The sequence below is a fragment of the Gavia stellata genome, chromosome 12 (genome assembly GCF_030936135.1).
Source record: "Gavia stellata isolate bGavSte3 chromosome 12, bGavSte3.hap2, whole genome shotgun sequence".
NCBI classification, from domain to species: Eukaryota; Metazoa; Chordata; class Aves; order Gaviiformes; family Gaviidae; genus Gavia; species Gavia stellata.
The window spans coordinates 14,037,766-14,159,661 of NC_082605.1; the positions used below are offsets into that span (position 1 = coordinate 14,037,766).

General features: G+C 43.5%; 1 protein-coding gene and 1 long non-coding RNA gene across 7 annotated transcripts; one reads left to right on the top strand and one right to left on the bottom strand.

Moving 5' to 3' along the window:
* Window positions 1-58,039: 58,039 nt before the first annotated feature.
* LOC132317856 (uncharacterized) lies at window positions 58,040-64,081 on the bottom strand. 3 transcript variants are annotated; one of them, XR_009484249.1, is made up of 4 exons: window positions 63,881-64,081; window positions 61,347-61,538; window positions 59,738-60,434; window positions 58,040-59,038 (listed from the first exon to the last, which is right to left on the bottom strand). It is a non-coding gene; the product is annotated as an uncharacterized LOC132317856 (long non-coding RNA). The 3 variants fall into 3 exon arrangements; XR_009484248.1 differs by having other exon boundaries at window positions 58,040-60,299; XR_009484247.1 differs by having other exon boundaries at window positions 58,040-60,434.
* Window positions 63,147-116,553, top strand: SLC6A6 (solute carrier family 6 member 6). Of its 4 annotated transcripts, none has more exons than XM_059823146.1 (17): window positions 63,147-63,158; window positions 67,769-67,804; window positions 70,321-70,386; window positions 74,809-74,865; window positions 87,430-87,669; window positions 88,260-88,394; window positions 90,648-90,882; window positions 96,872-97,004; window positions 100,366-100,500; window positions 102,424-102,527; window positions 102,641-102,765; window positions 107,514-107,626; window positions 110,302-110,439; window positions 111,521-111,623; window positions 112,573-112,673; window positions 113,371-113,541; window positions 115,058-116,553. In XM_059823146.1, exons 3-17 carry the CDS (start codon window positions 70,332-70,334, stop codon window positions 115,226-115,228), a joined length of 2,016 nt encoding a protein of 671 aa, XP_059679129.1. In that variant the 5' UTR covers window positions 63,147-63,158; window positions 67,769-67,804; window positions 70,321-70,331; the 3' UTR covers window positions 115,229-116,553. The 4 variants fall into 4 exon arrangements, with proteins under 4 accessions (XP_059679129.1, XP_059679130.1, XP_059679128.1 ...); XM_059823145.1 differs by lacking the exon at window positions 63,147-63,158 and adding an exon at window positions 63,260-63,292; XM_009809888.2 differs by lacking the exon at window positions 63,147-63,158 and having other exon boundaries at window positions 115,056-116,553.
* Window positions 116,554-121,896: the final 5,343 nt, after the last annotated feature.

Below are 121,896 nucleotides of genomic sequence, written 5' to 3' on the forward strand. Positions count from 1 at the left end.
AGGTAAGACTCAATTAAGACTTTCATGTGCATATGTCTTAAGTGCAGAAATAATTTTAATGAAGCCATAGAGATCATTCACGTATAAAGTTACAGGCATGTTTCAGACATGAGCAGATTGGTGCAGAACCAGCCCTTATCTCCAGTTCTGGTGACCCAATCTGGACCAGTCTCCACAAGTTTGTTTTCAGGGTTTAAACCAAGCCTTTGATTGTTTGAGAAATTCAAGGTTTTATTTTCATAATTACCTTTAGTTTTGGAGCTGCCCTTAAGGCTATTTGGAATCCATTGAAACATGCTGAACTCTAAATCAGAGGTTGCTGTATTTCATGTCAAATGCACAGAAATCAAGTATGAGGTTTCTGCTCCAATCATGTGGAAGTTTGTTTTAACTTCCAAAGCATACTGTGTTTTCTTTAAAGAAACTGGTAACTTCTGTTTAATGCTGAGCTCAGAATATATCATTTCAGGCAGGCTAGTTTTTCACATCAAAGCATGTGACTTTAATTTCCCAAACATTTCCCCAAATACCTTTTTCCAGTCTGCAAAATAACCCATGGGGAAAAAAGTACAGATCTCATAATGATGCTTGAAATAGTCATAGCTTTCACGTGCAACTAGTGACCATGCAAGGTAAAAAAAAAAAAGGGTCTAGGGGCATGTTACAGGATATTCATGGCCAGCTTGTGCCATGACTCAAGTGATTGTTGGCTTTAGTACAGTAATAATCTAGCCCTAGAGCTGACCCGGTCCATCTCTTTAGGTATGCTTTATCTCTAATGTACTTCTGTTAGTAGTTTTGTTTGGTTTTTTCCTTGATGCTATCTGTAAACATCTCAAGGCATATGGCATCCTCTTTGCAGGGAAATTTTTCTAGAGGTCGGCAGGAATTTTTGATTCTCACATGCAGTCTAACTATTCCCATTCTTAATTCTTCCCGTTACTGCTGATTATAGTGCTCATCTCTGTGACGGCACACTTAAACTGTTATCAGGTTCACGTGTTGATTGTCAATACATAATGTAAGGACTCATTCCTGCCCTCCTAATGGAGCTCCTAGATACCAAAGAGAAATTTTCCTGGACAAAAAAAATCCCTGTTTTCAGCCTATCAAAAATCTGTAAGTCTTCAGAATAAGTCCTTTACCCAAAATGTAATGTTCCCAGTTGAAAGCCAGGCATGATAAAAATGACAGATAAAAAACATTAAAAAAAAAAAAAAACAAGAGGCTCTTCTTGCTACAGGCTATTACAGAGCGTAGCTGTAGAAACAGATCAGTTAACTTAATGAAGTGCCTTTAGAGTATGAGTTTTCTCTTTGTAGACAGCAGAATTTTTTTGTATTTCCATACTAACAGGGCTTCTCCTAAGGAGCTGTGACCTTTAATCTCATTATGTATGGAATTGTGTATGTGAATGTGACATACGAATTTGTTACCAAGATACTATTTGAAGCAAACATCCTAGGGCCTTCCAAGTTGGCAAGTTGATGCTGATTTCTGAGTCACCTCAGCTCAAAATTTTATTTTGTATTTTTACAACATTTTGGGCTGGAGAGGGGACACCAACCATCTTACCCAGCTGATGCTATTGGGTGCTTTCCATTAGTTTACTAACGTATATCCTAGAGACAGTCAGACATGCACTGTCTGGATATGAATGGCACTGAAATTAAGCGGGATTCATTTTAGTTTATCGGGAAGGTGGAGCAGCTCAGCTAACTACTGCAACTGATCTATGGCAGGATAAGGCCTTGACAAGTTCTTTCAAGCTTCATGTAATTTGCGTCATCTCATTTGTTGCTTTCCTCATCTCCCTTCTCTTTTCCTCTTCCCTGTATATTGCCATCTTTTAGTTTATACAAATACATACTGCTATGAATAGATTTTTCTTCTGTGGTTGGTCCAGTGGTGGAACTGGGCAGACTCATGGCAGATCCAGGCATGGGCAGTATTCTCAACACAGACCATCTGTGAAATGGTCTGGGTGGGGTCTAACGTGTGTCATGGTTTCTGTTGCATTGTTATTCCCTTGTTTCTAATTTTATATGAGAGTGACTACTAATTAACAACCTTTTAGCTGGTTCTGAGACTTATTCTGGAATGTGGCCTTTAATAATAGGGAATTGATAAATGGCAGGGGAGTCACTTCCAGTCCTGCACTCCTTCAAAGAATCCTTTAACGATGCACAATATTTCTTGGTGCTGCATAATATCTATTTCTGAATTCCAGCTACAGCTAAGGCTTTCTTTTTTTGTCCTGCTGGAGTTGCTGAGATTGTTTCATTTGATGGGGGAATATGTTCAAAGAAGAAATACTAAAATATGTTGAACAAAAGTATATTTAAAGTATTTCCACCCAATCTGAAACATGATTTCCCAAGATCTTGCAGAGTGTCTGTAGTGTAGCCAGCTGCAATATTAAAGGCACTTTACTGAAGGAGTACCAGAGCTCTGTAACTCTCATATAATAAATGAATTGTAGATACCCCTCTCAGCACAAATAATTAGCAGGATTTATACTGCGTTCTCCTCATAAAGAATGAGTCAGTTCTCCCACGCTCTGAGCATGCTGAAATTCTCAGAGAAAATGCAGCTGAGTGCAGTTAATTATTATAATTTCATTTACGTATTTTTTGTTGGTGGTGACAATGTTACCATAAACAATGAAATTTATGAAATTTCATACCTTCATGTCAGTGCATCCAAGCTTTGTAAAGAAAGGTTATGGCTGAATATTGCAGTCTTAAAAGATTAGCATAAGTTAAGAAAATTATTTTCATGAACATAAATTTTTTGTAGAGCAAAACTCTACTGAGAATTACCTCACTTGTCGTTTCCAGCAATCAGAAAGTGAAATTCTTATATGTGTTTACAAGCAGGGGAAGCTGAACTTCAGGAAGTCACATGATTTCCAGTAGGACCCCATATATAGACATTTAGATGATGAAAGCAATAAAAAAACGCATACTGTTACAAGTCTCCTGAAGCTGACATGTATTATCTCTGTAGCCATGCTATCATATGTATGGCATAAGGCTCCTTCCCCCTTTGTTCCAAGAATTTATATCACTAGATATTTCGGAGAAGTCACAGTCCCAAACTAAATGTGCAGTGGCTGATACAGGGGGGACTTTTCTTTGGAAGCTCACAGTGACCGTATCCAGTAGAAAGAAAAGTACAACCCCTTGTGTACCTCACTGTTAATAGCTAAGTAAATAAGCAAATCTCAGGCAAATAACAGTAGGAAGAACTTTTATCAGACTCAGTAAAGTGGGATCTAGGGAGGGTCTACTGTTAGCTAACGACTCTTAGATGTGCATTTTCTACCAACTCTTCATCTCCTATTATTCCCAAATGACTACAAGCCTTGCTTCTTCTATTTCCCATAGAGGATAGTATAGCTAAGAAGAGATATCCTGAAATAATGTGATATATGTTTATGCTGTTGGATAAATAATGCAAAAATATGCACTGTTGTTGTTAATCTTGCCTGCATGGGCTGAGGTCCTCGTTCAGCTCCAATGAAACAGGTTAATTCCTCAGGTCTGAGATGTTCCTGGTGCCTCATCTGACTCTTCCGATGTAGCTCTGAGTCAGATCCTGCGTCCTGAGGTGTGTGTGCTCTTTCTCTCTGGATACTATGAATGCAGTGTGGAGAAGGTGTTTGTGGAGTTCAGTGTGATTTATCCCTTTGCTGATTCCCTAGGCTATGGTTAAAGGGGAGTTTGGAAACTGTGAACAGAATCATTACATCGGATATGGTCCAAAAGTGCTGTGTGTTTTCCCTTCAGAGAAGGGAGCTGAGCTAAGCTGCAATAAAAGCAATTGTGGGATTTTTGGAAGGGAGTAGATGGCATAGGGAGAAAGCAATGTGTTGCAAGTGGGTAGATCCAGCCCATGGGTACCATATGTTTTGAAATTCTTGCGGTCTGGATAGTGACCAGCCAGTGTTTTTAGCCTGAGGCTCCCAGCTCCACCGCACTGAGCAAGGTGCTCCTGCTGCTATAGAGCCCAAAAAGTGCCTTAGCACCCTGGAAGCCCTTCTGTTGCTTATCAACATAAACACAAATAGGACACCTTTGCAACAGGACGTTTGCAAAGAGAACTGGAGGCCACTGCTGCCCATACACTGCTTTTCTGCAGGATGCTGCTTTCATATATTTCTGCATCACCAAACTTTACCAAAATCCATGTTTGAAGTGTGGATTTCCCCCAGACAAACCTCGGGCTGATGAACTCTGCGGAGGAGGGAGCCTGGCCTGTGTAGAAGTGTCAGCGTTGACTGCAGGATGCAGAACGAGATCTGAAGTACAGGGGTCTGGAGGGTAGAAACTTTGTGTGATGAGGCCTTTCTGTTCTTATAATTATTATGGTTGAACTCCTTCTTTCATAATACACCCCTGTGATGACTACCAAAACCACTCCGTCAGAGAAGGTCTGCAGCCAGTTATCCAGATAATGAAGAAGGGTAGGGAGCGGGAGGGGGAGATTACCGACAGCTAATACAAAACATGTGCCAGTGAGACAGTGTGTTCATCTTTTAAAATGTGGTACGTGCAGCTCCTTAGAGCACAGGGACAACCTTAGGCACCAGGAAACTGCCAGCAGGTGCGAGTCTGTGTCCTGGCTGTGATGCAGCCAGGGAGGGCAAGGTGGAGTGGACCAATCCATGGCCCAGATAATCCATCCATGGATAATCAAACGCTATGTCCCCAAGACATGATTTGACTGTTTTCTTTGTTAAAGTATCCATTGTCAACCTGACATAATCAAAAGTCCTGCCACCAACATTGATGTTCTTTCTTATTCTAATTAGTAACTGGACTTGGGGGTGATTTAAAGGTCAGCTGAGCTGTATAATGTAATATATAATGTAGTTTTTTTGTATAAAATAGAAGGATAACATTGACAAGGAAGTGGAGGAACGGTACAAAACTGTGTGGTGCATGGCAATGCAGGTTATGTTTTGAAGATTACTTGACTTCGGTAGAAAAGGCTTATCTTCCTGTAAATAAAGACATTCCTCTGCGGTGAGATAATCTCACTTTTTATCTTCCATCTCCTTTATTCTTTCTGGAGAAAATATATAGAGAAAGAAAAAATACCCTCTGGTGACCTCTACATCTCAAGAGTCCTTAATGCTGTGTGTCTTTCATGACAGGTAACTTTCTAACAAGTGTTGCTGGAGGAGTTTCACGGTTCTTGTAAAATGGTTTGTTGGCTTTAGGACTTTAATCTGCAAGGTGAAATCCCTCACCACAGAGAAGATGCAGACCCTTCAAGAGGCACCCAGCAGTACCTTCTGGATCAGGTCCTTTCTGCCTGATCCAGCACTGTTGATGCCAGTGGAATTTTCACCCTTGATTTCAAACCTAATCAGACCTGAGGACACTGGTCCTTTCTTCCCTTCATCCCTTTGGGCAGCTAGGTGTGCAGAGACTGTGTGACGGCGGGGGGCTTCGGTGCCACGCGTGATGGGAGCTTTGCCCCGAAGTGCTGACAGTCTAAGTTTAGATTTGGCGCAATGAGTGAAAGTAATAAACAAAAGTTGGGAATAGCACGGCAGAGGTCACAGCAGCAAGATCAAGGGTCGCGCTGATTTGGTAGGTGAATATCCTGGTGGCTGCGCTGATTAAATAGAGTGAGTCACCAGCTGGAGGCTGGAAGGAAGAAGCGGGGCGTTAGAAGGATGTGGCTGTGGGGAGACCTGGTGAGCAGAGATTAGGAGGACAGTTCATGCCCAGAAGACTAGAATAGCTTGTCCACTAGTTTCATTGTTTTAGGCATTTAAAACACACTGGGTTAATCACTAACAAAGATGCCCAAGGGAACAATGTTGTATCAGTTATCTTCCTGAGCATTTGACTCTTTTGGTTCTATTTATTCTAGACAAAAGAGTTTATTTGTAATGTTTCATCTTTAGTCTGAATGTCTCTAATTTGAACATCCATTTAATTTGGAAGGTTCCCACGAGACGCCAGTGAGACTGTCTGATTAAAGTCATGACTTATAACCAAACGTCTTTTTGCTCCGTGTTGCTGACTGCAGCTTTGGTTATGAATTGTGAAAGAATGTTAAAATCCAGTGTATTTTTCCCTTTGTGGGCTCTGTTTATTTTAATTTTAACGTTTTGATTGGACAATGAAAAATGTCAGTGATGCCAGTTGCAAGTCTTTAGGTACAAGTTTGCCTTTCGGCCATTGTGTGGGAGTGATTATTTGCTTTTAAAAACTGACATCTGTGGAAAAATATGGCATTGCATAAAAGCCTGTTGTATGAAAGGTAAAACCAGGGCCAAGTTAGGGACGACAACATCTTTTTCATGTCTCACTAACTTTTTCAGAGAGCAGTAGTAACAACCTGAGGGGAGGTTAGAAGAAGCAGCATTGTTCCATTTCCCTTCAGTCCAGCTTCCCCTCATCAGTCCAGTGACTACATGTGTCCCAATGACACATTTCTGGGTCACATGTCCCAGAAAGATGGGCTATATGAAGATACATGGCATGGAAAGTATTCTAGCTAGAGACTAGTTACGTTGACAGGTTCCACACGTGGTGTGAATTTGTATATTCCTCACATGGACTTTATTAATAGCACAAGACCAAGACAGGGAGAGCCAGTTATGTTGCTCTTTATGTAAATAAAACAACACAAATATATTCTTTCTTGTCCCTTATCGTATTAAACCTGCAAATAGCTTATGACGCCATAAGGCAGCTTAGGCTAGCGCATGAGACCATTAGGAAACGCAGAGCAGCATGAGTCAGAGCACAGAGATTTCCCCAAGCCAGGCTGCATGGCTGCAGGAGAGGAGTGAAGGCACGAGGGCGCAGAATACAGTGTCCAGAACTGGAGAAAGAATAGGAGGCCTAGATAAGTTTTTAAAAAACCAATCTCAAGCGTAACCAAACTGAATGCTTGTTTTATTTTTGATTCAGTGGAAACTTAGCAATAGAAGAGTTAGTTTTCTTCCTTGGCTCTGCCATCAAAGGGATGCTGCTGCCTTTTCCAGTCAACTTTCTCCCATTCAGTGGGATCTAGGTTTCTCTTTCTGCAGGATACTGCTCTGGTTAGGAGGTTAGAGGGAGAAAATGCTGTAACTGTAGGCTGTCTTTATTCTGATTCTTCTCGGTTCATCAGTCACTTCCACTGTAATTCTTTCAGCTGGGAGTAGCAGCAGCAAGCTGTTGCCCTGGAATATGGATTAAATATAGCTAGAGGCACAAACCAGAGTGTTAGGAGATTGCATATCCAGCCCTCTGTGTTCCCACTAACAGGAAAACTGAGAAATGTGTCTAGAGAGACTTAACCCAAGTATTCGTGTCATCTTCCAGACACTGACTAAAAACACCTGAATGGAAAGGACTTTTTTTTAGTTGTGACCCTCCTGTATTAATTACTACCAATTAATTTAATCTTCAGCAACATGGAGAAGTACAGAAATGCTATCCCAGTTTGACACCTGTGATGAGTATGAACTAAACTCCAAATTCCCAAATATTCAGAGCTTGGGCTGTGCTCTGAGCTCATCTTTACAGCTATAAAAAGGGGAATCCAACAGGTTTTCTCCAGTGACGTGGTGAATCTGGATGAAGACACAGATGACAGGTAGCAGATTATAGGGCCAATTAAAATGAGAGCTATTTACAATACAAGAGGCTTGTATTTTGTCTACTAATGAAATTATTACCCAAATTAGGTAATAATTCACACATTTTCATTTGAAGAACAACTAGAAATTCCTCTGGAGGGCTCCAAATCATCCTAGGAAGAAGAGGTGTCTCCCATTCAACACCTTTTATTGGAATGAGACATCCAGATAATGTGTTCCTGAATGTAGGCAAGGAAAGGAATACCATCAAACTGGTAGAGCAGACAATTAGGAATCTGGATCCAGGATTTCGCTTTCCAGCTCTGTACTTAACATGCATTTTGACCTTGATAAGTCATATTCTTTTTTTTCAGGCCTCAGTTTAACCGTGTTTTTTAAATGGATAAACCAATAGATGTTTCCTGTGAGGATACTGTAGAAGTTAGGGTTTTTAGATGTGAAAGATGCTTAGTGTATTATTAAATGGGCTGCATTTTTACAGGTTCACTCTCAGAAAGAAATATTTATCATATGTAAAATTCAAAACATTCCTCTGTGACCTGAAGTTCAAATGATGGAAATAAATTAAAAGAATAGTATTTAAGTGCGAAGCAGGGTATGGCAATAGGGCTATTGCATTTACATTAGCACTGTGAGCAAAGAATTCATCATAAATGTGCCAGGCCAAAGTGGTTTTCCACCATGTTTGTGTGTATGATTTACCTTCTATGTAATCAAAATAAAGACACATTAGTGGCTAAGAATATTTACTAAGTCTTCCAAGCTGACATGTTTTAGCTGTAGAGGAGAAATTGATTCTAAATTATACTGATTTCTTTTCCTCTATGTCTCAATTAGAACACTCCACATTAAATTCCTGAAATTTTTCTGCTACTACTTGTAACGGGTCAGAAATGTCAGAGTGTCCTTGAAGTCGAGCGCTCTTCTCCGAGACACTGCATAACTTAATTAGCGCAGTTATTTCTTTCCCTGTGCCTTCTCTAAGGGCTTTCTTTATGTCAGATGCTTCTAAGTATTGAGAATCAGAGCCAGAGGTCAACCGATGAGCTGCTGATTGCTCAAGCTAAATGTAATTTAATGCAACGGTTCATATGAGCAGTTTGCAAAACCCCTCTGGGGACCGTACGTACAGGGGTGCTCCTGGATGCATGCATCTATAGACTGTTCAGTGCAGCACAAGGCACACGTGCATTAAAGGACCTGGTGTGGCTGAAGGTCATTATCATCAGATGACTACAGCCATTACTATGACACTTCCTTTTATTCTACTGTAGCAAGCAAAGAAGCTTTAAAACTGTCAAAAGTTAGCTGGGCTTTTTTTTCTCAACAGGCGGTGAGGGACCTTCCTAACGTCTTCAAGTAGCTTTGTCATTCTGAGTCCCCAGCCTCAGCTGTATAATTGCTATAGTTAGGCAGTGTAGCGAATGTTCATCATTTTAAGGCCTGGAGCCAGTTCGTGTCTTAGAGTCATTCGTTGAATGTTTTTCTGTCCAAGGTAACTGCCTAAGCAGAGCTAGTTCTGATTCTGGCTAGTGATATGTCATTAATATATGAGTCCTCTAAAATGTTTACCTGTGAAAAGTGAGACTTTGACCCTGAGATACCAGAAATCATTCAAACTAGATGAAACACAAACAATTCATATAGTCCAGCATGTGGTGAGGTTTCTTACCAAATCTTTTCTGTATGTAGCCATCATGTGAATGTCAGCCACAGGAGTGCATTTCATACTGGCATTTTCCACTTGGCCTTTATCCAGTACCTATCTGATAATGGGATGAAAAGTGGACTTGAGGAATGCAGTTCAAAGGACTTGCACTACTGAACCTGTGTACCAAGCCTGGCTACGTAAGTCATAGTAATGACTTGTGAAGATACCATGAAATGGAGACAGCCCACGCAGGGCCATGAAACAGAAGATACACAGCTCATAGGTGGGACAACTGAGAAGGAGGAGCCAGGCAAGGGGCGCTTCGAGAGTGGAAAGCAGCCAAAGCATGCTGTAGGAAACAACAGTCCCAGCAATACTGCTGTGACAATAGCTTTCCTCCTCTGTCTCCCTGTGGTGGTCTTGCTAAGTTACAACTTTCAACGTGGTTATCTCTGCCCCTGAAAAAACTGGGGATACATTTTTAAAGACCTGATGACAAAATTACCCCCAGATTCTGAAACTCTAAAGGAGTAAAGAGTCACTCAAGTAAACAAAAAAAACCTGTCCAGACTGCTGGGTCTTGTTATAAGAGAAAGCACGGGAAGTTACAGATAGTATGAGAGTGCTGATGTAGTGTAACATACACTGAAATTGGTCCAGGTTTATTGCCATATTTAATGCAGACACTGAAATGTAGAAACTGTGAAGAAACAGCCTCGCATCTTGGGTGCTGTTAGTTGGTATATTTTACCCTGCACATTAACAATGCATAACATATTATTGCTGGCAGACATCTTATTAAAAAAATGCCTAACTTCTTCAAAAAACTTCAGCTTTCCTAGCTATGGTGGTGTAGACTACACCTTTTTGCTAAGGGAAACCTGATAGCCATGTGTATTAATTCAGACTCAAAGACACTTGACAACCTCTACGTCTGCATTGCCTGTTCATGATAGCTTTCCTTTTATCAGATCCCATTATATGTGCTTCAGGACCCCCCAATGTTACAGTGGTTTTAAATGTTCAGTTTTTGATTGAGAAGGTTGGCACAGGTGAACAAACAGTGTGTGTAGAGTGGCAGCCAGCGAGGCCAGGCTGTACTGCAGTATCTCAGGGGGGAACAGCCAGACAGTGGGCAGTGGAAGCTCTTTATTCCTATAGCACTTCTTGGGATTTCAGATATTGTGATTTGTAAAGGTATTCCTACTTTAGGTGGCGAGCTGATCAAGACAAAACAATTATAGATGATACACATTTTTTCCCTTAGAGACAAAAAGCTACCCAACTCCAAGCACAACTTACTTAAATCAGTCTCCTCGTTCACATATGCTCCTCTTGAGCTGCCTATAGGAACATGCAGCACGTCTCAGCTGTTGTGAATCTGGGGATTTCAAAGGCCTTCCTGGCTCTAACGAAGGAGAGGGGCATTGTATGGCCTTTCCTTAAGGTTGAACTCCATGCAGAAAAAGGGGACAACTTGTCCCGTTGTCTTTGTTTTATGTATTGATAAACTGAGATTTAGACAAGGCAAGCATTTTGACCTAGTTTACCCAGAGAGCAATGAGGAAGTAACCTAGAAAATACCCAGGAAATTACCCAGGGAATTCTCCAAGTGCAGTAAGACAATAAACCGGAGTCTTCATCCTATGAGCTGTCTCCAGGGTCCTCCACCTCTGTTGGCTTTACACAGGCCTGGATTTGTCACTTCGTGCTTTTTGGAAAGAACAGTTTTTAAATATCCCTTTTGGTGAGTTTAAGCAGAGGAAAGATAATTGTTCATGTCCTGTGTGTTCTGCTTTAGATGGGCTCTGGGCTGCTGTCTCACAGGGCATGTGACATTGCATGCTGAGCAGGTGAAGGGTGGGTGCGGCGGCTGCCAGGGGTGCCTGGGCTTGTTGAGAGGATTTTTGCCATTCCTATCCGCTTCCATCTCCATGGTCCTTCTGAAACAACACGAGCTATTAGCAATGGTTGTGTTATGTAATTCATTTAGGAGGAAAACTCACTCATAAAGTTTATGGTCCTATTCTTTCTGAGGCAATCCAAGCAAATGGGCCAGATGGGGGGAGGTGAGCAGCTGACCTGAGAATGCACAGGGACGCCATCACCTGTCCTATGGTCATGGCACGAAGCCTCAACCAAATCTTCCTCTGGAGGGTCCTGGGACTAATGTATCTGCAAAAGCACAGACCCTGTAGCAGCCTGCTGTGCCCTGGGCTGCCTGTGCACAGGCTATGCTGGGTTGGCATGGCAACACCAGCTTCCAGCGGGTGTAGAGCATCCCTGAATCACAGCTCTACCTCCTGCCCCATTGCACCTCCCGAGTGCTGGAGGGGAGTGTCATAGGAGCCAGCGAAAGGCCTTCCCTCCCAAAAAATAAATACCAAGTAAAGGGAATACTTATCTGCTAGGGCCTGCTATTGAAAAACGGATCTCGGTTCACATAAGCAGGAAAAAGACATTGAGGCTTATTTGTATTTCTGCCCCTGAGCACAAAGGGGCTAGAAAGCAGGCGGATCCCACCGATTGTGTGTTCCTCCTGTTTGGAGATGTAATCGGCATCCACATACTGTGCCACAGCCTTTCCTCATCTCTAGGGGTTGGGTTGGTGCTGGGAATGATGCATAGTTGTAGATGACCTCCAGCGAGGCCGTGAAGACCTCCAGGAGAGGGGTGGGGAAGGGCTGGCTTCTGACGCAGCATCTCTTCCCCCATCTTCTGACGTGTAACACACACTGCTTGCTAGGAGTGATGTTCATGGGGGAAGGAAGAAAACATAGGGTCACCCTGTTTGCTCAATCCCAACTTACCAACTGGAGAAACAGGCTCTGTGTAAACATACAAATGAAACGGATGTTTCACTCTGCTACTGATAAGTTTATCAGCAAAGCCAACGTGCACTCTGGACCCCTAGAAAAATACACAGAAAATGTGTTAAAGAAAGAGAAGCTGAGGGTCCTCAGCTAACCCCCAGCTTACCACGCCCTGGATATTACTGTTCATGCTTTGGGACATGTCAATCGTTGCTCTAGCCAATGTGACTCCAAGGTTGGGACATTGTTATCTGTAACCACAAGGCCCAATCTTACCTGGGCTCTAGCTGTCCTAAGTGCTATCAAGATGGATGAAAAAGGGCTGTTGCAAAGGTGCTAGGGAATATGAAAGCATGGCAGGGGCAGGCAAGGAGCGCGGATGCTGCTGGGGAGCAACGTGGTAAGGCCCTACTTGGACCTTGGGTGCGAGGTGAGACAGTGGCTTCTCCAGCTGGTGTTGTCTGTGAATAGACCATTGTCCTTTGCAAGGAAGCAAAGAGAAAACTGTCTCTTCTGCTTCCTTGACTGTGGCACTCAGCCAGCATTGCTTCACCGAGGGCTCGGTCTCCAGCTTGGAGGTCCCACAGCTCCAAAACATCTCACCCATGTTGCTTCAGGTGCCTGCTCTGGCATCCTGTTACACACAGACCATTTTGGCCAACTGGATTTTGCTCCCTGTAAGTGAGTGGCTGGGAAGGAGGTGTGTTTCACGGAGCTTATAATAGAAAGCTTGCTTTGACCTCCACAACAGAGAGATTAACACCATTCCAGAATTATACAGCGTGTGTTTTTTAAGGGTCCAAAGGCAGTTCCTGTTTACAGAGCAGGACTGGAAGAGTCTCGTAGCATTCGGGCTAGGGCAGTGGTTCTCAGGGATTCCTTCTCCACCACTTCTTTTTCAGGTACACTTTTGGCCTGCCTGGAGAAGTTGAAAGGCCCTGTGGATGGCTGAGCCGGGCTGTTGCGGCTGTGCAAAATCACACTGCCTGTCTCTCTGAGATGATGAGAGAATGAGGAAATTCTTGCTCCTACCCATATCCCTTCTCATCAAAGGAAACCACGTCAGAGCTTCTTTGGGGTGATTCTTTCTGTTTCAGGATTTCCAAAGTTTCTTTTAGAAACTGTTTGGCTGAGATCCACAGAAAGTTTGCCAATCCTTGTGAAAAATTTGTCATTGACAGTAAAGATTCATTTGAAATATCCCCGGACTTCCTTGAGTTATTCAGCTCTGCAGATGCAGTCTTAAATGCTTTGATCTATAGTGGTTCGACCTGCTAATCCCAATTATATGCTCATGCCCAGCACCATTGCCTTTATCAGTGTATGGGCACTGAGAACTGGGCCTGTGGTTCTGCCCACTATGCCCACTTTTCCAAGAAGTATGAAAGGCTGAAAGCACTCTGAACAAGCAACATATATATCTGCTGATAGCATCAGCCCTTGCATTTTTAGTTATCTCTCTGGAAACGAGAATGTACAAGATCTTCTTTCTGGGTAAATGTATTCTCATGTCAGTGAGGAGCCCGATGCAAGTCAGCCATCTGAGCCTTGGTGAGCCAGTGGGGAGTCGGAAGTGGCACAAGCCTGGCGTCCACTGTCTAATGTATTCCCTGGCATAGTCCCAGAGAAAAAACGCAAAAAGACCGTACACCCAATGGAGTAAACTCATCATTTCACTGATGGGTGGATTTGCCTGATTCTGCTGTATTCTTACTTGCCTCCTTAAATTGCAATTTTATTTGCCATTTCTTGACTGATATTGTGCCCAAAATGTTTATGTTTTTCCAAATTGAGGCGCCTAATCTGAGTTACATGCCTTTAGTCAAAAAGGAGCTATGCACTGACCCATTGACAGGGCCCCAAATTTAAGGTGTTTTTTGGAAAAGGGGCCTTTAATAAGCTCTCATGTTTTCTTATATGATTGTAGTCTGAGACTCAATGACCCATTGATGCCCCTCTAGGTGGGACATATTTAGCTCGTTATTAACTGTTAGCTTATAGAAGGATGGTCATGTTCATACACTAGTAAGGAACAACTAAGACTAGAGTCAGAGGCAGGGGTTTTAGATGTTTTTGGAGACCTAAATTCAGATTTCTAGGTGTCAGGAGTACTGAAATGAGAAAATATATGAACACGGAAACCTAGCATCTAGGCTATTAACAATATGGAATTTTCCCTGAAGGAAAGTGAGCAGCATACTTAGCATATGCAAAGCTGTATTACTTACTCCAGAGCGATTGTGCTGCAAGTTGATGACGCACCTTCCTTCCCCTCTCTACTTCACATTTTCTCTCTGTATCGAGGCCCTCCAATCTCGGAAATTATTTACGTCTCATCTGCAAACCATGACTAGCCTTTTCTTTCTCTCGTGCTCTTTTTTTGCACAATGCCTTTGGTGCATTTCGTCCTGTTGACTTCAACCCTCTCCCACCAAGGCACGCAATCGGTGATGCTGCATATCACTGCTGCCTTTATTGGCACCAACCATAACCCGATACAGCTGTTGTCTGCTGGCCTGGGATTTTCCGAGGGCTCCTGCGGCAGAGCAGGTTGCAGACTAATTGAGACATGTTTGGTGGTTCAGTCAGGTTTGCCACGAGGGGGGGTGAAGAACAGAAACCGTCTGTGGAAATTTACTGACTCTCTGAAGATCTCGTGACTTCTTGCTAAATCTGAAAATTCCCAGTACAACAAGAATAATTGTTTCTAAACCACCTGTGCAGCTTTTCATCATTCACCTGATTATTGCATGGTCAGTGGCATATTTTTGTCAGTGATAGACACCTGTCCATCATTTACAGAAGGGATGGAAGATAAGGAATTCGTTAGTCAAGACACTAGTTTCTAGTATGAAGAAGTTGCACACAGATGATGAATTTAAAATATATATATATTCAGCAAATTAGCACATAGTGTGCCAACTCTTGTGAAATATGTGCACATTAGGAGTATGAGTGGGAGCAAATAAGGTTGTGAGGAATCTTTCTGTGGCTTTTGTTTTCAAACAGTGATTTGCAAGAAGTCTTTTTCTTGTCTTTTTTTTTTTTTTTTAAAGGTAAATGTGTACAAAGCTCTTTAAATCATCTGAAGTGGATCATGGTTATGAGTAAGAGATAAGGAGGGATTTGTCTGTCTGACAAACTTCCCCTTTGTTTTTAGAGAAGGTTAGTATTTTCAGAAGTGGTAAAATACCACTGAGTGCAAAATGCAGGGCGTAGTGTAAATTGGAGTTCTGCCAGTTCATGGGCTGAGCAAAAACTGTTGAAATGCAAGATGTTTCAAGGCCCAGCTCTGTGTCCCACACAAGAAAAGCCTCCAGTGATGTCTCTAAGGAAAGCTCTCAGCCTCCAGCCCACAAAAGATCAATGAAATGCCTGCTACAAAGTCAATAGGAATTTTGCCGTTAGGACAATTAATGTTCTTAGTCATCTTTATACCAGACCATATCACCTACCTGTCAGAACTAATGGTGTTTATTTAAAAAAATTGAGGGAGGGAGAGAAGAAAAAGCCAGGAGAAACCAGAGAAAAATACCCCAAGTCTGTGTTGTGCCTCCGGGCAGGGCACAAAGTGAATCTGAAATAATGTAATTTCTAAACAAGCCATGGCTAGAAGTAGAAACTGCAACAGTGGTAAGAGACCACCAGTGCAGTCAACTCAAGTAGCATTAAAGGTGACAGCCACAGCACCTGCAAAGCTCGTTCAGTGCACAGTGCAAGGCCCTGATAGTGCCAGTAGTGCTGTGCAGGTTGGCTTTGCTTTAGTATTTTTGATAAGGTTTTGTAAAGACAGGGGACTGGCTCACGTGCAGCTGTACTGAAGTCATGCAGATGGAGATCTGCCTACTTAGGACTGCTTTTAGGGCTGGGGATGGAGGGACAAGGTAAGAAGCTGTGTATGTTCTGTACGGTGTTCATTATAGTGGGGTCCGTTTTCTAAGCCTTTACTGGGGCACTGCTGTGTTGAAATGCTAATTCAAATACTAACAAAACTGTAGCAATTTAGGGTAGGAATAGCATATCTGCAGGTGGATAATTAGCTAACTGGATAACGATGATCTCCTGTTACACGCAGCCAAAACCTTGGTTTGGTACAGCATTTAGGGCAAGATAAAATGTATTGAGATTTGACTTATTGAAAATTCTCTGGATCTGTCCAGGAAAGGGTAAAGAAGATAATCCTAAAGATCCCAAGAAAATTTAAAAAACGCTTAAGATCAAAAACAAAACCCACAGAAAAAAGCAGACACAATAAGGCAGGAAGGCTGTAGCCCTATACGTCATATAAAATGAATGCAGTTCATCGTGCCGAATTGTTCATGCTCAGACCATATATGTTCAGCTCTTGACAAAGTAATCTCTTTACAAAGCTACATAATGTAGCAGAGTCAGCTAAGAATGAGTTATAAACAAAGAAGCTATTCAGCTGTCAAAGCAATTTTCAGCTATATTAAAACAGAATAGGATGGGACGGATTCTGCCGAGTGCTGTCCCAGGAAGGCAGTGCTGTTGCATGTGTGTAAATTGCGTGGCGAGAGGCAGTGTGTGCACGCACGGGCGGTCCCCCACGCGAACACATGTACACACACGTGCGCAGGATAATCACCTGTCGCCTTCCTCAGCTCATGTTAGAAATTGCAAAATGCGTATTTAAATTGCATTTTTTTGTCTGCACTTGGGGATGTCACCAAGTTCTGTCCATTCCGATGACGTGTTTTGTTTCCATAGAAACCAATGTACTTTGGAGAAGGAAAAGCAGGAGACTGAAAAAAGCAGAAAAATCAAGCAGAACAAGAGAAGTGTATGGTGTGAATAGATCATTCGGGTCCTGGGGCTTCTAATAAAGTGACTTATGCCTTAAGGCAGCGAGATGCCTTGTTTATTTGTGGGTATGTTACTCCAGAATAATTCAAATCCATTCAAATGTACATCAATTAAATGAATGGAGCATCCTATTTCTTCATATATACTATCCGCCATCAGATAGACTGTGCCTGCACTGGAGAGGCCAGGCTTCCAGTGTGCTTTCTGCTGACACATGACTTTTGCTGTTTGCTGTGTCTCTGGTGTCATTAGCAGGTGTTTCCTATCTTCATCCCCAAACTGGGGAAGGAGGCAGGGCCTGGGAAACTACGGATTTCAACTAAGGTTCAATGAAATACCTGTCAGGTCTTCCATGAAAAGCTGTGTATGATCTGTACCTCCCAAGGGGTAGGCGGGGCAGGGAGAGGCATGCTGGAGCTATTCTGTGATTTTTTCCCTTCTTAAAACAGCCAACTTGCCATTGAATCATTTAATCACTAATTAAAAATCCTGGATAAAACAAGCTGTCTACAGCTTTCTGGCAAACATCCCACTGACTTCAGTAGGGCCAAGATTTTACCCTTTCCTTGACTACAGAGCTTGTTTGTTGTCACTTCTTTTTCTTTAGCTGTTCTATGTGGTTTATGCCAGATTTTTTTCTCTTAACTGCATGTTTTCTTTTCCAAAACATTATCTTACTTCAGCTCCAGAATATAGGGTCTTAACATGATGGAGCCCAAGAGGTAGTCCATGACCAGGCTAGCTGTGTTTCATCAATGTCCTTTTCTGCTGTGGCCTAGGAGAGGACAAGGAGTAGATGTGAGGGCAGTAGGAATTTCAGCAGCTAAAGGCCTCTTGAGTACCTCTGTGCAGGCAGGCATCTCGACTTACAAGTCCCTGTTGCCAGAGCTATGTGGTACTTACAGGGTCCCTCAGCTGATACCTGACCAGTTGGGAAGAGGGTGGACCACTGCAGCCTGGAGCATCAGCTGTTTCACCACCCAGGGCTGAATGCCAGGAGGAGAAACAGAATCCTATATGTGTGTATCCTACATACGTGAATGCTGTGGTAACACAGTGAAATTCCCATTCTCTCTGTACATATTCTTTGGTACGTGTTTCTCCTGTTTTCCCTTTTTGTATTTACCAGTCATATTCTCTGTAATTTTGCTTCCAGAGTCTGCCTTAGAAGAGACCTATGCTGGTTTTGCCTGGAGCTGAATTACTCTACGATGCACCCCCGCTGGCTGCTTGCTTGAAGGTAGGGATGTGCCAACAAGCCCTGCTTCCCGGGAGCTTTTTGGCAGAGAGCGCGCTCAACTTTCTGCTGTGTTCTTCATGAGAAGCTACTCCTGGTCACACACAGCCCATGTACGAGGGACGTGAGCCAACAAAAATTGCCAGGACCTACTGCATTCTTCAAAGCTTAGGGCACCAGGGTATGCATCGACAGCAAACGCCCTAATCCCTTACCAACACACTGGGTGGCAAAACCCACAGCAGTTGCCTGTAGTGTTGACGTGCTTCAAGCCCATCCTGTTTAATTCATCTTTGTGCACCCAAATCCATGATATCTAACAGTACTGACAGTTCCGAGTCTCATTTGCTGTTTCATCAACAAATTATAAGAATAAAAATAAACTATGTGAAGGGATATATGATTTTGCTAATCAGCTCTAATCTTGGTTGTTTTCCTTGGTTTTAAACGTTGAATTTTACAAGTTACATGTTAAATGCTTTGCTTCGCTTCTTTGTATCAGGACAGAAAGAAGCGGTTTGTAAAAAATGTGCTTCGGGGGTAATGTAGAATTTTTCTCCTCTGGGGAATCCATCAGTGAGGATGTTTACTATATATTTATGAGACCCCTTGCAGATCGTTAGAGTAGGCTCTCAGATGTTCATCCTCTTGGACTTTTTATTACTAACATTTATTCTTCTTTTAATGGTGAGCTCTCAGAACAATGCAGAGGGCTGAGTTCGAACTCCAGGCAAATCTTACATCACTGCTGGTTTGCAACTGGGCTCCACACAGGACTCGGCAAGATTTCGTTCAGCGTTTTCCATAGCTTTTGTTACAATTCTGTGGGGGTGCAGGGAAAATTACTTTTGGCTTTAATGTTCTGTATTAGTTACTCTGTGATTTGCTTGTTCCAGGGGCTGAATATTATCTCTGATACGATGTCATTCTGTAAAGCGACGATGAGTGCAAGAGAGAGTGACAGAGCATCTCTCACATGTGCTATTGCATGTACTTCTGCGAGGTGATGAAATACCTCAGTCACGTCAAAACTGTGCTCATTTCTAGATAGTAGCTAATATCTAAATACTAGATATTATGTGATAAGGTTGAAGGCCAGAAAGTAATGCTCAGGGGTGATGTCCGTGCTCAAAAAGTAATCTTCTGGAAGCCAATGTAAGTTTATGTGTGAGTGAGGAGAATTTGCATGACTGTAAGCTCAGGAATGGGCTGTTGTTCAAGTGCAAGGATGAATGAGAAAGATTAAAAAAAACTTTTTAAAAGTCTGTGCAACCCAAGTGTACTGTTTATCATCTTGTTGTACCAAAACAAAATTTGCGATGTACTTCGACTTGGGATTTTCCAGAGTTATTGATGTAATGCTGGTTTTCATCATCTCTTGTCTTGCTGTTTCCTGACTTCCCTTCCCAGGTTTTGAAATTTTTATCCTAATTTTCCTCTTTTGCTTTTAATGAAATAACAAAATTAGCTTTTTGACCTCAGAGCCTTCTCCCACACTAGCGGATTTAAAATTGCTAGGTGAGAGTCAGCAGGAGGTGATACTCGATCTAATTTTCTTAGAAATGTTATAGCTGAAGTGTTTAAAATAATGAGGCTTTGTTGCTGGAACCTCTGAATGCCAAGACTCTGAAAGAAGTAACTGAACCAGCAAGTTCTGGAAATATTTCCTAAATAGAAACTCAGGAGGAAGAAGAAGAGTAGGGGAACATCAGCAATGTAATTGTATAACTGAGTGTGTAATTTTCAGCAAAAGAATTTCCTTGTCAAGTTTAGTATTTTTTCTTTTGACAAGTTGCTTGTGTAGAAACTGAAGTTTTTCAGTCTCTGTGCTGCTCCAAATTTTAAGCTTTTGGTTTTCTTGATGCGGTTATTTTTTTGACATCGCTTAGTGGTGATGAGTCTGTGTTTGCGTGGCATGATTGGTCAGCTCAATCATGCTTAATGACTTAAGGCTTATAAACTACATTTGACTCAGAAAAGTATCATTTCGTTGTTGGAAGGAAAGTTTGTCACATTACTCAAAGTCAGTGAAAGTTACTTATAAACAAAAGGTTTTGTCATGGTAGGATTCAACAACACTCAAATGGTGCATGATACTTCTGCTCGTTTGCTTTCCAGGGCTGAATCTTGCATGGAGCGTATTTTTTTTAAGAATGACAGCCATGAGCAAATTTTTAGTCACACGGCTGTTCTCAAAAGTAACTAAAACTGGATGCAAGGGAAGATCCATCTGATAATGATCCAACATATCCACAAATATTTCCTCATTATTTCTTTACCTCTTATCAGTTATCCCTTCTTTTTGTCTATTCCCTTTTATTTCATCTTGGTTTTGTGTTTTGGTGATGCCTGTTTTGTTCCCAGAACTAATCTTTGAATTTATGGTAGATGGTTTTGAATATTGATGAATCTACATATACAAACCTAGATGTATAAAGTGGTTGCCTTTTTATGGGGGTTGATTTCTTTTACTAAGCAGGAGAGCAGACCTGGATACAGAAGTTGGCAGCATGTTTGGGATCAGTCAATCTGTGCAGTTGCACCAAGCGACCTTATAATATGATTCATGCTGTGATGCACCGCTTGAGGCTTGGCCTGAGTTCTTACTGGATGGTGGTTGCCTTACATGATGATGGTGAGATGTTTCCTTCCTCCTAAGAGAATTTGGGCTATATTCATTGATTGGTTTTGTTAAATAGTTTTGGTTTTCCATAAGATCTTTATCACTGGGTAGCTCCTTCTTCAAAAACCCAGTGCCATCTCCCAAGACATTACCTCCATAGTATCTGGCAGCTAGACTAAAAGCAGGTTCCAGTGCAGCTTGTTTTGTATGAACATTTGTAAGCCAGCTGTTGAGAGAAGTTTCCCTGAACATACAAAACCTGTGAGTTACATGTTGTGTTTCATCAGGAGGTGTTTTTGTTAAAGAATTGCCAGAGATAATAGAAAAATTAATCTTGGTTCTAATGTAATCCTGATACAAAATGCATCATTTCTTTTTGGCAAATGAAGTGTTTGGCATCAGTAAGTATTTACATTTACATTGTTTTTAAACTTCTGTGTGTGCTGGAAGGTAGGGTGAAATATTTCTTAGATGGCCAGACTATTCCTAAGAAACAAGGTATCACGGAGCAGAAATTCAGAACTGTTCTGTTTCAAAGGATGCTACATGATCAGTACAATTACACCAGGGTTTTAGTGGATGTCCAGAGCACATCTTTCGTTGTCTTTACATAGGTTATACCTCAATTTTGTGTACATTTTATTTCAGAGCTTTTCAATTTTCTGTTGTATCAGCAGTTGCATAAGCTACCTTTCCTTGTGCTCCAGCTTTGACATATTTCTATCCATCCATGTTAAGATTTTTTCTCTGTGCACAAGAAAAAGTGACAGAAGTTACTGTTGGTTAACTCATTACACTCTGATGCCCTCTATCTTAGCTAAAATCACTAAGTATAAGTAATATTTATGTCATACTTCTTTGTAACTGTATATGCTTTTTACTTCCACTTCTCCTGTGTTCCTGGTGCTTGAGCAAGGAGAAATCACAAAACACGGAGAGAATGTTGGTGTATGTGAAAAAACTTGCACGGACCTTGATTCCAGGAAGAACATACACACATGCTGATAAACAGCTCCTTATCTAAGAAATACTTAAGAGTGTTTTTTAAATGAGAGGGCTTCTCTGAAATGGAGCATTTGGTTGCTGGGTTGGTGGTTTTTTATTTTTTTACTATTTCAACACCCTGCTGATAGCATTGTGAAATCTTTGCTGGGCCTTAGCCAATTAATTGAATAAACTTTTACTTACTTAATGATTTTATAACTCTGCTATGTGAGAGAAACTGGCCGTTTTTTCATTTAACTTCTCTCCTGCATTTTGTGTATAAATACTATCTAATTTCACGGAGACTCCAAGTCTTTGAGACTTAAGTTCTTGCAAAGTTATCAAATACAGCAATCAAAACACGTTTGGACACTTAACAAAGTTCTCATAATGTTTTTCACTGATATTTTCAGTATTATTAAAGATAATCAGTGTTGTATTATTAAATACATTGAGCTCTCTTATATTCTGTGTTGTAATTTTCCACTTTCATATTTACATTTATTAGTACACATTCCATTTAAAGTCTTCTTTCATTGGTCAGTGTGTGACATACTTCAGAGAAGAACTGAGATCTTCCAAATCTACATTGCATAAACTGTCTGCAAAATAGTCCTTCTTTCTAATGGCCAACCAGCCCCTAAAATTCAACTGAAAGGTTAAGATCAGAAGTATGATAATGTCAACAAAGCCATCAAATTACTGAGTAGGACTTCTTTAATTACAAAAGAATTGAATAGGAACAAAAAATATTCCCTACACACTGCAGACTTTCTTGCTCTGTGATTGTTGGTATTATATTTCATGTTTTCAAGCATTCAAGTAATGGATACAAAATTGGAAGCAGGAGGAAAGGTATAGAAATCATATCTGGAGGCAGTGAGAGAATGGGACAATTCTCATTCAGTACCGGTGAAATAAATTTCTGTCCACAGGGCATAGGCATTGAGAGGAAAATAACTTATATGGAACCAAGGGCTGTAACAGCCTCATTTTGTTCTCTGGACCCAGGTAAATTTCATCCTAACACAATAAACAAATACGTAATATAAAGTGCAATGCTATTTCCTGATTCATGATCTTGTTAGACTCCAAATAAACATATATCATGCTGGAATTGTAATAACACAGGCTTAGTACATATAGAGGGAATTGCATCCAACTACTAAATATGAGGAAAACATACTAAAAGGGAATGATTTAGAAGAGAATGAAATTCTCCTTTAGACTCGGTGATGATTCTGCTTTGTTTTCCCCTGGAACATGGTCCTTCTCATGTACAGACATGTTTACATATTTTCTTTCTCAAGCCAAAAAAAAAAAAAGATAAAATCCTACTGGTATATAAACAAATTTCAGGTATTTATCTATATATTATCATTATGCTATAAGCTGAAAAGCAACTTTAAAAATTAGAAAGTTCAGCAAAATAATGTAATATAAAATCACCATATAATAATATGTAACAATATTAGCTATATATGTGTTTGTAATAATATAAAACTGTTTTCTCTTTTCTTTTCACTCTGTGTCACCTGAAAATGTTTCTTCAGGCTCAGGAACTGTTTGGACCCCATATTTGTCAAATATTGTAGGAATAGGAGAAGGAATGATAACAGCAACAAACGATTTAATTATTACTACAATTACTATTGCTGGTCTTATTATGAATATCATTTGCTGTAACACCTCTGATGTGGCTGGCGATTTTCAGACACTTCAGTGCTTTCACTTTGTTCTACAGAATTCATAATCCAAAGACAGAAGTTGGGGAAGAAAATATCAGTAAGCAATTTATGGGAAGCGTATCCATAAATCAGCAAGCCTCCCTTATAGCAATAGAAGCACGCTCTTAGGGGGGTTTATATGGAAGGGGCTTAGCAGATGAGCCCTGGGTGGCTGGACAGGGCTTAGGGTTTGGACCGTGCCGTGATGGCCTGGAGCACAGATGGAGCGTGGTGCCATGAAACACGGGGTTCGGAGCAGGCGGCTGGAAGCCTCTCACGGCAAGATAGCGAGAGCGCGGAAGGAGCACCAGAGCTTTGAAGGCTGAAATTTGCTCCATGCAGGATAGGAGGCTGGTTGAGGAATTCAAAACCTCAGTAGGGGAAGTTCTTCACGAGACTTTGTCAGTAGGGGTATGCTCTGAGATGACAGCAGTGGGGCAACTGTGGTGTAAATCCATCTGGCTATATAGATTTCAGCGCTGCCCGGCTGAGAATTTGGCTAGCAGCTTCCAAATCCCTAATGTTTCGCACATTGGAGTACAAAACAACTGTTCTTTCAGACTATTGTGTAATCGTGAGTCATTAGCCTCTGCTTGAGGACGATCCAGCTACCTTGTCAAGGAACTGGAACAAAACTGTGCATCTCAGGTGACTTAGTTACACAACATGGAAAACAAATTCCCTCCGCCAGCATTTTGTGGGCAGTCCCTCGCACATCCCTAGGAACATGTTCGGTGCCATGGCCTGAGTTTCTCCCCGTGGAAAGGCCAGAGCTGTAAAATTGCTCCTTACCCAGTCTTAAATCCCATTCAAGTCCTCAAAATAGATTCAGGAGGATTGTGCTGAAAGGGCAATTTTCACCCTTGATGGCTGAATCACCGTAACATCTGCGTTGAGTTATGGTACAGCTGAAACACAGAGGGAAGAGGATGAAGATAAGAAATAAGTGGCCAATACCTCTTTAAGAATCCACAAGAGCAAAGTAATAAAAAAGAAATACAATAACTCAGATAATAAAAACATTATCTTATAGATTTCATACAAACTTTGCCTTAGGGAGGCCACCTGGCTTGTGTTTTACTGACACAGCTGTTCAGACTTTTTTCCCTTTGCTACATAAAAAATACAGGAATCTGAACAGCTGTTAGGGTTAATTTTTTTAATGCCTTCAGTAAGTAAAAATAAAGGCAAGTGACATGAATAAGCAATGTGAAACTGCCTCCAAAGATGCTTTAAAAACTTTCCAGAATAATTCCTGGACCTCATCCACAGCGAATAAAGGTCTGTTGTCCATGGACGGAGATGAGCCAGAAGGGCAAGAGGGGCGTTTCCACTCATTTGCTGACCACGTGCAGCCTTAGCTGTCCAGCATCTCTTCTCTTCACGTAGGAAAGATTCGCTTAGATCGGGGCAAATTGTCAAACCCAGTTATGTTGGAATCAGTCCGCAGTAACCCTGCTGACTTCACTGAAGTCACTTAAAATTTTCATAACTGAAACTAAGAAAAACCCCAAAATTAATTTTGCTTAAACCCATCCATAATTTGTTCCATTGCCTTCAGGGAATTACTCCTGAAGGAGGTTGTTGAAGGGAGAATGTGAACTGAGCTGGTCAGGATGTCTGGATAGACATCATTTCCTAATGCAAATTGTCATTTTTTGCTATTTTCAAAATCACAGTGTTTTGGGGGGGCAGAGGAGTCCGTGTTAATTAGTGCTGCCCCTCCCAACACACAGCACATTAATAGCGTCCCAGCAGGTTGATAAACAGTCTGGTTTGACTGGGTGATGGAATGAAACAAGTGGGAGTCATTTTGCTTTTTGTTGCCCAGTGTTTCACACACCTCTAGCGGCAAACCCTCTTCGTTGCCAAGACAACGCCGAAGAAATACGAAATCCAGAACAATACCCTGTGTACAAGAAGCCTCGTATTCCTTAGTGCACGCGTTCGTTTTGAATGTCAAGCGAAACACTGCCCTCCACATCAATCCAGGTAAGTCCAGGTAAAGGTATAGGTGATGTCTATAAGATTATAATGACTTGAATGTATAGATTGTCTTTTGTCCTGACAGCTGCCAAAGCTTGAGGGCCGGCACTGAGAGCCCGAGCAATGTCATTCCTGCAGTGCAGCGCTACCTATAGCTGGCCAGACAGTACCAGGAGGATTCCTGAGGGCTGTCATGCAAATAAGTCGGGGCTGGGGCGCTGACTGCTCTTCCCAGCCTGTGCTGCATGTGAAGGTGTTTGTAGCGAGCAGGGAATGCCAGGCTGCCATGGTCTGCCTTTGCAGTGGTTTCTGAAGATTTCTCGTGGCAGCTGAATGCAAGATAGTGCAGCCATAAAGGTCTTTTCACTCAATAATTGGGATGGACTGAGCTGTGCTTGGTCTTTAGGTCAAAGGAAATCTAAGTGTGACTTAAGCCTTTTTACTTAAGGTCTTGGCTCAGTGCAGGACAGTGGAAGATCTGGAGCTTTAGCTTTGTTAATGCTGATTTATTTAACCCCAATGAATGTACAATGGACAAAAGTCCAGGAGGTCAGAATAAACACCTTCAGAGACTTTTAGGGCATCCTTTTGTACAGACTAGCCTCAGGAACTTTTCTGTTTCTCAGAGAAAGGCTATGCGCAGTTTGCAAATACAAGCCTCGCTTTTCCAAATTCTCTCCAGATTATCTTTAAGCTTCCCATTTTATTCCAAGTGGTAGATAATAAGCGATAATTTTTCTCTGAAGAATGCTAGGAATACTGGTTTTACCACACTTGAAGCTGGTATTGACCTTCTTGTTAGGAATGGCTGCACCTGTAGGAAGTAATTTAAGATCTCCACTTGGTTAAAGCTCTTTGATAAATAGGGGAACAGCAGTTGGAGCAGGGGACTCTGGATTCTGCATAGCGATGCATCCATTTTACTGTGTGCTGAGCATGAAGACAAATCCATTTTAGCCTGCCTTGAATCATATCAGCAGCCCAAAAGTAAGCGGGAGAAATGCCATCATCTTTTGCACCCTTTCATTCTTTGACTCTCTGCTCCCTTGGTTCTGTCCTTTTGTATCAGCTGCCTGTCTGGACATTCCCAGCAGGAAACTTGGCAGCATTACAAGTGTATCCTGATGAAATTGGTCTTTACATGGGCAGGGATCCCTGGGGGACTATAGTCTCCTCCCTTCTACTGCACCCCTGGAACCACATCACATTCCTCCTTTTGCGATTGTCTGCTGGGATCCACCAACTCCAGGACTTTTGGCTCCGAAAGGCAAGTAGCAAGCAGTAGTAGCTGGGAGTTTGGTGTAACAGGGGCACCAAAACAGCAGAACAAACTAGTTGATGCTGAGGACTCCATGTCTATAGTATTGACGCTTGGGGGTTTTAACCTGAGACTAGCACTAGCTTAGTCCTATAGACTGAGCTCTGAAACTGTGCCACAGTTTGTACCAAAGCGCAGTAAGACAGGGATTCACTTCTGAAGCACACTCCTGATCCAGACTAAGACACAGATGTAGATTAGCATTTTAGGAGCAGAGGATCAAACTAGCCAGTGCTGAAAACTGAGTGTTGCGTATCTGACCGTCATGGCAAGGCACTCTGAAGCACAGCTGGTTCTGCTTTGATGGCTCCATCAGCATGTCCAGAGCTTCAGCTTCCATTTATGTGACAGTCTCTCCCTGACTGCGGGAGAAGGAGCCTTGTGAATGAGACGTGGGGCTGTACTTCAAGCAGCAACCCTAGAAGCAACAGTTCTGCACTGTGCCTTGTTTGTCTCCCTGAAGAACGAACTCTACAGCACACTGAGAACCATCGCACCTCCATCCTCTTAAAAGATACAGCCTGTTAGAATTTCAGGTGAGGCATCCCTGAGCTCAGGCCACTCTCTGCTCCTGTTTTAACACCTTAGAAACAAATTGAAAACTCCTTGCTGCTCAGGAACAAAGAAGGTATGTGAAAGAACTGCAATTTCATAAACTGTCGAGTGGGAGTTGGAGCTATTATAGAACATCCCGTTCCAAAAGGAAACAAATGACAGTCTGACGCTGCCGGGTAGTAGTGACGTACGCGGCTGCAGCGTGAGTCAGTCTATGTGAGATTCGGATACGGACCTAGAGGGAAAACATTTGTGGCAGTGGGACCGATCACATGCTCATAGAAGGAATTACCTCAGCTCATTTTTCATGCGGGTGTTAATATATTTGCTGCACTTCTTGAGCAAAAGGCAAATAGCAGCACAGAGGAAAAAGTTGTATGTAGGAGCCGTTCTATCTGTCTCTTCTCGCAGTCTCCTGCTTCCCACCCACACTCCTGCACAGACAGTGATAATGTATCACGAGCCTTTTGGTATATCATTGTTTCGTTCAGTAAAATGGAATGTGCTGTTGTTATTGTTGTTATTATTTGTGTTATTTGGAATCCCAAAGCATGTCCCATTCCAGAGGCACAGGTCCATGAATGGGACAATTAAGTGAATTATTAGGAAAATATTTTGTTTATCACTGAAGTGGTGTCTTGCTTTAATAGTCTACAGCTCGGTTGAATGCTTGTATTCATTTAAAAATGAAAACTGAAGCCTAAGGAGCCTTTTAAGGCCCTAAAGGGGCATTCTCTGGTATGTGGGGGATGTGTAATGGTGTATAAATTGTGAAATGAATTGGCTGTTTACTGGAAAGTTATGGTGATCTTGTGGATAATGTCAGTCCGAGATAAGAAACCCTGGCCATGGTTCGAGGACAAGGAAGCTTTAGTAGAAATACTACCTTCAGGGTTTCCCGGTCCAGGCTTTTTTCCCACTGTTTTGCTCCAGTGCAGCCCTCGCCCAGTTGTGCCCAAATAACTCCTCATGTGATTTTATAGCAAGCTGCATTGGGAACTGATGGGGTTTAAAAACTGTGAACAAAATGCCCTGTAAAATAGGAAGGATTTTGTTTTCTTCCTTTTTTTTGTTTTGTTTTTTGTTTTTGCAATTTATTTCAACTACATCAGTTCCCCGATCAGCATGGGAACAACTGCATTGGCCCAGCTGAAAGGCCCAAGTGTTGTGTGGCAGAAGGGAAACGCTGGCAGGGGCTGATGGCGGGAGCTCTGTGACAGCGTTGCCACCAAAATCTGCAAATCCCTAAACTGTAGCTGGTAAAACATTGCTTCATTCAGCAGCAAAACAGAACAGCTGCTGTGCCTCCAGAAGGGGAAAAAAAAAGGGGATGTTGTTTGGCTACAGAGCCGTGCCTCTGCCAGGGCTGGAGGACAAACTGGGGGAAGGATTTGGGTGCGGGGTACTGAAGTCTCATGGACGAAAAAGGCCTCAGAAAACAATAGCGGCCATCAGGTGTTTCCCATCTCTTGTGCTGCAATCTCATAAATGTATTTGACCTTTTCATGGGGGTTCAGTCAAATCTAAAGCAGTACTGCAGTTCGGAGTTGTAGTCTAACCCTGAAACACGCTCAAAATAGTGAACTCAGATCAGTGACTCAGAGCAAAAGCAGAACTCTCCTTGCACTGGAACGGAGAAGTTTGGTTTGTGCTGCTCTGTGTGTAGTTGCCTTATTGACGTTTCAAAGCAATGTTAGACTGGGGGAGCTCACCCAGCTCCCTTCCCCAGTGGGCATGGAGAGGGCTTTGCTGGTGTAGCTTAAACCAAGTCCATAGGTGAGGAATCCACTCTGGGATGGCTCTAATCTCCAGCAACGCTAGCAGAAGCAAACGGGAAGAAAAATGCTTCATTACGCATTTTGCTTATAGCAAAGCCCTGGCTCCTCCTGCCACAGAGGGAATGGGACTGGCTTTGAAGCACGTGGGGTGCCTATCTCCTCAAAACGGCAAGCCCAGAGCTGGAGTAGTCTCCCCGAGTCACCATTATCTGCTGCATCCTTCCGTCTCCCCTCCTCTGCCCTGGCATGGGCACCCTCCCCTCTTATCACTGAGGTGGCAACATTTTGTTTGCACAGCTGAGCACTCTTGAGCTGACTCCACATTCATCAAGGTCATAAAGTCATTCAATCCCTTGACCGAAATACCTGTAGTAGCCTCTGGTCAGAGCTACAGGATTGCACTGCTGGTGTAGCTTGCAACACCAGAGGTGTAGCTTTCCTGTGGTACTACAGAGCAGCTTTCCTGGAAATGGAAATGGATTGCCAGTATTGCAGAATGGTAGTTTTACGCCCATAAAGAGCTCTTATTGTAGCCTTAAAGCAGCCTTGAAAACCCGCCGCACCCTCTCTGTCCCAGTCTCAGATGAAGTGCCAACGCTGTCAGATACAGAGGCGTTCGCAGCATGTGCCGGTGTCCCAGGGTGGCTGGCGCTGGTGGCTCCGGCAAGGCTTTAGCGTGCGGCACCACTCCGGGGATGCCAGGAGAGGGTTTGCCTGCTAGCCGGCGTGAAAAACAGGGCTGCTGCGGCTGCTCCTCCTCCGGCTCACCGAATGGCATCCCCCACAACAGATCGCTTGCTGTAGCCTTCGGCCTGTGCCAAGCCGTGCTCTCGGCTCCTTGCTCTCCCTGATGAACAGTCCCGGCCGTTATACTTGGCACAAAGCTCCGAACAAATGCCGAGGGGCAGCCGGCGTGCTCGGCCCGCCGAGGGCTGTGGAGGGGCTGATGTCACCGGCCCACAGCCCGCGGGCATGACTCACGCGGGGAACAGAGAGCTCTTCATGGGCCGCAGGAAAACACGAGCCACGTGGGAGGTGGCGCGGGAGGGCGTCGCTCCAGGAGGGAATGAGACAAAGGTGCTGGAATGACCCTGGGAGCTTGAGGGGGGGGGGCCACACCTCGGCCCCCAGCATCAAGGGTTGGTAGGAGGTCACCTCCGATTTGGATTTCTTCCCTTGGGTTGTTTTGAACAATTCTGACCTTGTTTTAAGAAAGGATCGGGGTGGGGGAGGAATGGTTTTATTTTAGAGGAATTCCCTGTGACTTGAGCTGCCTGAATTAGTCAGGAGCCGGGGAGATGGAGCAGAGGAGGATGATACATGTCCAGAAACGGTACGTAGGCAGGGAGCTCAGGCTCCCCCAACAGCATGAACAGTCGTGGCTGAGGCACATCCCGTCATTAAGGTACCTTTGTTAGGGGTGTCTCGCTGCCGCTAACCTGCAGCCGGTTGTTCTGTGTCGGCAAACAGTGTTGCAGGACTGACAGAGGTGCACAGCACCAGGGCAGTGTTTTTAGCAAGACCGAGGTGAAGTTAATCACATGAATGAGCACAAGTATAATCAAACCTGCTGTCACCGGAGAAGGGAGGCATCTCCCGGTGCCTGCCAGAGTTCTTAAGATGGAGGGGAAGGGAGGATGCCTGGGGTCTGCATGCAGAGCTGATGCTGCTGCCCCTTGGGGAGGAGGCTCACGCCACCATTTCTCTGTCTGTAAAGTCAAATTCCTAAAAGTGACAGCACTTGTGATCATGCTGACATGAACAGTGGTTTCTGAGTGTTTCCGCAAGTCTGAGATTGCCTAAAGAATCATATCAAGTACTGATGATGATAGAATGTATTATATCTAATTATATGAACCCTGGAATCAGCTATTTCCCCTTTCTTCCGTCATTCTGGTATAATTGGAAGCAGGAAGACATTCACAAAAGAAATATTGTTTCTGTGAGCCACCCAATGCAACCCATTTTTGCAGATTTTTGCTGAAGGTTCAGAACCAGCAAATTGAAATAATCCTGTAGACTTACATGGAGTCTAAACCGGCCACTGCATCTGATTTTTCTAAATCGTTCTTTTATGACTGCAAGGAACCAAGTGAAACCTCCATATTTAAATATCATTGAACTGTGGCACTTTGGAAATCCAGGTTCAGCTGTACATCAGCTTCAGAGCCTGAAGTTGAGATTTGTTATCGTGAGTGCACATGCTGGGAATCGGGATGAATAGCAAACATGCAAATTCAGTACTTAATTACGAGTCACATGGAATCAAAATAGACAACTAGTTCCATTGATGGAGAGACAGACAGAAGCACTGAGCGTGATTTCCTATAGATGTGAGGTCACACTTGAATAAGTTGATATGGTTGTCAGGATTTTATGGAAATGCTCACAAACTGCAAAGTTTCATGAATTTTCTCATGACCAGAGATTCACACCATGTTTACTATTTGCTATTCACTACTATCACTTTTCGCTAATAGAGTCATGAAAACAATGTCAGGTGGCTGGTACGACCGATCAACATATCTAATGAATAGCCAGGGCTGAATAGTCGGATGGTGAATGCCTTAGAGTTAGAAAGCGATGGACTGTGATTTTTTTGTGGGTTACAAATAAAGTTTGAAAAACATAGCTTTAGTTTTCAAATGATTTGCTAACTAAGATAGGGATGTGTGCTAAATTTGCAATTAATATTATTTTAAAGAATAGATCAAACAACTCGAGCAGATTTCCTCTAAGTGACAAGTTCCATTAAACAAGAAAGCTCATTCTTAGTAGGAGATTTTAATATAACACTGAGAACAGAGAACAAAACAATGAATGGAAACATATCAGCAGTCAATTTCCTGACTATTCAAGCTTGCGTTATACTTTGTTCTTTGCTACAGCCACAGCTCTGTAATTATCAAGCGTATTCATGGGAGTTTTTCCTATTGACACTCAGCGTGAGCGTGGCTGGAAAGAGATTAAGCTTTTGTGGCAGCCATTTGAATTTTTCTAACTAAAAACAACCTGCAAGGCTGGGGGGAACTGTATGTCTCAGGGGATTTGTGATGGTCTGCAGAACCTATGGGTCGCAGGTTCGGACATGCGTGTTGGTAGCGTGCAGGACCCGTAGCTCTGTAACTCTGGCTTGGCAGCTGGCTGCAGTTGCTACTTGCTGGCAGAGCTGGCACAGTCGTGAAGCAATGACTGACGATGGGGCAGATGCTTGGAGTTGTTCCTCTGTTGTATGACTAAGACATGCTTGTTGGACCACGAATGGGGATTGCTGGGTAAGCCATTGCCCATCGGCTGTTCCTCAGAAAAGGAGCTTTGTTCCTCCAGGACTTCATCTAGTCTTTGCCATAGACACTACAGCTGCTTCTCAACTGATGCTTCAAGCTGACTCCTAGGTCACGCCAGGCTGGGTTATCCCCCACCCATGCTACCAGTGGAGCCTCATTTTCCTATTAACCGTTGTCTTCGTGCTTCTCGTGCACCCCATGCCTGGGAATCTGCTGCAGTGTGGGAAGTGACCTTTCTCGAAATGGTCTCTGGACAGCTTTCCGTGCAGGTTTGCCTCTCTTCGCAGGCGATATAGAGAGGATGCAGTGGGGAATGAGGAGCAGCGCCCAGGGGCTGCTGGTGATGGCTGTGAGGAAGGCATAGGGGTGGGCACATAGCAAGTGGACTGCAGGGAGGTGAGCGAGGTGGAGATGGTTACTGCAGAGCTGCGGGAGAGGGAGCTGAGAGCTGGTAGCACCTCCAGCCTGAGGATATCCAGAAGGTTCATGTTAACACTCATGTAAACAGAGCCTTGATTTCATTTGCCATAACCTGGCCTTTCCTTTCCCTAGCTGGACAAAGCTGTGCCCGGGCACAGATCCACTGTCCAGGCAGGAAGCGTTTCTCCCAGGGAGCACCACATCTCTTTGCCATTTGGTGCAAGTGTGGGTGGAAATTCAGCTCCTCAGCTTGCAGCCCTGCTTCATTCCTCTGACTTGAGCATGCACCATGTCTTTTCACACAGTTCTCTGTTTCTGTGTAAACAACCATTTTAGCCAAAGATGGAAAACCAAAATCCTGTTTACTTAGGCTCCTTCACAGTCCCATAGAGCAGGAGCGTTAGTGTTGGTGTTCTGGCTCAACTCCAAATCAGGTAATTACTGTGCATTCTGCCCTACTTACACACCCCCCGTAGTTTCAATTAGAGCAATTGTTTTCATTTTACTTTCCTGCCCTGTCAAGTATTAATACAGTTGCTGTTAAGCTGCTCGTGTGGTCCCTCACTTAGGTGTTGTGTTTCCATGGTAAAGGCAGACATCCTCATATGCATACCTGGACCGAATCCTCATTGGCACAAACTGATGTAATTCCATAACGGAGCTGCGTTGATTTGCACCGTATGAAGATATGGCCTTCCTACGCAGAGAGCCACATTCTTCTCTCTAATTAAAGGCTCATGATCTATTTATTTTTCTATTCGCTTTTCAGCTAGGTTTGCAAATAACCTGAGGTTCAAGTAGTCATTTACACTTATGGTCACAGTGGTGGTATATGGAGAATATGGTATACAACTTTTTACTGTGCTTTTCCCCAGCTTTTCAAAAGCGAGTCTATAGGGATATCTGAGCTCTTTCACTCTTGGCCGTAGTTGAGTAGATAGAGTTCATAATGTGTGATGTTTTATGTTATGAATTGCTGGAAAATGTGTTCTTTGGAAACAAACCTCTGCAAATTTATCAGGAGAATTAAGAACATGGAAGGATGCCTGAAAGCTACGCAGCAACAGGAGATTACATGCTTGCAGCTTAAGCCACCTGGCATACTGAGCATTAACGTTCACAGCTGAGGGCCACAGCACTTACTATGCTGTTTATCTGATCAAGAGCACCTTCCTTTCATCTGGTAAAGAACTTGGCTTGAAATGGCACGTGTTTGGGCTGGTGGGCTATGTGACACACAGTGGGGTGAGGTTTGCTGTCTGATTCTCTAGTCTATCGTGTGGCCCATCAGATGGTTATCACCATCATACACATGTGCTGAATGGATTGATGTTTGCTTGTATGGAGACTTGAGCAGATCATGGCTCAGTTTGCTCAGCTGCTCGAGGCCATGGTAGCTGGAGTCATGGAGACCTTTCTAGTGACCTCCCACTCGAATAAGGCCCACGTGCAGTGGTACGAGCAGGCGGTCTGTGAATTTTCTACATAAACCAAGCAGGCATTACCTTTCCCAGCACTCCTGTTGGGCAGTTTTCTCAAATGTATAAAATGCATTCGTGGCTCAGTTCTCAGCAGCAAAAGAAGCTCGGAGCAGATTCTCTGCAAACATCTGGTTGATTCACATAGGAGGCAGTCGAGTTGCCTACCCATGTGGGTCTGGCACTATATAAGATACTGTGGTACACTACTGTGCCTCCACGTGTCCCACATGAGGTCCGTCTGTCCCTGAAAGACGATGTGGGTCTCCTGTAGGTCCCACATTTTACCTGCCAGCCCCATGCAGTGCCTTAGGTGATCAAAAGCTTTTAAAATTGCTCTAGATGCCTATATTCAGAAACCTCAAGCCCACTCACTGGTGAAATGATTCAGCTGAACAAATACTGAAAAAATTTGTCTTTAAAATGAGATATTGGGAAATTAAAAGATCCCTTGTAAAATTAGTAGCATTTTCATTCCAAATTAAAGCTGAGGCTGCACCCTCAGCACCGGTGGGCTGGCACCTTCACTCAGCAGCTGAGTCATCTCCTGGTTTGGGGAAACCTGGGAATGGGATGAATGGATACCTGCAATTGATGGGTGTGTGTCAGCACCTCTCATGGGCAGCATCATGCTCAAGGCAGCAACTGAGGCAGCTCTGTATGAAAGTGCTGGTTTTAGATTGTGGCAACTCCTGCCCTGGAAGCTGTTCTCAGGGTGGTACAAGCTGCAATAATCCTGAAGCCATTCCCACTAGCTCTCTTGTGTTAAGATGGCCAGACATCTGGTCCAGCATGACATGGTGGGTTTATAAAAGTGATAGAAAAGGTCCCTGTATACTTCCTGGTCCCATGGCAAGTGCGGATCAGCTAAGCTCAAGGATCAGACACTAACCTGTATGTCATTTTATCTGAACTCCAAATTCTCATGATTTCAGGTAAACCCTCCTGACTTTGCCTGTTCTCTCACACTGTTGTTTTTTCTTAATAACGTATTTTTATCCATATGGGGAAATATTTTGTGTCTTCAACAGCTTCCCCAGGCTTCTGAATTTCTAAAATGCTGGTGGCACTGTAGGTTTAAAATGACAGTCAGTGTGACCCCAGAGCTGACCGCCACTCTCTCTTCCTTATGCAGTAACTGTTTGCAGAGTCAGTGCAATTCTTTATATACAGGGTTTTTTCACCCCCTTCATTCAAAACAAAAGGGTTTGGTTGTTTTCCCAAAGCAAACAGTCTGTGTCAGCTGTCTTGCACTAACAAAAAAAACCCCACAACCAAAACAGCATGAGCTTTTATATCCACGTCCATGAGTGGCAGGTCACAGGTTCCCTGCAGAAGTGATGGGGAAGGTAAACAGCTCAGAGCATGCTGTATTTGCCATGCCATTCCACTGCAGAGCAAAAGCTGTCCCCGGCCTTTCTCCCTCTTATGCAGCAAACCACATACTGCTTTGTAAATAGAAGTTAATAAAAAGAAGCCAAATGATCGTTCTTTACTAGACTCTTATTACAGCCTGCCCAAGACTTTTCCCTTGCACGAAATGCCTATAGGAATTTAGCCATCGTGAGCGGAATCAGGGAAGGTTTTAACTGTTGGGCTTAATATAAAAACAAATCAAATACGAAGGAATATACCTTTCGTATCATGCTCTTCCAGAAAAAGAAAGTTCTAAGAGGACAAAAGCCCAAAACACCGGAAGGTTTTATTTGTACTGGTCTGTATGAAGCCAGTTATTATCCTATCAATTGTTTGTGTAGCCACTGTTTACACAAGTGAAAGATGGCACATAACACAAACTGCTCGTACGTGTTCTTTTCTGATGAGGCCCCGCAGTACTACAAGCAGGAGTGGGGAGCCTGGCCACTGTCTGTGTGTCCCCTTGGTGGCTCACGCTGGGGTTAGAAGGGACAAGAACAGCCACCTGCAATTTAGAAGAGCTTTAGGGATGTGCTGCATTTAGATGGCTGCCTCTGTGGGATCAGGCTGGCATCGCCATTCTCCCCAGCCATGCTCAGAGGAGGGCTATGGTTTGCTGCCTTATGCCTGGAGGCAGTTGCTCATGGAGGGGGGTTTCTTCAGGCTGCAGTTTTGGTGCAATAAGAGCAGGACAGCCCAACGCTCCCTGACACCCTTGTCTAATGTTTGCAAAGGATGTAATTGCAGTATCCCACCCAGCTTTTGCACAGGCTTTAGAGGAGAACAAGCAGATGGAAATCAGGTTTAAACTACCCTCACCTCCTTGAAATCACTCCTCGGAGAACTATTTACCAGGTAGTGTGAGCCTGGGTAATGTACTCTGGACCATAACGAATCATAAGATTGCTGACAGAGACCTGACCTCAGCTGTGCACAGAGGGAAAAAGGACAGTTTTGAAATCAATTTGCTATCTAACCAGTTACCAAGGTAGAGGTTTTAACAGAATGGATGATACTGTCCCTTCTTAGCTCAAATCCTGCCGGCCACATTTCACACCATCTGGAGTTTGTGCAGAGCCCGCTTTGGGAAGCCGGCCAATAAAGAATTACAATAATCTAATCTTGCCACGATAAAAGTGTGAATAACCATTTCAGAGTCTGACTGGAAAACTACCGCAACCTGTCAATGCGCCTTAGACGGTGGCCGAGAGGGCATCTGATGACACACTGAAAAGCGCATCTCAGGAGATAAACAGAAGTTGGCTCCTGCCAGACACTGAGCTGAAAAACAGTCAGATTTTCATCAACCGAAACAAAGGGCAGAAGGAGAATGCAACTGCTGGGCTTGGGAGAGGTGACGCTCCCCTGGAGGCACTCGGCACTTTTTGGGAGGGCTGGGGCTATGTTTTTACAGCAGTTGCTCCAGAGCCATTATCTTTTAAGCCTCTGCAGCAGTCTCTGCTGGAAACCTTTGGTTTCACACTTTTAATTGTTTCTCAGATGGGATGAGAGTTGGTCCAGTCTTCGGTTTCCAGTGTTGTGGAGTTCCTAGTGGAGAATTTTTTTCTCCCACCCTGAAAAAGGATTGCCCCACGCAAGCTTTCCCCACGTTCTTTGCATGTGGCGAAATGGATTATTTCAGTGTAATGGCCACTAAAATTTTTAAATGGCAGCTTTTGGGACTCACTGCTGCCTGGGAGAAAGGCATTTGCTTTAGCTCAGTTCATGGCTTGACGTAAATTTGCTTCTTAGCATCACCCTAGAAAGAATCCCGGGAGTCACCAACATAAGCATGTGCTTTGCCACCTCGTAGTTCTCCTTGCGCTGCATTTTATCTTTGCTTAGTCTGGTGCATCATAGATACTTTCTAGTTCCATCATGTCTTCTCTTTCAGTCTGGCTGCTATAGGGAGTGAAGGATAACTACAGAAACCTGTGTCAAACCGTCTGAATAAGAAACCTGCACTTCACGCTGCTTACAGAAAAATTCTGCTTCTTTTTTCAAGGAATGTTCCCAGAATATGCACAGTTTGAGGCAAAACACAATGACTCTCATTGACAAACAGGTGCCTTTATGCTGCTCTGCAGCACTGAAGAACGATGTTCTGCAGCCCTTTTGCATGTACTCCCAGGTAAAACAGTGGGAGTAACCTGCCTAAAAATCCCATAAGCAAAAGCTGGCCAGGCCTGGCTCCATCTCTAAGCAAGTGTTTAATTTTCTTTGTAATTCTCCAGCAGCCCACAGCAGGCACTGCTGCTGGATACGTATTGTGAAAGGGTCCCAAAGCAGGGCTTGCTGTTCCTCTCTGTTTAGGTGAAGGGTTTTTCCCTGTTGTTACTGGCATTGAGCTGTGTGCTCGCTTCCAAGGCAGGCTGCCCCATACATGAGGAGAACTGATGCAAGCTGTGAATCAATGCGAGAGGCTTGCTCTCACTCACTAAGTGCGGGAACGGGACCGTTGTTGGGGGTAAATCCCTCAGTTCTAGCCCACCTAACCAGCAGCCTGGTTTCTGCTTTGTGCCTGAAGTTGGTATTTTGTCTGCCTAGAAACTGCTGTGGGGTGAAGTACAAGGACGCTGATAGGATTAAATCACTGACTTCAGTGATTTCAGCTTCATTTTGCACCTCTCCCATTTTTATTTCTAGCCCCACGACCTATTGGAGCCACCTTTTAGGCAGTAAGTTTACTAGTGCGGGGACCTGACTTCTGCAAAGCTTCTCATTTCTTTCAAACCAGAACTAACTTCACTTTTGCTAGTTCAGGTCAGTGGAGTTACATCCCTGAATCATGGGGAATTAGGATGAGAATAGCCCCTGTAGCACGTTCTCTCTGCAGTACCTTGCACAGAGACAAGAGTTGTAAAATAATTCAGGTGAAATTTCTGGAGTGGTTATCATCAAGTCATGCCCTGATGGGCTGATGGTTTAAAACCATTGTAAAACACGGACTTGAGAGGAAACAGCCCTACCATCACTGGCTGGGGCTCTTAAAGAATGTCTTCACTTGATACCCTAAAGCCCAGTGGCAAACTCCTTGGCCGCTTTATGCAAGAGTGTGCAGAGCGACCACCACCGTTTAAATCACCCATCTTGGGTTGCTTCGTGCTTCAGAAAAGGGCAGTTTGCATGCATCACCCAGAGAAAGAAGATGAGCCCTGATGCGCCATTCAAAACCATTGGTCCGGCCTTTATGGATCCAGCTGTAAGCAAGGGCTGGGGTGAAACATGTCGTGGGAAGGCAGATAACACAAACATGAAAGCAGCACAAAACATGAGAGCCTATAAATAGCAGGAAATAAAGAACAATACTGTGATAAAATCCATAAGACAATAAAGACCAATGTGGCAGAGACCGTTTCCCCCCCACCCTTCTCCAGAGTTTCTCCTATTTCCCAAAGCTGCAGAGATCATCTGACTGCTGTGTGGTAAAGCCCAGTCAGTTAAGCACCATCTCAAGTGCTTGGAGCCTTACACAAAGTATTTCAAAACCCTGTTCCTTTTTCTTTCTTGATGTCCTGCCATGGCTATTGTGGTATTTTAAACCATTCCCAACTCACCAGCTCGTCAGAGCAAGGAAAAAAGAGGGAAGAGGAAGGGGGAAAAAAGCCCTATGGAGATTTAGAGTCATTAACAGCCTTTATAGGGTTTCAGACATTTTTGTGGTAATTCTTTGGAAAGGACAGATCCATGATGAGCTGGGGTTTATTTTGCCACTGGCATAAGAAATGAGACTGTTTCCAAGAAAATGTTTGCTGTTTACCAAGAGGAGAGCAAATGTAACTAGAAAATGGCAATGGATGTGAACTAGGAACCTTGTTTAAATTTTGGGTAATTACCAGCTCCTGACCTGGCCCCTTTGAACTGGATCAAGAACCAAGCAAGTCTCTGGCAGCTCCTCTGTAGAGTTAATTTATGCCTGTGCAGTGGGCACTGCAAAGCTCCCTCCTTTCTCTGGCAGCAGCAACTTAAGACAGTTAATTATTCTGAGAGATATCCATCACTCGTAAGCCTGGATCTCAGAGTAACATGTCCTGTCAGGAGGTAACCGCTTTGTGGGCCTAAAACATCATGAGAACAGCTCACAAGTACACGTCTTGCTGTTTTGGAGTGTAAACTTCTCTGGGGACCAGATTTTCCTGGGTATTTCTGCAGGACCCCGCACCGTGGTGCCCTAATTTCTGAACCAAATCTTCAAATGGGGTAACACTAACTTACGTGATAGGAGTTAGGCTGATTTATGGCAGTGGAGGATTAAGGCCTTATTGTAGAGAACAAGAGGATTATATTGGCTTCAGAGTTAATGTCAGAGCTGGGACTGGAACTCAGGAATTACTGGGCAGGTCTCTCAATTGCTTCTGTTAGCTTAAAAGAGGGGGTTGTGCTGAGGAAAACCTCCAAGAATATCCGATTTAATGGCAAATCCACTCTTTTTTTTCCATGACTGGTTCTAAGATGCCTGCCTACTAATGAACACAGCTTTTTGTGCTCAAACAATGGAGTTGCTCCCTCCTGGCCCACCCAATCCTCTTACAGGATCCCACCAGGGAGATGCAAGGACAAGTTCGGAGGTGACGCAAAGAGAGAGGTGCACTATGCAAAGGGTGCATGCTTTGTTTCACTGGGATCAGCAGCAACACCAAGGTCTGAGGTCTAACTAAAAGGTTGACTGGCTACCACTAGTGCTATGTCACACTCCATCATGAGGCATGGCTAACGAATGCGGGATTTATGTCCCTCCACAGCTGGGGGCTGGATTTCTGCATACATGGAAGCATGTCCCACATTATGCTCTTCAGCTTTGTGTCCCTTCATGCGCCGTTATGCTGTTTTCAGCTCTGTTTTGTGGAGGCAGAAAGCCTCAGAGGATCTCCCTTCAACCCGATGGGCTGCTTCTTTCGTCTGAGGCCATATTTTGATCCTAACTAATGTTTACAGTTTTCTCCTGTAGGGTAGTGGGGCAGATGTTCCTGTTCCACTTCTTTTTTTGGACAGATAAGAACATTTTGAGCAGGGAGATGAAGCAAATCAGCCAATTCATATCTTCTGACTCCTATTCAGTGGTTTAAACCCACGTCTAGCATCTTTCCTGGACTACTGCACTGTTTGTAAGGGGTCCTGGTGGCTAGGCATTTGACTTCATCTGGTTTATGAAACTTTGCTTGTTCCGCCTTTCTTGATGATTAGCCCACGAGGCAGCTTGCATGCTTTTCTGTATCCAACACTTCTTTCTGCCTTTTTTTTTTTTACGTTTCCAGAAGGACTTGTTCCTTAGAACAGATGAACCACATACTGAGAAAATGAACAGGCCAGATTGTCTAGTGCTCAGCACCCACCGTTGAGGACAGATTTTCCGGAGAGCTCAGTTTCCAAGGAGGCATCTAAATAAGTGACAGATACTCAAAAGTGGAAATGTGCCCACCTATTTTGGTGCTTAACCAGTGCTAGAGCTGCTTTGAAAAACTTGCTCTGCTATGGCTGTTCTCCTTCACTTACGCTACAAGACTTCCAAATCCCCCTCTTCTGTACCCTACCTATGTCCCTCTGCCATGCTTACCCTTGTGCCATGCTCCATCCCACAGGTCTCAGCTGGCCTCCTCCTGCTTGTTGCCATGTCCTTCTGCCATCATTAAAAGGTCAGCATGTACATACGCTCACATTTCCTTCAAGGGGCCCATCAGGGCTAATGCCCCCAAATGCAGAACATATGTGCAACATAAATTAATTGTTAAGGCTAATGCTGATTGAAGTTTGGTAATTCAGCCTGCAGGATATACCATATGTTTGAAGTGCATTGTCCAAGTTTAGATTTTAAACTCCCAAGGGCAGGGACCACTCCTTCCTCTATGTTTACATAGCATCAATAAGACCAACAGTGCTTGGGTCTGAAATACATTAACCTTAGCCAATGCATTGTTAAGTTTAATAATGACTAGTTAACATTAAAGCACAATGGATAAAATATATAGACAAAGACATATTTTGGCAGAGATTTTCGTCATGTTTTTGATGCCAGATTCCTACCCAAGTAAATGGTCATTGGTCATCTGAATCATTGACATTGTCTTTGAAAACTCACCCTTCATATTAGAATCATAGAATAATTTAGGTTGAAGGACCTTTAAGATCACCAAGTCCAACCGTTAACCTAACACTGCTAAGTCCACCACTAAACCATATCCCTAAGCACCTCATCCACAGGTCTTTTAAATGCCTCCAGGGATGGTGATTTGACCACCTCCCTGGGCAGCCCATTCCAGTGTCTGACAACCCTTTCAGTGAAGAAATTTTTCCTAATATCCAATCTAAACCTCCCCTGGTGCAACCTGAGGATGTTTCCTCTTGTCCTATCACTTGTCAAATATTGCACCATCCTGGTTTTCCCTTGTTCAGAAATAGACACTGAGCCATGGACCACTATTTAGAGTACCTTAGCCAAAGCCCAGGTAAGTGAAAAGTCTGGAATAGGAAGGCACCTAAATGAGATGCCAGACAGTGAGCTCTGGGAATCACAGAGCCAGGGTGTAGATGGGCAAAGGAAAATAAATGTTTTGAATGCAAGAACTTAATGTCCTTTCTTATTATTTATTTCATTAATTTGTAGTCCCCAAAAACCACACTCAAAGGTTACTGTGCACAGGCCCTCCAGCGGGAGGATGAGAGAACTATAGGAATAAATCCAAACCCCATCTGAACTGACAGGCTGTTTTTCAGTGCGAGTTATGCAACATGTTAGTACCTCTAGGTATAGGACCAGTGGGATTTAAACTTTTACAGCAGATGGTCCGTGCATCATTGCTGGAATGCGCCTGCTGACCCTAGGGCAGAGCCTGAATGGACTTCAAAAGAGAGACTGAGCATGCTTCAAAGTGTTATTGTTTAAATGTTCCACTAAATGGGGACTCCGGAACAAAATATCTAGCTGAGGTCAGTCTGAAAAATGTCAACACACATAATGAGAAAACAGCATGTTGTGTGAGAAAGAATATTTCATAGGGGTATTCTGGCTATTTTGAGTTGAAAAAAACACTTTTATCATGCATGTCAGCAGGTTGTCATAATCTAAGTGCCTTTCCTCGTGAGCTGGGAGCTTCATTTGCTTTTACTGGAAAGAGCAAGGTCTGTATGTGAAGGTCATAAAAGCCTTCAGAAAGTGTGATTTGTCCACAGGCAGGTATGCTGGGAGAACCATCAACCAAAGTTATGGCAAAGGTGTGTTGCATTACAGCATTGACTTAGCCTTGACAGCCTCCCTCCCACTCATTTCAGAGGCAAGCTTGTAAGGACCCTGTGTTTGGATTAAGAGCATGATCCTGTAATTTATAATCGTGTACCGTGTTCTGTTCTGTTCCTCTCAAAGCCCGTAATGCCGGCTCATAGCATATTCTTTCACCGGTGTAATCCGCAAGTTTTGGCTTCTCCTCTCTCTATTCAGGGGGAATTTCAGTAGGAAAGGGATTGGGTACATGTTCAAATCAATAGGATTAATATCACGAAGGAAGATTTCTTAGGCAAGTCAAGCTTAACAAATCAAGCCTTCAGTAGGAAATTCTAGATTCGGCCTTTGATTTGCTGGTCTGGATGGACTGCATCTTAGGCATTGTAAATATCAATGGTCCAGTAGCTTTCATTCAGCAAAAGGTTTCCTTGTTGGCCACTGGCAATTCAACATGGGTGGCTGAAAAATAATTTCCTTTGCTGGAAGCTAACAGCAACAACCTGAACTTTCACAGCACCTTGTCCTGCTGGGGCATGCCTCTATCTTGATGGAGACACGTTACAATAACACGTAGATTAAAAGCTAACCCTCCCTGCAGACGTAATAATGATCCAATGCCAGGAAGAGCAAACAAGACCCATGTTAAAAAAAGGGAAGGCTTGTTCCTTTCACATATCAATATTCAATGAGATCAGCCAACTTGGCACGCTGGGGTGAAAAGAAAGCCACCAGGCAAGGTAAAAAGCTAAAGGGCTCTGGAGACCTCTAAGAAAGTGAGGTGTCATTAAACTAAGAAGATAACTCAGATCTGTGTGTAGAGTCTCTGTATCTTTGTAACATGTTGTAACTGACACAAAACTTGAATAGCAATCAATTTAAGTGGGTCAAAAATAGCATCCACACCCTCCCCGGAGTCCCTGTTGTTACACTCAGTATCACTACTCAGCTGTTAGCTGTGGCCCAGATTAAGCAAAAACTGTAGAAACGTACCTAACCGAGTATGAATTCAGCAAAGCTTTCAGGCTTATGCTTATCTTCAGTGTATGCTTAACTTCAGCAAGTATAGAAACTCTTTGTTAAATAAGACTTTCAGACCTGCAGAGAACTGATAAAAAAATCATTTAGAGTTTCACCTTTTTTTATTCTGTTTGCCGAGTGCTACAAATAGCTGACACTCAATGTGTAGATTGTTGCAAGTATTCAGCGGTCAAAATTCAAAGTGTGTCAGTAAGTTAAAGGTGATCTGTTATCTCAGTGTTCCCAAAACAGAGGAGTTACAACACATTTCTGATTAACATAATCGGTTTTAGGAATCCTGGTTCCCTGGAAATATTGTCACTCTGCAATCAGTCAGATGCACTCTGCAAACTCTCCAAACTTCAGCTTGTTAAACTGTTCATGGAGAATAAAAAGCATGAGTCAAGACAAAGTGAATTTGTTTAAAAAATCTGGACAAAACTTTGCACAGCAGGGAAATAAACTCCAGTAAACTGAAGGAAAAGATTTTACATCCATTACTCAGTTCACATTTTTTACTCGAGTATAATAGGACTATAAACATTTTCTGTCAACAGCTTACAAAGAAACTTGTTCTGAAAGTGATGCATGGTGAGAACTTGCATCTAAATTGGGTACATCTAAATTAGACTCTGAATACAGAACATTCCCAAAGGTGGCTTTTGGTTAGAGCTAGTCAAGTAACACAGGAAAGAGTTCACAAATATTGAAAGAAAAAACACGGCCAAACCTCACAGGAGTCCTCCCTCCTTATGTTTGCTGTGCAGGAGTATTTGGGGGACAGCATGTTTATTTGGGTTTGCACTTTGCGGGCAAGCAGCCCCCAGTTCTTGCAGAAAAAAATGCTATTTGGTATTCTCCTCTTAGAGTGCAAAACGTGGCCAAGTGTTTTGCTGAACAAGGAAGGACTTATAAATGCACTGGGTGAGGCCTATAACATTGCAGTTCTCGGCTACAGTAGGTGGCAGAGATTCTTTAAATTCTCTTGCTCATTTACATTAAGCAAACAAACAGAATTCCCAAACCGCAAAGCCCACAAATTATGTATGTAGCTAGTCTATGTAATCACAAGTTCCCTTTATGGTTACTTTTATCTTCCCTCTCTCTCAAGCTTTCCTCTGCCTATATTGCTGCCGGTCTTTATGAAGCCCCACATTCTACAAACATTTATGCGCATGATTTACTTTATGCTTTTAAGCAGTTGCAGAGAGTTCAATAGGTGTTAAATAGATAATGAACTAGAACACAATAGAACTGCATATCTGCGCAGATCAGACTGAACCAAGTGAAGTTACAGCTGTACAGAAAGTTCAGCACATGGGCAGGAGTTTGCAGGGCCTTAGCTTGTATGATCTACCAGAACCGGCATTTGTGTTTGTGCAGCACCTGGCGCAAAGGGACTCCGAATCTGACCAGGATCCCTAGATCCCAACGTGCTGTAAATAATGAACTGCTATAGGGACCAAACAGCGAGTACTCAAAGTTCACGAAGACTCTAGCACAAGGTATTGCCAATACATCTGCTGACGTTTGCATCTGTAGGTTGTTCATTCAAACGCTGCCTGTTTTGGGAATGCTGAAAGATTCCCACCACCCATCAGCTGCTACCTGACCTCTTTAAAATGAACTTGTCTTAATGGGCATGTGCCTGGATCACCAAAGAGACTATCAAATTTGGCACTGTGCTGCAGTGGGAAAGCCAGGTCCGGATGGTAGCGATCGCTCTACATTCTTACTCTCAGATATGCTATCATTAGGTCAAGGTTGCAGCACAGTGACGTGGGGCAGTGAGCCCCCTGCGTGCATGCTGCCTGTCCAGTGGTTAAATCATCGTTATTCCAGACATTTGTCGCACACCATTATACAGGGTTACACTTAATATCAACTAAAGGAAAGGTGAATGACTGTGCGCACTTTGTCAAGGCTTTAGCAGCTATTCAGCAGCAACAGCAGCATGCCAGGCTGCGAGGCCCAGCCAGCAGCTGGCAAGGCATGTTTTAGGTAGCTTTGTGAACACAGGCTATGCAGATGTATTCAAAGGAGGTTCTAGAGGCAAATTGGTTGGAGCTAAATTTGCCCAGATGCTCTTGAGCCTACTTATTAGAGCCCTTAGCTTGAAAATTAGCTGGAACTGGTGAGTCGAATCAAAGCTGACTTTAGGATCTTTGCATATTAAGAAAACCACAACCGGATTAAATGTGTGCATGTCTATGTATCATGGAAATCCAGCTCTGATGCCTCCTCCAGCTACTCCCAAGATGAGGGCTTCACAATCCTTAATCTGTGGAGAGCTCCTGTAGAGGACAGGGCAACTATTTCTCCTTGAGTTTTTAAGTTAAGAAAAAATGAAAAGATAGTTTTCTCTTCTATCAGGGTTTTTGGGTTTTGTACCTGCATTTCTTTTTGCCTGCAGAGGCACTCCCAGGCAGTGAACTCACACCTTCCCTCTCCTGTTATATGTTCCATTACCAAAGGTGAATAATCAAGACAAACATGAAGAACGAAAGAAATATGTACTCGCTTGCTCAGATAATGAATATGAAGGATGAAATCACCTCAATCCTGAATTAAAAACAACTACAACTACTGTTATGGTGCCAAAAGGTACTGGAAGGAGGTGGGATGTGTTGTGTCGATGGCAGTGGTACTTTTGCTTCCTTGGACTTCTTCCCCTTATAAGGGCAACTGTTGAAACCTTTCTTTCACCTGAGTATTGATTTTATAGTCTAAGAAAGAAAACTGCATCTTGAGCAGTGGTTTAAGCCAGATTCTCCAAAACAACTGGTGGAGCGTATCTGCTCGGCCACAGGGCATTTTCACAGATTGACCATATACTTGCCCCATTCGTGGCCGCCTCTGCAATCATTCAGAGAGCTCCAGGGCAGCGGCTCTGCCATCTCCCTGCCTCAGTCACCCTATGCCAGACGTTAACTTGGATCAGCCTTGCCCTTACGGCAGCTACACTGTGTCTGACCCCTGCCTGGGTGTACAAAGGTGGGAAAAGGGTGGGCCGTTTCCTGCGCTTAAACAACTGAGCACTGTTAGCTCAGGGACAATCGAGCCCCTGGTGTTTATACTGTCTTTGTCTGGATAAACTGTATGGATGCAGTCACTAGGAGATTTTCTTGCTGATTTTCATGGTGCTGGCATTTCACCCTTAACATGTATTTTAGGCATCTTCGTCTTGAATCAGTATCTCAAGCCTCTTAAAACTCCATTGCGATTATGCTTGGATTTAATTTTAGTACTTGTCTTTTGCCGAGGAAACCAAAATTGGGCACAGTATGGTCTTCTTGGTGCCCTATAGAAGGTAAATGTCACCTCCCTGTGACACATTAAGTGATCCCTTTGCATAGTCTACTCAAGTATTCTCAAAGAATTTGACACCAAGGATGTCCCAAGGGATTGGCCTCCCAATGCCACCTTCCAGGATTTGAGCACTCAGCTCAATGTAAAGCTCAAAATATTGCTGAGGCAGACAGAGATATTCAGTGTCTTGCACTTCACAGAACCCAGACATATTTTGCATACACCAGCTATAATATAAGGAACTCGGGTCAAATCAGAGAATTTTTCTTCTTTCAGCCTCCAGCTTTTCTAATTGTGTTGCAATGACTGGTCTCCAGCTGTGAGGAAATACAGAAAGCTTCTTATTTAGTAAGTTTTCAGTAATCCCAAAGAAGCCAATTCCTCTCTCACTGGAATGGCACAGTCTGTGTTCCTTCAGCAACATCTTCTTAAATAGCATCAGACACTGAAAATACCTTTCCAGCCCCATAGGCTGGGATAGGACTTACAGTATAGTTGCACTGACATTCAGTCAACATGCTTACCATTTCCTTCTGGATTTTTCCTTGCCTTATTCTTGATGGTGTGTTAGAACTTTAAGAGGGGAGGAGGTCCTGTAGAGGTGAAACCATCTTGTACTCAAGAGATATTGAGAGATAGACTATTTGGATTTTTTTCTTGCCTTTGCATTCAATTTGTACATCATCCTGGGACTGCATGCAAATTTTTATCACGAAAAACATGTGGAAAAAATGCTTAGGAAAAACTACAGATTTAAGATAAAAACAAAAATAAGCCCTACCAAACAAACAAACCCTTGTATTTGTCCCTAGAGCTTAGTGACTAAAAGATGATGGCATAGAAGGTTCCTGGATTTATCCATCATCAAACATCCTTTTCTTCCTCAATGGCAGTTATACTCCTGAGAAAAAGTCAGAGCTGGTCAGGTCTAGCCCTGGCATCCTTCAGTGGATTATTCCTAAAATAAAAAGGCTTTTCCAAGCCTGGTGGTTTCAGATGTTATGATCGATGTTTATTCATTTGTCCTCTCTTTCCATGGAACTGGCAATGGCTGCTATTTCTGTATCCAATACCACTGTTATGTCTGTTGCTCTAATCTAGCTACTTATATGGTCTCTACCGTGGCAATGTTTGAGCACATCCCAAGAATTAAAAAAAAAGAAAGAAAAAACCCTAGAACAATAACAAACTCTCTCTTTCTTCCTTCCCAGCCTGATCTTAATAAGAGTCTTGAGTTTTTGTGCTTCTATGTATGTGAGGAACTTACTGAGGAAAAGCTGAATTGAAGAAATGGGTCCTACCTTCAGCTGTGAAAACAGAGTGGGAAAGGCTGGCATGGGAGAGGCCACAACAGTGACCTGGGCTGCTGCAGGAGTCTGCCAGGACTAGATGAGCTTCCCCTAGTTTTTCTGCTCCTTGGCCTCTGGCTTGGTAGTGTTTTCCATGATTCCTGGAATCTGGCAAGTCGTAAAAGTTATGAGGGGCAGAGGGTAGATGTGGTTTTTTCTTTTGACAAGGAAAACTATTATTTCTGCCTGGAGATGAGTTGCCCTGCTTGGCTGTCAGTGGAGGTGTTGCTTCTATTTATTCTGACCACATCTGGATCAAGATCAGTGTTTCTTTGTGTCTCTTCTCCATCTTTGTCTGGGGATTGTTGTATACTGTTCCTGTGGACACTGAAGTCACCCAAGACAAAATTTATCCTGCAAATTCAGTCTCTGTTTTAGATAGCTTTCCCTCTGGAAGGCTGTGACTAGTTTTTAATGTCCTGTTGGGAGCCTGGTCTTATCTGCTCACCTATTACCCAGTTTCAGTGTTCTGGACCTGCAGTCCAGGGGCAGGAAAGGCTGATGAGCCTTCAGGTACATCAGCTTTGGGCCTTATCTGTGGGGAAGAAAGCGAATCCCATGTGCATGAGATGGGCTAAGTCTTGGTGAAGATTAAGGGCATTAAATCCTACCTAGATACAAGCTGAAGCTCTTGCCATGTGCTCTGAATCCAAAAGCAGCACATGGAAGAATTACCAATGTTTAAAAATGTGGGTAAACACATGCCAACATTGGAGGACATGGAGGAACATGTCCTTCTCACTGACCTTAGCCCGTCTGACTGTACCTCTGCTTTAAGGGACATGAGCCTTTGATTTCTCCTCTGTAACCAGTTGACAGAAACCTCATTTCCAGCTGAGGGATTAAACGGCACGTGAGGAAATGATTGAGTGCATTCTTGACACACCTTTTCTTAGAGCGGGATCAATGAAAAGAAGTATCATTATGTCTCGTATTTGGGCTGGAAACGAAGTAATTTGCGTACTTGCAGGAATGAGATACAGTCGTCTCAGAAGTTTTTGTTGGCAATAGGACAGGCAGCTGTCAACGCTTCAGTCTAGAAGTAGATGCAGCTCATTAGGACAGTTGGATATCATCAGATTAGCTGGGCTTGGAGATAGGGTGAGACAGGAAAACATATGACAAGAACTGGCATCGCAAACCCTCCCCCTTCAGAAATACTACCTCAAAACCAAGGAATGTTGTGGTCGATCGTAGCCAATATCAATAGTATATATCCTAATTTAAGGGCAGTCTTGCCAAGTATTTCAGCATGGGTTTCAGTGCCCCTGGTACACATAAAAGTTATGGCATCAGTTCTGGATTAGTTACTGGGACTCTGGTAATGATGTTCCTGGCATAGCACTCCTTGCAAACACGTACTTTGGAGGAGTTCCCATACCTTTTTTTATTGTCCACTAGAGCTGTGGTGGCAAGCTGTGTGAAATCTATCCAGAAAACTGGAAAAAATCAAAACTAAAGGGGAAAAAAACAACCAAACCCGATCAAACATGGCAAAGCCTTTCTTGTGTAGACCTAAACCAAGGTCTGAAATAGGGGTTGACTATGTAAAGGTCATGGAGGATGGAGTTTTAGACTTTCTTTCAATGCCCTTACATGACTGCCTGAAATATTCTGTTCAGTTTTGGGACCAGAAAGATGCTTGCAGACTGGAAACAATTCAAAGATGAATGGCAACAAAAGCAACAGCAAGAAATACCTGAGAGGCAGCAGGGACTAGTTTTGAGAAAAACTTGAATAGATTTGGCTTGGTGACAGACAAAGGTAGCCAAGGTCCTTGACAATACTCAGTGTGTCTTTGAAAAATGTAAACGGCAGCAGGCAGATGAAGTGTTTGTCAGCATGCATTGCCATGATTTGGTTTTGTGTTCAAAACCTCTTTGTTCTAAGCACACTTCTCTTTTCAGAGCTTGAGCCTTAGCTTTGCAACCCAAGCAGCAGGGATACCTTGCGTTTCTTTAGGACTTTTCATCAGATGATCCCTAAATGCTTTACAAGGGTGAATTAAAGGAGCTTCACACTAAAAACCTGAAAAAAAAAAAGGAGGATTAATTTCTTTCTCCCAAAATGCAGTCAGCTCTGAAGTCAAGTAAAAGAGGACCTGGATTCTCTGGTGGGTGAGATCCTTCTCCATTTACAAAGGATTTGTTATCCACTCTTAGTGCATACCTGGGGACGCTGTGAGCAAAGGAAAGAACGGTTCCCCAGTCATCGAGAGTGTACTGCAGTAAGCAGCAACAGGACTAGAAATTTTATCAAATTAAAATGTAGGGGAGGAATAAAAGAGACAGAATTGCAATTTCCTTGAAGGGTATTAGGCTTGATCATTGTAACTGCGGCCTCCATTCTTAATAATTATGAAGATGTACAGGCAAGAGTTTGATGTTATTTCTCTGCTGAGCAGCACCTCTGCTTACTCAGTACTGATTTAAGGTTGCTAGAGCAACATCAAAACCACTTCCTATAGAGCATAGATGTGCTCTGGAGGCCTCCCGGGTCTACACAGTTCGCAGAAGTTATGAAACTTCATGGCGGAAATACAATGCAAAGTACTAAGAAGTGTGGAAACCATAAGTGGGGATGTAACTTCAACCACTTCTTAGTCAATGCTAAGGGAAAATAGGAGTGTGATGGTCTTCATATTTAAAAACCTCTTTATTTTTGAGGCAATTTTTATTCTGTTAATAACCAAGAGGTGACTGCTATATAAAGAAAAGAAACAATTTTGTTTAAATTTGAACAACTCCCTTAAAATACTTTTTCTGTGCACAGCAAGCCTGTGTGACATTGTTTTAAACCTTGTACTTGGATTCACCATTCATTTAGCTTTCATTACTGACAAAATCTCAAATGCCAGAGGATGTGCAAAACCTGCTGGCTGATTTGCAAATTCTTCCGGTGTTGGAAGTTTTTCTAATCATGAAATAATTTATTAATTGCTCCTATTTTATCTGATTACTGGCTATTGCCACATGACTCCTGAGGGCTTTGCAACAAGGAACATCTGCACTCCTTAAATTATAATTTCTGGGGTTACGCTAAAACACTGTGTAAAAACTAGTATTCGTTATTATTCAGACAGTTCTCAGTTTCAAACATAAAAACAAGGAATTCACATCTGGGCTGTTTACTAATAAAATTCCCAACCATTTCTGTAGAATTTGATTTACTCCTCAATTGTATTGGTGTGATCCTGGGAAGGAAAGTTCCATATCTGCTTAATCTGGAATTTCTTTTCCAATACCCTTCCTACTGAATTCTGTGAATCGGGGATTGCTTAAGTAGTGTACCTGCTAAGTGTAACCAGTGCTTTGATGTCCAGCTTTTGCTTGTTGGCTGTCGCATGTCCTTGGCTGTATCAATAATACAGCAAGTTCTGCTGGTTTCCCCTCATATTCTCAGAACACTTCAGATTTTGGTATATGCCAAGAGAAGAACATAAGAACATGGACCAGGAGTTCGGGGCCATGATTCTGCAAGCAGTGGTGATGAAATTACTCCTGGAATATTACAGCTAGTTAAAATATCACCTTGCTAGAAAGTATCAGCAGACTGAAAGGAAGAGAGGACATCAGAGAGCTTGAGAGACTCATGTAGAATGAAAGATTAGAGGAATGGCTTTTGAACCAAAAGACAAGCGGTGATTTTGACATGAGCACAAACCCAAAGGTCAGTATGGATGTTTATACAGAAACATAGGAAAAATCTCATCTACTTCATAGCGATAGCTGAGTCAAGGGATGTAGTTACTATACATTTATCCCCTGATTTAGATACAACATGGCCAAAAAGATGTATTGTGTAGCTGGGATACAACCAGGTCAGAGTCCCACACAAGCCATTGACCTAAACTGGTTGCTGGCACCAAGGTGCCCTTGCCACAGCACTTCCTTGTACAGCACACCAAAGGGGGGGCAGGTGTCTTGTAACCGTGTCCCCTGGCCCAACAGCAGTTGCAGGAAGCTGTTGGACTAACGGTGTGACAGCAATGCAAAGAAAATGCCCTTTGACTATTAGAAAAGAAATTCCAGCAGTGTGAGCTGTTAGGCTGGGAGGGAGGTACCCACAACAGACCCACTGCTAACAGCTGGGCTACGTTTAAAACTAGGTTGTGCAAAATCTTAGAGACTATGCAGCATGCAGCGGCCCAGCACAGGCAGGGAGACAGCTGACTTGTGAGATGCTGGAGGTCTGCAGAGATCTCCATGGGTCTTAGGCTTCTCTTCCATCTCTGATTTCTGCCCTGCCGACATCTGAGTGCATTACTGTCCTGTCATGTGATTTGTTTTATAACCCAGAGGGGACAGCTGAATTCCTTCTACAGCAACAATATTTTTTGTGATGCCAATGCCATGACCTTTATTCATGAAAAACAAAGTACAAATGGGGAAAGCAGGGTGGAGCTCTATCAGAAATGTGATGTAAACAGCTACAAAGACGTGGCTGTGCTCCTCCAAAACCATTTCCCACCAGGTAAGAATCAGAGCAACAGGCATTGCAAACACAGCAGAGATCCTATCTGATATTTTGTTAAGCTAATTGCCTATACCTAAGAGCAAGGTCTAATAAAAATTGCCAAATTGAACTTTCGGTCAGATTAGACAACATCATCAGCAACAACAATAGCTTCCAAAGGATTTAATGGAAACAAATTCCCATTCCAGGTATCTGCTGACATTTTAAAAAAGACAGCCTGTTTGCTTGCATTTGTGAAAGTAACAGGAACAATTCAGCAGGAGAAGAGCTCCCGTTTTGTTGTGGAAACAGTCCGCAGTACCCTTGAAAATTCATCCTGAGGCAAGTTTGAAATAATTCATGCTTTTGCTCTTACAAAAATATCTTCATGTTTGGAGCAAACAGCTGTGATGCTGGTGGAGAACAGCAGAAATATGACCTGGATTCAAACCTGTATCTTACTGGGAGAACTGGGAGCTTAGTCTCCCAGTAGGGAAGCAAAATTCAGGCAGTAACCTCTGCAAAGCTACCAAGAGCTCCAGGGTGGCATAAATTCAGCTTGAGGGGAAATCCGAGTTTAATCCAGGTGGAATGGGCATGTGACAGTGTCTGCTGCTCCAGCTAGAGATGGTGTCTGTGCCCTGAGCTACAGCAGGTCAGTGGATGTGCCTCCATAAACGCCATACCCCCCTCCACATGGCTTCACAGGACCTCCGGGGGAATTGGATGGAAAAGCTCCCAGGGATCCACCACACCCTCCACTGTGTGCCTCTGCTCAGTGATTTATTCAGCTCTGTCATCAGGGCCTCGCTGCTCCGGATGACACCCAGTCGCTGCTACAACCCAGCCTGGCCGTGCAGCTCCCCCGCCAGCTCCCCCAGCCGCGCCGCTGCTGTCCCCCCTCCGGGACTCGCTGCAGGGCAACACGGACCGAGGGTGTCTTTGTGAGCACTGGGGGCATCCTGAACCTGCTTTGGCTGCTCCACAGGTCACTGGGATGCGCTTCCCAAGGAAACGTGGGAGCCTGGCGACAAGTTTTCACACTTCCCTCCGTGAACTTAACGAGCCCAACAGGCAAACATGAAGGAGTAGAAGTAAGAAAACTTCAGGTCTTTGGCTGACACAGACAGTAAGAGAAAATTGCGGGTGCTGCAGGCATCCTCTGACCAACCATGCACAAAGTATTAACTGTTTGTGGCCCATTTAACAATCAGCAAGTGATGAGATGGAGTATGGATACAAATCAGAGCTGACTAGCATTGGCCAAAGAGATTTAGAGGAGCAAAGCTGGATTCCTAGTGCTTCATGCTGAGCCCGTTTTCCCTCCCTCCCGTCTCCACATCCTCCCACGTAGGGACAAAGCAGGATTGCTCTGCCTGGGAGAGCAGAGCAGACAGGTAGCAGCTGCTCTCTGCAAGGATGCAATGCCGGGGTGGTATTGCCGGCTGGGCAGGGTAAGGCCACCTGGCCGTACGCTGGACCCATCCAGCACTTCGCTCTCTTGATTCACAGGACCACTAGTGGGTACCCGGCAGGGAAAACGTGCCCGTTACGGGGGTGGTCCTAGCTGATTGCGTAGTTGCCAGACTGGCGGGATCCCGGTGTGATCTCCTGTGCTGGTGGATCTCAGGGAGGCAAAGTCCCCCATCATTACTGGTTTGCGTTGTGTTTGACACAATAGCTGCGGTGTCAAGTGGGGCAAAGGGGCTCCTGTGCACCCCACAAACCTGAGCCCAGGGTAACGGAAAGATTCCTGGGTAACTTGAGGGAGGCCTTACAAACTCATGTTGTGTATTGCTTTACATTAATGCAGCTTTGTGATTACATGCCACTTTGCTTAGATGGGCATTTTAAATAAACTGCTAGCAAATTTTATTAACCACATGTGAAGGGAAGATCAGATATCATTTTTTTAAGGAACAGTAAATAACTCACAATTTTCAGAAAGAGAAGTATTTCTAAAACCAGTAAGGAGCCAAACATTTCATTGATTTCATTTCAAAGATTTCATTTTTTTAAGGAACAGTAAATAACTCACAATTTTCAGAAGGAGAAGTATTTCTAAAACCAGTAAGGAGCCAAACATTTCATTGATTTCATTTCAAAGATTTCATTTTTTTAAGGAACAGTAAATAACTCACAATTTTCAGAAGGAGAAGTATTTCTAAAACCAGTAAGGAGCCAGACATTTCAATGATTTCATTTCAAAGATTTCATTTTTTTAAGGAACAGTAAATAACTCACAATTTTCAGAAAGAGAAGTATTTCTAAAACCAGTAAAGAGCCAAACACAAAGTGGTGGCTGCTCCTGAATCCCGGGTTGTGTCCATCAGTCCTGTCAACTCTCCTTATTTCTGGCTGGGCTTATACAGAGGAGAGACTCAACGGGGATATGCTGGGCCCCCAGGATGAAGGCTGGGAATGCACGGTGCATGTATGTGCATTGGCCGGGCAGGGTGAGGCTGCCAGTGCGGGGGTTTTTGGTCATTTTTTTCTCCTTAGCATTTGCGTTTGATTGCTCCGGAGCTGTGTGGCTCCCGGGGGTGTGCCGCCTCGCAGCTCTGTCCCTCGCTGCCAGCCCCTTCTCCCGCAGGCCCCATGCTGAATGCTTGAAAAAGGTCAGAGAAGAAATCCCCCTCACTCCAGCTTCTCTTCTCCCTAAATGGGTCACTCTTGCATGAGGTGGGGAGGAAATGCCTTGTAAAAATACCGTTGTCAAGGCTGCTTCTGAACAACACAGCAGATATCTACACCATTAGCATATAGGGACAGGCAAGAAAACTCCGTAAAATTCTGCCTTTCCTCATAACGCCACCAAGAGAGTCACCCTGGCCTCCGGCCAGGTCAGGAGCTCACTGCCCAGGAAGAACCTGGGTAAACTTTCCAAAACCTGCATCTGCCCAGGTTGGGAGAGAAGAGTCAGGTATCCCGAAAGAGAAGTGCAGGGATGCCGCAGTGAATATTGCCAAATTTATTTTAGGCAGCAGAGATTCTGGCTGAAAGATCACTTGAGAGCATGCCAAAGGCCCAGAAAAGGTAACTGCTTAGGGAGGCTCAAGGTCACCCAAGCCTGCAAGCCGCTGGCCTCTCCTCAGTGACACTGCTGCCCTACGGAGCGACGTGCTGCCGCGGAGGTGAAAGCCAAGGCATCCTCCTCGGAGCACGCGGGCAATGCTTAAAGGGTTTGTGCCCAGGCTGTGCCAGAGGACGGCAGGCATGGACGTGCCAGGAGCTGTCTGCGCCACCATACGCGGGTCGCACAGTGGATGCTGCACATCGCTCTGCCGGTTAAAAGCGAAGCTCCCACCAGCTCTGCCTCCCCTGCCATCAGATGCAAGCAATTTGTTTTGCGTTTGGACTGGTAGTCTGGAAAACTGAAGCGCTGTGTTTTTAGGTTTCTATTACATGTGTGCTTTCCAGTTTTGTTAATTAAAATCGTGTAACTGGATGAGCAGTTACTGGATAGCTTGCAGGGTTTATTTGAAATTTTCTACTTTTTCTGGACGCTCAAGCATTTGATGCTCGCTCTCTCTCTGCTTGCAGTGCATTAATTCACCTAGCTAGAAACTCTATCTCTCTGAACCGGTAAAAGCATGCATTTGGGAACGGTTTTGTTTCTTACAGTATTTTCTCTTCGCGTTTGCCTACACCTGCCAATGTAATTTGTCAGAATAAACTAGGTACTTTAAAATCATTTTTTATACACTCTTCATAAGTGTTTCACCATCACTTTGAGAGGGAAGGGAGCAGAGGGACCCATAAGCAAATAAAAAGAAATAGGAGCATGTATGAATTCACTCGAGTGATCACTCTTCTTCCTCTTCAGTGAGTTTAATTCATCGGCTTGTCTGGATCAGTCACGTAAGTCGAGAGGGCTCGGCTGCATCAATGAGCTCACCACCATAAATTTCTGGACTGATTTCCACTGTGATGCCCACTGTCACCTGGGCTGTGGTCAGGCCACAGCCTGCCCGGCTCGGTGACCAGCTCCAAATGGAAATGGAAGTGGTTCTGCGTGGCAGCTTCAGACCCTGCTGACCTTTTATTGCTTTCAGAGTGGGTCTGCCACAACTTCTTCCTCATCTCCTAGCCTACATCCTCCTATGGCTTCTCACCTTTCATATCACCTTTGCAGCACCCATGTAACCATCTCGGCTCTGCAAGAGCTCTTCTGCTCATGAGGCCAAGGAAATCTCTGCAGGCCATGCACAGCAGGATATTTAGCTGCAGCCTAGTGGGTGTGTTATTAGCAGGGAAAGAGTCATGTTCAAAAAGCGCATTGTCTCCAAGCACACTTTGTGCTACTGGACTAGCACTAACCGAGGACTTACTCCACTGAGGGAACGTCACTTAAACTGCCCAGACTTGAAGCTTTATTTTCAGGACTGAAAACGTTAAGTGTGGACATGTGCAAGGACATGCCAACATAAGCAGGATTTACTTCGGTCTGCAGACAAAACTCCAAGTAGCTCAGCGAAGCACATACATGCTTCTTTCATGCAAGAGTGAATATCACCTTAACTCAGAAGTGCCTTTCTATGCAAATCTCAAACTGTTCTGCATTGTGTCAAATAATGACTCCAGAATTAGATCCAACAAAATGACTTTTTTTTTGCAGTAAGTACATTCAGAGACTTAGCCTTTTCAGGGCTTGTATCTTGGTTATTAATAGTATCGTTTGCCTTCGTTTGGAAAATTGAATTCATGTGATAAAGAGGAACTTTATGTATCAAATTCTGATGCAGAACTTCTGGTATGAGTGCTCTTGCAAAATACAGAAGTGGAAAATGCAAGTTATGTGGTAGAAAATTATTTTCTTTTGTGTTTTTTTCAAATCTTATATGATTGAGCCAGCAAAGAACAATGCCAACATTAAAAAAAAACCCATTACCTGTTGATCTTGTCCCATTTTTGGCAAATTTAGGCAGACGTTGCAAGATTTGACAAGAACTGTTATGCAATAGTTAGTTCAGGCCAAAAATGATTAAAAGAGATAAGTTACCATACATCTAGTACTAGGTAAGCAGATTAAAAAGAAAAAAAAACGGGAAGTGCAATAACTGGATTTACTAATGCCACGTAAAATAAAAACACGAGCACAAATTTGGATTTTTGCACAGGGCAAGTGCTGCAGAATTTTCCTCAGGGAACAATCCTCTATTGGCAAAGCATGGTTGAACAGAACAAACAAATCTTTTTTGTCTTTAATTGTTGTGATTCTGTTTAAAAGTTACAAGACATCAATTTTAGTGTGTGGAATGCAATTGTGAAAGAAAATGGTTTTCCTGAATTTTCAGTGATTGACTAAAATCCACACACATACTGGTTATTTTAATTTAAGGAAAAAGGATTTTGTTTCTTTATCCTGTTACATAACACTGGATCTATTCTCCCTTGAACACGCAAGTATGTTTATCATTAATCTTAAAGGGAAACAGTCATCCTTCAAAATCCTTTCTGAATTTTTATCTATTTTTTCTTAAAGTTCGATCCCAAATGACTGGATATGAATTGAAGATGAAAGCACGCTGTTTATTTTTTTAATGAGATTACTTTAGCCTCATTTATGCATAGTTCTTTTACTGTTTTTCCCAACAGCAACAGTGAAGAAAAAAACATTGGTTTAGAAGTGACTCCAAAAATGCAAAACATACGCTTCGTACAGCATCCGGCAAGAGACAGAGTACCTGTTATTGGTTTTTAGCTCATTTTTATGAAACTGGCTGGCTTTCAGTTTGAAGACATTATTAAATAATACCTATATTTTTCATTCTATAGTTCATTCCTTTTAAGGACTTTAAATTGCTCAGGAGCTCTTGAAAATCCCGGTGAAAACCTTTGGATATATGAGAGTTTTTTGTTTCCAGGTAAATGACTGCCAATTAACTTGAGACACTTCACTTTCTCCAAAAGCCAGTGTGACCACTTTGGTTCCAGGCTCTTCGGTTCTGCGGGGTTTGCCCCTCACTTTAGGAATCAGCCCCTGTAAATGAACAGGCATTTCTAAACTCGACTGGTGTTCAGAAAGGACCTGCTCCAGCCTTTCAGACTTGCTAAGTGCCTCAAGTTAATATGTAATTAACTTGATGTAAGGAAAGGACTGGTGGAGGCAATCCCATAATGGCTAGGCAGTCTCAAATATAAGCAAAATAGGCCACCCACAGCACTAAAATCAGAGAATTTCATGCCAGTGGGGCTACTTTTCAAGATGACCTGTGGTTTTTAGTTGCCTTTGTGTTTGACTTGTAAACTGGGTGCAAGGCTCCATCATCGGCAGGTTCACACGATGGGGAGTGTACCAAAAGCACAGGTCATGTTTTGATTTCTGTTTGATATCTTATTTATACATTATTTAAATGGGTAAACTAAGAAAAATGACCTGTACAGGCCATAATTTCATCTAAAATAAACACAGACTAAAACTACAGCAACTTAGTGGATTGTGTGGATTAGTGAGATATCCTGGTATGTAATAGCAATAGCAACAATTCTGTTCCCCGGTTTAGTAATGCTCAAAATCTGCAATCCAGAGTCACTGCATGATGTGCAAACCCCTCACAAAATCTGCCTCCCTTTTTCAAGCTCAGGACCCTTTGCCATAGAGGGGAACCCAGAAGATTACTCCCATATAGCTTTGTAAAGGAAATCCGTGTTTGGAGAATCATTAATGTGATGGACTTACTCAGAGCATCTTTCCTCCATTCTTGCTTATACCCTTCTTTACAGGCAGTGGTGTCCACTTGTCCCCTGGATTTCTGCTGGACTTTATGCCTGGATAAATTTTGCTTTTTTTATTTTGATGTTTATATGTAAAATCTTCCCAGTCCCTGCAAAACCTTCCTCTTGTTCTTGCCCTGCCTTGGTCCTGAGTCCATGAAACACTATGTTCCCTTTAGCAGCCACACATTGAAAAGAAACGAGTGTGTTTTCCTGAAAAAAAGCAAGAAATATTGAATCCATTCCGAATTTAAAATGAATGAGAATTTGCTGATGAGCTTATTTTAGATCCTGGTGTGATATCCCTCCCTCCATCCACCTCACCTGATAGAAATCTGATCTAACTCTGCCATACACTCATGTTAATATGCACCCATCTGCGAAATCAGGCACTTGCATCCCTGCCCCTCGAGACCTCTTTTACAGGATGCAAATACGGTGAATCTCTTCTGACTTCCGTGCCTTCTTGGTAGATTTCCACACGTTGTAGCCAAGCTGGGGATTTGGCCCAGTGTCTTTTTTAAACCCTGTGACCCAGACATGGAGATTAAAAAAGAGTTATGTTATTGGATTAAACAGATACAAGAGGCACTCACCGTATCAGCACCCAACACCTTAAAACTCCAGAAAGCAGCTCAGCATGTCAATGGGGAAAATAGTCTCTAAGAAAGAGGGAAAACGCAAAGGGAGGTGATTGCTACCCTGTCCCTTGGGCTGGGGTGCAAAAACCTGCTGCTCTGGCTGGTCTGCAAAGCAGCCCCAGGGACATTATATTCTGCTTTCTACAGCATCTTAATACTGCAGACCCTCGAGATCTGGTGTACCAGTCATTTGAACTACACCTACCTGTAACTGGAGTGATTTTGGCCTGTTTTAGTTACGTTTGGGTTAATGCCTTCATGGTGGGGTTTTTAAGGGGTTAGGCTTCATTACACTACGAATGGCACCAGCGCACATTGAAATCAGTAGAACTGCAGAAGTAAAAATACTAATAGATTAAAGCCAGATCTACAGGAAAAGGATAGTAATTTCAGGCACCATTTATCTGCTTAATATTATACACATGCTTATGCTTTGTAATTTGGGCTCTAACTTGTGATTTCGGTTACATAAGAGAGCCGGAGGAGCCAGAGGCATTAGTGCTGCCATACGCTGCTGCAGCTGGAGGCAGAGTTCCCCCAAATATTCATCAGGCACATTCTCAGAAGTCGTGCTGTCTCATAATGAAACAGCAGACAGCAATGCACATATTTATGACACAAAAGGACTAATTATTATTATTATTGCACTTAGTTCCAGGTACTGTTTACATGCCTCTGACTTCAAAACAGCTTTGGCTGTTGGTTTTTTACCCCAAACATTTTTTTTTTTTTAAACACAGAGCGCGACCATGTGCTTTGTGTGGCTGACTTTTCCTTTAATGAGTGAGGAGCAACAGAACAAGGGAGAGCCAGAGACAGAAAACATAGGCTTTGATTCCTCTAGAGAACTTGAGCAAAATATTCCACTGCTGTCAGTGGTACAGCTGTGCAGGAAGGATCCTTAGCACAGATGAGGCTCCAGCCGCTACTTACATTTCACTGCTGTGACTGCCGGTTCCTAATCTGCATCGAGACATCCTCACTGCAACTGAACTAGTGGCTGGGCCGGTGAGAAATGTTTCGCTTCGTTCCTTGGTGCGGCCAGAGCCACCTGTGTTTGTGGTCCCTCGTGGAGTCTCACAAAATGCTAGTTGCCTTCAGCAAAGGATGCCTACGACTCCGAAGCTGCAGTACACAAGAAACCTGAATCAGAAGATGTAGGTGGCAGCCTGCGCTGCATCCCGTTTAAACCAGGCTGTTTAGTGGAGATATGTCACCAATTAGCTGCATATATCCTATACATGTATCTATTTTTCAGTTAAATACCTATTCACTTTGCAAATCAGCTCGGATACTGGAAAATCACGGAGTGCACTGGAGTCAGGGAAAATCACTTGCGTGACTGTGGCACGCTGCGTTTGGCATACTGTACTGCCAGCAAGGAGGGTGCAGAAGGGGTGCAGCTCTCTGTGCTTTTGCAGGAACCAGCCAAGGAAATCAGCCTTTTCTAGAGACCTCCCTGGAGGCTGCTGTGATGGAATTTGATCCCGCGGCAGCCTGTGCCTCGGTGATGGGCTCCATAGGTGTGCTGCCCAGCGACAGCCCTATTAGTTTGTGGTGTAGGAAGGCAGGGTCTTGTATCTGGGAAAGCCTGGGAGACCAGGGCTGTGGGGACTGTTCGCTCTTCTTTGGTCCATCTCTGCTGTTCCCAGGGCGAGGTTCGCACCACGGGACTTCTGCGAAACACAGATGGCCCAAAATCTTTTCCCCACTACTCTGCCCCCACACTGCAAACGGTATTTTGCAGTACAGAGGATCTTACTAAGTCTTTGGCAGGGGTTATATGAAGATGCCTAGTGAGTCTGTATGATGCTGTACCCTTTCATTAACAGAACTAGAGGAGATGGGGGTAGGAGAGCAGAGAGGCGTTTGAGTCATGTACCCGTTTGCCTGCAGGAGAAAAGCACCAGCTTTCAGTGCAGTGAAAGGCAACGCAGCAGATGTTGCCCGGCTCATTTCTCCCGCCGGTCGCCCCGGCCGTACTTTGTTCTCCAGCTGTGCGCGCGGCTGGCCGGTGCCGGGGACTGCTCTTCTGGGAGGAGACAGGGAAGAGCAGAGAGATCCCGGCCTCCCAGGCACCTGCCAAGCCAGGCTCCCTTGTGTTTCCTCCTCCAGCAGGACCCGGTTGCCGGGACCAAATGTCCCAAAAGCCTGGCTGGGCGACTCCGGGTCCAGAGCCCGTGCCCCCGCCACCTTCCCGGGGGGAAAAGGGGCCGCGGAGGGGCACAGCCAGGGCCCGGGCGCAGGGACGGGCAGCGCCGGTGACAACGCCGTGGGATGCTTTGTCTGCGAGAAGGGCGCTCTTTGTGTACAGATAAAAACTAATCATTAAAAAAAGGTACAAAAATAAAAAATGAAGAGAGGGGAGCCGCGGCAGGCAGGCAGCCCTCCGCTCCGCTCCGCTCCGCTCCCCTCCCCGCGCCGGCAGCCGCGGGGCCGCTCCCGCCGGGCCGGCTCGGGGGCGGCCGGGCTCCCCGCGGGGCGCCGCGGGGGAGGGCGGGCGGCCCGGGGCGGCCCCCCCGGCGGCGGCGGCCGCTGCCCCGCACCCGCCCGCCCCTCCCCGCCGCCCCGCGGCCGCCTGCCAGCCCGGGCTCCGCCGCCGTGTCTGCGGCATGGCCCCTCCTCCCCCACACCCCTTCCTTTAGGCTCCCCCCTCCCCAGCAAAGAAGAGGCCGTGCCGGTGTTTTTCCACTCAGCAGGATGGGTGATGCTCAAAGCTCCCTCATTAGACAACAGACACGAGAGGTCAGGAAGAAAGCGCTTATAAATTACCGTTTCCTCCCGCTCGGCGCTGCTAGTCGCGCCGCACCGCTCCGCCGGACGCGCCGCACCGCCGCAGGGGCGCAGCGGCGCGCAGGCACCGCGGCCAGCGGACGCAGGTACCGGCGCCTCCCTCCCGGGCGGGCGGGCGGGCAGCGGGGCGGCTGCTGCTGCCGCGGCGGCGGCGGGGCCGGCGCGGAGCGGCGCGGAGCGGCGCGGATCGCCCCTCGCTGCCGCGGCGAACAAAGGGCGGCCGCTCCGCGCCCGGCGGAGCCGAACCCAGCCGGGCCGGGCCGGGGGCGGCAGCGGCGTCCTCCCTTTGTCCGCGCCGCCTCGGGGTGCCCCCGGGCGCGCTTTCCCTTCCCCCCCCCCTCTTTATTTACTTACCCATTCTTCTTCTTCCAGCCCCCTCCTCCCCAGCTGTCCCATCACCCCCGCGGGTTTCTTCTCCCCCGGCGGTTATTTCCACCCCCCCCCACCCCCCCACCTCGCCTTAACTTTTTTTCGCCGTAACAGTTTGCAGCAACTACCCACTTGCTGGCGGCCCTCCAGCACGTCTGCGGAGCGCGCTGCCCTCCCCGGCTATTTTTGCCCTTTTTCTCTCACCTTCCCACCCCTCCCCGCTGTATTTTTTCTGGCTGCCGTGCGCTAACCTCGAGTGAAGAGGCTGGTACAGGCAATGCTACATCTGATGCTCATGGGCCTACCTGGTGGGTAATACCGCTGCTGCTTCTTCCTTTTCCCCCCCTCCTTTTCCTTTTATTTAGCTGATCCTTGGCAGGCGAAAATCAAAGTTGTGATTGGGGCTTGAAAGAAAAACGCAGGGACTGGAGAGGGCAGTTACCGAGCTCAGCTTGGTGCGAAGGGGCGATAATTCTGGGCTCGTCTTGGGGTAGCTTGGATCCCAAATTCACCCGCTGGCTTGAACATAATGAAAGCCCATCGCTGCCTGATACTGTAACAGGCGGCATGTGGGAGGACTTGCGAGGTTTCCATATAAGAACATGGGAGAATTTATTTCACACAGGGGAAGAAATGTGCAGAGTGTGTGTTATTTATGAGACGGAAGGCAAGCTGTGTTTTCCTTAGGCAGCTCCGAGAGCGGCAAAACTTTGTATTTAGAAATTTAAAAGCTGATTTCTGCTGTTTAATAAGAGCTACGTTTAAAGGAAAGCACCGATGAAAAAAAGTAGTGGGCGAGGCTCCAGATAAACACGAAGAAATACAACCCCACACGTATTCCTGCACGGCTTGTGCCAAGATGTAAAGATGGAGTTTTTTGGTTAGTTCCCATTTTTTTAACCGTATTGGGAAAGGCATTAAGAAAATGTGCCGAGAGGAGCTGGTTACGTTGATGGTGCTATTTTGGTAACCGCAGGGTTTTTTTTATGCTTGCATGTCAAAATGTTTCGAGTTTTGGACTAGCAAAAAAGTGAGGCAGCCCTGATCGGGGGGCATGTCATCGGCTCTGTAATTCGGCGTTCGGATGACAGTTGCTACCGGTTTAGATTTTATGGCTTTAGGTTTGAGGGTAAATCAGCCCGTTAAAACCTGCTGCTGTGGAATTCGGAGGGGAGAGGCTGTGGTGAAATCCCTGATGGTTTTTGACAGCCGGGTGTTTACCTCTGGGTCTGCGTTTGAGCGAGCTGGCTGCTTTTTGGCATCGCCTCCCTTCACTCGAGTATTAGGGAAAGATTCCCCTGAAGGTTGTTGGGTTTTTTGGAAGCGAAACGTGTGAGCGGTCGAGGCAGGCAGCAGCGAGACGGTGCCCCTGGCCCGGAGGCTGAAGCACGAGGGTGGCGGGAGGATGGCTTTGTTGCCCTGGTTAGACTGACACTGGAAACTTTCTTTTTGGCGCTTTCAGAGAGAGCATCTTCGTGTTTCCTCTTCAACTGTCTCTTCTCTGCTTTGCATATTATTTCATTTTTTTTTCTCCTCTCTTTATTTGCCTGCCTTTCACCTTCTCTCTTCCTTCCCCTTCCCACCTCTCTCACGGTTTGGGCTGCCTTGAGGCTGCACCCACTGGAGGGCGACAGACACCTTTCCCTCCCCGTGGGGTGCCGGTGCTGCCCCGCGGGTGGGGCGGGACCCAGAGCCCCGGCCTGCGGGCCTCCGAGAGAGGAAAGGCCGCTTCTTGCTGCAGTTCAGTAACCTGCTTCTTTTACCGCGCGGTGTAAGGGTTCTTTTCTGTCATACTTTGCAAAAAGCAGGAGATTGCAGATGGCACTGTGGTATTTGGAGATACCGAGAAGGTGGTTGCATGCTTGGGGGTGCTGGAGCAAAATCCTGGGGGTTTTTGTTTGTTTGTTTAAGGGCATTGGTCTAGAATCCAGTAGCAATTTGGAATCCTTCAAGTGCTACCAATTTTTATTTCATTTTACTTTGCTGTAACCAGGAGCAAATACTACTCTTTGTTGGCAGTCACTAATTTGTAGCTTTTGGGTGGGTTGCCTGGAGGTTTCTTAAATGCCAGAGGTGAAATGTTGGGGCTGTGGCAGGAGGCTTCTGTCTGTGAGAAACGCCATATGAAAAGAGGTGCAACATTGTCATGGAAAAATATGAATATGTTTTAGATTGTCTTACTCCTGCTGCACCACACTTGGGAAACCTCCCATGCCTGAGCACACTTCTGTTTGTAAAGCCTCGGGAAGGCTCTTCTCTTACAGCTAATCATTGCAAATATCTCAATGAGTTTTCCTAAATCGATACTCTGCCTAACCAAGACTGAGCTACATCTTGGTGGCTTCTAGCTAAGTCCTGTGGGCTGGGTGTTTCCAAAGAGACTCTCGGGCGCGAGCCTTCCAGCGGGCTGCCATGTTCCCAGGGCAGTGATGCTCCCAGCATTTTCATCAATGCACCTCAAGACTCAGCAGCAACCCCCTATTATTTTAATTTTGCCCCTTCTAGGTTTTCCAGTGCCCTCTAGTTTTGCCCCAATGGGGAATGGGGCAATGTTGCCCCAATGTCCCAAGGGCAATGTTGCCAGTTCCACCAGTAAGGGGAGGCTCTACAGTGGTGCCCTACCCAGGCTTTTAATCATGCTGGCAAATGACTCTGAAAAGATTGTGCTGATTTGTTTCTTTTAAATTTAACCATATTACAACACATAAAAGTGGATGGGAAAGCCACGGTAGTTAAAACCTTTTGCAAGTAATGCTTATTTGATGGGTCATACTAATAAATTGTAGATCATTTAGGAAGTGCAGCTTTGAATAGATTACCCAGTACGATTAGTACCTTCGACTTCTTCTCATCACTAACTTAATTTACATGACCAGAATGGATCAGGGTTATGTTTTTTAAAGTAATCCTGAGTCCAGTCCTCTTAAGTGCTCTGTACGCAGAACTCAAGTTTATTCTAATGCCACTCGGGGGGCAGGGGGGAGCTGCTTGCAGGATTGGGTCCTTGGCATTTGAAAGAAAAGTGTGAGGATGAAAATGCAGTGATTTAATATTTGCTGAATTTCTTCCATATGTGCATATTTACTTGAATCCTCAGCTGTTATAGTGCCATGGATTTAATTGATCTGTGCTAGCTGACTATCATCCCAAGGCATGTAAACTCTAGGCAATACCCTTTCAATTGCTTACAGAGTAGCTAATATTGATACAAGATAATGTGGTAGAAATGAGGTGAAACTGCCACTCTTCATTGTCCTTTTTTTCCCCTAAAACTGCCATTGGAAGGGCTACCATGCTGCCAGTCTGTGACTCTGAAACTGTGGCTGGTGTCCTACAGCATCTTCTGTATTTTTATCAGTCTCTCGCTTTTTTTTTTTTCACTGTGTCTAGATTTACACCAGCAAAAAGCTGCTCAGTGCCAACCCTAAGCCCTGCTCCAAGAGCATCCACCAAACCCACCAGCTGGGTTGGTGGAAGGGGAGTGTGGATCAAATCCATGGCCTGCCAGCGAGCTTTAGGTGGGAGGCAGCAGGACGGGTGGCAAGGGGCTGCAGGAGGGTGGCTGTTAAGACCCATGGGCTGTTGGGAAGGCTCGTGCATTTTAGCAGTTACTGGGTTTCCTGTTGTGGTTCTCTGCCACCCAGAATGGCCACAGCCTCGAAGAACGCCTTCGCTGCCGTGGCTGCCTGACCTGGGTTTGAATGCAGTCAGTGCTTAAGCACTGGCGTGGAAAAATGATTACACTGTGCCAAAACGCAGCAGGAGTGCCCTGCTTTAGGGTGCTGGTGTAGGTAGGCTGTCCGTAGGTGGGAGAGCAACCCATACATCGAGCCATGGGGTTATCAGTGAGCTGGAATGTAGTTAAAAGTTCTTCCTTTTTTGCTTCAGAACACATGGCATTTGCATGTTGTTTCACTGCTGCAGTGTGATTTCCTTGCTCTTGAGACAGATATAGTCAAATTTTCTGTGATGTTTTACATAGAATGAAACAGGTGAGAAATGATCTCCTGTTTTGGCATTGGTAGTTGGTTCAGTGTCTTGATGTTCTTCAAAATACAAGTTCCTACGGATGAAATTCAGAAAACACTATGCATGATAACATTGAAACATGTCTGATTTATCTTGCTAGACCCATTTTTTTCCTTTAAAATATTTTTTTGCCTTTTCTTTTTCTCTTTTTTTTTTCTAAACAGGAAGAGAAAATCCATTCAGGAGAGACTCTTCTTCATGTAAGTGTTATTTATGCTTGTTTATGAAATTACGAAAGGGTTATAAAGCTCATTAAAACGTTCAAATACTGAACATTTACCACCTGTTCATAGAAACCAAGTATAGAGCATGTAAAAATAGGCTGTGGTTATACAGTAATAATGCTCAGCAACTGTTATCTTAAATCTATCTGTGCAGTTCTTCTGTACATATCACTGCAGAATTTAGAAACCATTGCAAAGCACTTTGCAGACATTTAAGCAGCATGCCTGTAAAGTTGGTGTGTAAATCCTGGAGGGATAATATTAAAGTGGTTTGCCCAAAGCAGAGGAGACCCGTAAGTAAGAGCTCATTTTAGCACCCCAGAGTCCCTGAATCCCAAACCCTGTGACAAGAGTCAGCTTCTCTGCCTTGGATCCTACAAAATCCAAGTTCTGCCTATAGAGCCATTTGTTTGCGTGCATGTTTACTAGTGTGTGCATGTATATGTGTGGGTAAGAGAGAGTGTGTATACGCGTATTTGGCCTCAAATAGCCTGTAGGTATTTCAGGCCTTTTCTACAACCTATGGTAATACCCATTAAAATAAGAGTAAATGCCACCAGCTATTGGTGAATACTATTGCAAATGTTTTGTGAAAGCATTTGGCTCCAGACTGACTGCTCAGTCTGGGTGAGCCCGGTACAGTATTCTTCATCGGACCAAGAAAGCCGCATGTCATAAAACGACAAGTTTTTTCCACACCACCTAGTGACCTGGTTTGCTTGCAGATCTCTGATTTGAAAACTCTTTGAGTAGTATAGGAAGCTCTGCTCTGGTATTTCTTCCTAGTAAATAAATCTGATTAAATGTTTTAAGGGGCTGCATAGATGAAGACTCTCATTGCCTTAATGCAAAATTAGCTTAGCAAGGAAAAAGACTGCATTGTTCCCAATGCAGGGCCCGCTTTGCATAACTTCCTAGCATGTACTGTGTCCAGTGGCATGGCAAGCCCACGAGCACTCACTTCAGGCTGATTTCCCATGTCAGCTTCTGTTTTTTGGAAAAATAACATATATCTCGGAATTGCAGCACTCCATTATGCTTGCATAGCAACTGCTGGTTAATATGTAGCAAAACGCCGTGTGGTAACAAATGTTTTTTTGCTATTGTTGAGCTGGAATGTTAGTTCAGCTTCTAGATAAAAGTGGCTTGCGCAAGGCGCCCTGGTAGACCATGATTTCTGTGGCTTGTACGATAGTTGTGTAGGCAACCGTGTTCTGCTCTTCCTCTCCCCTGTGCTTCCCTTCACCTTCCACGTGAGCGAGGGGTGGCCTTAGGTAAAGGCAGGGAGCTGGCAGCCCTTTGCATCCCGCAAAGCACCAGTGTGGGGTTTATATTAAGTCTGTTGCTAGTCAAGCATCTGTTGAAAACACTCTTTATTCTGGTTGTGTTTCTAGCAGAAACGTTGTAAGACACTTTATTTAATAGCTTTAAACCACAAATGTTCTTTGGCTGGTTTTATGGATATCATAAGACAATCTTTCAAAAAAAAAAAAAAGCCAGTAGTTAGGGAAAGACACCCCACAAAGGATTAAAGCATCCTCCTTCCCTGCAGCTGGAATCCTAGCTGAGACTAGCTTAAGAGTTTGTATCTTTGAGAAGGTAAATCATAATTTTTAAAAGGTAACAGAGAAGGAAAAATTCCAGAAGGCTTTGGATTATGACCATTTTCAATATTTGTAGCTCACTATTATTTCATTCTAGTGTAGGAAATTCAAACCTCTTGAAAAGCCTGTAAAGCACATGCTTCCCAGAGATTTCAAATGGGCAATAGTGCAACAAAACCACCTTTAAGGGGAGAAGCTCCCAAATAGAGAAGAACCCAAACAGACGAACCCTACAGCGGTGACTGTATGGTGTCTGGAAACTGCAGAATAAGTGTGCAGCGCAGATCTGAAGAGTTTGGAGATTTCAGTATCACAAACAAATAATCTGGAGCTTCCTAAGTCCAATACATGTACTCCAAAATGAATGAGTAATGAAAAGTTTGTGGTCCAGAGGCCATTTGTGGCGCAGCCTTCCATCACCTGCTGTGGCTTTTCAACAGCTAACGGCAAGCTTTGAGCATCAGAGCCTCTCTCTTCTGGTTCTGTGCATGAAATATTATGACTTTGACTCGATAACTCTATTTGTGCCTGTCTGTGCATTGGCTCCCCTTGCCTTCTTCAACTGTGTGAGTTTCCAAAGGAGAGTTAAGCTCCAGGGATGGGAATAGTGAGGCTACAGCGAAGTGGCAGGATCATGAAGCATCCAGGACAGGGACCTCTCCCAGGCCCCGTTCAGAGGGGGTTGACTCCTGTGGCGGTGAATGCTCGGGGGGGATTAACCCCTCAGGACTGTGACTTGGACCAGTCACTGTGACAGGAGATGACCACTTTGAGAAAGGACTCTTTGTGACAGTAACCAGCCATATGTAGTTGTAATGATAAGAAAGGGACCGTCTTATTGTAGTCACTTTGCGACAAATACTACCACAATTCATTACTTTCCATCAGTGCCTCATCCTATGGAGGAATCACCACTGCCCATCTACATTGAGGAGGGGACAGAAGTCCCGATTGGTGAGTGCAGTTGGGACGGGATATGTTTAAGGGGGGGTATAATGGTATTTGGGTTTTATATTCCTCACGTTTGTGTATACCCATTTGTCATTGAAAATTGTAAGGCCTGTTGCAAATGTTTTGGGATTTTTATTTTATTTTCTTAATGCAAGTGTGTATTAGAGCTCCTGAGGATTGTTAAATACTGCTAGTGTTGGTTTTCAGCTAATGATAAATCAAAGTACATAATTTATGCAGTGACATTAAAAGCTTCCATGCAGGATCTCTTAGCACAAGGCTGGGGAAGACCATGGGTATCACAAGAGGTAGTTCCCACTTCAGCCTTTGACCTTGGTGTTGAGGTACTCGGAATAATCTGCCGGTTGGGTCAGCAGTTTTTGTCCTGCTGACACGGTCCTGCCCAGCACCCAGCAGACTCACGTTGCACACACCACTGAATAGCCAGAAGAGAGTTAGAGAGGTTTGCCATTACCTGCGTTGCACATCGGTGCGCCGCGCACCCCCATTTCTTGAGCTCTGGTGTGGATGCATTGTCACTATACGGATATATAGGTTTGGGTGTTTTGGTTTTTTTTTTAAATAGAGGAGCAGTCTTTCAAATAACCCATAAAGAAAGAGACTAAAAGATCACTAAGTTGGACTGTGGTGATCTCTTTGGACTGTAGAAAGCTGTGACTGCAGCATTTCCCAGAGCCCCTTCCTTATTCAGCCTGTTATCGATTGCATGCAGTAAGTGTGCCTTGGCTACCACCCTGGGAGTCTGCCCTGTTGAGCAGATTTGTCTTTTCAAATAACTTTTTCTTATTATATAGCCTGAATTTTTCCATTCCTAAATTCAAGCAATTGCTTCTTGTCCTACTATCTTTTGAGCTGGATTAATTACCTTCCTCTACACACAGTACCTTGAAGGTATTTATAGCTGGATCTCAGCCCAGGAGTCTTCTCATTTATAGACCATATTAATTTAGCTCTCTCACTCTCTCCTTAGATCATTTCTATTGTCCTTATTTGTATTTCCTGTATTTTTTCTATCTCCTTTCTAATCTGTGGAGACTTGAACAGCTCATACTATATCCACTGTGGTTATTTTGACATAGCATTATGCTTTAGATTTCCATATCATCCCTTCATGTGTACACATCCAGAAATAGCTTAGCCTTTGACCCTTCTCCTGCATCACTCAGTAGCATCACACAGAGAAACTCTGTTACTTGGCTAATCTTACCTGCAGTCACCTTTAGGTCTTTCTCGGATTCACGGCTTTGCAGCCGGCTGCTCCTCAGGCAATGTCACTGCTCTCCTGAGATGTAGGGCTTTGTACTTCCTAGCACTAAATCCCCATCCCATTGCATGCCACTTACTTATTTTACCCAGGAATGATTTCAGACAGTATGCCTATGTATTTCTTTTAATGCCCTGGGATTTTATCATTTACATAGAAGTTGTTACTGTTTTATCATATATAGAGCAAAGAATTACTTACAATTTTGTATTTTGATACCTATTACAACTGTCTTCTGCACATTACTCCAGACTCCATCATTCTTGTTTGCCTGCCTTCCCTAACTTTTCCTTCCTCTAGTTATAAAAGTTCATAATGTAAAAACTGACAGGTTTAGCCTTCTCCTTGTCTTCATTTTGTACATGTTCTCATTATACAATTAGTATATTGTTGCTGTATCTCTTCTATGCATGGCACAATGTGGTCTTTCCCACAGCAGATCATCTTTTCCTCACCTCTTCTGGGACTGTAGTCAGCTGAACGTCTGCTCAACATCAGTCCCCTCTTGTAGAACCATTAAGGCTAAGTTTTGTCACGGCTCCCGGTATTTCATCATGTCTTTCCCATTGCGCTGAGGAAATCTGGGCTGCCAGCATGGTGGTACCCGCACCAAGGAAAATACTCTAAGGCTGATGAATCACAAAACTGACCAAACAAAAAAAACCCAACAAACCTATGAGTGAAAAGCATTTTAGAGGATGTTTGTTTGGTGCTGTCATTCAGCAGGTTTGTTGGATCAGGCTCTGAAATGCAGCAGTAGCTGTGAAATGGCTGAATTGGGTTGGGGAAGGCGTCGTGTTTACTTATTTTAAATAAGTATCTAGACTGCCAATACAGCAAGCTGTGGTTGAGGGGGAACGAGTGGAAAAAGTAAGTGACGCAGACATGAGAGCAAACCACAAGCTCCAACTTTGGTATTTGAATGCCTGACGTGAGTCAGGGCTTTTAGAATAGTTGGGTGCAGTATAAATCGTCAAGCTAGGAAATCAGATGCAAAAATCTGATCTGGGTCTGGGTCTCAGTTTTGGTCCTACTTTCCATTGCGCTTACCAGTGTGATCCAGATCCAGGGTGTCCGTTTGCACCTGTATAGACCAGAATAGGAATAAAAAGAAGTCCTTTCTGAGTTTAGGTTGGAGAAGAATAACACGCAGGCGCAGTTGTTAAAACAATTCAGCACAACCATCGTTTACTTTTAAAAGATTGTTTGGAGAACTTTTTTTCCTCATCTAAAACACATTTTGGATAGTGTATGGAGCACATACTGTTCTGGCCCAAGCCTGACTGGTGGTGGTAGATCGCTCTGTAGCTTCCGTATTTATTAAAAAAAATAGAGAAATCAGTAGGTTCTTTCAGAGTCTAAATTTAACAACCCTAATTATTTCAAGCAATTGAAAAAGGAACATAAATCTCACTTGTTTATTACAGCTGCTTCATGAAAACCGCAGCTACAAATAATACCCTATAATGAAAATCTAGCTAACGCTGTCATGAATTAACCAACAAGAGAATGAGTGTATGGGATCTGGACAAAGGCAGCATTTCCTTCTCTGGAGGGAGGGTCTTTGCATTGAGGAGAAGGTGGTTATTACCTAAACACTAGTTTCATCTCCTTGGATGAAATGAAGACATTGACATTTCTGCATTGATGAATACGACTTTTGATTGGAAAAAAGTCTGAGCTATACTTAATTTTTCTGTACTTTTGCACTTTCTCGAGTGCATTCCTCGAAGAACGTAGGTAAGAGCGATGCAACAAACGTGTTAATAAATTAAAGGTTTTTCAGAGGAGATGGAGAATATTTTGTGAGCACTAACAAAGAATCTGCAGAATAACAAAAAAAGAGTTCAGGTCAGACCCTGGCAGTCTTTGTTCAGGCACAATTTCAACAGTCTTCCACACAATTAAACAGTTCGGGAGATTCAAGGTGAGTATATACGCAGAGCAGGTCGTTACTCACCATTGCCATGCATGCTAAGGTCATGGCCGTATTCCATGATCACCGTTTAGAACCTGTTGTGTTAAGCATTGAAGAAAACACCGGAGGCCACACAGTCCAAATTTACATTTTATAAAGCAAAAACACAGGAACAAAATATTTGTATTGGCAGTCATTGTATTTGGCCCGTACAGAACATCACCGAGGGAATAATCGCTTCCTTGGGGATCAAGGAGCAATAGAGCTGTAGGTTGAGATGTTTGTTTATGTTATTCCTTCCAAGTCACATTTTGAGAAGTAAGTGTCATTTAATACCTGTGAAATTAGCTGCAAAGACATACAAATTCAGGATCTAATTCTCAACAGATTTACTCCAGTGTAGCTTTGTTGATTCCAGTAGCATTGCTATTGCTTTATTGTTGTATAAACAGGATCAAAGTCAGACCACCTTTTTCAGGAATGATTCCTGCTGACCTTGAAACCCGTGGCACTTCTGCTATAGTACTGAGTCCCTATGTGTGCAAAATCCCAGTGGTCCACTCCTATCTTACTGATCCACTTTTGCTAATGAATAGCACTGGTTTCAGTGCACTTATTTCAAATGTATACAAGTGTTACGTAGACCTTGTCTATATAGGATTTGCCCCCCCATTAAATCATGTTGGTATGATGGAAAACTCCATTAGCTCTCTGAAGCTGTTTTCTCTTGGTGGTGCTCACAAGTCATGGTGTAGCCCAGGCTCATTTAAGTATTCTTGACTATGGGAGAAGAATTTCCTTGTAATTGCACATGGTTTCTTCTACCTCTGCTCGATCGCTGCTTTTAAGCATCTCTGATGTCTTACTAATGATGAAAACTGGATTTCCAATCTACTCCTGCTTTTAGGCAGACTCACTGGAAGACAGATGCTTTGTTCTTTTTTTTCCTCCCGATAAGAGAGTTAGAGTTGTTTTTTAAGTGGGGTAAGCCTAGGAACTGCACCTTTTCTAGACAGGGAGAGTGTTCGGCACCTTATAGAGAGCTGGCTCTGCATCTCTCTAGGAGGTTGCCTTCCCTCATAAGCGAAGAGAACCATTTCTGTCATGTGCTGTGCGCTTCAGGGTTTGCTCTTTCATGGGGTGCTGGCACACAGAAAGCTTGATTTTTGCCAGGTACTGAGCGCCTTCTGCAAGGTATTGAGTGCCCTCCTATCCTTTGCAGCCAAAAAGGAGTTGATTGCTCTTGGCATCAGGCAAATCTGGACCCAGAAGACCACAGGTAGTATTTACCGATTATTTATGTGCTTTCGCATGCCAGAGATTGCTGAATTGATTCCCCTAGCATACAAGAGATTTCAGGCGTTAATGACACTTGCCTGCCACTAAAAACATTATTTTATTTTTTTAATAATAATAATACAATAATAAGCATGACTTTTATTGCATTGCCATGGGGAAATTAAAAACCCCCAAAATTAACTATAGTCCAAGTAACTATTAGCTCTTTAGAGCTATTGCAAATGTGTGAGTTATATACCCTGAATGAGCACCATATGCCAATTTACTGTGGCACAGTGAGTCACAGGACACATTGTGGAAAGCAATAATTGCTTGGCATGCATTGTAACATTCAGTAGGGTTTTTTGTTTGGTTTTCTTAAAGGAACATGTTTTTACTCTGACAATAAAATGAGTATTGTCTGATATGCTGCCACCAGGGACTGTTGCTTATTTTGTACTTAACCTGGAGCTTACCCATTTGTCACTCACCGCACACGCCCTCTCTATCTTTTCCTTTCCAACTGCTTGTATTGTATGTGTGCGGTGTCAGAATATGAAGATTGAGCCTTGCATTCGGTATCGTCTTGTCATTTTGTGTTAGTCCTCTTCTCCCTTTTCCTCCTCATCTTCTTTCTTTGTCCGATAGGGAAATTCAGATTGGTTATAAGGAAAAAATGTTCACCCTGAGAGGAGTGAAGCGGTGGGACGGGTTGCTCAGAGATTGTACAGTTTCCACTCTTGGAGTTTTTCAGAGCTTGACCAGATAAGGATGTCAGCAACCCAGTCTGATTTTGATGTTGGCCCTTCTTTGAGCAAGAGACTGGGCTATGTGACCTCCAGAAGTCCCTTCTAACCAAAATTATTTTATGGTTCTGTTTAATACCCAGTTCCCGTTCGGATTCAGCCGTGGTGCTGTGTGTGTCATTAACTCGTCACTCCCCACTGGAGTCACTCTCATTCATACCAGCACAGAACAGGAGTGACCTCCTGAAGGTCAATGAAGTGCCAGTGGTTTTCCTCATGTGGGATCGAAATAAAGATGTAAATGGTAACCTCAGATGAGATTAGTAGGTGAAATTTGGGTATCTCTGAAATTAGTTTGAATTTTTACCAGGATTTCACTTGAGATCTCTTCAAATCTTCATTAAGTGCCAATTGAAGTTATCAGCTGAAGAGTTTGATGCATTATTGTATCAGGACGATACGTATTTAAAAAGGAAAGATCACTGTTTTTCCCTTTCAGTTACAAATCCTGTTCTGTAGCAGCCTTGACGAGAGCTTTGGGGTATTTAGGATTTAGCGAGTCACCAACTGCCCTCGCTGTGCTGTTACGTGCTGGTTTCCTCATGCGGCTGTAACCACGTGAGGGAGTTGCTGCTGCACAGAGCATCTGCTCCTTAGCCAAACGCCTCCCAGCCCTGCAGCTGTCTGCCAAAGAGCTTCGGACGTGCCAAAGGGCGTCTGCGAGCTCTATAGGGTAGCAAATTTTCATGCGTTGGCCCATATGCTAGCCAAAAAATGCCCTTTCTCAGAATAATGTTATTTTAATTGTGCTGAAAGAAAGCAAAACCACACTCAGATTCACCATATCAGTCTAGGGAGTTTTAAATGATGATCTAGCTACTGTAGGGAAAACAAAAAGAAACTCCCAATTGCTAGGAAAAAGAAATGTGGGAATAGTTTTACAGGGTTGCTCTTTCAACTCTGCCAAGATAAGATGATTTTTCTCCATATCTCTCCTTTATCAGCAAGAAGTATATTGCTTATGCAAACACCTTATTTCCCATCAGGCTCTGTCAGAAGTAAAGTACGCAAATGGGGCTACCGTAGTAGATTGAGGAAAGACTAAATGTGAGCAACCAAACCCCTTTTTTTTGGTCCCTTTTTATGCAAGGCAGGATTCTAAAATCAAGATTTAATAGGACAGACTTGCTTTCATACACTTTTTCTAGTGAATGCTGCCCTCCCTTTTCTGTAACCTCATCAATTCTCTGTCCTCATACAGATCCTCCATAAATGATGTAGAGGGTTGCTCTTTCAAATGTGAAAAAAGTGTTGTGCCATGTAGAGGGAATATTGTAGCAGAAGATACTGTTGCTTAGTAGGGTTGAAGGTCCCTTCTCCTCCACTCTTCCTGCAGTACACAAGCTATAGATTGCAAGTCAAATTTAATAGATGACATTCACATGAGGAATTTAAAGCAATACATCTGACTTTGAATCACCTAGGTTTCTCCCTCTGCAAAACTGTCAGAAGTTCATGTAGCTCTTGTACACATGGCACTTCCTTGTAAAAGTCCAGAGAAGTAAACCAAAGGAAGTTCTCTCGCTTTCTACCATTAGTTTACATATGGAGTGTTTTTATGGCTATCATCTCAGCTGTTTGTCACGTACCCATCATTTATGGTGGAACTGCAAACAGTTCCCCACCTGTCTGTAATTAGCTTTTGCACACAAAAAAATCCCATGAAAAACAACTGTAGTCATGATGGAAACAGCTTTGGATATTAAAGGTTAATGTGCCACATTGCTACCTAGTGTAATCACGTTGGCTTAGATGAAATGGTGCTAAGAAAGATCCTCAACTGTTCAGCTTTATGAACGGCATTTCTGAACTGGTCAACAGGAGTAGGTTCAGTTTACAGTAGTCAAGCTGGGACTATAAAAGCAACCTGCAATGAAAACCATCAGCTGGTGTTTGTTTGAAAAGATAAGAGATGGAGAAAAATACTCAGGCTGTTCATATATTGTCATGCTATATTTGGGGATGCTTACCCGCAAAAGCCACCAGAAAAGCAAGTACCTGTAGCCTGCGGGATTGACACTGGTATAAAGGTAGGACTGCAGATATTTGTTTCTTGTATTGGAGGCAGCAATTCCAGGGTGAATTTGGTGGGGCTTTTGTCCAAGTAGTGTGTGGGATCAGGGTTTTGTTTGTGCTTGGTGTGTGCTCTGCACTTGGCAGACTGTGGTATGCAGAAGTGGTTTATATGTTAGTTTCCTTGGAGAAGTGAAGTATTTGTTCTGGCACTATTTGGTTTTCATATCTCTTGACATAAAAACCAGCACAGCTTTCCCTCTGTGAAAGCTGATGTCAGAGGTCCGTGGCAAAAGTGAACTGAAAATACACCTCTGATTGGGAATCGGCCTGAATCATGTGATACTTAAAAGTGTATTGGTTTAGTGGTCAAACCCGAAGTATTTACGTCCAGCTCAGACCTTCAGAACAGCTGGGTAGTGATCAAAAAGGTGTGATTTTTGATCAAATGATGCCCGTTGAGAGGCCTGTAGGACATAGTGGTATTCCTTCTGAACTGCCCTCCAGGAGCACGGTGAGTGGCTCTGGCCGGCCGTAGAAGCTCCGAGGACGGAGCTGCAGCTAGAGACCGAGCCAAGGCTCTTCTGGGATTACACATGTCATACAGTACCTTTGTTTTAAACAAAACATGCCAGTGTCCAGCCGTGGAGGCCAGCACCTGGCACCAGCTGCATGAAAGCAAATAAATACCGTAGTGTCTACACAGCTTCGCTTTTTTGTATGTGTTTGAAAGTCTACAGTTCACCGACCTGTTTTGCAAAGTTGTGCTCTCTGTGAGCTTGTTCATCAACTTTGTCACTTCTTCTTTTAGCTGTCCTCTGCAGAAACCCCCCCGCGCTCTGTTTTGCTCTGCCGTCTCAGGAGTTTCGATTTCATTTCCTGTGTGAAACTTCATATGCTCAAAGTCTTTGTTCCATTTTTTTTCTTGAAGGAAAGAAAACAACAACAGTAAATTAAACCTCAGGGTGCTTAGGAAGTCTCTGATGGCTGAAGGCCTGTGAACAGCAGTGCCCTGACTGAGCACCATAGTCACCCAAGTGCCGCGGCACGGCGGCGAGGGTCACTGCTCCACCTTAGCTCCACATCTTAAAAGTCTACAGCTCATTTCCGTCACTGAATCATATTTTTGCTGATAATTACTGCCAGCATGGAGGAGAAGTCAAGACTGAAGTCAAAAGTAGCTCTCTTACTAAGTTTTAGAGTTCATGGCTCTGTCCTCAGGGCTTTGTAACCTTCTCAGACTTTATAGCCCTGTAATGGGGCTAACACTGCTGATCGCGTGCGTGTAATAGCTGTTTTCCTGGTACAAGTTGGCTGGCCGTTTTCCACCCACAGTGCCGTGTTGCACAACTCTTCTTTCCATTAATGTATTCTAGAAAAAAAATCAGGTGGGGCACGGGAACAAAGAAGAAGAAAGGATTGTTCTCCTCCACCGATGGTGTTGGGATCTAGATTTGTGAGAATAAGGTACTGTATGACATGTTTAAACAGCTGCCACAGGTGGGATAGAAATCTGTCCTCCACTATTGTTTAAGTTAAGACAAATGGATAGAGGCAATAAAAATACAACTCCGTCTTTGTGTGGAGGTGGCCTAGGCGGGTATGGCAACAGCCTGGTTACAGAGCTGATCAAAGCCGTTAGTGGGTATGGAAAATGCCGCTTGTTTTTCCAAAAACATGTAATCTTATACATGTATCTGGTTTTTACTTAGTTGGAAAACATACTGAAAAAGTACAGTAATCTTGAATTACGAGAAAGCCCTGAACGCTAGCATTGGTAAACTCAGTAAATTTAAGGCTAAATTTAGAATTCATTGAAAAAACAGGTGAGAGTGGAATGATTTATACCCAAGAAAAAATTACTTTGAAATAATTAATTCATACATTTTATTGCACATTTGCTTCACTAAATGGCTACTTTATTGTTTCCCTTCCCTGCACTGGGGCACTGCTCAGTTATCGTAGCACGGAGATTGCTGTCTGGCATTAACATGCCTTGTAAGTGCCTTGCAGATGTGTCACATAGAATCAATACGTTATTAATCAATCACATGCAAAAAATCCAATAGGCACAGTGTACACCATTGGCTCTTCAAGTTCGTAAGCTTTGTGGGCTTTAAGGCTTTAAGGTTTTTTGCCTTTTTTATAGCAGGTTGAGGGACATCCTTTATAGATTTTGGTGGGGTTTATTTGTAGTTTAATTGACACCAAGACTTACTAGAGAATTGCAATCCACTCAACAGCAGACCTTCAGAATCAAAAACAAAATAGGAAAATGCTTGTTCCTTTGGTCAAAAGCTGTATAACTGCAGGATACAAGGTGGTTGAAGAGTCGAGGATGTGCACAGCTCATTGAATCTTCTTCGACAATGCTCATCTCGCTTGGAAAGCCATCACCGTGCCACACCACTTGGATATGCTCCTGCATTTTGTTAAAGGCCCTCTCTTAGAGACGAGGGCCTTGAGAGGTGGTGTCACCCAGTGAATTAATGTTTTTTCACTTTCGCAGTGGGAGAGCTGGTGCAGCAGAGGCCGTATGCAGGGAAGGCAGCGGGGAGCTGGTGCTTCTTTCCAGCCTATTGACAGGCAGGAGGCTGTTAGCAGGCACACCCGGAGGCATTAAATTAGGTCAGCACTTGGCTTCACGTGAACAAAACCAAGCGTTAACTGGATGTTCTCCTGCACATAATTACCAGTACGGTGTACAAAGGATGAGCAGTTTCCCTTCGTTCTCCCTGCCTCTGCCAACCCTTGCTTTCACGCTCTCCTTCCCTGTGGTCCTCTTTGCCAGAGTCCCCCTTGGGCTTTCTTGTTGGAGGAGGGGACAGAGCAGGAGGACCACAGCTCTCCAGTGCAGGGCACTTGGTTTCTCACTGGGATACAGGAGACACAGTGCCCACAGAAGGTTGCAGTAAGGTGGAGTCATAACCAGTGTGACGCAGTGTGCCAGTCCTCTGCTTCGCTGCATCCCATGCTCTTCCTCACTGACTGCTGCAGGGGCCAGGGCTGCCTTGGGCCATCTCCCTGGGGAATCAGGCTCCATCCCTCTGAGGCTAGGAAGCATCATCTTCACTTCAGCCCCAGTGTTTAGGGTCAGGATCATGTTCCCTCTGAAACCCACTGGAGTTTGTGGATATTCATTCTTCTCCTTTCCACCCCACACAACGGGAAAGTAGTTTTTAATTTCCTCCCGTCTGGGTTTAGTTGTAACTGCTTTGTTCTTTCAAATAAATAAGTAGAACAAAATGAGCATCTAGAGTATTACGTGACTGCAGATTTTCTGCTGCTGAAATCTGAGCAAAGATGCAGGATTTTATAACAGCTCTGTGCTATGACACAGTACCTATTGGAAGCTTTTGGAAGCTTTTGAGGAGCTTGAATGGAAACACCAGCGAGAAAAACGCATGTGGGGAAAAAAAGATACCTTTTGTCCAGACCACAACTGATGAAAAAGAAATTGCATTAAGCCCTGGGCGTTCCTTTCAGAAGAGACTTCAACTTTATAAAGGAGTGCATTTTGCTCCTAGAAGATTTTCAGTAGCAGATTTTCCAGTCAATTGTAGAAGACTAAAAAAAGCGTAGTGGTGAAAGGAAAGGAAACGAAGAAGTGAGAAGGGAGATGGTGAAAGTTGGAGGGAAAACTGAGAAAGAAGAAAGGACAAGTGGGTAGATGTTTAAATAACTACCCATACCCAGGGAAAAGTAATCAGAAAAAGAGGAGTCCATTAAAGACAAAGAGAACAGTGAGCTGTAGTTCAGGGAATTTTTAGAGGCATTTTTAAGAAGAGGAGAGGCAATGTGTGCAATAAAGGGAGTGGTATTCTTTTTCAGAAAACATAGGTATCTGGTTCAAGGAAGCAGAAAGAACTCAGATATGAGTTAAGGACGATAAATGAAGTCAGGTGCTCTTTGGATACTGGTGTGGCCTCGAGGGCTGCCAAACATAAAGGCTTTTTCTTCTGCGGATCAGAAAGACTTGCACTAAAGCCGTAAGTTTGATCAAGGGGCTGTTTATTTTAATCATGTATTGATTGGCTTCACCACACTGCTCCGGGAGGGAGGGAAAGCTGTCAACATCAAGAATTACAGTTTTCAGAGTTCCAAGTAATCCTAGGAAATGAGCCAAACATAATAAATGCAGTTTTATTCGGACCTGATCCTACTACTGTTGAAATCAATAGCAGCTTTTCCATTGCTGTCAATGAGAGTGGAAGCTGCTTATTTGAAGAGCAGCTCTGATGCAGCCATCAGGGCAGCTAATTTTGAAATATTCATGAATATGAATATAAAATAATAATAATTTTAAAAAGAACCAACCCACAAATAGATTGGCAGATCTAGGAAAGCTCGATTTTTTAAGGAAGGTTGACTTCGATTTCTAAGATACAAAAGAAAAAACTGGCAGAAAATAAGAGAGATGGTAAAGAGGCAGTGAGCTTAAGTAGGGTTAGAAAAATTAATTATAATGTGATAAACAGATGTCTTTCAAAAGCCTTGGAGACAGAAGAAGAGGAGAGAGCACTGAGAAGCTCAAGATGTACAGTCTGCACAGGCTGAACTTATTAGAAAAGGGTCCTTGAAAGCAAAAGTAGTGGTGGTACACATCATGCTGCAAAAATAGTCCATAAAATCAGCAGTACAGCTGTACAGTCGTTCCTCAGGCAGCATTCCCATCAAGGCCAGAGACACTCTGAGTATGTACTTTGCTTTTAGTTTTCTAATGGAAAAAGGAGCTAGAAAACAAATGTTCAGTTACGGTTCTAGTCACCAATTCAGTATGTTGAGTCCGTATTGAAAGTTTATATCCGTTGACCAAAAAAGAAATAGCTCCTTCGCTGTAGTTGCTGATCTTCAGAGGCAAAACAGGGCGTGCATTTTAGCATGCATAAATATTTGCAAATACATATCTGTGTGTACAGGCAGACTTTGATTTTCGTGTTTCCATCAGCATTTGGAAAACCATTGTTTTGAAGATGTGATTTTTAAAGATTATGAAGTGAGGTAGGATCCAGGGTGGATTTGTCCTCAGGGCTCCTCCTGGAAGGTGTTACCCCGCATCGGTCGCCTGTCCCTGGCTATTAGACGCTTGGAGCAGATCATTGCTGTAATCCCAAAGCAGAAATTGAACAGTGTATTTTCAGATGTGTAATCAGTGGGTTGTCTGTCAAAAAAAGTCGGTGGTTCAGCAGTAATGTGAGTTGAGTCTGTTCTGACAACCAACAGTTCCTGTCCGCGCTGGTGGCCTTCCCCCATCGGCATCTCTCATCGTCTGACCCCTCTGCCCAGTGCCTCCCCCTCCCCTTACCCCTCATTTTTTGCATGTTATGAAGGATTACATTTCAATGCCAGTATTTTTTAAAGGGTATGGGTTATCTGAGGTGCAGGCTGTACGTGCAAAGATACGATAACTGTAGCACAGTAGATGGTCCAAGCTGGGTTGGCTGCGAAAGCTCTCTGCTTACGGCTAATCGTTTGGTATTTTCAGCTGTACACCAAAGACTAATCAGTCACGGGAGGTAGCAAGAGAGTTTGGGTTAGCGCAGGGGCTATTTCAAATGAGGAAATTTGTGCACCAGGCGCGAGGGACAGACGTGTGGTTCTCCTGCAGAAGGAGAGGAGCCCGTGGGTGCTCCTGCCCGCACCAGGGAGCAGATGCTTGAGAAGTGCAAAGAGCCCATGCTTGCTCCCTTCTTCTGTTTTTCCACGTTTTACTAGCATCGATTTGACAATCGATAACTTCATCCTCAGTTATTTAGGGTTTGTACCAGCATACGTGATGGCAGATTCTGGGCCCAGCCCAGTCTGGATCCTTTCTCCCCTTGCTTTCAGGTCGAGCTGTAGCTGTTTGGCTGGACTCAGCTAGCAGCATACTGTAAGCAGCAGGCTTCTCTGCTGCTTTTTATTTATCCATATCAAGTTCATCAGATGAAGCCAGAGCTTCCTGGGGCCATCCGAAGCTTCCTGGAGGGGGTACTCCTGCAGGCAGATGTGGCTCCTGGAAGGCAGACGTGTGTCTCCGGGCGGCAGACATGTGTCTCAGGCTGGGATCGCTCCTTTTGGACTATGTGGTTGTAAGAGCATTTTCTTACAATATATTTCCTTGGGGGAATCAGATGGACTTAGATCTCGGATACCATCCCCACTAAGTGATACAGTAAAAATAACCTATTATTCTCTGGTTCTGACCTGGGCGGTGACAACATATTGTTTCAGCATCTCTGTCAGACTATTTCCCTTAAGAGCCATTTTAACCTCACCCAGTGGGACATAACTAAAGGAAATGAAACTCCAACCCCATTAAGGAAAAAGACAATGCCTTTCACTAAACAAACTTGATTTTCTTGGCTTTTCTTCGCCAAGGAGAATCGCCCGTACCCCCCACCCTTGCAGCCTTTGTAGACAGTTCCTGTAATTGGGAATGGCTGGGTGGACACCAATGGTTGGCAGCAAAGGGGGATAAATCCGACATCCCTTGAACGTGACATGGGCTGGGACCGCAGTCCCAGGTGGCTGCTTAGCGTCAATTCCTATGGTACTGGTTGACGGTACGTGCCTGCCAGCCACAGCTGCCGGCCCTCGAAACACAATCGGGATTTTAGCAAGACTAGATAAGAGATACACAGCAAAACTGGGCTGTTACTAATTTTGTGCAGGCGTTGGATAGGTACTGTACCGTGCCCCACTAGTGAGAGCTGGTGACTTGCAAAAACATTGTGGTGGTCCGTCTCCTGGCACCCGTACGGTGAAATGCCACCCCAAAAGCAAGCGTGACCTTGAGGATTTGTCATTTGTGTGCTAAGGGAAAGATCGCGATCCATCTTCACACTCCAGCTAAGGCTGAAACAAAATTTACACTCAGTAATTAGGTTTTCAAGCGTGGCCATTAATTTGGGGTGTCTTAAGACAAATTAGAAATCCCTTTTTAAAATGCAGTCCCACACAGTTACGAAGCAGGCATCTGAAAAGGCACCGTTTCGCACTTACCACGTGTGTGGGAATTAGGACAAACCACAGGGTGATCGCCTTGTCCCAGGGAGAGTTACGGCTTAGAGAATGCAGTCAATTGGTCAGGCTTGCAAACCCTGGCTAGAACTGAGTAACACCTGGGTCAAAGTAAATCCGCAGGCAAGAAGATTAGAGCTGGCAGAAAAATAAAGAACTCTGTGTTGCAAGATAAAAGTAGATTGCAAAAAATTACGATCCTGGAAGAGTTTTTAATCTCAGAGGTGGCTAATGTCTGTAGGTCCCCTCAGTTTTTGACATACAGGTAGCCCATGTGCCCAGCGTTCTGTTTGGGGGTATTTCCAGTATCAGTCCCCACGGGAAGCAGTTAAGCTCCTATTTCAAACCTTAATCCTGCAGGGATCTATAAATCTATATATCTCTGTGCCCTGTTAAGCAGGTTTATGGCTGCCCAGCAGTTCACCGAAAAATTGTCGGAAAAACAAGTGCGTACCCTAAACGCTAGGTGTGAGTTACTCTCTCTTTTGCACACTTTCTTCCTCTGTTGATGAGTGTTTCAGTAACCCCTGTGAAGAACAGCTTCCATGAGAGATGGTCCGAATGCCCTCCATTCCTCAGCCCAGAATAGCCTGTTGCCTGATGGTTATGACATTCTCCTGTGAGATGAAAGATAGGGATTCAAGCAGCAGAAAGAGCAAAAGAAAGTGAAATTGGGCTTTCTCCATGCCTGGTTGCTGTTGCAGTGAGAGCAGGACATCAGCCACCTTGTAGGTGCCTCTTTGAAGAAAAGTGATTGCACCTGCTTATTTTTTTTCTCCCCCAAGAGATGACTCCAGGGGATGATGCAGGGTGGTACCTGTTTGGGGCTTGGAGTGAGATGTGGATGTCCCAGGGAGGTTAAGACTACTGTGAATCCCTCTTGGAGGCACCCCCGTTAATGTCCATGCATGATACTGGGAACACAACCTGGCTATTGTGAATTATTTCCCCAAAGCAACTAGGTGCCTAAAGGCTGTTATAGAGCTGGCCCTACCATTTTTATTCAGTTACTACACTGCTGTATCTCACACCATGTCTCTAACAGTAACCAAGAGGAGATATTTTAGAGGCATATGTTTCCTGCCCTCATACCCCTACAGTGGGTGGTGATGATCCATCACCCTGTGATTAACTTTCTCCTCCTGTGAGCTCTCTCTGCTGTTGACCAGGAGGTATTGCAGTTGCTCGTCTCACCTGCGTGCAGTCAGCAATGGCCTTTTTTAAAAAACATTAGAAAGTCGTAATGATTAGCATTGTGAAGATTAAAGTCCTTTTTTAGATCATGGCCGGATAGGCGACTGCTGTCGCAATAACTGCTTTGCAAAGGCCACCAATGTGTCAGCAGGGAGAATACTGAGCTGCTGTGGTTTGCGAAGATGTTAGCCTTCTGAAACTTTCCGTGGTGGATGGAAAGATTTACGGGTACAGTGATGCATATCTGTCTCAAAATCAAGTTCGGATTAAAAACTTCCTGCAGAGCTAATGTCAACTCAGGTTTCAGGTCACTGCCACAAGCTAAATCAGGTTAGAGATCAAAACCAGCAAGCAGGTACGAGGGAGGCTTGCAGCTATCAAATGGGATAATCTGAAGCACGATTTTTTATGACTGTGCACCCATAATGACATGTACAAGCAGGGAATGGTTGTGGTCTGGAATAAACTTGGTTGGTTTGCCTGGTTCTGGTGAAAATTTCACGTGCTTTTCAGTATCAAAACACTATGCAAAAATAACTGGTCAGATCCAGCTAAAGTCACTTGAGTTATGTGAGGAATGAATTGACCTCGTATGCCTGACATCTGATAAAAGCTACAAGTTATTCCTAAATTGTTTTCATTAGGAAATCCTGGATAAAAAGGCACTTGTTAGAGTAATTCTTTTTGTTATTATTTTTACAGAATATATGATTTTTGAACATCTTAAATTATAGATATAAATTATAAAACCAGCTATGATTTAATATGGTTTGGGTTTTGCATCAGATGACTTATGCCACTGGCTTTTTAATTAACTAAGGGCCCATCATTCTTGGCAAACTGTTCAATTGCATAGATGCGTATAAGACAATAATTGAATAGAAAAGTTTATTTTTGTCCCTTTAGTGATGTCAAGGGAAAACAGTGCAGCTATGAAAATGGAATAAACTGAAAAGATACCTTCAGTTCCTGCAGGTTGATCAGGACAAATGACTTTCCATTCCGATTTTTATGAATGTATAGTTTTCTGAAAGCTTTATAATACTTCAGGGAAAGGAAATTGCAGGCAATAAATGATGCAGGATGGTTCAGGTTATTGGGAAATAAAGGAATGAGTTTTATCTGGAAAGCTGAGATTTACTATTCTACTGTATTTCACTTAAATGTTTGTGAAGGAATCAGATGCAGTGATTTGTGCCTTATTATGGGCATGGCAACAGCACTGGGACACTTGCTCGGTAACACCATTTGCTAATGCCGATGCAGTGTGCAGTCTTTATACACCTTTTCTCTGCAGCCATCAGGTAGGCAGCGGTGTCAAACCTTTGCTATCCTCTACATTGCATTAGCTGCAAAGAGGTGACCGCAGAGTCCAGCGGTGGTTTGTCTCCCCTGGTCAGTGAAGGTGGCAGATGTATTTTCATATCTCAGCTTGATAAACAGCACTGGGTTTTATGGTACAAGTTTGGTTAAACAGTTCTTGCAGTGTTAGAGAGCTCCACCAGTAAATACTGTTTAATAAACCCAGGGTATTTTTTTTTTCTATGTAGAAAGCAGAAATATGGCAACAAAGGAAAAGCTTCAGTGCTTGAAAGATTTCCACAAGGACATCCTCAAACCTTCCCCCGGCAAGAGCCCGGGGACACGGCCTGAGGATGAGGCAGAAGGAAAGCCGCCCCAGCGGGAGAAGTGGGCGAGCAAGATTGACTTTCTGCTGTCCGTGGCTGGTGGATTTATTGGTTTAGGCAATGTCTGGCGGTTTCCGTATCTCTGCTACAAAAATGGCGGAGGTGAGTATTTCTTTATTTCATTTTCGTGAATCAATCTGTCTGTCTCATGCTTACTATTTTTCAGTGCCTTCATCCAATTTTTAAAAATCACACATCTGGTTTCTGACTTCTTCACCAGTCTTTGGGAGAGATTGTTCTATTACTTAATGGTTTTTGTTAAAACTTAATTACGGAAAAACAACAGCAGTTTAAAATTTTATACTACTGAACCTTTTCTGCTCTTTTACTTCTGCTACGATTGAGTCTGAGTTTTAAGCAAAAGATATGCTATTAATATAGACCAGTAGGATTTCAGACCAGTGGATTTCACAATAAGAGCATTCTGAGCCACTGTTGTGTGCCTAACCCCGTTGTTATTGCAGATTTTCACTTTAAAAAGGTAAGAAAATACGCTTTCCAGCTTCATATACCCATTCCACTTGCAGAGTTTGAGTATGAGCAAAAATAGCCCAGAATAAGATTATTGTAAACTGATATTAAAGTATCAAATATGTTTGTTTGTTTATATATGTCTGTTAACACTTTTTAGACTACATTGTGTAAAGTCACTCACTTAATCTCAATTTTGTACTATTATATTTTCTCAACAGGTGCATTTCTTATACCTTATTTCATTTTCCTGTTTGGGGGAGGTCTTCCCGTGTTTTTCCTGGAGGTGGTGCTAGGACAGTATACCTCTGAAGGTGGAATTACATGCTGGGAAAAGATCTGCCCTATTTTCACTGGTTAGTACATCTTGTTGTGCTTTACTCCTTAAAGACACCTCTGTAAACCGTGTGCAGCAGCACTGTTCCCCTCATGTCCATTAATTCAGCTATGTGCTGTAGTAATTGAGGGTATGATATTGGTTCCTGGAAAGGTAGAAGTCAAGTGAAGGACAAAGTAAGGTATTGATTTTGATGCTATCATCTTGTTAACTGGCAGAACTGCCGATAAGCAAGAAAGAAATTGCATTTTATGCCTTAAAAAGGCAATCACACATTTTATTCACAGGTATCGGAGAAAGCGTTCTTTTGGAAGGCTAGAGCCTTTTGCATGGCCTTAGTGAAAGCATCTTCAAAATATTATTCTGGTCTGGAAATCAAACTCCCTCTGCCATGTGAAAGCTTATCATTGGTGTCATCCCTCTGTTACTGATACAGCCAAAACCTGGACAGCATTATGTGGTAAGATTCAGGAACGGGACTTTGGTCATAACTGAGCAGGTCCTGGCAAACAGGCATGTTGGTCTGGTGTTATTCAGGAGCCTTTGCCAGTGAATGAAGAATCACTCACCACTCACAGGAACTATACGAATGCCCCTATGGAAGTTAACTAGAATGAAAAATGAAAGACAGGTTAGAAAAATTACTGAGAATGCCTGTCTTATATACAGATTACCCTTTACAGACAGACAACACAGGCAGAATCATTTGGAATAATGACACTAAACAGAGGGGCACTCTTCAAATCCTATTTGGAAAGTGTGGGCACTTCATGATGATGTGTCTCTGGCTCTACCACCGTTGCTGTTCCAGGCATCTCTCTCCCCTTAATGTCACCTCAGGCAGAAGTGAGGGCTTTCTCCGTGGCTCACACTCCCACCTGATACTGAGAACACTGCTGAAGTTGATGTCATTGTGCTGCTTTAGCTCCATTTTCTTCCTCCTCCTCCCACTTCTATGAAGCCTTTTTTTCTTTTTTTGAGGAGGAGGAAGGAATGTTCCTTGTTTAAATAGCAGTCTCCCAGGCACCCATAAAGAGAAACTGTAGCTCTAATAATGTGACTAACTGTACATCCTGATTGAAATGCAGCCGTACAGAATAAATAGCACTTGCTCTGGTTGTTTTCACTTGGCATAAAAATAATCTGTTACAATAAGGTTTTAAACTGTAAAATATGAGGCAGGTATCCCAGGTGCTGGGGTAGCCATCAGAGTGATGTTAAAGGGAACCTCACAGGCTTTTCGTCCTCTTGTAAGAGACTGCTCTAAGTTTTTAAAAGAAATCTCTTTTTTTCCCTGTTATTCCTAAATGGCAAGCTTTGTAAGCTTTTTGGAGGTTAACATTCTATACACTAAAAGATTTTCAGAAAATGGGACTTTCTGAGTCCTTCCATTTTGTATTTTAAAAAATAGTGACTGCTTCTGACTTAAGACGTAGTATGAATCTGCTGGTGGAGCTAAACTGCCAAGCTAGGAGAGAGATACCAGACTGAGGAAAACAGTTGTGGTATTTAATTAAAGCCTGCACCGGAATAGCATTCTGCCACCTCCTGAAGTTGTGTAGGACTTGCCCTTATCTGCCCATGACCCTGCTTAAAAAAACAAACAGGGAACATTTTTTATCATCAAATATTGATAGCAGAGTTAAACATTGATCTAATTAACCATAACAGCTACAAATGTCGTGCTTTCTTTGCACAAGTGAAATTGGGGCAGTGACAGCAGCTTTCACATTGATAGCTTTGGAATTTTCCTTTTTAACTCATTCAAGAACTGTCTTTTTTTTTTGCATATAGGCTGAGCCAAGGCAGTCGATAAGTGTGAGTGGTGCGCAGGCTGCCCAGCCAAGCTGCCTCCAAGGAAGCTGGCTTGGGGGACAGTGTGCTGAGAATGATGTTGCCCAAGTAGGTACCTAAGATGTGAGATGGTATAGCTCCCAAATAAGCAAAGCATGATGCCTTGACTTCCTTTTAATAAAACTTGAAATAGGCAGGTTATGGTTAAATGGGGTAGACGTCCTGCAGACCTCCCCTCCAACATCAGCAAAACACAGCCAGAAACTCAGCCCTGAGTGCCACTGCTAGTCAGAGACGGTGGCAGGTCTGCGCTTATGTCTGATCGAGTTGAGTTGAGCTTCCAACAGCAGTGTGGTAGATCACGATACAAGTCCGCAACACAGCGGGAATAGCACCAGCTCCACGACATCACAAGGTGCCCTAGCAAGAGGCAGCTGTCACGTCTGCACATATTTCTTTTCTCTCCCCCTCTCGCCAGGAATTGGTTATGCTTCCATAGTGATTGTGTCCCTTCTGAACGTGTACTACATCGTGATCCTGGCCTGGGGACTCTACTACCTGTTCCAGTCGTTCCAGAGCGTCCTGCCATGGGCACACTGCCACCAGAAGTGGAACACGCCGACCTGCGTGGAAGACACTCTCAGGAAGAACAAAACACTCTGGATATCACTGAATGCCACTAACTTCACCTCTCCTGTCACGGAGTTTTGGGAGTAAGTACCCCCTCTTCGTGGTGCTTTTGGGGCGCTTCTGTGGTATGCCAGAGGTCTGGCCTGAGATTTTATGGAAGCCCTGCGGGGAATGTTAGATAGGAAAAGAAAATTGCTCTGGATGTCAGTTGTTTGACCAGTGTTTGCTACCGGTTCTCGCCCATCCTGAGACAGACTGGTCAGTCTGGGAGCAGTGGAGGAAGGCATTAGATGTATAACTGCATTTATCCTAGAGCATACAGGGAGCCTTAAAAACCCAGTGTGATTTCAGGTTTGGAAGAAAACTTGTTTCCTTCTTGGCTGGAATTCTCTAAATGCAGCATGAGAACAGAAACAAGTCACTTCAGATGCCCTGATAGCATGGATTTTCAAGGGAAGCAGTGACAAACCACCCCCATTGTGGTTGCCTCTCCCTCTTCCCCAGCTGTTAGCATTTGCAATACATTTTGTGAAGCTATAAAACATCTCTTATCAGTCTGACAACGAAGCAAGGCATTGACCTCAGCAGTAAAACTGATGGAGGTAGTGAACGTTGTCCTGTACTGTAGGTTTCTCAGGTCATCTTTGTTACATTATTTTTCTCTGCAGTCTCTGAGGAGACTCTGTTTTGCCAGATGCCTGGATTTCATCAGGCCTAATCTTCTTATTCCCATTTCTCTCTTATTGTTCAAGTTTTAAATTATATTGCATAACCTGCTTTCTGAACGGGCACGACCTCAAATCTCTGTGTGTTTATGTAGGTGTCAAAACATAGCAGCAGAGGAAGACACCTGTAGGGAAACTTAAATCCAAAGGATCTACAAGTAGCTTAGGAAGAAATTTTTTTTTCTTGGCTTGTTCAGGTGGTGAATTAAGAATAGAATTAGTTTGTGACCCAGCTTGGCTTTTTCAGCATGTTTAAAGTCCAGTTTGGTCCTCTGATCAACTTGTACCTACTTCTCTATTTTTAAAAAGAAGCGTCAGCCAATAGCCCCAGCAGGAATGATACTCATGCCGAAGATATTTGGCATGTGTTAGCTTTAGAAAAAAATACTCTTATGAACTGTGCTAAAATTTGTAACATAGGAGCCAAAATACAAAAGGGCAGATTGGATCTTGGATGAGCCGTTTGTCAAGAGGCTCCGGTGACCAGTGTGAGTGACGGGGTGCAGGCTGTGCGAGCAGTCATTTTCAGCGTGCCATGAGCGCTGCATTTCCCTGTTGAGTGACAGATACCTTCTCAGGTGACTTCCTCCCTTGTAAATGTGGAGGGAGTTGGAAAAGGTTAGTTAAACGGTACTTTTGGATATTTCAGAGGAACTTAAAGGCAAGTTGCAGTAAAAGAGGAAGCAATTCGCACTCCTTTGGACTCTCCCACAATGACTTTGGGACTAAGAGCCTTGAATCCAAATGAGCGGCTGGCTTGCTAGGACATTCAAAGGTCTCCTCAAAGTCTCCTCAAAGAAGCATGGGTCCGCAGTGCTGCCGTAGGAGTAGAGTTGCTCTTCCAGGACTTGAGGAACACTGTGTTCATCTTTAATTTTGTGCAGTAATTTTGCTTACAGGTCCTCTTGTATCTTGGGGCAGCTGTGAGCTTAGCAGCCTCCTGATGTGGCTGCGGGGTTGTCCTGCTGCTCCAGAAGCTTCTACTCCTGTAACACACAGACTTATGGGCCAGGTTGTCACCCTGGGGCCCCGGGTGGCATGTCCACTTCAGGAGACTGAAGATACCATAGCAGCAGGGAATAGGGCTGGGAGTTGGAAAAAGAGTTGTAAAAGAAAGAGTTGGTGCTCCAGAACCTCAGGGGATGCCAGAGCTTCCCGTGGGTAATGGCACGGCACATATGCGGTGGAGGTCCTTATGGCACAGCAGCCTGTCTGTGGCTTGGGGGAACAATGTCCCCATGGCACATTAGGGGTGGAAATTTTAGTTAAGCTTCCTCTAAAACAAATCAAGTTTCTGTCCTCAAAAATCCTGCAAGCTGAACCAAATCCTCCTGTAGACACAGCCTAACAGATGTAGTCAGGCTGGAGGTGCCCAAGGTTGGAGGACAAATCCTTGATCCTCACAGCACATTCCCCTTCCCTCCGTCTTCCCCTCACTGTTTCTGTAGCACAGCCGGAGCAAAGGTTGCTCAGCTGTTAGTGCTTGCGGAGGCGACTCTCCTTGCACTTCACAGCCACTTTAACTTTTGTCCTCAAATAACAGTTTTAAACATCGTGAACTGAACTCTTCCCTGGAGTCATGCTAGGGAGGAGTTTGGCTCCGTAATCCTGCTAATACAGACATACTGTCCATAGCTCACTGTTTCATCATGAGTGAAACTGCCCTTAACAGAGCAAGCTGCCTCCAGGACTCATGGCACTTACAGAAGTATTAAAAATAGCTGTTCTCTCTGCATAAACAACTGTTGGTGTCTTAAAGTAAGGACAGAGATCACGCAGCACTGTTGTAATTGAAGTAACATAGCTTTTACATGCTGCAAGCATTTAGTATCCCCAGTTTTTCCCCAGCCATGCTACTATTCTTTATAGTTCTGAAATTAAAAATCATTTCAAGAGCTTTCAGGTAATTTGCCATCATAGACAATGCCAGCTGCCAGGCAGCCAGCTACCCGCATTGAAAGGACAGGTCAATAAATAGTCTTTAACTGAAGTAATTCATCTGCTTTGCGGCACAATTAATTCTGATTTAATTCAGAGGTCTGTGAGTATTTGGTTTCTGAAACCCAATGCCATTTTTATTGTGGGACATTCATGTAGTGTCCTCATCAGTATTGCTTTGTAAAACTAACGCTGCCTAGATATAATTGACCACATTGATGCATTAACCTCTTTGCGCTGAATAACACGTGTCCTTCTCAGCCTGGCTGGACGTACAGTACAGCCTGACATTTCAGTTCATTTGAATTAATGTTCTGTGCAAATCACATGCTTGCTTGAGCAGCAATAAAAGGGGGCTAAGCAAATCTGGCTTTGTATCAGGAGACTTACCTCTTGGTATCACATGCTTCAGGTCTTATTTCTGAAGATTTTATTTTAAAGTCCAAAACCTTAAAGGCTTACACACGAATTAATGCATAACGGATAAGTGTTATGGGGTAATTGTGGTTGAACAAAACCTCTGATTGTTTGGTGCTGGCCAAGTGTTTATAAATATTTGGTAATCAGCAGACTTTATTCGTCCAAATCCCAAGAAAGACCATCACATGCTAATGGCATGTAATCCCGAAGGGAGCAACACAAAAACTAAACAAAATCTAGGGCAGCTGTCTCTGCCTTTGGGGGCAAACTTGAGAGTTTTAAAAACTGTTTCATATTCTCCTCCTAATAGTCTTCTGGTACAACTGCTTCAGTGTTAGTTATTCTTGTCCGTCCAACATGAAAGGGTGCTTCGCCTTTCCTGGTACGAAAGGTCCTGTCTGCATTCACTTGATTAACGGGCTGGAATATCCTTCAAGGATTGCATAACTCTCCTCATTTTATTTTTGTTTACGTTCTAGAGCTAGTTGCGGCTCCTATTACATTTCCATATTGCACATCACTAGAACATATTAGTGTATGAACAAGGTTCAAGAACTCATATTTACAACAAACTTGGCCCCCAGCCTGTTGTCCCATTGATAATATATGAGTGACAGTGACAGCATCAGGACTATAAATTAGAATCAGTAACAACTTCATGCATAAATGGCATGAAGTTAGTTGGGTGGGCTTGGCTGAACCTAAGCAGCAGTGAGTTGTGTAACAAAATTAAAGAGCTATCAGCATCGCTCGGCTCATGCTCCTTCCTGAACTTGAATTTTCAGGGTATCGCAAATCCAGGTTGAGTGCTTCTGCTACAGAAATATGTTGGGTTAGATTTCATGAAACAATTTTAATGCTGAGGCTCCCCTGGTAATTCTGAGTGGATTTCCTGAGGTAGTTGGTTTTTGTGAGATGAGATAACCCAGGACAGAGAAAGCCAGGACATCACTTACTGCGCTTGCAGCCTCACCATAGTAAAGCAGTATATCTGGCTCTCAGTAACCCACTGGGGTGCCCTCCAAAAAAGTTTGAAAGTGTTGCTGGGGCAAACTCTAGGTGAGATGACCATTTGCTTTTAATTCCCTAATAAAAAGCTAAGAAGCCTTAGCTGAATGCATAAACAAGCTCCCTACTCCAAAATGCATTTGCAGTTAATTATTCATGGCTTCCTGAGAGCTAGTTCTATAGGCTGCCTTTTTCATATGGACTGCCCCTTAGATTGGAAAATTGCCATTTATTTTTAAAAAAGCCACAGAAGGTTGCAGCTGAAGTTTGTCATCTTATAAATGTATTTTCTTCTTTTGTATATGCACAGCAGGTTTTTCCCTGGTTTCTTTAGGCTCAGGTGAACCCAGACTGCAACTTTATGCCAAATATTCATTACCGAGGAGTTTCTCGTAACTGTTGAATAGCTGTGCTGATTAGGGCAGACTTACTCTGTCTGGTGCCATTAGTCTTTTTCCATAACAAAATACACACACGTTCAGAGAGAATAAAGCATTTCGTGTGAGAACACATTCACACAGGTAATCCAAGTGAATTTGGCAAACAGAGACGCAAAAACAGATGGGTGAGGGTTTGAGTCCTATTAAACTGGTCGATCCAGGGGTTTTTTCCAAAAACTAATTGCAAATTTTCCATCGGTGACTTCATTCACTATTATTTCCATGGTAATAGCAAAAAAAAACCCAAAAAAACCCCAAACATGTTTAATTCATTCAAAGGAAAAACAAAGCACAGTGGTTTGTGTTGTACTGGATCCACATGCAAAGCTGGGCACGCCACGCAGGTGAGCCTTACCCTGCTACAGCACCCCAGACTGCTGTGGTCTCTGCTCTCCATGACTTAAGCGAAGGAAAGTAGCTGATTTTTATAGCTGTCTGAAAATAAAATTTAATTAACAGTTTGTTAGGTAGCATGTTAATTTCTCTAGTCTGGGGGCAAGGCATTTCTGTTGTGACTGAAGTCAAAATTCTCCTTGACTTAACAAAAACTTGCAGAAAGTCTTCAGACTTTAGTAGGTTCATTTGCAGAGGAATTTTAGCTAAGTGAACAGTAAGAAACAGTTTGTTCTTTCGTACATATTTGACAAATGAAGTAAGTATCAGGAATTACAAGGTCTGTCCAGTGTGTGAGGATGTTGCATGAAAGTAAAAAAAAAGTTTTAAATCAGTGTTTAACAGTGACCAATGGCAATTACCAAAAGAGAGAAGACTTAATGAATTTTTCCCCTCAGGAACAGAGTATTTTGATGGTCAGATGCTGCTCCCTTAAGACCCAGCTTAGGAATTTCTTTTTATTTAACCTAAGCGACAGAATAAAGTTTACCGACTATCTCCAGTTAGCTGAACAAGGCCCCGGTGGCGGCGGTGCTGAGGGCGGACAGCAGCACGCCCAGGCAGTGTTAGCGTGCGGGGGGAGAACGGAAAACGGCTCCAGCCTTCACTCTGCAAAGCTGCATGGCGTGATGGTTCCCTGCATTGCTTTTTCCCTTCCCTCCTTGCGGCAGTCTTGCTAGTGAACTGAAAAGGAGGAGAAACATATGGATGCAGGCGAGTTGCAAGTGTCCATGGTGGAGACATCATGTGCCATGCTGCCACGTGGCTTCAAAGCCGGGGTTCGCGACAGTGCCAGGGTGAACCGGTCTTGCATTTTCAAAGGAGCAAATGTGAACACCGCAGTGCTTTGAGCATGCTTTCTTATCTCCTACCGAGGTGGTCACAGGCTGCAAAAAAGACCTTAAAATGAAATGCTATGCAATATATTGAACAAAGGAGTCCCACAAACGTAGGCAAGACGTAGGGCTGCAAAGCCCAGCTTTGCTCACGTAAGCCATGCTGACTTAGCCAGCAGCGTTCACAGGGCAGGGATCTGCCCATGCATCTGCCGCCCTGCACGCCATCGTATACTCTCAGACATCACACCCAGACCCTGGATCAACTGAGCTCCTGCATCTCTCTTGTTTTGTTTCCTTTCAAATACTCAGGCGCAACGTACTGAGCTTGTCCTCGGGAATTGAAGATATTGGTATTATCAAGTGGGATCTAGCACTGTGTCTTCTCCTCGTCTGGGTGATATGTTTCTTCTGCATTTGGAAAGGAGTCAAATCCACTGGGAAAGTAAGTGCTCTTTTACCCTTTTTATAATCATTGCAGTTAGCAGATGTTAGGAATACTAAGTAATGCTGTTCTTAAATATATTCACCATTTCCTTGAAAAATATGTATTTTCGCACTGAGTAAGAGGGGGATTCAGGTTCAGCTGACTTAGGAAAGCCATTGCCAGTGCCCAAAATGCCTATGAGTCAAGTAGCCATTACTGGAACGGCATCAAGATGCAGATACAAGCACAGCTTGAGTACCTATTTGCCTCTCTGAGGACGAAAGTCCCACTGATGCATGTCATGAGTGTGGAAGGTCTTAGGCTTGTGATGTGTGGTGCTCTGCACTCCCTGTCCGTGCTCTCACACCAGCCAAGTTCACTCTCAGTGCAGTGGGGTGGATGTTAACATAGCTGTGGTAGGGATGTTTTAAGTCCGTGGAAACTGCTGGATGCAATAGCATTTTTGAAATGCCACTTCCTTACAGAAGAGCTTGGTGTAGACACAGAAGACTAAACTTAGGTACTCGTTTAGAAGCACTCTCATTAACAAAGATCCTGGATAGTTTGTGTTTTCAGTCTCATCATGTGCTCTTTAAAATCATGTTTTTCTCTAAAGAATAACAGTTAAATCATTCCTGAACCTCATCCTACTCCGGTGCAAGAAACAAATTACAGCAAAGCTTGGCCAATCACTTAACAACATGAAGCATGATGTTGTTGTCCCTTGCAGACAGTAGTGTTTTTAAACCTAGTTTAATGAGAAAAGGCTTTTGAAGCCATTGCATATGTGTGGCACTCAGCTTTCAAACTTGTTGGTTGAGGCAGCATTTCAGATAAATCCAACAGAGGTAGAGAGGTCTCAAGATACTAAGTTCCCACACGTTTCCTGTCAGCTAAGTGGAAGGGAGCGGCCCCGTTAGTGCCCCACCTGAGAGAAAGGCCACGGCATGAACCCGTCTTTTATCAGCCTCCAGAGAAGTCGGGAGGAGTGAGCAATTGCAAGTGCCTCAACTGCAGATAAAGCATCATTTAGCAGTTTTACTTTGTTACATGCCACAGAATCAACCAGGAGACAAAACTCCATAGGAAACCAGACCTCATTAGTTCCACTGTTGACTAAACCACTTGCTTTACTAACGTTTCTGTCTTGCTTTCTGTGATTTTTATCATGGAGCCTCATTAAAATCGTGCTGGTGCCTTATCCTGGTTTCCCGCCAGCTTTGCCCCAAGGACAGCTTCCACACCTCTAAAGCATACGTTGACAAAAACGTTTGCTTCTCTGTTTCCTCTGATTGATGTGACCCGATGAGGTGATTGTGTAAGTTTTATAGTAAAGGTGAACACAACAAATCTCCCGCAGTAGCCAATTGGAAGCGGACGTTTCTGCAGTACCTTTGGCGAGCCTGGTGTCTGCTCAGTAAAGGTTATGGTAGCTCTGAGAGTTTTTTCCAAGCTCCCTATGGTACGCTATTTCAAGCCCTTGTGAAGGTAACAGATTGAAAACAGGTCGGTTAAAATCAGTTATCTAAAAATGTGTGTTTTCTGGAAATCCAGCAAAATGGTCTCATTTCTAAGACAAGGCGGTTGGTAGGAACTCGCTGCGTCCTCTCCACAGCATCTGAGCTCATGCGGATGTAGAGCCAAAGCCCAACAAAACCATTGGAACGTCTCCGGTTGACTCCATTAACTTTGGGGTCAAACAAAGTAAACTGTAAACTCTAATGGAGGACTTGAAGTATTTGAGAAGTCTAGTTTACTTTAGTAGATGGTTGTTTATAGCACTTCCCTGCTTTCCAGTGTGTTAATGGCTCTTTGAGGAGCAGGGGGAAAAAAAAAAAAGAGACACAGTTTTTAAATCTTGCAGTAGCGTATTGGACAAATAAACATGAAATCATGAGGAAAAATAAGTTGTGCTTATGCTTTGGATGATGTGCTTGATCATGAAAATTCCTCCAGTGGTAGGAGAAAATCCTTACCTGCAGCGCAAAGGCTGCTTTCTGAGTGTTGTTTACTTAGTTGCTGCAAGTTCAGGAATGTCTTTCTTGTAAGAAAACTTTGATTTTTCAGAGGGCTGGCTTATATTAAAAAGATGTGAAAGCACAGAAACCCCCCTTTTATCCTTCAAGTTTTGGTGAAACCAGGCTAATGTGTAATATATATTGTCACTGGAAAATATACAAAAATTTAAGGAGAGAATTAAAAAGGACATGTATGGAAAGGTTTCCTTTCATTTTGTGAAATAGGTCCGGCTCCATGAATTATTATGGCAATGCAGGCTTTGAGTTCTTGTTGTTCTCAGAAGACACACTTAAGGAGAAAAATGGTGCATCCTGGGAGCTTTGCTGTAGTTAAAAATATTCTGGAAAATAAAAATACATTTTAACTCATGGCAGAAAACTGTAATTACCTGGGGGCATCATCTGACTCCATGAAAAATGCCCTTTCTTGGACAGTAGTGGTTCTTGACTGTAACACAGCAGTTATATAAAAAATGAGAGAAAGCACTGATAAGCAAAGAAAACAAAGTCAAAAAGTGTGGGTCTAAAGATAGAACTGTCCAAATGCAAGCTCAATTAACCCTCGCGCTGGAGATTAAAGCAAAGGGCTCTTTCATCAAATGAATAAGATAACAAGAAGAGAAGTAGGCTGTTATTCAAAGAGAGTGGGAATAGAGGTTAAAGATAATGAAGACATATTCTCAAAATGTATGAATAGAGCCTTAGTTTCCAATAATGATGTTGCTGAATAGGCAGCAAGGGCAAGAATGAAGTTACAGGACTGGAAATTACCACTGTTGAGGCTGATGCCAACCTGAAGGGCTTCATGCGTTCAAGGCGGTGGGAAGGGAGACCCAGGAGCACGGACCAAATTATCTTCATCTCTGAAAGGAGTGCCTCGTGAAATTGCCTGTAGGAGCAGTAGCACAGCAAAGTTAGAGGTAGCAGCAGAGCTTGCAAAACAGTTTGCAGTTTTTAAGTTCAAATAAAGAATGAGGTAATGCTTCAGGCGCCCTCAGTGAGGAAATCTCTTCAGCTTCCCTGGCAGAGGTGCCCTTGCCATGTGAGGAGGACAAACAGGGCAAAGGCAGAATTTCTAACAAAAGTCGTGAGTTGTATAAAATCCTGCGTGTTCTCTACCTGAGTGATGTGACCACTGTCTGGGGGGCTCTAGAGGGATTAATGAACCTTCATTGCCTCCAGGCCTAAAGCAATAAGGTGGTAAAGACCATTAAACTAAAAGTAGACATAGAAACTCAGCTCGGGTCCTCTTTAGGTATGAGGGGGCTTTGAATTCCCATCGTTAGGTCTCTCTTGATTCTGGAGGTGTAGTGATGACTGTCACAGACTAAACATACCTTTTTTTTTTTTATTATTGCCAGGTAGTGTACATCACTGCCACATTCCCATTCATCATGCTCCTTGTTCTGCTCATCCGTGGTGTGACCCTGCCGGGAGCTGCAGAAGGCATCAAGTTTTATCTTTATCCTGATATCTCACGGTTAGCTGACCCACAGGTACAGAACAGGAGTGGGGAGCGGGATGATTTCCTATGCAAAGGGGGATGGTAGAGGGTGATGGTGGTGATGTAATGGCAACAGATTTTTTTTCCATGGTCTTTAGAGGTCCAAATATAGCATGACCATTAATGCTGGGTTATATTTTCCAGAGATCTGCTTGAGAAGGTCACTGTTATATGTGTTAACACATCTTTCCATGTGTATGTATGTGTGTGTATGCGTGTGTATTTTTTTGTGTCAAAGGACTCTGAGGCTGTAGACTCTGTCCCGTTATACAATCTCAGCTTTCTTGTTGGTAAGGTAAGGGAGATGCATTTTTTTAATGAGGATTAGTCTTTAGTTTCAAAGGAGAGACACGTGAGCTTCACAGATGGAACAGCAAGCGACAACTGTGAGTATCAGTGTCACTAAACTCCCACTGCTCAATAGGAGGAGATTGGGAAAGAAGTGAATGAAATAATAGAAGAATGAAAACCCATGCAAAGGTGGAGAAAAATGCTTTCTGAAGCAGAGGAACTACCATTCACTTAGCCCTGGTTAGTGGAACTGGGCTTACTCTTTCTGTATAGACTGTGATTAGATAAAGATTCCTGTGTGTGCTCACAGAGTGCTAATATGTGACACTTGAGCAGACCAGCATCGTTTCAGCCAATAGTGATCACGTGAGAAATGCAAAAAAAATACAGTACCCCCCCAAAGAAAAGAAAACAAGGAATCTTTGAAAAATAACAAAATGTTGGTCACACTGAGAGGGAATAATATCTGTCTTTGCTATGTCTTTCTAATGTGTATTTGGTTAAAATAAAACTCCAATGATAGCTAAATAACTGAAGTAGGAAAAATGTAATTGAAAGCAACATTGCAGAAATTTGGTTCATTCTCTAGTCTTGCCCTCTTTATACAAGACACCCTCTTCAAAGGAGACATTACAGTTTATGAATGAATCTTCTTTTATGGGACTCTATCATTTTTATGATCTACTATTAGCCCTAAGCCCAGAGCATCAGACAGTAATGTAGAAGAGATTCATGCAAGCCGGCAGGCCCCGTCCCATGCTCTAGCAAAAGCAGCATCTCCAAGGAGACACCAGTCAGCAAGGTGCTGGAAAGCGATGGTGGGAGGGGGGAGGTGATGGTCTACGGTCTTAATTCTCACTTACTCAGACTCCTTGGTGGTTTCTACTGGTGTTAGCAGACTTGCATTAGCAGAAAGAAGTGAACAGATGGGATTCAATGGATGCATTTTGATAGCTTGCTATGTATTTACTAACTGAGAAGTTGATAGTGTACTGTTATTTCACTCTGTATATGTTTTTTTAATGTAATCAGGAGAAAGAATCATAAGACCGAGATCAGATACGTATCTTATAAAGTGTATTGTATTTTGCTTGTTTTCCCCCCACCCCTGTGGCTTTTTATCTTGCATTTGAACAGATACAAAAACAACCAGAAAGCTAGAAAAATAAACAAACCAAATACACAAACCTGTTTCTCAAGCTTTTCACATCCTCAGTTTAGTGACTCTATTGGCAGATTCTAACTGAAATGAGTTATAAGAGAAATGAGCAATGTTATAAATACTTCTGCATTTCCTATTGCCCTGAAATACGTTTATTGTTGCGCCAACAGGAAGGATCATCTGAATGACTAAGAAACTAGAAATACTCAGCATCTCTGGGGAGGGGATACAGGGACTGTTGAAGGATGGTGTTCTTGTAGGCTCTGACGCTAACAATTTTCTTTTCCATGTAAAAGCCAAACTTGCAAATGTGATGGTTTCTTTCCTTCCCTCCCTGATCCTTTAGCTATCACCCTCAATGGAAGCAATTGTTTTGTTGATCTTGCATAGTTTGAACTGTTTGCTTTGAGTGTTGCAATGCAACGATGCCAGTAATAACAGTCTTTCCGTCTTTCCCTTTAGGTCTGGATAGATGCAGGGACACAAATCTTCTTCTCATATGCAATCTGCTTAGGAGCAATGACTTCCCTGGGGAGCTACAACAAGTACAAATACAACTGCTATAGGCAAGTTTCCATCCAAGGGGGTTTAGTGTTTTAGCTAAATGATGTAAATAAAGTAGGGACAATGGGTTAATTTTTTTTTAATTAACTTGCTCCATGACATATGTGTGACTTAGGGACTGTTTGCTGCTGGGATGCCTGAACAGTGGTACCAGTTTTGTGTCTGGCTTCGCAATTTTTTCCGTCCTGGGCTTCATGGCACAAGAGCAAGGGGTGAACATTGCTGATGTGGCAGAGTCAGGTACGATGGTATTGGTGGCAGTGGTGGTGGGCACTGCCGCCTAGCGTGTGAGCAAAGTTCTGCAGACTCAATCAGCTAACATCTAAGCAATAAAAACAGAACAAGATTTCCCATAATCTCCAGAAAAATAAGCACATTGTTGATTTGGGCTTTCATCTAGAGCAGTGAGGGTTAGCCGGGGTTGTATTGTTTACTCTGTCTTGATTAACAGGGCAGCGAACACATTTCCTAGAGTGTGCTAATCCATTTGAGTTGAGATTAGAGTTAAGATAACCACTCCATTATCTAGGGTCCAGAATGTCATTGATTCCAAAAGTTATTCCATCCTTCTTTTCAGACTACCTTTATGTTCATTCAAATGCAAACAGCCGGTGTTTATGTGTTTTTCATAGCTTAGTTTTGCTTGCTCACAGCGGAGCACTGGAATGGGAATATTACCTTGGCCTTTTGAAGGGACATACAAGCATTTATTCCCAAGTCTCACTGAAAGGCGAGAGAAGTTGGAGAACTCCATCTCCTGGGTTCTGTGGACCATTTCATCCACAGGAGCTCTAGTTGTTGCAATCCTGCATTAGTCCTCTGTAGCTTCAGGGTGAGGTTGACAGAACTGTGAGAAGTCCATTTTGAAACTGGATGTACACGTAGGTTCCTCCCTTATTTCAGAAGTGTCCTTCCCATTAACGTTCAGCTACGCACTTGCAGCTGAAGAAGGCTAAATCCTCATAGCATGTGAACGTATCTTAGACAAAACAAATGACATTTTTTCCTCTGTGCATGTCTTGTCCATGAGGGCAGGTGTAGCCATGTGTTTTCACGTAGAACAGACAGATTAGATGGGAATTACCATTCAAGAAGAATGAGTCAGGCCTCAACAGCCAGGAGGCTTAAAGCTGATCAGATTCAAGTAATAACGATGTCACCTGAGTGCACTTTTGGCATTTCTTTCTGATTTTTTTTTGAGCAATTTTAATTCACCTGCATAGTATTTGAAAGCTTTCCTCTGAAAACAAGCTATTAAAAAGAAAAAGTCAATAAGTCTTCTGGTCACGTGGCTCTAGGAGTTAAGTCTTTAAGAAAAATATCACAACAGCTAATGAAAAACTAATGACTGTGGTGGCACCACTGGATTCTTGGGTGGCTGCAATTGGCATACCTCTCGCAAGTGTGATTAGTTAACAGTCTTGGCCATAATGCTTATTTTCATCAGAGGTTGATTGCTTTGTTCAAAAACAGGAAGCAAGGGAATAATCCTATTGAATGAATCATAAATAGCCCCTTTTTTTCAATATGTAGGTGGATCAATTCCAAGAGTAGCATTTTTAAGTATTTCCACATTAGGTTTTTATCTGGTCAATATTTATTCTAATTTTTATTATTAAATCTCTGATAAACAGGCAGCTGTTTTCCTGTTGCTTGACATTTTTAGAATGAAACTTAACTGGATTGTTAAGTAATGTTTAAATACAAATTAACTAACAGTCTTAGTGTTTACATAGCATTTTTTCATCAACAGCTCAAAAAGCATTTTTTTAAAGGAGGGATTTTGTAGCTTATTATAGGGACAACAAGGGCACCTATTAGCTTCCAAACTTGGTTTTCGGTTTCTTGCATATTTTGTTGTCGATTCCTTCAGGTTTTCTACTTCATTTAAATTCAGCCCTAAGTCACTAACGGCCAGAGATTGCAACCGTCTCACTGTTCAGTGGGTTGCCCATCTTCACTGACTGGTCTTCAGCTAAAGCCAAAGGGACATTTTTACACGACAGTAAACATTACCAAAATTATCCCAACCACTTCCCGTGGGTTTCCTCACTGCCTTTCTCAGCAGAGATCAAGCGCAGAGCCACTGGAGACCGCTTGGTCCCCCTGGGGTGAGTGTCCCAGGACCCACGCGGGGCCGTGGGGGAAGCTCTCGCTGCCACTGCTGCCCTGCTGCTGACTTCTCAGCACAGAGCCGTTCAGCAGGCGCTTGAGCCTCTTTTTTTGGCTTTGCCTTTTTTGGTTTCGTATGATGCAGGGTCAGAACCACTCTCCCGGGTCAGAAAAAAGGTGAGCAGAGGCACTGCCGCTTGGCCGTAGCACTGGGGAGAGGACATCGTCCACGGGGCCAAGACCTCCTGCTCCCCCCATCTCTGCCCAGCAAGTTAAAACCTTCCTGCCCTATGCGTGACACCATTTGTTTCCTTGTTTGCCCTCCTGCAAGCCAGGGGAACATCAGCAAATTCGCTGACAGCAGAATCTCACGGCCACATTTTTTGCTTGTGCCAAATTCAGCCTTGGTGCAACGTGCCCAGGACACACTTGTCAGGGAGGGGTGGCTCCTGCTTAAAGCCCTAGTTACTGCTGCTGGCCTTCACCGGCTTTAATAGGTTTACACAACAGTTAAAGTAGACCCCTCTGACTTCCCAGTGAAAGCAGATTTTTAATAAATAGCACCTGATTTTTTTCAGAAATACTTTTAAAGGGAGAGAGGAAAGCAGTGGAGGCTCAACAACAAAGCCATAGTGAGTCCTGTCTAATCTGTGCTGCATCCCTGCTTGGCTGGAAGAAATACTTTACCACCCGTGCAATTTGTAGCAATCTTAAAACAGCACAAGATTTGCCTTTTTTTTTAAATCCCATTTGCAAATAAATTCAAATTAAGCAGGTCTGACTATAGTGCCTTGGGTTTCCTAATGCCTGCCCAGCCTCTGCCTCCGCAGTGCTCTCCAGCCGTGCCACAGCACTTCGCCAGCAAACGGCCAGAGATGGGCTGGAATTGGGGCAACCCTCATTAGCTCTTAATAGCAGCCACAAGTGCTTCACTTTTGCAAAACACCCTTCAGAGCAACAGAGTTTCAAATTAAATACAATTTTTAGATTATTTATGTTCAGTCAAGAGGATGCCAGGAACATTTTCTTTCACATGGACTTTTCTCTTTATATTTCAACACTCAGTTTCAAAGGAAAATCAAAGCTAGCGCAGGGCTTAGGGCACTTGGTATTAGACTGTATCACAGTGCAAGGACAGTTTCACTGGCCAAAGCATACAGAATTGCAGCAAGTTTGAGGAGAGCAGTTTTACATCTGTCTCATCAATTGCACAGATCAGCTGCAAGTGCCTTGTGGTAGCAGTTCTCCCTCAGGGAGGGTCTACTATATCTGCTGAACTAGGGGGAAAAAAGCAAAGCCCCCCAAAATTTGAGATATTCACCAGTTTTTTGGTATCTTCTGTCATATAAAATCTTAGTTGTGTTTCATTTTAAATAAAATTAGTTGCTCGATTGTTGGCTAATTTGTATTTATTTCTGTTCAAATATTTTCAGTGACTAAGTTTTCTTTAGTTTGAAAAGAAGTAATTTTTTTTTTTACCTCTTTCTCTTGCTTCTTTTTCCATCTTTCTTTTTGGAAAGGAAAAGTGGGAGGTAGGAAGAGCAGTGTTAGAGATTTTTCTGTACAGACCAGAGATAAGATTTCTGTCCCTGCACTACAGCAGTTTGAAAAAATTCCTTTTCCTATTGAAAATTACTTGAATCCATTTCAAAATCCTGGAAAATGCTGGGGTTTTAGGCTCCTTAAAACAAACAAGCAGATGAGCCAGGCATTCCCAGGTTTAATCTAAATTTAAATCTGCCCTCAGAATTTTTTGTCGGCTTCACAAAATTTCTACGGCCACTTTGAGAGCCTGCCGTAAATGCCGGATTGCCCGTGTTCCTGTCTCCCACTTGGAGAGGGCTCTTTCTCTCTCAACAAAAGCTCTCATAAGCGATAGCTGATAGCACATGGCTCCAGGTGAGAGCGCCTTTGGAGATCAACATGCGAGAGCACTGCACGTATGCTCGGTGTGTGGGTATGAGTGAGGTGCCGTCTGGTCCACGACACAGACAAGACCCAGTCTAGTGGCAAGCCCTTGCACACAAGGCTTTGGTTTCCAGAGCAGAGATGCCGGGCTCTTAGTCCCAGCCCCGCTGGTGCTCCCAGACTGTTGCAATCCGTCCTGTGCTTGGGGCTGACCTCGGTCATATTAGCGACACCGTGGCAGGCCTGCCCGGGCTGGCCGGATAGGGACAAGTGATGTGCCAGCATGGGGAAGTGATTTTATACAGAGTCATTTTACACACCAGCAATTCCTAACAGCAGGCAGCATTTTTTTCAGGGACCGCAGCTGATATAACTAGGAGTAGCCTGATCACTTCAGTGCAGCAGTGAGGGTTTGCAGAAGCAAAGGAGCAGACTCCTGGAGTGCAAACCCCGCGCTAGAAAAGCCGTGCTGGGTTTGGAGGTTGCATACAGAGGGAGGCAGTGGTTGCAGTAGCAAAGATCCCGGGGAATGTTTGGAGCAGAGTCCCTTCCTTGCATGCAAAAGAGGTTCATCATCATCATCTTCATTGTGACCATGTGGGCTAGCAGTGGGATTCTGCCATTCCCCTGGGTCACCCCTTCTCCCCCTGCCCCCAGTACTGTCCTGTGTCTGTGCGGGGCAGGTGTAGGACCACCTCCATTATTGGCATGTTTGAGACATGTTAAAACTGGTGATCTGTTAGCAATGGTCTCGGGGGTTTGCCTGTGGTTTCTGCTGTAGTCATGCGTGCTTCGATTTCAGATAAAAGAGCCAAACTGTTTCACTTCTGGTATTTCCAGCCGCGTTTGGATTTATCTGAACGGAACCAGGCATTCCTGCATTTGAGTGTGTCTACCTTTACCAAAGAGCTGGTACTTACTATTTCTCTTCCCTTCCCTTCCCCCTTTCCTATTTTCTCTTTCTCTAGGTCCAGGCCTGGCCTTCATTGCCTACCCAAAAGCTGTGTCCATGATGCCGCTGCCCACCTTTTGGGCAATCCTTTTTTTTATTATGCTTCTGTTGCTTGGACTGGATAGCCAGGTTAGTATTACGGGTAAGAGATATGTGGCTTATTGTCTTGGCGCTGCTGACTGAGAAAAGCTGGTTTTACAAGCGTGAGTTAAGAAGAGAATACCTCTAACGCTGCTTAAGAGGAATTCATCTGGGTTGCTTTTTAGTACTGGGGCTGCATTTGGTGAATGTCTTGGTTGATAGTCCGTGTGATGTTGCTCAGTAAGTCTTTGTCATCAGGAGTTAATGGAGTCCACAAGACCAGGGCGGTACTCCTTAACCTAAATATCAGTCCCAGTCTGGCCCAGAATACTACCATTTTGGTCATGGTGCAATATTTTCTTACTTTGGAGAAGAGCTTAATAATGTTAAGAACATAAAAGACTACAGCAATCTGTTCCACAGAGGACTTTGTGCCATTGCAGTCACCTGCAGTGTGTATACCTCGTCATTAAAACACTTTGTAAGAGTTAATAACTACTAGAAATACAGGCTTTGATAGTTGCCAAGCGCCAAAGAAGAAAAGCAATGCCATTGTGAGGCACAAAATGTTTCGTACAGTATATCCAGGTGGCTTCATGAACAGCCGGAGGACAAAGCCGCAGCCTTTTTGGTGGCCTTGGGCTCAGAGGTGCCGAACAATGGGGGATCCTGCTGACTTTCATGTCATCAGCGTGCATTCAATACCTCCAAACAGGCCAGAAAGCATCTCAGGTTCCAGTTGTACTAATGATATAGCACACACTGCTATTAATGAGTGAGCATGAAAAAATCAGAAAGTTCAGTTCAAGAAGTTAGATTATTTTTCCCAGTGGTTGCTTATGGGAATGTTGGAATAAATACGGCAAAAGAATCTGTAAATCATTTCTAGATAGTCCACTTACAAGGAAACGTGGGTGACCAGGGATTATGCAGTAACTACACATTCAAAATTGCCGAAGTTTTCAGGGCAACAGGCAGCTTTCTGCACTCGAATGGAAAATCACTAAGATTATAAAAACCCAATTGGTAAGGATGAAACATTTGTTTAGCCTAAATGCTCTCTTGTATGAGGAGAGATCTGTAAATGGATTTTTACCCAGTTGTTGTGTACTTAATCTCTTACATTTTTGATGTTCCATTTGCCCTAAATTGCTCTTTACAGCTTAATCTTTGAACGCTAGTGAGCAACTTTCAGTCATTCCAAAGTAAATGTAAAAGTGCCCGATGCTGAAGTTCAACAACCCTGTGCTTATGCAAATTGGAAGCTGTCTAGTAATTTTAAAAAGGTCCTCACTGCGTAGAATGATTAAAACTAATTGGAGCGCTTAATTCCTCTCCTCCACCCCTCTGGTTTTTTGGAGTGCAGTCAAGCAGGTTTCTGGAATGCCAGTTGAAGATCAGATCAGCCCAAAGGAAAGGGTTGCATTTAAAAAGAAAACCAGTTTTACAGAAGTCAAAGTAACAAGACAGGAGGCAACAAAATCTGGTGGAGTGTTTGCAGGTTGGTCTTTATTTCCAAAATGGAGCTTCTGCTCATGGTCAAAGAGGGTAGAGTTGTTACAGGGCACTTCTGGGCACTGTAAGAGCAATATAGATGCTGGGTAGGAAAAGGTAGCTTTTCTTGAAATAATGCTATTTCATAGACTCCCCGTGATAACTCATTAGTTGTAAGATGGTGTATCCACTTAAAGAGAAGATAATTTCTACAGAGGCAGCCTTGGTTCTCCATGGTATCCTCATGTCTTCAGTGAACTTGGTGCTTTCGTACCTTGCCAGACAGGGAGTGCAGATTAGCTGAATCATCCCTTCTTTGGGTTTGTTTGGGTGCAGTTCAGCAGTTGCTTTTCTCCATGGGTGAAATGCATCTGGTTTTCAATTAACTTTAAACTTTTGTTCAAATCCAGTTTGGGTTATTTGGTTAACTCAAGTTACACATCTTACATGTTGTTTTCAAATGGCAAGTAAGTACAAATACAGGTATCGTGAAGCTAGATAAACCAAGATTTTAGCTCATCTATTCAGAGCTGCATTTTTTGTTTACACATGCAAATAGTTCACCACATCTTTGTACGGGGACTGTATCAACAGCTCTGTTATTGCTGCAGAATTACCCAGAGCCTCAGTCAGAGGTACTCTGCTCACATGTTCAGAAAGGACAAGTTCAGTCAAGAAGTGCTGCTATTTCACATCAAAGTCTGCTTTCCCATGGCTGGATTTTCATGGGCAAACCCAAGAGTAGAATTATAACCAGCTGTGGAATTAACCTAACTTGTACCTGTGAGGTTTTCCGGCACATAAAAGGCTGGGAGGTACTCTCCTAGCTTAGGCTTTCTTGAGTGTTTTCTCTCTGCCTCTTTTCTAGCATACATCTTGTATTCATCTGGAACAGCTACAACATAAAAGCCACATAAGTGCCTTCCTGTCATCAGATTAAGTTCCTTTATCCTTCCTGCTTGCATTTACGGAGCCCCCTTGGAAGTTTGTAAGGCTGCTAGGAAATGAATGGCAATCCTAAAAGCTTGTTCCAACCTGAAAACTACCCCCACGCTTCAGGCTGTGGGTTACAAAGGAATGGCTTCTGATTTATTTATTCAAAGCAGCATTTTGCCACAGAGTACAGTTAGGGTGTTGCTGTGGAGCGTTCATTCAAGTATGAGCCTGGATAAAATGTATGACGGGTAATTTTCAAGTCACGTTTCTTTGTTGTTGTTTTTCCCCTTTAGTTTGTTGAAGTTGAAGGACAGATCACGTCATTAGTTGATCTGCACCCATCCTTCCTAAGGAAGGGTTACCGACGGGAAATCTTCATCGCTATAGTATGTTTCCTTAGCTATCTTCTGGGACTAACTATGGTGACTGAGGTAAGTAGCACCGGTGCTGGAAATTGCCTTCTTTTTTAGCCAGTTTTTAGACCAATTTTAGCTATGAATGAGACTGCATGGAACTAGCCACACAGAGGAGCGATGCTCTTTAGGTCTACAGAACATCTTTCATCCCTAGATCTGAAAGCATTTTGAAAGGGAGCTATATAGTCCCCCCTTTTCAGTCAGAGGAACAGAGAAATGAAATCTCATTAAGTTCAGTCTGATCTCAGGTAGTAATCAACATGGGTATGAATATTAACATCTGGCTCCAAATGATGAAACACCCGGGGAACCTTCAGCAGAGCAGATTAAGAATCCGTCCAGTGCATGCAGGGAAAGAGATTTTTATCTTGGTTACGCAGATTCTAATCAATTAAATACCCCTGGATTTATTCTAGTATAAACAAGATGGGAATATGTTCCAGTGACTGCACTGTTGTGATATTTATCTCCAAAATAAAATCCAAGCCAGATTTTAAAAACAACTGGAAGAGCACAATTGTGGGAATTAAAATAGCACTTGCAACAGAGGTGGCTAACAAACACAGTTTTTCAAGTAAAAGTGCAGGTATATACAGTTCAGGGTAGTGAGAGCAAAGAGTCTAACAGCATAGTGTAAATAAAGAGAGTTAGAGAGAAAAAAATGAACTATTCTGATGAAAAAAGTCCTTCCACTCAATTCATAAATGAAGACCCTCCTGATGAACTGACTTCCAGTTTTAGTATTTTGGAGGCGTTAATGTTAGGACGCGACCTATTACTTCTTTATATCATTTGTTTCTATAAATGCCCCTCCTAAAATACTTTTAAGAAGGAAAGATTTAAGTGTCTCAGTAGATTATACTAAGTGGCTTAATTTTGTTTAATTGTCGTCTTGTTTGGAATGTTTCCTGTAGTAAACATGCATATTCCCTGGGGAAGGTAATGCCAAATATTTACCTTACCTACTTGCTTGATATTTCTTCTTGTTAGACAGCAATCATTAAGATACTTCGGTAGATTTTACTGGGAGCTGGGCCTGAAGTATTCAGGGTTTTTTTCCTGTTGGATCCTAATCCATTGTGTCTCTCTTTTACAGGGTGGCATGTATGTTTTTCAACTCTTTGACTACTATGCAGCTAGTGGTGTATGCCTTTTGTGGGTTGCATTCTTTGAATGTATTGCTGTAGCCTGGGTTTATGGTAAGTGAGAATCCTTTCATCTGATACCTTTTGATGAGTCAGTGACAATTTTGCTAGCCAAACATTTAATCATCAGCCAGAATCTTCTTCCCAGCAACAGACACATGCCATTAATATAAATTTGCACTGACCTCTTGGAGACAAATTTGCATCTGGGATGAAGCCAACCTCCAGTGTTTTTCCACACAAAAATGAGTATTTTTCCATTGCTAATTAATAAAGACACAATTAAGCATTTACATGTGTTAAGTTGAGAGATGGGAGTTGAAAGTTTGGCCAGCCATGAAAATTTCTGTTTGTCTCTCAGAGAATTTCCTTTCAAAGCTGCAATGTCTGCAAGGGGCAAGCCAACCAAATAGGAAATACAAAAAGAAAGCTGACAGAAAAGTGTGTTCTGTCCCATTATTTTTAGGCGATGCTGAGTACCAAGGTCTGACAGTAACCTGTGTAGCTGCCTGAGACGGTAGCTGAGGAATGATCAGAAGATGTTTGCTGCTTAGGACTGGTCATTCCCTGATTCTTCATGTACTTCATCTTCTTAAGAAAGCAAAACAAACAAAGCCTTCATTTTGCATTAGTCGAATTTCTGTAGAAGCAGGGTGTACCGTTTGCTGTCGTGTCCTTCCCATGATGATCCCTCTGGCAGGATCAGTGAGAGCCTGGGGAGAGGAGTGGGTGCGTGAAAGGGTCAGGAGGGATTAGCATTGCTCTCTGGCATCCAGATCATGAGGGATGTGTGGGATGAGAGAGTTCCCCAACGTTTGAGATTCTCACGGAGAAAACCATCTTGAACTTCACAGCCATGGGAAGCATTTGAGCAATACATCTGACACCCTCATCTTCCGTTTAAATACCCCTTGGGGAGAAGAGGAAGGCAGCTGTAATCCTGCAGTCCTTACGTGGCTTTTATGTGCTCCGTTCTGATGAATGTACTAACTATCTGTTACAGGCGCTGATAATATTTATGATGCCATTGAGGATATGATTGGATACAGACCTGGTCCCTGGATGAAATGGAGCTGGATTGTGATCACACCAGTTCTTTGCGTGGTGAGTACTGACCCATGCTGTTTGAAGTCTTCCATGTAGCAGCTCTGAGCCACCTCTTACTGCTGCTTTTCAATGAAGGCTGTTGCATTCAGAGACCAATTTGCAAAGAGCTGCTGGAGGCTGGAACGTACCCCTCAAAGACATCCTCTCAGATGTTAGCTGTTAATGTGACAGCTCTCTACTGTGCCTGCGCAAATGGCAGTTGGCTACGTTTGAGGGGATTTTTTTCTTAGGATTGGCAAAATATTGCATTCATGACACAGAAAACTCACTCTCCAAAGAGCAGTCCCTACTTTAAGTGATAGGACTCCTAGACCGTTTTAACAAAATGACTTGAGCAGTCTGAGGCAGACACTCAGCTTGAAGTATTTCATTGGCTGGGAAGAACATCCCAGTAAGCTCCTTGCAATGTACAGCAAATATTTGAGTCCTGAAAAAGAACCGGCAGCGTACTGCAGCTGTTCAGTACCATTGCTTAACACCCTATTGTCAAGCAACAGTTTACCTATAAGCAGATGCAGATGCTCTTTCGATAATTTAAATGGAAGAATAATTCACCCCATTGGTTTAAAATACATATGGTATCCATCAACTCTGCCTTTCACTTCCTGTCTTCCTTAGGGCCAGTGGTAGCACCAGAGCCGTACTGCTTTCAGCATTTTTTGAGCCTCACTTTGTTTTCCTTTCTCATCCACAGGGGTGCTTTATCTTTTCTTTGGCCAAGTACAAACCACTGACCTACAACAAGGTCTACACATACCCAGACTGGGCAATTGGCCTGGGCTGGGTTCTTGCCCTTTCCTCCATGATCTGCATCCCTATGGTGATGGTCATCCGCATCATACAGTCAGATGGGTCGCTCATTGAGGTAAGAGCAACCGGTTGTCTGTCTGGAGGAGAACTGGAGGTTTAACTTGCTGTGTTTTATACAAAATAAGCACAATGCTTGGAAAACTGCCACCTTGTCCAGGTAGGGCAAAGTTGGGTGCCTCTCCTGCAGTGAATGCAAATAAGAGTGTTAAAGATCACCTGTCGTTTGGGCAAACAGTAGAAACAGAACAAACATGGAGCCTTCTGTCTTCAAGCAAACACCAGGTGATTTTACTTGCGTCCTACTTCTGCAGTTTTTAGTTTGGCACATCGTTGGCTTCATGTGCAGTCAAGCGCTCAAGGACTGGGGTGCTTCCCAGTGCCAGATCTCGCTTCTCCAGCCCACGGGGACAAGGAAGCACCACCCTACAAATCACTGAGAAAACAGGAGAGAGAGATAGACCTGGGTCAAACCTGGCTGTCTAAGAGTTCATTGAATTTCAGGGAAATTTGGATCCACCTGTGGATTTTGTGGTTCTCAGGCATGGCCTTTGCTCTGGAGGACTGAACAGAAGTCAAACCCTCCTGCCAGTCTGCTTCACCTTTTTAGCTTTTTAATTTTTTTTTTATTCCTAATGAATCAAATCAAAACACTGGATCCAGATTGCCCTGATCTTTGGAGAACTTTGGATCAGGTTCAGACTTGACAGTGCAGATTCTCTCAGGTTTGGATTTGCAGGCAATCTCTTCCCCCTTGCAGTTCAGCACAGGTTCCCCTGACTTGTTTTTCTTCCAGTGGAAAGTTTTTAGCAGCTATGCAAGCATGAAACTTAGCAATTCTCTTCTAAAGTTTCACATTAGTTTTGTTTTTGCCTAATGAGACAGTCTTAAATAGAGCCCAGGGTATTCTTGGAGGAGAAAATGGGACACTTCGGGTTAGGAAAAAAGAGAGAATAGAATAAAAAAGAACATTTCCCAGAGCACAAACACTTGCATTTGTTTTCCTCCAAGTGTTAATAGTCTTTTTCAGCTGTGGCCAGAGCATTTTCATGAGTGTTTATTTTCCTGCCTACATTGTCACCATCTATTGAGACACAAGTCTAAAAGTAGCCAAAACACTCCTCAAAGACCATGTTAGGAAAGGAAAGAGAGTAAACACTGGTCAGATGCCATTTAGTTCTTCCTTTGTGAACTGAGATGTAGGAGAGAAGTTGCCACTTGGCAATGAACGGCTGGGCTAAAAGGCAGAGCTGTTTCTAAATGCGGAAGGAGAACGCACGTAATTTGAGCAGCAGCTGCAGCGCTGAAAGTCCGGTGTGCAGGATGCTGGATGAGGCTGTGAATGCCCTCTCGTGTCTGACTTGCCTGCATCAAGTCAGGCTCTGCAGCTGAGCAAAAGTTGAACACAATGCTCCACAGCCCAGGTCCCTGCGTGCTTGCAGAGCCACGCGGCATACGCACGTCTCTGATGGCCGCTATCCCCATCCTCGGATTGCCACGTCCTCCATCCTGCCCATGATGACGGAGGGGGCCACTTGGTCTTCTAACCTTTGTTTTTCTTCTTTCTTTCAGAGGATAAAAGCGGTGGCTGCCCCCAAGGAAGTGAATCGGTGGTCCAAAGAAACGGAGAGTGGAACACCCTTCTGCCCCAATGGAACTTCAAATGGCGGATTGATCAAGCCAACTCATATCATTGTGGAAACCATGATGTGAGCTCTCTCTGTGAGAGGATAAACCTGCTTTAACTGCCGTTTACTAACCATAGATTCTCATAGGACCAGGTTTACAGAGCTTTATATTTGCACTAGGATTTATTTTTATTTCTCACAGAGAAAGTTATTTTTTGTGTGTGGTTTTTTTTTAATATTTTGTAAGGTAATCACAGCAGATGTCTCTCTGTAGAGGGAGAACTTTCATATCAGACTAGACATATTACAGGAATTTGCTATTATTGGGTTTTTTTAAATATATATCTTTATCTCTAAATATTATACACCTTACCACTTGAATTGATTGTCTTGCCAGCAATACATTCAAGTCTCAGAAAGCAATTTTAGGTGCTGGTATGGTTGGGAGCAGGGTAACCTACAGAACACACAAAAGGAGCTCTGTTGAGATATATGATTAAAAAAAGACGCTGTTTCAAGAGAATTTTCAAAGGTGTAGTATTTCCACCCTCTGGTTCAATTGTGGTAAACGATGGGCTTCAGGGTCACATTAGGGAAAGGGTACAGTTACGTTTAGCACAGTTCCTGAGTAAAGATAGAGCCGGGCAGCTGGAGCAGAGAGTTTGTGAGGAAGGCAGAGAAGTTGGGTGTGAAGAGTCTTGCAGCCGTCCCTCCCAAGCATGGCGTTGGGACCCTGTCACACAAACGAGAAGAGGACTTTAGGAAGGCGTTTGCAGGATGTGGCATGGTTCACTCTTTTTTTTTTTTCTGTCATTTTTGTTAGGTTTTGGGTTTTTTTTTACTTAAGTGAAATGCCTGCTGTTTGTGCATGAGCGAGGAGGTTGAGTACCTGCTCCTGAGTTTTCCAGCAAAGCATATTTTAGTGTGGTGGCACAGGTGTAAACTTGAATTCTGCAAACTGGGAGGGGCAGCCTGTCCCTGGGGCAGCAGGGCTGAGTGCTGAGGTGCTGAGAGGGGAAAAGCAGCACCTGCCCTCTGGGTGCTTCAGATGTTCGTTTGCTTATTTGTTTGCGTGTCAGTTTGGTTTCGGGCGGAAAAATAGAAGAATCCCTTCTGGACTCTGACCGTCCAAAGGTGAACACAAACCAGGTCATACCCAACAGGAGGAACAAAACCACTCACCTACACCTGGTGTAACCGGTATTTATAACAGACACGTTGTTAATAATAATAGTAATGAAGATAATAATATCACTCAGCAAACAGGTGCTTTTAATCCATGTATCTCAAAAATGCTTTGCCAAGTTCAGTAATTTATTTATTGGGGGGGGTGGTGTTACTGTTGGGGGAACAGACAAAAGGACTAAGAAAGTCCCTTGTCCCATGTTACTAAATAACAGCAGCGGACCTAGGGCCCCCCCATCTCCTTGCCCATCATTGGGTTAAACCGTAATTTTTTTAATTTGGGGGGGTGGGGGTGGGGGTGGAGGGTGGCAGACATATTTATGAGGTTTATGAATCTTATCTGCTGAAGAAACAGGGCTTTCAGCATTTTAAGTTAAAGCGAAGGGAACATGTAACACTGAAATGTTTTGTGTTTGATCAGAAAGAATTGTGTACCGTTCCAGGTTAGACTGGGCAGTGAAGAGAAACCACTACAAGGAGTGTAGGAATGGGGGTTCTGCTTCGTGTGGGTCAGGTGGATGTTTCCATGGGCAATTGCTCCCTGAAGACTGTCCAAAACATGGACAAAAAAATCCCTTTTTTTTTTTTTTTTTTAAAAAAAACTTGAGCAGGTTGTGCTGGGAACAGGTTCTCTGGTGACACTCAGCCTTTTCTTGTGGGCATTGTATTAGGGGGAGAGGTTTTTTTTTATAATGATACCACAGTTAGGCTATCCAAAGGTATTTAGAGGAAATGCTTGATAACAGCAGTTTGTATCTGCTTATTCTGCTGTCAGCTTAGTCTGTCAGGGCAGAGTTTGTCATTTAAACAGGAACATATCCAGTTCTTAACATTCCTACACAGTAGTTTTATTTCATTTTTTCTTGTCCCATGGGCTAACTGGCCGCAGCAGCATAAACAATTGTTGATTAGCTTCTTGGTTTTCCTGTAACAGAAAAGGGGTGATTTAAAACTTAAGAGATGGACCAAAATAATGTAAAAAAAAAAAAAAAAAAAAAAAAGGAAAAAGTGTCTGCATCTATAACTTTCAAAATCTTTTTAGTTTGAATTTGTACACATTTTTACATCAGATAGCTGAGTTGCAGCAACAAAACCGGCCACAGCAGAATTGCGTTTGTGTTCTTTTTCTGGTTGCTGTATTATGTGAGTTACAAATGAAACTTTTCCACAGCTGGAGATGGCAAACACCTAATGTCACCTGCTGGACCAGTGGCCATAGCCATCCGAAGGTCACTGGGGGAATTCTGTGAGGCAGTGGGTGTCAACAAATGAGCCCAAAATAAAGAAACATGCATACAGCTATTTTATTGGGGGTTTTATAGCCTTTAACAATCAAAGGCAAGGAAATGTAACAAAAGATAACTCTTATAGTGGGCTTCAGCTTGAATCCTCATTTCTGAGTTACAATTAGTGTCTGCAGTAAACAGGCACACTTGCCTGGGTGAAGAGGGAGTAGCAGGTTAGGGGGGGTCTAAATTAATGGTTTCTGCGAGTGCAAATGAAACACTGATGCTTGATTTTTTTTTTTTTTATATATACGTTGTCATACAACTGTGTTTGAGATATAGTTTGCACACCAATTTTGTGTTATAGAGCTGAGAAAAGCTTTAGTTAGGGAAAAAAAATGGTTTGGCTACATCAAAGATGTCTCCAGCGAGTCAGCTGGGTATTTAGCCATCTCCCGTGTTGTGGAGAGCGTCTTTGTGTCAAGAACCAGAGGGCTAATACTACACCTTTCAAAGTACAACTACTAGAGAACTAGAACCCAGCCCCATTTCGATGTAAACTGTGCCATTCAAATCAGTCGCTTCCATGTACCAAGTGAAAATGTCTCGCACATATGCAACAACCTCACTGAAGCGGTCTCTGTGTCAACTTCTCTGGCCCTGCTGTGCTCCTTAGCATGACTGCAAGGGAGGGCTGGGACTCACGAAGAGCTAAGAAATTATTGTTTCTGGAAAACTGTTCCCCTCTCCCCTCTTCCCTCCCCTCCAAAAAAAAATTCTTGTTTTATCTGGGGTTTGAGTTCCAATGAGCACACTCGTATTTTTACAGTTTTGGGGTTTTTCCTAATACTTCTATCAGATTTCTGAACTTTTCTTGGTGATAAATTTGCATTTCAACATGATCCTCTGCCAAATTTATTAAAAAACAATTTTTAAAAAAGTCTGTGTTTTCTACCTATATCTGACTGCAAATACAACTGATTTTTTTTTTTCCTAATTTACTTTAAACACTTGTGACCTATCTTACGTGTTTTATGTAAATGAGGAAGTCTATATTAAAGTATCATGACTAGTCATAGATGAACTGGTTTGGACCCAGGGAAAAGTTCGTGCAGTTTTGGCATGAGATCTTTAGAATCAGATCCCTGAGTTTAAAACCAGAATAAAACAAGACAAAAACCCACACCTTTTTATATTTCATGTACCTTTGTATTCTTGGGTTCTTCTGGGCTTGAAAACGGCAGATTTTCAGCGGTATTTATTTACAGCTGAACTGAAATCAAAATGTAGTAGAAAAGTAAAGGGGAACATTTACACCACAAGATTCTCCGACCTGTTTCTTATTTTTCTCAATTTTCCCAACTCTTTCAGTTCACCTGTCACTAGTTATGATCTCACTGAATGGGCATCTATTGTAAGGGACTTTACCAGTAGTCTGTATTTCGGTATTTAAACAGTATGATTTCATAAATAGAACTGGTTTTTATTGTTGTTGTTACTGTTCTCATTTTCCTTCTCATCCGTAGCTTTCCTCTTCATCTGGTCCAAACAGATCCACACACTTAGAAAAGTCCTCTTAAAGTGTGAGATAGTAGGTCCACAGTGGATTTGTTCTTGTGTTTGTAAATGAAAATACAAAAACCAAGCAGCTGTATTTGCCATCTAGAACAACGTTGGTGGTCACCCTGCAGCAGCAGCACAGCTCCTGGAGTTAGCAATGGTCTGCTGAAACAGCTCAGCAAAGCTGATTTTCGCTGCTGTTCTTGGGGAGAGGAGGAAAAGAGGAAAACACACAAAAAGGTGCAGCTCTATGGTTGCTGTAACAAGAAAAACCCCAACAGCCATCAGCAGAGCCTTTAATGTCACCATCAGGATAGCATCTTCTGCAGCTATTTTCAGTCCTGTCTGCATCCTCCTTTCTCAACTGCAGATACTCCTGGTTCCTCTTCTCTGTCTCAGCGTTAGACAAGTCAAGCAGATCTGAAGACACATGGACATTTCCATTCGATAGGCCTTTTGCAAGTCTCCTCCCAGTCTATTTTTATTTGCTAAGGAGACTTACAGTTTCGTTGAGGTCGTGCTTGTCACACTTGGGTTCAAAGCTCCCACTTGTTGCATCAATGGCAAAAGTCCATCTGTGGGAGAAGGATTTGAACATTTTTGAATAACTGTTTATTAGCTTCCACATCTTGTGGTCACTGCAGGATCACTCGTGGAGGCATAATGTATATAAAATGTTAAATAAGCTGTGTATTGAATCGAGTGGACAGGTTAGTTAAGCAGCTCAAGTACACTTGGAAGAAAGATGACCCTGACATCATTTCCAGGAGATTCAGTGGCAGTTGCTCACTTTCAGTAAAAAAAAAAAAAAAATAAATTAAATCTGTGTTTAAGTAGACTAGTAGATGAAATCTTCTACCCTTGTATGCACGCACACAAGTGGGGACATATTGCTTCTATTCCTAGGCTGCAAGTCATGTGTGTAAGTCTTGCAGGGCTGTTTAGGATGAGGATTGAGAAGGTTTAGGCACCACTTGCCTGCCAAGAGCCAACCTGCCGGGGTGCCCAAATGGCCTTTCCTAAGTTGGGGATGGTGGAAGAGGGAAAGTAATGACAAAATCCTGGACTGTGGCCCCTCCAAGGAAGCCTTGAGGTTCGACTTGAAAACTCTCCTTGGCTCCTTGTAAGCACCACATGGCTCCTGGTATGGGAGGTTGGGTGTGGTGTGGGTTCAGGCAGCTGCCTTGGACTTGTTTTCTCCAAAATCAGCATCCAAAGCCTTGTGGTTAGGCTTGACGTGTAGTTGTGTATTTGTATATTTGCATGAGCAAAGGTCAGGAACTGTCAGACTCTAGTAGCTAGTTTTATTTCTTGTAATCAAAGATAAGCTTAAGAAAGAAAGTATTCAGTTGATTCGGTGACACTTGACGCCTAAGAAAGCCATGAACTAGTGCAGAAGAGGCCCCCTGAGCTCCATACTTTGATCACAAAAAATTTCTATTGATATCAATGGTCAATTTGAGTAGACTGGAAAGCTTGCTCAAGAAAAGACTTCCAGCATAACTGGCACTAGCCCCAGCTGGAAAACTGCCTGTTCCAGCCCTGCACCCTCCACAGGATCATGGCTATTTTTTGCCTTCCCAAAACAAGGCTGTACATGGACAATGCTTCTCTGCTTTTTTAAAAAAAATAAATTAAAAAATCTGACTTTGTTTGTTTCTATTAAAAAATAAACAGAAAAAGTCAATTTTTTTGGTGTGTTTTTTCCAGTGGTCAGTGTGAATTGGTGATTTCAATTCACCCGGGTCCTAAGGCAAGAGCAGGAAAAGCTTCAGGCACCGTTTGACCAAAAAAAAGAGGCAATATCAAAATTTTGCAGGTTGAAAACATTAAGAAATCAAATCACTCCCCCAGCCCCATCAAAGGTGGAAAACTTAGTGACCGGGCTTGCAAATGGAGAAGAGCCTGACCCTGCTGGTATCGCTGGGCTGTTGAATGGCAGCGCAGACATGGCCTTTTTGTATCGCTGCTGTGTGCTAATTTGAAATAATCAATAAAAGAATTTAATTGCCACAAGCTTTACACAGCCCTGAGCCTTAGGAATAAAGGAGTTAGAAAGGGGCGAGTTTCTGGAGGCTTCGTGCCTATGGTTTGGCTCTGCGGTGCGCAGTGGGACAGTGCTGCTCACTTTCCTATTTGCAGCACAGGGAAAACGTGGCATGACTTGAAAAATCAGAATAAATAATGGGGAAAAATATAGTTTAAAAAAAAAGTGAAACTTGATTATGCTAAGGAGCTGTGCACATGTGCTTTTGTGTGTGCATATGTGGGGGAAGGCTTCAGTTCTGTAGCATAGTACATGTTAGCATGATACATATTGTTTCTAAATTTATCTGCTTCTGCAGTTGAGATGTTACAAAGATTTTATTTTTTTTTCTAATATATAAAGAAAAAAAAAATGAGAACAGTGGCAAAATCATGTTGAGAGGCTGAAAAAAAAAATAAAAAATCCTAAGTGGGGCAAGTTGAGTTAGTTTGTCATCTGCTCCTGTCCTGGAAGCCAGCGACGGTCTCTCAGCATTGCAGCATCCCAGTACTGTTCTGAAGTGCTCGTTGTTCGATAGGATGTTGTTTTTCTCCAGTGTAATGTTGTGATTGTTACCTGATAACGTTGCCAGGGACTTCACGTTATAAGAGGTGGTCCATCTTGTTTGATGTATTTGGCTAAAAAACAGTGGTGGTTTTTTTATTATTTAAATTCCTAGGAACTGTGACTACAGTAATGTGATGAGTAGCACATACAGCGAGGAGGCAATGTCGACAATGGCCTCCTTAAAAATGTCATCTGAACTTTTTTAAAAAAAGAAAACCTTA

Bases quoted from the DNA above. Each gene is read 5' to 3' on its own strand.
- SLC6A6 (XM_059823146.1), top strand. From the start codon at position 70,332: ATGGAGGAATCACCACTGCCCATCTACATTGAGGAGGGGACAGAAGTC. The intron at 102,766-107,513 runs GTACGATGGTAT...CTCTTTCTCTAG, and splicing joins TGCTGATGTGGCAGAGTCAG to GTCCAGGCCTGGCCTTCATT. The intron at 110,440-111,520 runs GTAAGTAGCACC...TCTCTTTTACAG, and splicing joins GACTAACTATGGTGACTGAG to GGTGGCATGTATGTTTTTCA.